A 133,052-nucleotide genomic window follows, 5' to 3' on the forward strand; every position below is an offset into this window, starting at 1 on the left:
CCGCCGCCGCCCCACCTCCGCCTCGCCCGCCCCGCCGCCGCCATCTTGCGCCGGGGCCGCGGGCCGCGGGCTCGGGGCGCATGCGTGGAGCCGAGCCCGCGCTCGGGGGAGCCGCGCGGCGCATGCGCGCTGGGGGAGAGAGGTCGCCCCGCCCGCCCGGCGCCATCTTTGTGGCGGCACCGCCCCGCGGGGGGCGCGGCCCCGCCCGGGCTGTCCCGGGCCCCCCCGGGCCCCTCCCGCGCGCCGCGGGTGGTTCCCGGCACTGACAGGGCGCGGCTGCGGCGGTCGCCACCAAAGGGCCTTTGAAGCGCAGCGGCGCCGGGGTGGGGCCGCGGCCGGGCCGGGGGGGCCGCATTGATGTGCGGGTGCGGGGCTTCCGCTACCCGCCGGGCACAGCGGCCGCTCCTCGGCCCGGGCCGGCTCCGCCACCGCTGCTGGGCCCTGAAGGTCCTGGCGGTCCCTCATGGTCCCGGCGGTCCCTCGGGCGCAGCGCTGACGCGTCCTTTCATACTCCGCTGTTCCCCGTCCCACAGATCCCGGTGCCCGGCGGCGGGTCCGTGCAGTGAGGGACGCGGTGCAGCGCTGGCGGGGTTCGCTCCTTTGCCCAGCGGCCGGTGGCTGGTGCTGCTGCGCAGCTTATGCTGGAGGGTGACACGGGACGGGGAAGGGGGACACGGCTGTCGGGATGTCCCTGAGGGGCTGCAGGAGCCGAGCCCCCGGCGCACCCACCCTGCAGAGTGCCCGTCCTGACGCGGGCTCAGCCCCGATGGCTGGTGCTGGCCCACGGCCCCCGTGGAGACGGGCAAGGGCAGCCGCAGGGCCATCACCCCCAGCCACAGTCCCTCTTCTGCACTTTCCCTCTGGGATATCCCCGCTGGCCAGCTTTCCAAGGGGTTTCCCATCTTCCCATCCCGCTCGCTCTCCACGGAGTCCTGCCCTCTGCTCCGGGAGCACCGGGGTCAGTTTAATGAGTTAATGCTGGCGCAGCAGTTCTGGAGGGGATAAGTGCTGTGTAAGCACTGAGGCTCCCGCGCTGGGCTCCCAGCGGCCCGGTTCCGCTGCCCAGAGCACCGATAACCGCCCGGGGCACAAAGGGCCGGCTCAGACCGACCCCCCCGGGGGCAGAGGGGACTCTGCGGAGGGACAGTGTCCTCGGAGAGAGGCGGCTCAAGTGGCCGAGGGGGTGGTGAGGGCAGGGGCAGCCCCTCGGCATCGCTCGCCCAGGCAGGAGTTTTGGGAAGAAGCCCCAGGCTGAGGACCGGCCCGTCCTCCCCGTGACGGGTGGGGTGGAGCAGGATGGTGACAAGGGCGCTGCAGGGCACTCTCTACCAGTGCCCCTCACAGTGCTGTGACCCCCAGGCTGCCGGGGAACGCCAGGCAGAGGCACGTCGTGAAGAGCCAGAGCTGCCCGGGTGGTCGCAGGGGTCGGGGCAGCGGCTGTGGGGGCAGCACTGAGGGTCCACAGCCTCGGCGGCTTCTCTGCTCAGGCTCATGTCACACGTGTCCACGAACCAGATCGTGGCAGCAACCCCGGCCCAGGGCCACAGAGCCTGTGCTGGAGCTGGGGGAGCTCAGCACTGTCAGGGGTTTCATAACCACAGACCCTCCCGGCCCCCGTTTGCACGCGTGCCCCTCGCAGGGGGGTGCTGGGCAGGCCCAGGGCTGTGACTGGGTGTGTGGGACATGCAAGGAGCGGTTGTTTTTTTGGGGGGGAAAGGAGGCTGCATGGCCAGCCTGGAGCCGGGCGACCGAGCGAGCCGCTGTCCTGCCGATGCTGGCAGCGAGCCGGGCTCGGCGGGACACGGACCTGCATCCTCCCCGTCCGTCTGTCCGTCTGTCCCGCTGTCTCCTCCCAGCTGTGGGCCAGCAAGGAGTGGCAACTGGGGGATATATAAAGGCAGGAGAACCTCAGCCAGCTCAAAAGAAACTCCTGGAGCTGGTGGTGTTCTCCCCCTCTCCTGCCTTCACGTGATTCAGCTTCCCCACGCCGGGAGCCAAAGAAATCCTCGCTGTAAGTACCCGAACTGAGCCGGCATTGTGCGGGGGAACCCCCCAGCATCGGGGCAGAACGGTGGCTCCGGGGACGGGGGGTCAACATCCTCTCCCTTTATAGAACTGGGGAAAACGCTGTGGGGGAGCCCCGTCCGACCCCACAGCCCCGGGAAGAGGGGTCCCCCATCCTCTCCTTTCACAGACTTGGGGGAAAATGCTGCAGGGGAGCCCCGTCCCGTCCCACAGCCTTGCAGGGAGCTCTGCCTGCTGCTGCGGGATGGATGGGCTCCAGCTCCCAGCCCAGCCCAGCCTGGGGGCAGGCGGCACATCTCGGGGGTGCAGTGAGGACCGCGAGGCGGCCCCGCGGACGAAGGGTCCCTCCTCTGCGGGGTCCTGGGGCTCCCCGCTGCAGCAGCACGCACGGGGCTGGCGCCCGGCCGTGCGGTTTGGGGAGCGGGGTGTGTTCAGGGCGGGGGGACTGCTGGAGTGGGTGTGCCCAGGGGATGTGGGACCCTCGGGCCCCGCAGGGCCAGTGCTGGGGCTTGTGCACAGCACTCTGGGGCGGGGGCTCTGACAAAGGGGACCTGGGCAGCACTGGGTGGTTTCGGGGGTAACAGTGAAGCCGTGGGGTGTTCCTTGCGGTCATCCCATGCTCCGGCCAGGTTGGGCAGCAGCCACCTCCCTCCCAGGGTGGCCGAGAGCGCCCTGTGTGCCCCGCGGGCCAGCCCGTGCTGACCCTGCTTTCTGCCTCCAGGTGTGAGATGGCTGCCGGCAGCTGCCTCCTCCTCCTCCTCCTGCCCTGGCTGGTCACAGCCTCGCACAGCCCCCCCGGCTGCAAGATCCGGATTACTTCCAAGGGGCTGGATTTGGGTAAGGGGCCGGACTTGGGTTAAGGGGCCGGCCGGGATCCCGGGGCCTCGGAAAGAGGGAGGTTGGACACCTGGCTCCTGGGGTCTGCACTTGTGTAGGGCTTTGCCTGCACTGCCCACCCGTGGAGTGGCCAAGGAGGAGCAGGGAGCTGGCGGGGCGATGCTGCTTGGAGGGCAGTGCAGCCCGGCTGTCCTAGCCCAGGCTCGCTCTGCCTTGCAGTGAAGCAGGAGGGGCTGCGCTTCGTGGAGCAGGAGCTGCAGAACATCACGATTTCAGACCTGCACAGGAAGGAGGGGCAGTTCCACTACAACATCAGCCAGTGAGTGCTGCCCGTGCCCACGGCCCCCTGGGTCCATCTGTCCGTCTGACCATCCCTGTCCCCTCACCACAGGGTCAGGGTGACAGACCTGCAGCTGGCATCTTCAGACCTGAACTTCCAGCCCCAGCAGCACCTCGCCTTCGATATCAACAACGCTTCCATCAGCCTGCGCTTCCGCAGGCAGCTGCTCTACTGGTTCTTGTGAGCTGCTTCCCCTCCTGCTGCCTGGGCACCAGCCCACGCCACAGCTGTGCCCACTGGGTGCCTTGCTGCCCTGCAGGTTGCAGGAGCTGTGTGCTCCTCTCATCTGCTTCCCTGGCTTTCAGCTATGACATCGGGTCCATCAATGCCTCTGCGGATGGTGTCCAAATCCACACGGTGCTGCGGCTGGCCAAGGATGAGGCTGGGCGTCTCAAGATCTCCAACATGACCTGCAACGCCTCCATTGCCAGAATGCACGCCGGCTTCTCCGGCACACTCAGGTACACCAGACCCCTCTGCCTGTGCCTGGCTCCCTGACCTCCTTCCTGGGGTGCTTCCTCAGCCCAGCTGTGTGCTGGAATGAAGACAGAGCCACAGGGAGGGCAGGCAGTGCAGAGCTGCTCTCGTGTCCTGCAGGAAGGTCTACGAGTTCCTGAGCACCTTCATCATCACGGGGATGCGCTACCTCCTCAGCCAGCAGGTAGGGCTGAGCACAGACAGGTGATGGAGCCCAGGGGGGCCAGGCCTTGCCCTGCCTGGGCAGCTTTTCATCCAGTCCTGGGAGCGATTCCCCTCAGCCCAGCTCCTTGCCTTGCAGATCTGCCCGTCCCTGGAGCACGCCAGCCTGGTGCTGCTGAACTCCTTGCTGGACACGGTGCCCGGTGAGTGTTGGCCTGGGGAAGGGACTGGATCCTGCTCACCTTGGGGCAGGCAGGGTTGGGCATCGGGCTGCTGGGCAGCTCTAGACTTGGTCACACCAGCACATCTTCCCTGGCAGTGAGGAACTATGTGGATGAGCATATCGGGATTGACTACTCCCTCCTGCGGGATCCATCTGTCTCCAGTGACACCCTTGACCTCGACTTCAAGGTGAACACTGGATCCTGCCCTGCTGATCTTTCCCATCCCTGTGGGAATGGCTGTGCCAGCAGGCACGCTGGGCTCCACAGAGCAAGCAGGGTGGGCTGCCCCATGGTTGTGGTAACCTCTCCTGCTCTTGGCCCAGGGCATGTTCTTCCCACGAGTGAGAGAGGACCAGGAGCTGGAGAACCACGCAGTGGAGCCGGTGATCAAGGAGACTGAACGCATGGTCTACGTTGCCTTCTCCGAGTACTTCTTTGACTCAGCTATGCTCGCGTACTTCCAGGCGGGAGTGCTGAACATTGAGCTCCAGGGGGAGAAGGTAAGGAGTGCCGGACACTTGGCTGTGCGCAGGCAGGAGGGAGGGCTGGGCTGTGCCACAGAGCAGAGGAGGTGCAGTTTAGGGAGCAGCTCTGCTGGGACCCACAGCAGCGCCTCACTTCCCCTCTGGTGGTCTGTTCTCCCCGCAGGTGCCCAAGGACCTGGAGGTTTTGCTGAGAGCCACCTTCTTCGGGACCATCTTCATGCTGGTGAGGAGCCCCCGGATGGGGTGGGAGGCACGGGAGAGCCTGGGGGCAGAGCACAGCCCTGCCCTGCTCCCTGCCTCCAGCTCACCTGCCCTCCCCAGAGCCCCTCTGTGGATGCTCCGCTACGGCTGGTGCTGCAGGTCTCAGCTCCCCCTCGCTGCACCATCAAACCCTTGGGCACCTCCGTCTCCGTCTCTGCCTTCCTGAACATCTCGCTGGTGCCCCCGGACCGCCCGCCAGTCCAGCTCTCCAGCATGACCGTGGTGAGGGGGAGTCCAGGGCTCTTTGTGAGGCCACCCTAGTGCACACAGGAGGAGCATGCACCATCCTGTGTGGGAAGGCTCCAGTGTCCCAGAGCAGAGGGACACTGGGCTGGCCTGGCTGTCCCTCTGCCTGCTGTGAGTCAGCCCTCCTTCTCCCCAGGAAACCAAGCTGAGTGCCAAGGTGTTTCTGCAAGGGAAGGCGCTGCGCGTGCAGCTGGACCTGCGACGGTATGTCTGGGGTCCCGTGGGGGCATGGGGACGGTCCTGTCCGCACCCCACTCACGGCTGCTTCCTCCTCTCCAGGTTTCGCATCTACTCAAAGCAGTCAGCGCTGGAGTCGCTGGCGGTGAGCGCGTGGTGATGGCCTGGGGACCCTTCCACCCAGCCACAGTGTAGGGTGGGCTGGGGAGGTGCTGCCCACCCAGAACTCCCACTTGCAGTCCTCCCCACCCTGGCTGGCAGCTCTGCCTCTGCACTGACCCCAGCTCCTCTCCCGCAGCTGTTCTCCCTGCAAGCCCCGCTGAAGACCCTCCTGCAGTTGACCATCATGCCAATCCTTAATGGTAGGCATCGCTGCTCCTCTGCAGCTGGGTTGGGCAGGGCCTCAGAGGGGCTCAGTCTCACCCCATCTCTCCCTCCCCGCAGAGAGGACAAAGAAGGGAGTGCAGATTCCCCTGCCCGAAGGCATGGACTTCACCAGGGAGGTGGTCACCAACCACGCGGTACGTGGCGAGATGAGACAGACCAGACCCCCCCACCCTGCTGGGCAAGGCACTGTCACCCCCAGCTTCACACTGACCCTCTTCTCCCCACAGGGATTCCTCACGGTGGGAGCTGATCTCCACTTCTCCAAGGGGCTGCGGGAGGTGATTGAGAAATACCGCCCTGTGCCCACTGCCGCTGCCTATCCCAGCTCCCAGCCTGCAGAGCCCAGCCTGGACCCTGGCTCGCTCTAGCTCTTCTCCCTGGACTGAGGGCAGATCCTGGGCTGGACCCATAGACTGTAGGTAGGAAGCAGCTTCCCCGGTACCGCTGACACATCCTCAGGGTGCCCATGCCCTGGTGGGGCGCAGCAAGGTGGAGAGGGATGCTCTGGGAAACCCTGCTGCCCCCATTCTCATTACACTAATAAACCACCTGCCTCCAAATGCACAGGCCTGTTGTTTGGAGGATGTGCCCATGCAGGACGCACGGCATGGAGATGGGAAGGAGGCAGCCAGCACTGCTGCCCAGCTCAGGTCCTTGGGAGCAAACGGAGCTCAGAGTAGTGCCAGAGAGCTCAGAGTAACTGTACTGCTGCTGCTCAGGCAGTTCACTTGTTTCAAGCTGCAGGGACCCCTGCAGAGGGGGTCAAGCCCAGAGCTCCCTGGCACAGGGTGTTGGCACTCACTGGTACTCCTCAGCAGAGGAAAGCTAAGCAGGGGCTGGCACAGGGGTGCAAGGAGGAGCAGAACCACCTTGGTCAGAGAGTTTATTGCAAGTTCCTGAAGCACTGTGTGCCCTGGGAGTGGGATTGTTGTGGTGGTGGTGGTTGAGCCTCCTTCAGTGGGAGCAGAGGTGGGAGCAGGGTGGAAGGAGCAGGGCCCAGCCATCCGCCACTGCTGCTCCTCAGAGCCTGCCCAGGCCCTGTGTGTGCAGGGCCAAGGGGAAGTGCCAGGACTGCTCTCTGCCTGGGAGGGTAGCAGCTGCTGCTGCAGACAAGGTGGAGGCAAGACAGGAAGCCACAAGCGAGGAGGCAGCTGCAGCAGGTACATGACTCCTCTCCCATCAAGGACGGAGCCCTCAGGACTCAATCCCATGCCCCCCACCCACAGCAGGCAGCCCTGTCCAGCTGGGAGGAAGGCTGCAGGTGTGACAGGTCTGTGGTGTAGCCGAGCAGCAGCGAGGACTGGGCTGTGCGAGGTGCCGGCAGTGAGGGCAGTGGGGTGGTGAGGGCAGCCGGTGCACCGGGCGCTGCCCCCGCAGCTCCTAGTAAGGCTGGTTCTTAATGAAGCGGCAGAACATGGTGAAGGCAGCGAGCGGCCGGTCCGTGGGCACCATGTGCCCAGCTCCCTGCAGGAAAGGGGCAGCAGTGGTCAGCATGGCTGTGGTGCTGCCACAGCCTAGCCAGCACCACCCCACCCTGACTGGAGCCTTGGTGTCCGGCACACCCACCCGCAGCCCCGTCCCTGGCCCCCAGAGCCCTCAGCCCTACCTTGACAGTGAGGAAGGCGATGTTGGCGAATTCCTTCACAAAGCCCCCGATCTGGTTCTCACCGTTTTCAGTGTAGAGCCAGGGCCGTCGAGCCACCTGCACCTGGGAGTGATGGCAGCACCCTCAGTGCCTGGGGCCAGCCCTGCCCACGCTCCCACCGCAGCCAGTCCAAGCACATGGCCTAGAGCCAGGGACTGGCCTGGCCTGGGCCGTGCCCTGCCAATTTACCTTCTGGCACAGGGAGTCCACAAACCACTCATCCCCGAGGAAGTTGCAGGCCATGTCGACGTCCCCGTTGTACACCAGGATCCGGTATTTCTGCGGAGCAGACAGAGGGGGTGAGCCCTTGGCCAGGACACTAACCCCAGCCAGGCAGGAGGCTGGGCTGGCAGAGCCACTCCCTGGGTCCGTGGGCTCCCCCGCACCCACCGTGGTCCCGAGCAGCTTCAGGTACTGCTCGTTCATCTGCATGTACAGGCGCTTGTAGTTGCGGTTCACCTCGAAGCTGCGGAGGAAGTGTTGGCATTATGCAGCTGCTCCAGCTCGTGGTGGTCCCTGCCCGCCCACAGCTCTCTCACCTGCACACCTGCCACTCTGGGGCCTCGGGGGAGATATGCAGAGCCTTCCGCACCTCCGGGGAGTTCAGATACATGCTGAGGGCTGTGGAGTTGGTGCAGGGCGGGTCCATACGGACCTTCCTCCGGGCTACTGGCATCCGGAACAGGTTCTGGGAGAGTCAGAAGAATCATTGTCACAGCAGCACCACAGGCTGCTCTCAGCCCAGCAGCACGGGCACCTCGGCTCACCTGCCGCCAGGAGAATCTCAGAGGCATCCGGATGAAGGAGTTGCCCAGGTCGTGTGTGATGAGATAATCACCCTCGTACCTGCAGCCAGGATGAGCAGGAGGACAGGCTGAAAGCCCTGGGAAACAAGGGCTCAGGGCCCTCCCTGGGTGAGTCCTTGGCAGCAGCCAGACACCATCCACCTGTCCCAGAAGGACCCCCTGCCCAGGCCACCATGTCCTTCTGCCAGTGGGATCAAAGTGAGCCGGTACCTGGAGACCCTTTTTCCCTGAGGCCACTCTTACCTCAGACTCCCAGGGACACCTCCGTCACACGGGGCATAGAGGTTGTAGATGTTGAGGCCGGACTCCTCTACAATCTGAATCATCTCGCCCATCTGCAAGGAGCCACAAGAAGGGTTTGGGACTCAGCAAGATCCTCCTGGGACCGTGGACCCACCCAGAGCCAGGTGGGTGCTGCTCACAGACACTGACGCTGGGCACGTGTACAGGGGCTCCGCCTCCCCTCACCTTGAGTGTGCAGTTCAAGTTGGAGTTGTCATGGAAATTGCACTTCCCCTCGGAGCAGCAGAAGGCCTGAAGGTCCTTCCACAGCCTGTGGGCAGAGACCAGGGCTTGGACTGCACTGCCCAGGCAGCAACACCGAAGTGATGGCTGTGCGGCAGCTCCCTGTCCAGCACCCATGTGGCACCTGGCTTGGCCTGGTGCCCTCTGCACCCCACAAGTACACACCTGGGAGCTGCCTGGGCCACAGGGCAACCTCCACAGCCTGACTGCTGGCCCAGGGCAGGGTGGGAGCCACCCTTGTCCCAACAACACCAACCCACCAGCCCGAGCCCTGGCCGTGCCCCACTCCTGCTCACACAGGGACGGCACATTGAGCACTCCCCCTGCTCTTACTCGGTCCCCAGCAGCCCGTGGTAATAGGCAAAGTAAACCAGGGAGTTGTCATTGATCTCATAAGATGAGAGGCCGTTTCCCACAGCGATTCCCTGCAAGGCAAGAAGAAAACAACCCTGTTGTGTTCCAGCTCCCCGCGGGGCGGCTGCAGCACAGCGGCCCCAGGCAGGAAGCAGATGTGGCACTGTTTACTCTGCAGAGGGAACAGGGAGGGTCGGGGGTGCCTGAGGACGCTTCCCCAGCAGCAGGGATGGACACGTCCACCAGCAGCCTCTGCCAGCACTCCAGGAGGAGATGAAAGGCCGCAGGGCCAGGCCCGCCCTCTGTCCTGGAGGGGACCCTCCACACTGAATGCACAGCCAGTCCCCACCCTGGTGCTGCTCAAGGGCCCCAGTGAGGCTGTGCTGAGCCCTCTGCTCCCCAGCAGAGCCCAGCCACCCACCTTCAAATTGAGACTGGGGTCCTGCATCACCCACTCTGCCAGCGTGGGGATGTAGACCCCCCCATAGCTCTCCCCTGTGAGGAAGAGATCATTCTTGGAGTACTCAGGGAACAGGCGGAAGAAATCCTTCAGCGCCAGGTAGTTGTTGTGAGCAACCTGCAGGGAGGAGGAGGCAGGGTCAGGCGGTGAGGCTGGACCCTGTGCAGGGTGCAGATGGGGGGCAGGGCCTTCCCAGCACGCCAGTCACTCGCCTCTGTGTCATTTGTGCCGTACTTCTTGTCATCAGAGTATGAGAAGCCGACGCCAGCGGGAGATTCCAGGTAGAGGATGTTGGCAATCTGCGAGGACAGCAGAGGAGCCGGCGATCAGGGGACACCCTCCTCTGGCTCACTGAAGCCGAGGGCCGCTGGCCTCACCCATGGCAGCACCCACGGGTGCCTGGCCCGCCCCAGGGTTGTGCTGGGGTGGCCACATTCCTGTGCTGCTCAGCAGACTGGAGAAGAGGGTGTGTTGGGCGGGGGGGGCAGCAGGAGGTTTGGCTCCATGGAGAGGGCAGGAGGAACTGGCTCAGGGCCACCCCATCCGGCAGCCACAGAGGGCGGCAGCACCTGCGCCCGTACCTTGTTCCAGGCGTACTCGTTGTACTTCAGCGTGACCCCATCGGGCTGGATCTGGGGAAGCAGAAGGCGGTGACTGATGGGCTAAGCTAGGTTGGGGACAGCAGGATGGCTCATGCCATGCATCCGGTCATTCCCTGTGCTCCCGAGCCACAGGACAGCAGTGACTACTAACCATGAAGGGGCCATGCTCCTTGAGGAAGCCTTCCATGGAGCTGCAGCCGGGACCCCCGTTCAGCCACAACACCAGGGGGCTGCCCTGGGGGTTGCTCTGGGCCTCCACGAACCTGCGGACGCGCAGCCGTCAGTGCCCAGTGCCGGCCGACCCCCTCCCAGCGCCAGGCACAGCCCCACGTACCAGTAGTGCAGGTGCTTGCCCGGCCCGGCGCAGAGGTAGCCCGAGAAGTGGCGGAAGGAGGGCTGCTTGGGCAGCCCGGCCAGGTACGTCACCTCGTGTTCCGGAGGGGCGGCCCAGCCCAGCCCCAGCAGCAACAGCAGCGACGACCACAGCAGCAGCGGCCCCATCTGCGGCGGGCGGGAGGCGCGGTCAGGGCGCTGCCGGCCACGAACGGCCGCGGCGGCGGCGCCCCGCGAGCGCCCCGGCACGGCTGCCCCGAGCCTGACCCCCATGCGGGGCTGACCCCCCCTGCCCGGCCCGCTCCCCTGGCGCCGGTGGCGGCCCCCCCCGTGCCGTGTGCCCCGCTCCCCCCCGTGCCCGCTGACCGCGGCCGCTCCCGGCGCGGCGCTCGCAGACTCCGCTCCCGCCGGGCACATGACACGCGCCCATATGACCTCCGGCGCCCACGTGATCGGGGCGGGACCCGGCGGCGGCCAATCAGCGCCCCGGGGGCGGCCGGACCCGCCCCGCCCCCGCCCGCGCACGTGGGAGCGGCCCCGGACCGGCCCCGGGACCGGGACCGGGGGATTGCGAGGTGGGGGGGGGAGCGGTGGAGCCCCCGCACTACAACGGGAACAGCCGGCGGCGGGGTGGACACAGCCAGGCACCACTGGTTACAGCCGGGTGTCACCCAGCACCGCTGGGTACCGGGCACTGCTGGGTATGGCCAGTACCGCTGGGTACCACTGGACACAGCTGGGCGCCACCCAGCACTGCCGGGTACAGCCGGGCATCACCAGGCACTGCCAGTCAAAGCTGTGTACAGCCAGCACCACCGAGCACTGCTGGGTATAGCTGGTACCGTTGGGCACCACCAGGCATCACTGGGTACAGCCAGCACCACCAGGCACTGCCAGGCATCACTGGGTACAGCCATGTACAACCAGCACCACCAGTCCCTGCCGGCCATCACAGGCACAGCCAGGCTCCCCGGCCCAGGTGGCAGCACCGGGCAGGCACTGTGTGAAGTCTCTGTGTGTCTGGATTGGGCCTGGTTGTGGCCCAGCAACCGCAGGGTCCCCTCACTCCTTCCCCTGCAGCACTAGGATCTCCCTGAGCCCTCTGGTTGTCCCTCCAGGACAGGCTGTCACCACCTCACAGCAGCTGTGACAAGGACAGCTAAAAATAGCATCGGTGGCAATGGCTGCCCGGTGCCGGCTCGCTGCACGCTTCCACCACGTCCACGGCACCAATGTCCGCCTGGACGCCTCGCGCACACTGGCCACGCGGGTGGAGAGCTTCGCCAACGGGCTCTGCTTCAGCCAGGAGCCACTGGCGCCCGGGCAGATCTTCCTGGTGGAGATTGAGGAGAAGGAGCTGGGCTGGTGCGGGCACCTGCGCGTGGGGCTGACGGCCCACGACCCACAGAGCCTGGAGGTGGTGCCTGAGTACTCGCTGCCGGACCTGGTCAACCTGGGGGACACCTGGGTGTTCGCCATCACCCGGAGCCACAACCGTGTGGTGGTGGATGGGGAGGAGGCGCGGGAGCGGGGCCCGCCCTGGGAGCCCTTCCTGCTGATCGAGCGGGTGCGGATCCCCCGCGACACCCTGGTGGGGCGCAGCCGGCCCGGCCGCTACAGCCACATCCTGGACGACCTGTACAAGATGAACGTGCTGCCCGCGACCGCCCGGCGCAGCCGCATTGGGGTGCTGTACGCACCGCAGCCCGACGGCACCGCCGACATGCACATCATCATCAACGGCGAGGACATGGGGCCGAGCGCCAGGGGCCTGCCCACCGCCCGCCCGCTCTACGCTGTCGTTGATGTCTTCGCCTCCACCAAGAGCGTCCGGGTTATCCCAGTGGATTATGGCTGTAGGTACCTGCCCCCATCCCTGTGGCACGTGCTGTGTTGGCCAGGAGCGGGGGGGCTTTGGTGGGGTGACCCCACAGTCCCCAACAGTGGGAATGTCAGAGCATGACTCTGGTCAGAGGGACATGGGGTGCAGGGCACAGGAGAGCCCGTGGCTCCTGTGGAGCACAGGTGAGACCCACAGTGCCGCTGATGGGCAGTGTCTGCTGAAATCTCTGCCACGGGGGCTGCGCTGGAGCCAAGGGGAGACATTCCCTGCAGCAGCCCTGCTGGCCACCCTTCCTGAGTCAGGCAATGGGGGTGGGTGTTTGGGGCTGCCCCAGGGCTGTGAAGCTTCACCGTGCCCAGCCTCACCCACACCACACGGCAGCCGGAGTCAACCAACGTCCTGCCCTGGCACCAAAACACCCACCTACGCCTGCCGCCCACCCCAGTATGACACACTGCACCCCCGCATCTGCCGCGTGCCCAGGACACGGCATTCCCTGGGCAGAAACCCCGTGATGCCAGGCAGAGCCTGAGTATTATCCTGCGTCCCTTGGCTGGATGGGAGGGGCCAGGCTAACGAGGGCTAATTAGCGCTGGAAAAATCAGCAGATGCTGAGGATCAGGTGAGACTGAGCAAGAAGGAGAGCAAGCACCAGGGTACCAGCTGCTCCCACCACAGGGAGCCACTGCTTCCCTCTTTGGTGCCAAGGGCAGCTGCTTCTGTCCTGAGGCTGGGATTCTCCATGGGTTAACACCTGAGTGTTGACCACAGTGGATGGCACCTGTGCTGCGGAGCCACCTGAGGCTCTGGGAGGAGGAATCCCACAGGGTGTTGTGTCACAGGAGCAGGAGCCAGGCAGAGCCTGGGCAAGCAGCCATGGGAATGGCTGACGGTGGTCTGTCCCAAAGGCATGGTGGGCACTGTCTCTGCAGGCAGCACAGCCCTGGCCAGTGGGTACCCACCTGCCAGCCTGGTGCTGGTGCCAGTGGAAGCAGACCAAGGGAGTGGGATTTAAGGGAAGTGCAGTGTGGGCACGTGAAACCCTGGGGAGCTGCTTAAGAGCCGCCAGAGAAAGAAATGCAAACAAGCCACGGTCATGCACAGCTTGGGAGCATAACTGTTTCCCAGCCTTCCTCCTATTAATGGGAAGAGCTTTGCTGCCTGGGGCCCTTAAGCTCCCAGCCCTGGGGGAGCAGCCTGGCACCAGGTTCCTGCACAGCTGGCTCGAGCCCGGGGCAGGATGATGCTGCAGAACAAAGTCACCCCACCACTGCCCTTAACTCCAGTACCTCTAAGGAGCCCCAGGCCAGCTCCTACACCCCTCTGTGCTCAGCCTCACCACTGACTCACCCAGCTCAGCTGCTCTCTCTGTTCTCTTCCAGTTCCCTCCCTGCAGACGCTGTGCCGGCTGGTCATCCAGAAGCACATCGTGCACCGCCTGGCTATCGAGGGCCTGGACCTGCCCCAACTGCTCAAGAACTTCTGCCAACATGAGTGAGGTGTTGAGGGCACTGCTGGGCTGCCCCCACTGCCAACAGGCCCCCAGTGATGGCTGCCTGGTAGGATGCATGCCCTTTGTTGCCCCCTCGCCCCGGTACATGCTGCCAAAGGGCCAACATGAGAACAGGCAGCGTTGTGTTGGGATTTTCCACACAGGGACGGTGCTGAAGGGCCAGAGTGTGGGCAGGGAGCTGATGTGGTTCAGAGAAAGCAATAAAGCACTTCCAGACAAGAGTCTGTCAAAGGAGGCTTGGGGGGCTGAGACCTCCCGTGCTTCAGCAGCCACTTGTGGGAGCAGTTCCCCCTGCAGCAAGGAAAGGAGCACAGGCCACACACAGCCCTATGGGGCTCAGGACCTGCCCGTAGCTCTGGAATGATGCTGGGATTGCCTTGGTGGATCAGAGTGAGTGCTGGGGTGGGTGGAGCGTGGGAGGGCACTCACGTGGAGGTAAATTACAGCCAGACGCTCATCCTGGCTGGGCAGTTTCACTCTTGGGAAATATGTTTACCCTGAGAGCGATGAGTTATTTCCTGTGTGCTCAGCTAGGAGGGGGACGGGGGCGGACGCCGGAGCACCCAGAGAGCAGCGCTGGCAGCAGCCATTGCTTGGGCACGTGCCTGTGGCCACAGAGCCAGTGGCCACAGAGCCAGTCACGGTGACCCTGTACAGGGCCCAGCCATCCTGCCTTCCTGCATGGGAGTGGAGCCCAGCATTCCTTGGCTCTGTGCCCTCAGCTAGACCCCCCTCATCCACTGGCTGGTGGGGATGGCAGCCAGGATCCAGCAGTGCCTGGGCTGGAGAGGGGAGGCAGGGTAGGAGTTGTGCAGAGCAACAGGCAGGGTGGGGAAGAGCCCTCTAAAAACCAGAGGGGTACCCAGAGGTGCCAGAGAGATGGTGAGGGGGCTTCCAGGCCTCTTCCACAGCACGGCCAAGGGGAGAAACAAGCAGCTCCAAGCTTACAGAAAGGTGTTTTAGGAAACACGATGCTATATTTAGTCAGAGACTCGATAGTATCAGATCATGTTACAAAACTCTGTCTCAAAGGAAATCCCCAGCCCGCAGTGACGGCCGACTCCATCAACACCAAAGCGTTAATGACGGGAGCGCTGATCAGGGAAAACATGGATCGTGACCAAACCATGCAACGGGAGCGAGGTCTCTGACATTCCCTGCCATGTCCCACCAACAGGCTGGGAGCTGCTGGAGCTGCCCTGGCTGCAAGAGGGCCGGGGAGCTCACCCACCCAGAGCAGCAGCCGTGGGCCAGGCGTTTGCTCTCCGGGCTGTTTTCCCTCCCCCAGCCGTGCGTGAGTGTAGCCTTTGCTCCCCAGCTCCCCCGGCGTTATCTGCCCGGCAGTGACCCCTGCACACGGGGGTGAGTTCCTCTTTCTTGAGGAATTGAGAGCAGCTGCTGAAACCAGATAAACCACTCCCCTTCTCCAAAGTGGGGCTGCAGCGCAGTGGGATTTGCCACCCTCAGGAACTGCCACTTCCCACCACCCGGGGCACTGCGGTGGCACACGACCACCAAGCAGCACTGCCCGATGCCTGGCACCCCAACCACTGGCCAGGGAGGGGCATCTGCAGCTGGCGCAGGGACAGACACAGCTCCCAAACAGCACAAGGCTGATTAATTGGCTCTGTTGCACAACACGCCACAGCTGGATGGTGCAAGGACCTGTGGGCGCTGGCCACAGATGAAATAATTTTGTCACGTGTTATTATGGGGCCTGATGGGATTCATCTGAGAATCCTCAAAGAACTAGCTGATGTCATTGCAAAGCCTCTCTCGATGATTTTTGAGCAGTCCTGGAAATCTGGAGAGGTCTCAGCAGACTGGAAGCTGGTGAACATTGTCCCGATTTTTAAGAAGGGAAAGAAGGAGGACCCCAGAAACTACAGGCCTGTCAGCCTCACTTCAGTACCTGGTAAAATCATAGAAAAGATTTTTCTGGGAGGTATCAAAAAATACCTGGAGCACAAGGTGTTTTTGACACTGGTCACAGCCAGCATGGATTCAGGAGGGGGAAGTCCTGCTTGTTGAACCTGATTCCCTTCAACAACAGGGTAACTCACCTAGTTCACCTAGGAAAGCCAGCAGACGTAGTCTTTTTGGACATCAGCAAAGCTTTTGATACTGTCTCTCACAGGATTCTTCTGGACAAGATGTCCAGCCCACAGCTGGATAACCATATTATGCAATGGGTGAGCAACTTGTTCACAGGTCAGGCGTAAACACTTGTAGTGATTGACATCAGGTTGGTATCTGGTCACTAGTGGGGTTCTGCAGGGCTCCATCCTTGGCCCAGTTCTCTTCAACATCTTCATTAATGCCTTGGACTGGAAGGAATACTAAGTACATTTGCCAGTGACACTGAACTGGGGGGAGCTGTTGACTCCCTCCAGGGCAGGGAAGCCCTGCAGGGAGACCTTGACAAATGAGAGATGGGCAGTCACCAACCATGTGAAGTTTAACAAGGGCAAGTGCTGGATTCTGCACCTGGGATGGGGCAACCCTGGTTGTGTGCACAGACTGGGAAACAAGAGGCTGGAGAGCAGCGCTCTGGGAAAGGACCTGGGGGTCCTGGTTGATGGCAACTTGAATATGAGTCAACAGTGCCCTGGCAGACAGGAGGGCCAACCGTGTCCTGGGGTGCATAAGGCAAAGCATTGCCAGCCACTCAAAGGAGGTGACTGTCCTGCTCTACTTGTCCTGCTCCAATCTTCACTGGTGCGGCCTCATCTCGAGTCCTGTGTGCAGTTTTGGGCACCACAATATAAAAAAAGACACTAAGCTATTAGAGAGCATCCAAAGGAGGGCCACAAGGATGGTGAAGGGTCTGGAGGGGAAGCCTTATGAGAAGCCGCTGAGGGAACTTGGTTTGTTCAGCCTGGAGAAGTGGGGATTGAGGGGAGACCTCATTGTGGTCTTCAACATTCTCATGAGGGGAAGCGGAGGGGCAAGCACAGATCTCTTCACTCTCATGACCAGTGACAAGGCTCAAGGAAACAACATGGAGCTGAGTCAGGGGAGGTTTAGGTTGTATATCAGCAAAAGGCTTTTCACCCAGAGGGTTGTTGAGCACTGGAACAGGCTCCCCAGGGAAGTGGTCACAGTAGCAAGCCTGTCTGAGTTCAAGAAGCATTTGGACAATGGTGTCAGGCACATGGTGTGACTCTTGGGGTGTCCTGTGCAGGGCCAGGAGTTGGACTCAATGATCCTGATGGGTCCCTTCCAACTCAGCATATTCTGTGATTCTATTATACCAGTACCTCCCGCGCCACACCACCCACAGCTGGCTCCCAGCCACAGCTGTTAGCCAGGTCAGCAGCTGTAACCCTTCCCACAGGATCAGGAGCTCCCAATCCAGTTCCTCTGCTGCCCTGTGAAAGAGGTGATGCCCACTCAGCAGATCAAGGACCCAAACTGCCCCTTCCATGCCAAGGAAGTGGCAGCCTGAGGGGAATGAAGGTGAAAGCCAGGACACGGCAAGAGCACCCAGCTCAGCTCCTGCTCAGTGCTAGAGCTTCACCTCTGATCTCTGCCATAAGGAAGGACATCACCTGGGATTTATACAAAGATTTGTTCCAGAAGCTCTTCAGGACCTCCAAGAGGCCATCAGCACTGTCTTGCCCGGCCTGATGGGCATCCCCTCTCCCACAGTCTGCTGAGCATCTCTGGCTGCAAGGGCCTCCTGTTTGAATCCAGCACAGCCAAGATGTGCCAGCAGGGCAGCTGGAAGGCCTGGCTGAAGTGGCAAGTGCAGCTGTTCAGGCCTTTCAGGTCCACCCTGTGGGCATCCTCCAGGATCTGTACACTGAGTGCGTCCTTCCTGGTGCCAATGAGCTGGGTGGACTTCTGAACCACAGCCAGCTCACTCAGGCACAGACTGGCAGCAGGCTCTGTGCAATTGTCACTCAAAGACTGTTGGTTAATCTCCTCCCCGCTGTCATCCTCTGGGGTTTCTGTGGCCCCCAGTTTTACTGTAGGAGACGAAGGATATAACAAGGACTGAGGGGTTGTGGGTTCACCCTGGAGGAGAAACTGGGACGTTTCAGGCTGACACTGAAGAGCCTCAAGGAGCTAGGGAACTGCTGGTAGACTCTGGAGAACAGTCACAGGACTCCTGACAGCTGCAAGAGAGGCTGACAAGAGCTGCTGCTGAGCTGCTGCCACAGCAGGGGAAGCCTGGCTGGAGCTCTGGGATGTGTCACCCTGGCACACCAGAGGGGCAAGAGGCAAGCTTTGGGGAGCTGCCTGAGCAGCACAGTGATCAGGATGGGGAGCAGGGCCCATCACAGCATCAGGATGGCTCTTAGAAACACACTCTTCATAGTGCTGGGCCAAGGTGGTGATGCATCTCTCCAGAGAGAACCCACTACTGAAAACCTGGCTTAACCCCAGGATGACAACCTCCAGCTGCATGAAGTAGCCGCTGCTCTCCCCTCAGCTGCCCTCCCTGTGCGCAGCCCAGATCCCGTCATCGAGCAGCCAGTGAAGGTGGAGCTGAGGCAGCAAGTTCGGCGTGACGAGGTCCCTCGGGAAGGCGAACAGCTCCCACCGCTGGATCTCGATGCCCGCACCTACGGCTTTCCTGGTGGCCGCCAAGGCCAGGCACTCGGTGTGGTGCTCCAAGCCCAGCTGCTGCAGCCGCTTGCAGAGGTGGAACAGGGCGGGGGCTGCGCCATCACCAGCGCGGCTTGGGCCGGCAGTGCGGGCCCCGCCGGGGCCGCCGCTACCGGTAGGGACATCGCGGCGCGCCCCGGCCCGTGTCCCACTCCGCCAGTCACCGCGCGGAGCGTCATCACCGCGGTAGGACTCGACCCCGCCCGCCGCGGCGGGACCGGAGCGCTCGGGCGCCGCCCAGAGCGGCCGCCGCGCATCGCACCGGGAGCGCACCGCTCCTCCGTGTGTCCGGCCCTCCGGCACCGGTTCCTGCCCGGCTGCCTCCCCCGGTGACCGAGCCCAGGTGGCCGCCAGCGCGGAGCTGCGCTCCTTCAGCTGCTCCCCGTTGCTCTGCAGCAGCAGGCTGGTCAGCTCGAGGCTGAGCGACTGGACTCTCTCCTCCCTGCTCTCGGGCCCGCTGCCCGCCGAACCCCCAGCACGGCCCGGGGAGCTGCCCCCAGGGGGATGAGGGGTGCCGGTACCGCCGCTGCCAGCGCCTGCACAGCACAGCTCCCTCCACACGCCCCCCATGCTCCGGCAGCACGGCCAGGACGCGCCGGCAGGGCAGTTGGTAGCGGCGGTGGCAGCAGCAGGTGCAGCTCCAGCAGTTCTGGCTCACCCAGTGCACATTCTCCAGCTTGTAGGCGCGGAAGCGCTCCCTGAAGTCCCGGAAGCTGCGGAAGCGGACACCCAGTTCCGCGGAGAAACCCCCTCGTTCCCTCCGGACCATCCGCCGCCGCTAAACCCTGGGGCACCGCCCACGCCCTGATCGTGGCCAGTCAGCGCCGTTCTCTCCGGATTGACAGGAGGCGAGCCAACCAGCACAGAGCATGATGCCCCCGCCCTGCTGACTGACAGCTCTGCCATCCAATCATCTGGCGGTGCGCACCGCACGGGCGGGCGGAAGTTGCCGCCGTCGGGGCCGCCGCTGTCGGAGGCGATGGAGGCTCCTGGCGGCACCGGCGGGGCCGGCGCGGGGCCGGGGCGGCCGCCGCCGCCTCCCGGGGACCTGCGCAGCGTGCTGATCACCAGCGTGCTGAACTTGGAGCGGCTGGAGCTCGACCTTTTCAGGTGCGCTGCGCGGGGGCGCCGGGCCGGCGGGACCGCGGCGGCCTCCCCACACGCTGCCGCCGCCGCTCACCGTCACCACCGCCTTCTCCCCGCAGGGGCCGGCACCACTGGGTGCCCGCCACGCAGCGCCTCTTCGGCGGGCAGATCGTGGGGCAGGCCCTGGTGGCGGCCGCCCGCGCCGTGAGCCGCGACGAGCAGGTGCACTCGCTGCACTGCTACTTCGTGCGGACAGGTGCGGATCCGCGGCTCGGGGGGCGCCGGGGCCGGGCGGTGGCTCCGAGGCTGGGGGAGCCCGCAGGGTGAGCAGGCGCCCCATCCCGGCCCCATCCCGGCAGGGAGGGTGTGGGTGGCATCGCCGGGCTCGGCCCCTGCAGGGCAGGTCCCCTCCGTGGCCTGGCGGCAGAATGTCGCTGTGCTGTCCCAGGGGATCCCAAGGTGCCGGTGCTGTACGAGGTGGAGAGGACTCGTACAGGGAAGAGCTTCTCCGTTCGCTCCGTGAAGGCCATCCAGCATGGAAAGCCAATCTTCACCTGCCAGGCCTCCTTCCAGCTGTCCCAGGGGAGCCCAGTGAAGCACCAGTTCACCATGCCCACCGTGCCGCCCCCTGAGGAGCTGCTGACACAGGAGGAGCTCATCCAGAAGTTCCTGCAGTGAGTGGGGCAGAAGGGGCACGTTTGGGATGCCCCTCTTTGCGGCTGGGACAGAGGGAGGTGCGGAGGAGGATTGTGGTGGCTGCCTGAGGAGTTTCCAAACATGCCTGGGAGGGGAGCAGAGGGGCAGGACAGGACAGGAGCCGTGCCCCTCCTCTCTCTGCGTGCCCCTGGGTCTGTGGGCTGGAGCTGCTGTTAGCAGGACATGCCTCTGCCTGCCTGGCATTAACTTCATTTCTCCATGCTGGGCTGCAGGAATCCTAACCTGGCTGAGAGATACAGGAAACATCTCAACAAGATCCAAGCCGAAGATGTGCCAATTGATATTAAACCTGTGAACCCACCAGATATATTCAGCTCAGAGCCACAGGAGCCAAAGCAGCTCTTCTGGGTGCGAGCACGAGGCTACATAGGTGGGTCCTGCTGTGAAGGTGGTCCAGGTGCCTCCTGAGTCGAGGGCTCGGGCTCCACCTCACACTGTGGAGCGCTGTCACGACAGAATGGGCTGGGAGGGCAGTGATTTGGGGGCTGCCTGCACCCCAGCCTGTGGGGAAGCCTGGGCATTTCGAGGCTGAAATGCACATGTGGGTGAGGAGCATGAGGTGATGCCCTGAGCTGTGCTGGGGGGCAAGGGGAGCTGGTCTGGAAGAATCTCAGCTGTGCTTGGCCAGCAGCTGTCCCTGGGGCAGTGGAGCTCTGTGCCCCAGACGTGTCCCATGGGCACCCACGGGACGGGCAGTGCTGGTTGCTCTGCAGGGGAGACGGACATGAAGGTGCACTGCTGTGTGGCTGCCTACATCTCTGACTACGCCTTCCTGGGCACGGCCCTGCTCCCGCACCGGCAGTACCACATCAAGTTCATGGTGTCCCTCGACCATTCCATGTGGTTCCACGCGCCCTTTCGAGCTGACCACTGGATGCTCTATGAGTGCGAGAGCCCCTGGGCTGGTGAGTCCTTGCTGTGTCCCCTGGGGACCCACAAGGCCAAGGCCAGCCTGTCCCTGCAGCAGGCTGGGACACGGGAGGGGAAGGTGCTACTCTGGCACACGTTGCTTCCCCTTCTCACTTCTGCCCTACCCATCCTGGGGGTGGTGGCTGCACTCTGACAGCTCCTCTCTGCAGGCGGGTGCCGGGCCCTGGTGCAGGGACGGCTGTGGCGCAGGGACGGGGTCCTGGCTGTCACCTGTGCGCAAGAAGGAGTCATCAGGGTGGAAGAGAGACCAAACCAGAGCAAGCTCTAGCTGAGGAGCCCCCACAAGCTGGGGCTCAAGCATGCCAAGCGAAGGACCCTGGGATCAAGACAGGACCTGGACAGCAGCAGGAAGGAGACTGGGCTGGATCCAGCCCAGTGGGGAGTCCAAGTGCCAGAGGTGTCTGTGACGGACGGTGACCCACAGACCATCAGTGTGACCAACTGGCTGCTGCACAGCGTGTAACCACATGCTGCCATCAGCCACCCTTCACCCACCTTAAAATAAAGTCATTGGGTGAAGAGCTGGACTCTGTCCCTGGAGTTTGTCCCCTTGGATCTGTGACTGTGCTTGCCCAAGGGCAGGCAGCACTGCGGTAAGGGGGGACCAGCTCTGCCCCCGCCGCAGGCTGAGTCACAGGAGGGGAACCTGTGCCACGTGTGCTGCTGTGGCACACGTTGCTTCCCTTTCTCGCTTCTCCTGCCCTGCTCGTGTCCCAGTGCCTCAGTTGCTGCTTCTGCTTGCCCTTAGGCTCCTCCCCAGGGCTGGGCTCAGGCTTGGGCCCAGCTGGGAGCCAGGGAAATGGGATGGGGCAGCTCCCACCTCCATGTGGAGGCTTGAGGCCTCCCACTGATGGTGCCCTGGGGACATGGAGTGGAAGAGACACAGCAGGCACTTTGCTCTTCTTCCTGCCAAGACTTTATTTAATAAAGTCCTTTTTATTATATAAGTTTTATGGGAAGTTCCCGGCAAGAGCCCCAAACCCTGCCAGAAGCCTTCCCGTTCCCTTGTGCGGTGCCAGTATGTCCCAGCTAAAGTCCCAGCCACTCCAGGATCCCCCACAGAGGGGGAGTGGCTCCAGCAACGTCACTGTGGGCAGTGGACCTCCGTGAACCCCTGTGAGCCCCCGGTCCCACCAGACAGACTAACCACAGAGAAAGTGCATTTAGGAGGCAGCTCCAGGCATGGGCCACGCTGCCATGGGAGTGTGGCGCTGCCCCCTACCACATCCCCACTCACAGCAGCGCTCTGCTCCCGGCTGCCACGGGTGTGAGTCCCCTGCAGCCCCTGCCCTCCTGCCCATTCAGGCACAGGCTGCTTCACTCCAGAGGCTCCTTGATCAGGCACTCCTTCAGGGAGGGCTGCTGCTGCAGGGGCAGCCCAGCCTCCCGCAGGTCCTGCAGCCGGGCCTCCGAGCGCCGCTTGTCCTTGCCCACCTTCCAGGCCAGGTGGATGTGGGCCTGCAGGAAGGGCCCCAGCAGCGGGTGGCTGCCCTGGGCCTCCAGCAGCTGCAGCGCCTGCTCACAGCAGCTGTGGGCCTCGCCGAGCTGGTCCAGCTCCTGGTGGCACACGGCCAGCCCGGCCAACGTCAGGAGGAAGCGGCCGGAGCTGCAGACCCCCAGCCGGTCCTGCAGCCGGTAGGCGTTGGCCCAGGTGGCCAGGGCCTCGCGGTACATGCCGGTGCAGGTGAGGCGCTGCGCGGCCCGCAGGTCTGGCAGGAAGAAGAACTCGAGGAACTCAGGGGAGCGGCGGATCTCGTCGATGGAGTGCAAATGGGACAGGAACTGCTCGAAGGCTCGGCTCCGCTTGGCAATGGTCTCGGCGGTGAAGTTCCGGCGCAGCCTCTTCCTGGGGAAGGCGACGCCGGCCATGTCGCAGCCGAAGCGGCAGCGCAGGCGGCGGTTCAGCTGCTCGAAGTCCGAGTAGCGCCGGGCAATGGTGGCGGGGGCCTTGTCAAACTGGCCGGTGCGGATCAGGTAGATGGTGTAGAGCTGTGGGGGAGCCAGGTGTCAGGCAGTGCCATGGGCACGCTGCTCCTGGGGCTGGCAGAGCCGGGTGTGCGGCCACAGAAGGGCTGGGGGGGTTTGCCCAGGCAGGAGGGAGTGGGCTGGGCTGCCACAGCCACAGCACCCACCAGAGATAGTTACCTGAGGCTCATCTGAGCCGCCAACACCATCCAAGCAGCAAGGGGAAAGAGAGAGAAATAAGCGCCAGCCCCGTGGGACCCCTGCCCAGGGGGAGAGCCAAACCCACACCCACCCTGTGCCTGCCCAGCCATGCTGGGCTCACTCACCACGTACTTGGAGGAGCGCTCGCTGACCACGCTGGCGCTGGTGACCTCGAAGAGCAGCCGCTGCGGTGCCAGGCTGCCCCGCGACCTCCGCCACAGCTCCTGCAGCTGCCGGGTCAGCAGACTGCCGCCGGGGCGCTCCGCCGCGGGGCCCCACTCTGTGTCGGGAGAGGGGTGTCATTGCCCAGCGTGGGGACAGGGCTCTGCCAGCCCCCCGACATCTCCAGGCTGCCGGACCCCACCGGGCTGCTGCTGCCCCGGGGAGCGGGGTCACCCCAGTCCCCCCAGCTCACCGCCCCAGCACTTGCCTCCGTCCTCCGCGCCTGCTGCCGCCCCCTGCGCCTGCGGCGGCTCCTCCAGCTCCTCGCTAGCTCCGTCCTCCTCCTCCTCGTCCTCCTCCTCCTCCTCCTCGTCCTCGTGGCTGGTGAAGCTCAGGGTGCCGCTGAGGCGCGTCGACAGCCCCTCGGTGTCGTCCTCCAGCTCCGAGCTCTCCGGGCAGTCCTCGGCCTCGCCGCCGCCTCCCGCCGGCTCCTCCCGGCCGCCCTCGCCGGCCAGCGCGTGCCGCAGCCGGTGCAGGATGCGAGCGGCCATCGCTGCCCGGGGGTCCGGGCCGGCTCCCCGACACGGCGGGGCCGGGGGGCTGCCCACCGCGGCACGGCCCCGAGCGGGGACAGCCCGGCCCCGGGGCACCCCCCGCTGCTGCCCCCGCCCCGCTCCGCTCGCCCTGCCCCGGGCCGGACCGGGCCGAGCCAGGCGGTGCCGAGCGATGGCCGCTCCGCCACGGCTCGTCCCGGGATCCTCCCTGCGCGGCTCCGCCTCCGTCGGGAACCCGGATCGGGGCGGCGGAGCCGGCACCGCCCGGCACGGCCGGGATCGGGATCGGCCCCTGCGGCACCGCCCGGCAGGATCGGGATCGGCTCCTCCCGGCACCGTCCGGCACGATCGGGATCGGGATAGGTCACTCCGGCATCTCTCGGCACGATCGGGTCAGAGTCAGGACTCAGCCCGGCGCTGCCCGCAGCCCCTCACTGCTGCCGCACCGGCTGCTACCGCTGTCCCCTGTCCGAGATGTCCTGGTCGGACCGAGCCCCTGGTACCCGCCCTGGGGCCACAGGAGCCCGCACTGAGGTGCCCAGCACTGTAGGGCCCCAGGGTCTTGATGCTCCATACCCTGGTACCCCAATAGCCTGGCACCCCAGTATCCTGACATCCTGGTACCCCAACACCCGTGTATCCTGGTACTCCAGATGCAGGCTCCTGATTCCACTGGGCTGCAGCCCAGCAGAGCGTCTCCCGGGCCACCCTGGCACCCACTGCCCTGGCCCCAGGCAGCCCCGCCACGCGCCCTGCGGCCAGGCTTCACCCTCGGCACTCGCCTGGCCTTTTTTAGTGTCCGCCCGCTCACTCCTCACCACTTCCTTGGGAATGTCTATTAATATCGAGGAAGCAGCCCAGCTGCTGCCATCGCTCTGCCCTGCTTGCCCACTGCGCGCTGCTCCAGCACCCTGCACCCCACCGGTCAGATGAGACCCCTGCCCTCCCCTGGGCAGGGTGCAGTGCATGCGGGGCTGGGCTTCTGCAGTCCCCAGGTCTCACCTGGGGAATGAGGGTCCCGGCAAAACCACGAGCCAGAGAACCCCTGTGTGTCCCTGTCACTGGGAGCTTACGGGACAGGGATCCATCAGCCTGACCCCACCGCACCCCTGAGGCCCAGAGCACCTCAGGGCACGGGCCACTTGGCCAGTGCGTCCTCAGAGCCACCAGCCCCTGGCAGCAGTGGCTGGCACGGACTGCAGGTGTGAGGGCTGAGCCTTCCAAGAGGCACCGGGCGTAATTCCCACTGCCCTGAAGCACGGAAAGACAGAACCTTTTCCGGACCCAGGTGCCAATGGCACTGGGGACACTAAACTGCAGGGCTTATTTTCCAAAACCCTCCAGGGACTTTGTGCCCCAGGTCCCACTGGGGACCCTTTTCTCGCTGGGGGCAGGGGGCTGCAGCATAGCTCTACCTTGGGCCCCCAGAGCAGAAAATAGGGATGCAGGGAAGGGACGCTGCTCCAGAGAAGCCCAGGTTCATGCTGAGAGCCTGTCCCAAGCAGGGCTGCAGATCTGGGGGACAGTGGGCAATGTTCTGTGCCCCCCGGGTGCAGGGGGGACCCTGACCCCCTTGCCTGGGTGATGCTGACAGCTCCAGGGCTATTTTAAACCCCCTCATTGCTGAGTTTCCCTGGTCGGGAGGTGCTATGGGGGTGGGCAGAGCCACCCTCCTGCCACAGCTCCAGTGTCCCTCCTGGAGGGCTTGAATTTCCATCCCAGTCTGAGCCCTATGTTAATCCCAGCCCTTGGCCAATAAAGCTTTGGCTAAATTAGGTAAAGGCGCCAGTTGCCAGTGAGCGGGGCCAGGTGCTGCGAGGGTGCTGATAGGCTGTGGGGGCTGAGGGGCAGCAGCTGGGGGCACAGCCCACAGAGCAGACACTACAAATTGGGGTGCCAGGGGTACCACGGTGCTTCTGGGAGTTCCTGCTGCAGGAACTGGTGATTCTCTGGGGCTGGGAAGCACAGTAAATTCCCACAATGGTAAGAGCCCCTGTGTGTTGTGTGCCTTGTGCTGCGTGCCAGGATGAGACCTGATCGGGCAGGAGGCTCCAGGGGATCTGGGCTGCGGAGGTGCCTCTGTAGAGGGCGGCGGGGAGAGAGTCCCCAGGGCTGGGCTGACTGTGGCGGTGAGGGCAGGAAGGCTTTGGGGAGGTGCAAGGTCCCCCCAGGACATGCCTGGGGGGCACCGTGTTCCCGGGGACTCAGCCCTGTCCGGAGCTCAGCGCTGTGCAGAGGTGGCAGTGGCAGGGGGTGGCTGAAAACCGAGCGCTGGGTCATACGACACGGTGTCACCGCCGGCTCCATGGCCAGCCTGCGCCTCCAGCAGAAACTCGATCGGGGCCGACAGGTGCCACGGCTCCAGCTCCAATGATCCCTACAAGGGGAGCTGAGGAGATTCCAAAAATAGCGTTGCATGCCTAGGATGCCAAGGCTGCACACAGGGACTGTGGCCCCTGCACCATGGAGCCCCCCACATGGTGGGGGGCCGGGGCAGGTGGCTCCCTGCAGCCCCCCACACTCATGGATGCCTGGGGGGCACTGTAACTCTAGGGATTGCTGAGGGCTGTGGCTCGCCCCAGCACAGCATCGTTCTGCGGCAGGGCAAGGCTCTCCTCACAGCCCTGTGCTGTTGGGCCACACTGTGCAAGGGGTCTCTGGCCTGATGTGGGTGGCCATGATGACCCCTTCTCCTTTGTCTTGCAGACGGACCAGCAGGCAGAAGCCCGTGCCTTCCTCAGCGAGGAGATGATTGCGGGTGAGCGCGGGGGCAGTGGGGAGAGGGGCCGGACATGGCCATGGCGTGGGGCCCAGCTCTGCCCCACTGCCTGGTCCTGACCTCCCTCTCCACAGAGTTCAAAGCCGCCTTCGACATGTTTGATGCTGATGGCGGTGGAGACATCAGCACCAAGGAGTTGGGGACAGTGATGAGGATGCTGGGCCAGAACCCCACCAAAGAAGAGTTGGACGCCATCATCGAGGAGGTGGACGAGGATGGTGAGCAGCCCTTGGTGGTGGGTAACAGGGGTGAGCACTGGGCACTGGGTGGGCAGCCTGACCTGTGCTCGGCTTCCTCCCCGCAGGCAGCGGTACCATCGACTTTGAGGAGTTCTTGGTGATGATGGTGCGCCAGATGAAAGAGGACGCCAAGGGCAAGTCTGAGGAGGAGTTGGCCAACTGCTTCCGCATCTTCGACCGGTGAGTGGTGAGGGTGAAGTGGCCCGTCCTGCCTGCAGGGGTGAGCAAGGTCACATCCCACCCTCACCCTCCTTCAGGAATGCCGATGGGTTCATCGACATTGAGGAGCTGGGTGAGATCCTGAGGGCCACCGGGGAGCCCGTCACCGACGAGGACATAGAGGACATGATGAAGGACTCAGACAAGAACAACGACGGCCGCATCGACTTTGATGGTGAGCAGCAGCCCTGGCCGGGTGCCTGTGCTGTGCACCAGGGCAGGGCCGTGGGCTGAGGATGCCCCTCTCTTGCAGAGTTCCTGAAGATGATGGAGGGTGTGCAGTAAGGGACCAGACATTCCTTGGGCCGGCTGCTGCACCCAGCCCTGCTCCCCCACTGCCCAGGGAGCAGCAGCTCTGCAGCACCTGGCCCCCAGCACTGGCTGAGATCCTGCTCCGTGCCAGGGCCTTGGTCTCATCCCACTGCCGGCGGCTGAGCTTTTCCTTTCATCTGTCACCTGTGGCTTTGGTTCGAGCCTCAATAAAAGAGGAAAGGCTTGAATTGCTTGTGCAGGACTTCACTGAGGGTGCGTGGGGAGGGGGCTGCGGCACCGTGACCCTGCCCTGCTCCCCAGGGAGGGGAACATGCCTGGCAGGTGCCCTATGCCAGGCATGTTCACACTGCAGCCCTGTGCCAGAGGGGCAGCACAGGGCTGTGGTTCCCACGGGCTCTTGGGCAGGTGCCAGAGCTGAGCTCAGAGTTTCCATTCGGAGCAGCTGGTTCACACGCCAGCGAGTGAGGGAGCACAGCCCCAGCCCCAAGGGTCCTGCTCCAGGGCAGGGCTGTGGGACCACAGGGGTTCTAGGGAGCCACCACTACCTGCCCCACTGAGACCCACATCTCCCACCCAGAGGACTGGCCTATAAGGTGGAGGGGCAGCAGCAGCCCCCTCCCTGTGAGGTCAAGATGACAGTGGAGTCTCTGCGTCTGAACAGGCTGTGCCAGCCTGCTGGACAGCACAGCTCCCTGGGGACCAACCGGGGTGGAGCACAGCAGGGGTGGAATGAGGGGAACACAGTCCCCAGTTGGTGTGGGTGGGACCGTGGGACCAGCACAGTGCAGCTGGCAGGACACAGCTCAGAGCTGGTCACATCCCTTCTGCCCAGCACTGTGGCACAGGGAAACTGAGACCCCAGGGGGGCCAGGGACCACCCCGGGCATCCTGACTCTGCCCTGTTCTCAAGGGGAGCAATGGCACCAGGCAGAAGGGATGGATGCCGTGGGCAGGGGACAGTGAGGACATGTGCAGCAGCACAGGCTGCCCTCTGCAAGGCCACAGCTGGACACCGGCAGCTGGTGCTGCAGCTTGGGGGCAGCAGTGACGGCCCTCGGCTGCGCGAGGAGCGGCGCAGGAGGAGTGCGGAGGCCCGTGAGCTCAGCACCGGTAAGGAGGGGGCTGCTGCAATGGGCAGCAGGCACAGAGTCCCCCTGGACCCACACCAGGGCCATGGAGGGGCTCCAGGGCCACTGTGGCTTAGCATCCCCTGTCCCACAGGGCTGCGGCGGGTGTTGCTGGCAGGGGTGAGGCAGGCACCAGCGAGCCCCCCGGAGCAGCGGGAGCTGGAGCGGCTGTGGGTGCTCTTCCTCTCCGCTCTGGAGCTCTTCCTGCAGGATCTACACAGAGCCCACCACCTCTGCCAGCTCTTCTCCATGCAAGAGGGTGGCGTGGCCCCACTGCGCACCGGGCTGGGGGGCTGGGGGCTGCCTGGCCGGCGAGGGGGGGTTTCCATGCAGCCCCCAGCACCTCAGGGCTTAGAGGAAGAGATCGAGCAGGTGAGGGCCACACTGGCAGAGATGGAGAGTGGAGCCAACATTCCGCCATGGACGGTGGAAGCCATGGAGACCACACAGCCAGCAGGGATAGGTGGCACTGCAGCCAGGGGGGCTTGGGCAGGGCCCTGCACTGGGCACTGCTGTGGGGTGCTCTGAAGAGGAGGCCAAGAGGCAGCAAAGCTGGCACCTCCCTGTCACAGAGCAGGGTACGGGGGCCCCCATGCACCCCCCCAGTCCCCAGCCCCCTGCCCAAGCAGGAATTGCTGGGGGCTGCCCCCAGCCTGCAGAGGGAATGGGACCACTCCAGGCCTCCTAAATGTTGATAGAGCCCCTGTTACCTGATGGGGGTCAGTATCCCTCTCTGCCCACACTTGCAGAACCCCCTGCAGAAGTCATAAATGTGCATTTATTTATACATTAACCGTGGCTCGGACTGCGACATTAATTTAAAAACAGCCTATGATACAGAATGCGGGGGGCGGCGGGCAGGGGAGGGTATGGTGGGGGGCAGTGGTGATGGTCAGGTCTCCTGGCCCTTGGCCTGCTTGTTGTACGTCTCCCTCACGTACTTCTTGTAGGCTGAGGAGAGAGGGGGGACATGGTGATGAGGGTCCTGGGGGCAGCTGCCAGGGCTGGACAGGCAGTGGGACACAGCAGGGTTGGGGGCTGTGCTGCTGCCCACCCCATTGGGGAGCAGGCAGGGAGGTTCTGCCCCAAGCACTCACCGACTTGGTTCTTCCAGAGCTCGGCTGCGTGTGTGTTCAGGGGGCTCTCGATGTTCGGCTCTGGAAACAGGGGCTGGGTCAGCTGGTGGGGTGACTTGGACACCTTGGAGCCCTGCTCTGGGCAGGGGATCCCCAACCCCACCATCACCCCATCCCCCAGTACCCCACAGCAGGTGCAGTTGTTGGACCCACCTGCCAGCAGGCTCTGGACGGAGAGCAGGATGGTGCGGACGTCGTAGAGCGCTGACCACTTTTCCTTGAGGATGTCGAGGCAGATGTTGCCCTGGGTGTCGACGTTGGGGTGGTAGCAGGGGGTCAGGAACCGCACGGTGGGCGCCGTGTAGGGGTACCCGCTGGGGAACTCCAGCGACAGCTTGTACCGCAGCTCCTCGTAGGGCTGCGGGTGGGAGTCACGGGGGCAGAAGTCAGGGGGTGGGGGGGAAAACTCGGGCGAAAAAGGGGCACAGGGGGAGCAGAGGACTGGGACCACTCTCAGCTGAAGGGAGGAGGGTTGGAGCGGGGTCAGGGCCCCCTCCAGCCCTGGATCCCGCCTCTCACCGTGCCGGCGGCGCCGTCAATGGTCCCAATCCACTTGAACAAGTTGTCGGACTCGGGGAAGGCGGAAATGCCTTTGTCACCGGACATCTGCGGGGCAGTACGTCAGGGCGGCCGGGACAGCCCGAGACCCTCCTGCCCCGGGATCGCCAAACCCCGACTCGGCCCCAGGACCCTCCGCGACCCCACTCACCATCAGCGCCATCAGCTCCTGCTGCAGCCTGCGGAGGGGGAAGAGCACGTTACCGGCCGGCCCGGCGGGGCATCCCCCGGCCGCAGCCCCCGATTCCCGTCCCCGCTCACCTCTTCCCCACCGCACCGCGGGCCGGCGTGGCCCCCGTTTCGGCCGCTTTGCGAGCGGCTGCGCTGGACACGGCGGCGGGGTCGGCGTTCTGCGAGGCCATGGCGGCTCCGGGGGCACCGACCGGCGCACCCGCCTCCGCCGCCGGTGGATCACGGGCTGGACGCGGCTCCCCCTCCCGGGCGGCGCCGCACCAGGCTCTGCCCGGTTCCTCCTTCCTGCGCTCGGGGCAGAACTCGGGCCCCGCTGCGGCTCTCCCGGTGCCGCGCAGTGGTGCGGGCTCTCCTAGCGGAACTCCCCGGTGCGGTGCGGGGGTGCTTAGGGCTCCCTTAGGGTGGCGAGGACACTACCCGGTTGCGGTGGCGGCCTGATCCCGGACACCCCGGTGCAGCAGCGGCTCGGTCCCCGTCCCAGTCGCTCCCCGGCACGATGGTCCCGCGCGGCCCTGCCCGCTCCCGCGCCCCGTTTGAATGTGTCCCCGTGCGGCCCCCCCGCCAATCAGCGCGCAGCCCCGTTCGAGCCGCCCAATCACCGCCCGCCGGGGATGCGGCTCCCACGGTAACGGCCAGCGGCCGCTGATTGGTCGTCGGCCTCCGACGCACCGCGCTGTGATTGGCCGCTGCCCAGCGAGGGGCGGGGCCACGAGTCCCTCGGCCCTTAAAGGGCCAGCCGCCCCTCCCCGGTGCCCAGGAGGCGGCGAGGTGGGTGCGAAGCGGTTTTATTGGGGGGGGGGGGGGGGGGGGCCCGGGGGGCGAGGCCTCAGGGTTCGGGGGGATCCTCGGGGGGCGGCGCGTCCCCTCCGCGACGAAGCGTCTCCATGTGTTTCTGCATCTTCTCCGTCATCCAGGCCGGCGGGATGAAGGGCTTCAGCTCCTCCAGCCGCAGGTCCACCGAGTCCCTTGGGAGGGAAGGGGCTGAGACAGAGGGACCCCGGCACCCACTGCGGACCCCAAACCCACCATGGACCCCAACCAGTACCAAGCCCAGACCCACCAAAACCCGCTATGGACCACAACTAGCACCATGCCCAAACCTACCACGAACACCCAGCCAGCACCAAGCCCCCCAACCCTTGGCACCAAGCCCCCCCAGCTGGCATGGAACAGGATTCCTCCAGCACAGGGCTCCCATGCAGTGAAGGGGGAGCACGGTGGGGGCCCCCAGGGAAGGAGCCCCAGGCACGGCAGCATCTCTGCTTTGGTCCTCACCTGTAATCCTCACTGGCAGCCAAATCCCGAATGTCCTCTTCGATGAGGAGGTAGGCCTGTGGCACAAGGTGGGGAACAGCTCAGGGCGCCTGTGAGGGGCAGCTGAGGCAGGATCACTCCCCCCATCCCTGGCCAGCGCTGTCCCTGTGGGATCCAGCTCTGCCCCCCAAGCCTGCACCCGAACCCCACAGGGCAGGGGATGGACCCTGGGGGCAGCTGTGCCCCCATGCCCTGCCTAACCTCCTGCCACAGCAGCCTGTGCTGCGGCTCCTCCGCCCGTGCTGGCCCTGCGGCGGGCCCTGTGCCCGGCCGTACTCACCATCTTGCCCCCAGTGGCCCTCATGTGCTGCTGCTCTGCCAGCCAGTGCTTATCCTGCGGGTCGGCCGCGTACTGCAATAAAGCAGCGAGGACCGAGCTGAGCACGGGCGACAGACCCTCGGCTCAGGCCCCCCCTCCTGCGGGACGCTGTGCCCCCCATGCGCTGCCCGCGGGGGGAGCGCTCGACTCCGCTCTGCCTGCCCTGCTCCAGCCTCAGCCCTGGCTCCAGCAAAACCTGCCGCGTCGGCTCGCGTTCCATGTGCTAGCCAAGACCTTGGGAATGTGATCCAAGATAACAAACGAGGGCAAGGGCGAGGGAGCGAACAAACGAGCCAAAGCACGCGCCTCCAATTCCCATGGGAAACCATCTGGCTGTGGCGTCTGACCTTAAAGAGGTGGGGATGCTTGATGTAGAGTCGCCCTCTTGTTCCTCCCATCCCGAGAGCTCTGCAAGAGGAACACGAGGGGTGTCAGGGCTGCGGGGAGGGCGGTTGCAGTGGCACGGGGACACCCCTCTCCTCCCCGAGCCCTTCCTACTGCTTTGGAGGCAGAGAAGCGAAGTGACGGGAGGAGTGTCACGGGCTCCTGCCTGGGGACACCACCCTCCATCGACAGGGCCGTTCCTTACTTGTTTGCTCGAGATCCCAGCACAAAGGTTGTGGTTTCAGTCAGTCGGGATGGATCCCACTACAGAGCAATCGGAAAAGGGGCAGCATTAGAAATTAAGCTGGTGCCGGCCACGCTCCATGAGCCTCGGCTCTCTGACAGGGAACCTCAGAGCTGCCCCCGGCCTGGGAGGGAAGGAGCTGGCCACAGACCTCCAGCCTTCTGCAGGGGAGGGACGTTACATTCTGTCTGGGTTGATCTGAGCAGCTTCCCTTGTGGGAAACGCTTGTGGGATTCCTCTGGCTACTCCTACTCTCCCCAGGTCTCCCTCAGCAGCACCACACTGCACAGCTACAGGCTACAGTGCCTGGGGAGACCAGCAAAGGCCTCCGGGCACTTCGCTCCTCGTCCTGCCCCCCCTCCTGCCCCAGGGCCCCATCGGGGCAGAGCACAGCCTGCATTGTCCTGTGCTCCTGCAGCCACAGGCAGGAGCAAAGGGGAGGAGAGGGGGAGCCCAGCAGCGTTGGCCAGCCAGTACCTTTGGTCCATCCCTTCTCACAGGCTCAGAGACTTTGAGCTTCCACCTGAGGGGAAGGAAAATGCTGTAAGAATGAGGCCCTACAGAACCAGCACAGTCACCACCAGCAGCAGGGACTGAGCCCCAGCCCTTCCAGATCCACCCTTGTTCACATCCTGCATTCCCCCACAGCACCCAGCTCTGGACCCTCAGCTTTGACACACATTTTCCTCTCCCAGCTGCCCAGATCCCACCCCTCCCGTGCCTCACTGCTCACTCTGAATGGTCCATCTGGATCTTTTCACCCTTTTGGGCCTCTTTAAAACCTTTTCCTTGAAGGTCTTTGCCTTCTGGAGGGGCACACATCAACCTAAGACCCCTCCCTGCCCCCCGAACTCCCACTGCCTCTCTGCAGGAGGGAAGGAGATCGTGGGGTTTCTGTGCCTCCCCCATTTGGGCAGCCTCGTTCCCCCTGCCCTCCCCAAACGGGGGCTCTAGCTCGGGACCCGTACTCACGCTGCCATGCCCGAGACCCCGCGGTCGTTCGACAGGCTCTGTCCTGGAGGCCGCCCCTTTCTCTGCATGGAAGAAACCCTTCTGTGACTCAGCTGTGCTGGCTCAGGGAACCCTCTTGGGGACCCTCCCCATCCCAGGGAAGCTGCTCCTTTTGTCACGGGCAGAAATGCTCCCTGGCACCAGAACAAGCACCTCTCAGGCCTCACAAAAGCTGCCTGTGCACCTGCATGCACTCATATGGTGGGGATGGCCAGGAAGGAGGACCAGACTTGCCAAAACAAAATCCCTTGTGCAGAAAACCCTCTTACCTTTTTGGGAATGGGGCTCCCTCGACGGCTCAGCTCCTCATCCATCTGTCGGGCACGCTGGAAGAGGAAGGGCAGCGGGATGAGCAGGGCCCTTCTCCCCTCCTGGCTGTGTGGGGCCCCCTGCATCCCAAAGGCCAGGTATATGCTGACCCTCTCTCCTTTGCAGGTAAACACCGATCCCAGCCCATGCTGGTGAGCAGCACCACACCATAAGCAGCAGCACCTGCACCTGAGGTTCTCCTTGCCCTGTGTTCCCTCCCAGCCCATCAGCCCCTGCTCTGCCTCTGCACTATGGTGCTGGAGGACAAGAGGTAGAGAATAAAAGGGATTCCAACCCTTCTCCTCCTCCCAGCTCTCACAAGTCATTTAAGCCTCTGGGTACAATCACAAAGTTTACCTTTGTCCCTGCCTGCTCATGGGGCAACCTGGGAACCACTTTTTTGCCATCAGAGAACAGCAGTTTGGCCTGCAAGAAGAGAAAGAAGGTTCCAGGGATTCTGGGCTCAGAGAGGGCCCCACCAGCAACCCCCATCTCCATGTATCTGCCTGAAAGCCCTGCACCAGCTCTGCTTTTGGACTGCCACCAGGCCATGCTTCCACAGATAGCCAGATGCAAAAGCACAATCTGAGCATCATAACTCTGGTCAACTGGCAGAAAAGCAAGACGTGAAAGGAAAACATCCTGCCCCACACCACCAGGACCCTCTAACAGGTGCTAGGGGCTGGTCTCTGTGGGAGATCCAGCTGTGTGCCATATTCTGACAGCAGTAGTGAAAGTGGCAGCACGAGCTGCCCAGCCCTGACCACTCCCCTCTTCCCAGTGAGAATGAATCCCAGCACGGCAGCCACACAAGGGCTGAGGATGTCCCCTCACAGTGACAGCAAAGCTGTTAAGAGGGACACATCCTGGCCAGGCTGCTCTGCTCAATCAGGTGCCCAAGGAACCCCTCGCCAGCACCCACCTGCTCCAGGCAGCTCCGACAGGTCTCCTGGATGAGCTGCTCTGGGTCCACCTCCTCCCCAACATTATCACGCACGTTGATTGCTGCTGTCTGGAAAAACTGGAGAGGAGAAAGCAGGAGAGGCTGAGAACCTGTGCAGTGTTGGGACAGGCACAGGACCCAGCTCCCACAGCCTGGGTGTGTGCCCCACACACCTGCTGCCCACCTGCGCCCTGCACTCACCTTCATGTACTTGTTGAAGACGCCCCGGATCTCCTCGTTGATGCTGGGCTGCAGCACAGCGCGCAGCAGGTCCATGGACACGCTCGGGTCCGTGAAGCTGCGGGTGGAGGAGTCAGACGGGGGGGCGCGGGATCCCCCTGCCCCGGCCCGGTCTAACCCAGATCCTCCCTCCGGCCCGGCCCGGCCCAGTCCCTCTGTCCCAGCCTCCCCTGCCCGCCCATTCCGCTCCCGCCGTACCTGGTGGTCATCTGGGAGCGCCGCCCGCGCCGCTGCACCTGCCGGTGCTTGATCATGATGTTCCAGGGGCTCTGCGGGACACACGCGTCAGCCGCGGCCCCGCCGCCCCCCGCCGCCCCCCGGCCCGGCCCGGCCCGGCCCCCGCCTCACCGTGCTGACCAGCTGCTCCTCGGCATCGCCCGGGCCCTCCTCGCCCGGCGGCCCCGGCTGCTGCTCCGCATCGCGGGCGGCGCCCATGGCCCCGCTCCGGGCTGCGGTGCGGGCGACCGGATGCGCGGGGATCCCGCCCTACATCATCGGGCCCCGACGGATGTGACGCCGCTGCCACGGCAACGGGGCCGGTCCGAGCCCGGGGCGGGAGCGGGGACAGGGACACCCCCCTGGGGGGACACACGGCGTGTGCTCGGGGCAGCCCCGGGGACGCGCACGGTGCCCGCCCTGGAGGCGCCGCCGGAGCGCGGGTCGCGGCCCCCCGGGTGTCCCCGCCGGGTCCTCCCCGGGGGACCGTGTCCGTGCCAACCTCCCGTGCTCGGCACCTCCCTCCGTGCCGCCACCGCTGCTTGTTCCTCACGCCTTGTTTTAAGCCTCGGCGCCCGGTTTGTGCAGTCCCGCGGACGCGCCCGCAGGTGCCGAGCGCTCGGCAATAAAGAAACCCCTCGTTCCAAAGAGGTGCAGCTTCACGGATCAGTGCGGTGATGGACGGTCGGCTCCAAATCCTCAGTCCCAAAGCCTTAAATTCACCCTGTCGCGGGTGGATCTGCCCCTGCCCCTGCCCCTGAGAGCCGAGTACTTGCAGCTGCAGGAGTGTGAATGCTGGTCCTTCCATGATCCTTGTGTTCCTTGTGTAATTTTCCACCTCTCATCTTTCTGGCATCTCATCGTTTCTCTGAGCAAACACCCCAAACCAGCATTTCCTCATCTTGTTTAACGTGTGCAGAATAGTCAAAACAACTTGTCTGTCGTTTTCTAGATCATCTTACCTTGTGTCCCGGTCAGCGAGAAGCTTTTCTGTTGGGTCAGCTGGATATCAATTTGCATTAAAAACATTTGCTGTTTTGCTGGTAATGTTTTTCCTCGTTCCAAGATGATTTCGTGAGATAAACAAAGCAAAGGGGATTTCCCAGAGTGCAGGATGCCAAGGCTGCTAGAGGTCTTGCTGTGCAGAGCAGAGGTGTGTTCCAGCAGCCATCTCCGGGTGCTGGCCTGTCCTTTGTGCCAGTGGGGCAGCCCTGAGCCGTGCCACAGCGGGAAGTGGGATCTCCTTCCCACTGGCCTTCCCACACACTTTTCATTTTTGTTCAAGAAGCGACTGGACGTGGCACTTGTTGCCATGATCTAATTGACAAGGTGATTGGTCAAAGGTTGGACTTGATGACCTCAGAGGTCTCTTCCAACCCAAATGATTCTGTGGTTCTGTGATCCCAGCGCTGGCACTACATGCTGGTGCTTCCAGAGGTTGTTTTGCTGTTGTCTCTCAGCACCTGTCACTGCAGCCTGTGGCTCTGTCCCCTCAGTGTGACTCTCCTTCTGTAGCTGTCAGCCCAGCAGTGACCACACTGGGCTCCCGTGGGAGCCTGGAGTGGCTGTGGGAGTAAAGGCTGCTGACTCACAGGACTCACATGCTGCAAAAGGCTCCTGCCCTTATCCCCTTCCTGCCGCTTTGGCCGGGGCTGCACAAGCCCGGGGTGAGCTCAGGCTGTTACACAAATCCAGCGACGGATGTGGGGCCAACAGAGTCACCATCAGCATCGGCGTGACTTCATTATCAGCAGCACTGGGCTGCTTGTGTGCTTATTTTGGTTGCTCCGAATTGTTAGCAACAAAACTTGGACATTGCCCAGAAGAGAATAAAAATAACTGTGGCTGTAGGAACTCCCAGGGCAAGGTGAGGAGAATGGTTCTGTTAACCTGCGAGAGGGACTGTGCCCTGTACCCACTGCGAGTGGACAAGTTGTCATTGTATTGGTTTGAATCAAGTGAGACTTGGGCCAGATCTTTCCAATTAACAAGAAGACTTAAATCCTGGAACAAATTCTCAATGAAGGAGTTGCCACCTTTGCAGGGAGAGGGATGTCTTTTTAAGAGCATGTCAGAACAACATCTGTCAGGGATCACCTAAATGTGACATACACATGTCCAGGCCAAATTCTACCGACTTATGTGTCTTATGGAAAGGGTGATTGGGCATTGAAATGGGCTACCCAGGGAGGTGGTGGAGTCACCATCCCTGGAGGTGTTTAAGAAAAGACTGGATGTGGCACTTAGTGCCATAGTCTAGTTGAGAAGGTGATGTTAGATCTTATGTTGGACTTGATCTTAGAGGTCTTCTCCAACCTAGTTGATTCTGTGATTCTGTAACTGGTGAAGTGCCTTGTGGAGTCTCCTCCAGTCTCTGATTTTTAGTGGTAATTTTTCCATGGATCTGTGGGGTAGGTGCACATGACAAAACACGCCAGCCTGTGCATGCCTGCCAGACATGAACGGCTGGTTCACAGCTGAGGTTACCCAAGTTCCTATTTGATTTACAGGCTGACTTTGAAGAAGTCCCCTCTGTCCCTCTGTGTCCTCAGGCATTTATTTCAGCAGAGCCATTTGCTTGTCAGACACTCTCCTCCATTAGTTCCCTAAATGTTATCCAGGATCATGGTCTGCTAAAATGGAAACGCACCAAAAGGACGCTGTTGTTCCCAAGAGGAAGGAGGAGCTGCCGGGTGAGCATGGGGACAGCAGCAGATCTCTCCGCTGCGGCAGTCCCGGGGTTGGTAGGAGCCCTGTGATCCCTCAGGTTGTTCCAGATGGTTTTCCAGGTGCGTGGAAGGGAGTCGGCAGGGCGCCCTGCTCGGCGGTGATTAACAGCCACAGCAAGGCGCGATAAGCACCGGGCGTCGGGTTCCGCCGGGGAGCCTCGAGGTGTGGAGCACCCGACCTCTGGTGGACATGGGCAGTTCACAGAGGAACTGCATCCGCCTTGAGTCACAGCAGGAGGCAAAGGATGAGCATTTTTCTTGCCCATGAGCCCTCTTCCCACGCAGGTTTGGCAGCGCGGAGCTCTGCTCTTTCCCTCGTGCTGCCCCTGCATTGCCTTGACACAGCATTGATGAAAAGCTCTTTTAGCATGACTTTGCCTTCCTAGTGCTTGTGTCAAGTGTCAGCACTTGCTTGGAGTCATAGAAATAATGTCGAGCTCAAACCAATTAATGTCACTCACCCCACAGTTGCAGATTTAAACTCTATCTTTTGATCCAGCAAGTCTGACCCATTCGTGCTTGGTGCTGATGTGTCCTGGGCAGACCAGTCCTTAAGTTCTTCTATATTATTCATTGCACTTTGGTTTGTGTGTAACTCAGGAAGAGATAATTAAATAGGGAAGGAAAAAATTGCGAAATCAGATTCCAACTGGCACTCCTGGGTGACTGGAGAATAACAGTGTAAACAGGTTAGCACTCACAGAACTGAATCTTAATTAAGATTAATCTGCTCTCTCAACTATACTAAATAAGTCTTTACTCTGAGATCAGATGCGGAGAAAAGGGAAGGCAATGTGGCAGTGCCACACCTGCGGGGTGGCAGGGCCGGGTGGGCTCCTGCCTGCAGCAGAGCCCAGCACTGGGGCAGAGCCTGGCACTGGGGCCACTGCTGTTGACCGAGGTCGTGGTGGGGATTCCTCTTGGGAGTAGCAGTGAAGAATCTGCCTCTCTGCAGTCCTGGTTTCCCCTTCCCTCCTCCAGTCCCTGCGCTGTCCTACTTGGCGGGCAGCCAGCTCTGGATCCTGCTCCAGCCTTGGCTGTGGGTGGAGAGAGGCAGCTGGAGTTGCTCTCCAGTAAACAGAATTACAGCCAAATGTGGGAGGTTCCTGAAGTCACCTGTGAGCTGCCTCCTCCCACTCCTGGACCCGGGCTGCCTGCGAGGCACTTTAAATTGCCACCTGGCACAGCCCTGGACATAGACTTCGGCAGCAGGATGGCACGAGGCACCCTCCTGCTGGGGCTCCTCTCCCTGTGGGCACAACTGCAGGCAGCACCCATCACAGGCAAGTATGGGCGGGTGGGAACCCCAGGCCTCTCGGGGGCTTAAGAATATTTTTCCTTATTTTCATAGAATCACAGAACAGTTTGGGTTGGAAGGGTCCAAAGCACTGGAGGTGCTTTGCAGGTGCTGGCAGGTGCCAGGTTGCCACCTGTGAGGGCCAGGGAAGCTGTGTGGGAGCGGGATGGGATGAGCCCTGGCATGTGGGGCTCGCTGCAGTGCCAGGGTGGGCTGTGGCACGGTGCCATCTCTCCCTGACTCCCCGATGCAGCCAGAGGCACAGGTGGGTGCTGGCCCTGGGGCAGAGGTGCCCAGGAGGGCCCTTCAGGCACTGGTCCCACCACAACTCTGCCACATGCTGGGAGGCACCAGCATGGCCCTTGGGCCGAGTTGCCCCGGCTGTGAGGGCAGCAATGGTTGGGCAGAGCCCTGAAAACCCACCAGGAAAAGGTACAGAGGAGAAGGCAGCCACAGCTGGGGCAAACCAGGCTGCTGGGTGGGAGCAGTGGGTGGGAGGGCAGCACAGCAGGGCTGACGCTGCTGCTTTCTCCTTCCTCCAGAGTTCCATGGAGCAGCTCCAGCTGGGTGGCCACCACCAGGGGAGCCCAGAAACGCTCTGCTGGGTAAGAGCCATGTGCCTGGGGAAGAGGCCAGTGTGGTGCCTGATCCACAGCATGGCAAGGCCGTCTCATGCGGGAAGCAGGAGTTATGTGCGGAGGAGGTGGGTAAGGACCAGCTCCTGCATGGGTCTGTGCCGGCAACTGCTGCAAGTCCTGCATTGGGGAAGCTGGACACAGGGAAGAGACCCAGCTCAGGGGAAAAACCAGCATGTGGGGCAAAGACTGAGACTAGGGAAAAACCGGAGGTTGTAGCAAAGCCGGACACTGGAGGGAAGCCAGAGGCTGGTGGGCAGCCAGCATCTGGAGAGAAAGCTGTGCTGGGGGAGAAGCCAGAGAGTGAGGGAGAGGCTGGGGCAGGAGAGAAGCCTGGATCTAACCAGGATGACAGTGAGGAGGATGGCGCCAATGACGACAATGACGGTGATGACGATGGTGATGATGGCGATAAAAACGAGCGTCATGATGGCAATGACAGTGATGGTAGTGACAACGACAGTGATGATGATGGTGATGATGGCGATGACGGGGACGATTCCAATAGCAATGAAAATGGTGATGATGGCAACAATGACCGTTACAACAACAGTGATGATGATGGTGATGATGGTGATGATGGTGACAATTCCAGTACCAATGAAAATGGTGACTCCAACAGCAATGAAAATAGTGATGATGGCAACAACGACCGTTACAATGACAGTGATGATGATGGTGATGATGGGGACGATGAGGACAATTCCAGTAGCAATGAAAATGGTGACTCCAACAGCAGTGAAACTGATAACTCCAATAGCTATGAAAATGCTGATAACTGGGATGGGTATTTTAGGTTGTAAGGGTATCATTGCCCAGGGATTTCCAGGGGTTTCTGGGTCCCTCTTTTGCAGCACACAGCTGGGGCTACCAGATTTTGTGATTGATCTGTGCCAATAAATGTATCTGATGGAGATGAGAGGTTAGTGTCAAAAGTTTTCTTTAACGGTTTGGCAGCACAGATGGGACACTCAGTCATTTGCCCATTTCAGTCCTTCTAAACTTCAGATGTTCAAATTTCTGGCAGTGGGTGATTTCACCCAGGAGCTCTGGAGTAAGAAAGGACTGAGTAGTGTGTTAAATATCTAGAGCAGGTTCAAGTCCTGCCTTCTACGAGTTTGAGTTTTGTGGTTTTGTGAAAGATGAGAAATGTACCTGGCATAAAGAAGGGGATGCCCTCAGCCATGGTATTGCAGAACTGGGAGAAGATAGTTGACACTACTAAATGATCTCAGAAGTGCACAGTAATGTTATGTCAGGAGGAATGGCCATATATTACTCCATGTGGGTATGGTTCTTCAGCTCAAATGCCAACCCTAGCCCTGACAGAAATCGGGAGGCTGCAGTGTGAGTGCTCTGTGCAGCACCTGCACTCCCTGAGTCAATCATCACTAATGTACCACAACACCCAACTTCTGCGGCAGCACAAAATGGGATTTTCACAGCCACACACCCATGGGTGTGTTCTTTATGTCCCCCTTATAAGAGGAGGATGAAAAGAAATTTGCATTTCCTTGGGGAGGAACAATATTCCATTAACAAAGTACCACAGGGGTATAAACATTCACTAAATGTTTATAGTAATGCCCCTGGGAAGAAACCCAATTCAGGGGAAAAAATCAGCATGAGGGAAGATTAAAACTAGGGAAAAGCAAAGCTGGAGACTTGAGGGAGGCCAGTGGCTGGTGGGAAGCTGGCATGTGGGGAGAAACCAGGGAGGAAGCCAGAGAGTGAGGAGGAGCTTGAGGTGGGAAAGAAACCTGGGTCTGACCAGGATGACAGTGTGGTGGATGATGACAATGACAGTGATGACAGTGATAATGACAGCGATGATGACTATGATGATCATGACTGTTGAGTATTTTCTATTATTTGAAAGTAGCCAAGTGCTTGTTTGACATCCGTAGCTGGAATTGTTAGGTGCAAATTGAACTTCATCTGAATCATACTGGGTGTATTGTGTAAGTCAAAGATGGAGCGTAGTGAAACCCGGAGCTGACAATCTGAACATTAATAACAGTTAGAATAGACAAAGATGTAGCTTAAATATTGTTTAAAAATTAATAGTTGGAGTGGACAGCCCATAGATCATGGTATATGAACTGTAACAACCATATTACAACATGGACTGCAGAACTGACTGAAACCCCAACCAAAACTGACCTCAGAGGGTGTGAAGGTGACCACATGGTAACCACTTAGTAATGAAACAGTGAAGCAACGAAGAGTGAGGAGACTCTAAAGCCTAATAATGTTCTTGGTCTGGACTGTTACATAAGGGATGGAGAGTTTAGATTATAAGGGTATAATTGCCCAGGGATTTCTTTTTTCAGGGTCTCTCTTTTAAGGCTCCAGCTCAAGCTACCTGATTTCATGATCAATCTGTGCCAATAAATCTATTTGATGGAGATGAGAGCCCAGTGTCAAACGTTTCTTTAACAGCAGTGATGATGATTGCAGTGATGTTGATGGTGCTGGTGACAGCAATCACACTTGTTCACCGATGCTGCAGAGTAGGCAAGGAACATGTGAGGTGAGGGGAGCCCGCAGTGAGTGGCTGCCCCCGGATTCCTCCTCTGCCTCACTCTGCCAGGGCTGGTCCCAGGCACCAGCAGTGTTTTGAGCAGGACCTTCTCCTTCCTAATAAACCCGGCACTGGTCACTGGCTGGGTATGACGAGCTGTCCTTGGTCAGTGCCTTGCATGGCCAGGCCATTGTGGCTGCCCCAGTCCTGCCCTGGCACAGCGAGCTCTGGCATCTGCCCCTGCCCAGCATGGGCTTGGCATGGCCCTCTGCACAGAGACATGCCTCTGTCTCTCATGGGAGACCGCCCAGGGACAGCCCCAGCCGGGCACCTGCCTGGGACCTGCAGAGCATCTCTGGCAAGGGATCCGTGTGACCCCATCTCCCTGAGGCTCACTGGGGTGAGCTGCTCCATTCCCAAGGCTCCCAGCATCCTCCAAAAGCAGCTGCCGTGGCAGAGCTTGACCACGAGCCACAAGGACAGGGACCCCATCCCTCCCATGGGGACTGAAGATCCCACAGAGGCTGGCAGGGGCTTGCCAGGAGACAGAAACAGCAGGAGACAGCCAATGTTCATCACAGACTGGGTTTACTGGGAGGTGGGGGGCACGGAGGCCCCCACGGTCAGCACAGAGCTGAGGGAGAGGGGGTGGAGGTGGGATCAGGGTGCTGGGTGCTCATCCAGCAGCTGATGGAGCCGTCCATGGTTGGCTGTCTGGCTGTGCAGCTGTTGTCTGTCTGTCTGGTGTGGGTTGGCTGCACACTCTGGGTCCTCAGTCCAGGTCCAGGTGGGGGCTAGGTGAATTCTGGGGAAAGACAGGAATCTGTGTCCAAGCCCTCACTTTGTAGCATGCCAGGGCACAGTTGTCGGCCCCACAGTGGGGCTCTGGGGGTGAGGGCTCCAGAAACCCCAGACACCCCTCCCAGGGAGCTGTGAGGGGTTTGCCAGTCACTTCTGCAGCATGCAAGTATGTGGGGGGGACAGCAATGCTGTGCAGGATGCCACACCCCAGCCACAGTCACTCTGGTCCCTGTGCCCATGGCCACACACCCTCCTGCAGTGCTGTCCCACTGCTCCCACATCTGCCTGTGCCCACCCATGCCCAGCTGTGCTCACCTGTGCCCCCCTGTGCCCCCCTGTGCTCACCTGCAGAGAGCAGCCGGGCCCAGAGGCAGCAGAGCCCCAAGAGCAGCAGCAGCGACAGCAGCCGCATGGCACGGATGGGCAGCGTGGGGGCTGCCTCTCTGGGCACAGGCAGGGTTTTAAATCCTCCTGGGGCAGAAGGTTGGTCCCCATGACCTGGCCAGTGCCCCAGCACCTGACGTGCTCCATCTGAGCGTGAACACCCCCCTGTCCCCTCCCTCCTGCAGGCAGCTGATGCTGGACGAGCCTCAGGGGAGGCACAAAGGTGGTGACAGGAGCAGCCAATGAAACTTCCTGCTGCGGGGGACAGGTAGGGCACAGGTGGCAGCGAGGGGCCGGGGGACCCTGCCTGGGGCTGGCCTGGACGAGGCAGCAGAGGTGGCTCCCTGGCCGGGCGCTGTGGAGCAGCCCGTGGTGCCCTGGCAGCTCTCCGGGCATTGTTCTGCCTCTGGGAACAATCGCTGGATCCTGAGGGACGTCCTGTGACCCGACACGGTCCACGGCCCTGCACTGCCACCAGCCCCTCAGCCCTGCATCTCCCGGCCAGCCTGGAGACCAGGACAGGCCAGGGGGTCGTGGGGTCCTGGTGCTGGGAACAGCGAGGTGGGGGCTCTCCATGGGCACCAGGACTGCAGGGCTGGAGCACGGTGTCCTGTGTCCTTGCCGGAGGTAGAGTGGGTGCCCAGATTCCCGTCAGGTTGTGCTGGAGCTGCCTCTTGCCTCCTGCTCCCTTCCACGGGGCTGACGGGATCAGCCACCCCGGCGGCATCGGAGCTGCCGGGGCTTTCCCTGACGGTCCCTTCCGGGAGCGCCTGTCCCTGGGAGAGGCAGGAGGGCTCCACACCCCTGCCCGGGCAGCTGCCTGCACGTGTGTGTACCTGTGTGTGCACCTGTGTGTGCACACGTGGAAGCCAGCTGTGCACACGTGTGTGTGCGTGTGGAGCCCACGCCCCTTCTGTTCCCGCTCCGTCCCTCGGCTCCCCTGGTGCCTCTCCTGCCGTGCGTCCCGGCCTGGGCAGGAACATCATCCCGGTGGCACAGCGCCGCCCCTGTCCCCGTCCCACCTGAGCGTCCGCCCTGGGAGATGCCACATTCCTGGGTGCTCCCCGAGCGCCCTGGTCACTGTTTTTCCCCCTGGAGAAGATCTGGCTGTCGGCTCTGCTCCCCCAGCTGTGCCAGTCGCTCACCCTGCAGATCCCTGGTGTCAAGGCAGGGCAGGGGGCACCTCTGAAGGGGTTTCTATCACGTGCAACCCCAACATCTGCCTGGGAACAGCCCTCCCCTTGAACCCGCCGTGTCCCAAACCCCAGCAACCCCCGGGAGCGGCTCCGTATCCACGGCGGTGTCACCCCAGCCTGGCCACGGCGTTACTGCCGGAGCTGCTCTGGAAAATGCCGTCAGTCGTTCCAGGGATCACCCAGCTGTGATTCCCTGCGGAGATAGCGGGAAAAATGCAGCCCCGGTGGATTCTGGCGCTGTGGCCCTGCCCTCCTGTGGGTGCGGGGCTGAGAGTCTCTGTGCCACCGGGAATGTCCCGGATGGCTCAAGGCAGTGGGAGACGTACCGAGGTGGCCGCTGAGCCGCGGCCCCGGGACCACCACGGTCCCTGGGCGGGGGTCCCTTTCCCACTGCCCGCCCTGCCCCTGCGCTCCCGATCGCCTCCGGCATGTCCCTCGGGCTTTGCTCCCGCCCTGCTCAGGACTGGCCACGTCACCGTGTCTCATGCCGGAGTTTCTGCCAGGATCTCGTTTGGGGGCTTTAGAGGAGAGGCAGGAAAGGCTGCTGTGGGACGAGGGCGGGCGGCGGCACCAACCCCCCAAACCCCACCCCGAGTCCGACTTTCCTGGCCCCTCCCCACGGAGCTTTCCTGGCCCTCCGCTTCCCCCTTGGGACAGTAATTACGGCAGTAATTAGGAAGACAATTATTCCTGCTGAATGGAAACAGCTTAATCTGTTTCTCCCTCCTTTTGGCAGGTTTCACCCCACGCCCGCCCACGGGTGCCGGTGGGTGCCGCCCAGCCCAGGGCCCGGAGCCCTGAGCTGCTGTGGATCCGGATCCCCGGCTGGAAGCCTGGAGGGCTGTGAGCCGTGTCCCGTTCCCAGGGAATGCTCCCCGCACCAGCACGATGAAGCTGCCAGACCCCGACCTGCTGCCAGGAGCAGGGGGCTGCCGGGGGGGGGGGCACAGGGCACGGCTCAGGGCAGGCAGTCCCCGGGAGTGGGGTGGGTGAAGGGAACATCACTGTCCTGTGGGACCTTCAACAGCCACGATGGCAGGCAGCGAGGTGGTACCCACAGACTCAGCCCCGTGTGTAGATCCATCCCATCTGGGATGCTCTGTCACCCATGAGGGAGCACAGGAGAAAGGGGTGAAGGGGCACAGCGCTCTGCTCTGCCACAGCCTCTCTCTAGGCCCTGCACCCCAGGGAGTGCAGGGCAGTGGTGCTGCAGTGTGCCCCAGCCCTTCCCTGGCTGATGGCTGCGCCAGAGCCACCAGCTTTCCATGCCCTGGCACGGCACTGCCATCCTCACTGGTGGCAGAGAGGCCAGTGCCGACCTCCCCATGCCCGTCCCCACCACAGGCTTGTCCCCAGGAGACTGCGGCTGCTGCCAGTGGTGCCCCCAGCCCAGCCTGGGCACGCCACTGCCACCCATCTGGGCTCCCTGAGAGCCACTCCAGGACAGCTGTCCCGTCCTACCGGTCCCCCTGGCTCCAGGGATGTGGCCAGGATGCCACTGGGGAGGCTGGGCCCTGCCTAGGTGTGGCTCATTACCTGCATGGCAGGAATTACCTGGGCTCAGGCGACATCCCTGCGCCCTCTGCCCCGCCCGCGCACCTTAAATCCCAGCCCACCACACCCAGGGCCAGACCCGGCCATCCAGGGCACCATGGAGCTGCTGCCTGGCTGCCTTCTCCTCCTCCTCCTTGCTGCCCTGCTCCCCCTCACCACGCGGTCTGGCCCGGCCCCACACGGACATGGACGAGAAGAGCTGGGGATGGGTGAGTGTGGCCAGGGCATGGCCTGGGGACAGGGACACCCGAGTGCCGCTGTTGGCCAGTTCTCCCCTCTGCCCCTGTGCTGCCAGGTGCCTGCAGGGGTCTGGGGCTGTGGGTGCCCGGGGTCTGGCCCTGGGGCACTGGGGGGCTGCTGAGGCCCCCGCTCAGTGGCTCTCCCCAGCATTCTGGCCACTGTGTCCCACAGCAAAGCCTGGGTACTGCTACTACATCTCGGAGGTGGTGGAGGACCCGCTGGATGAGGCCTGTGGCGCCTGCCGCAGGGACGCCTCCTGTGCCCGCTGCACCAGCGATGCCGACTGCCACGGAGTCACCAAGTGCTGTCCCAGCAAGTGTGGCTACACGTGCCAGGAGCCGGTGCTAGGTGAGGGGTCGGTGCCGTGGTAGTGGGGCTCTGGAGCAGCAGGGGTGGGTGACTGGAGGGGTGTTAGTTCACACACTGGGAAGGGAGGTCCCTGGGTTGCTCCCGGGGTCGTGCCAGGTCCTTGCAGACCACGAGGGGCACCGCACTGTGAGGTGGGGGAGCGCCCAAGCTGCTGGTGCATGGGGCCGTGGGCTGCTGGCACAAAGGGTTTGGCAGTAAGAAGGGACTGGAATTGTGCAGACCTTTCCAGGGGCCTGGCAGCACCAAGAGTGGTGGCATCCCTGTCCTGCCCCTGGCTCAGCCTGTCCCCTTTGAACCATGCAGACTTCTGCTACCTGCCCTCAGTCTGTGGGAACTGCAAGGCGCTCTTCCGCCGCTTCTTCTTCAACGCCTCCAGCCAGCAGTGCGAGGAGTTCATCTACGGCGGCTGCGGCGGCAACAGGAACAACTTTGAGACCAAGGGCGAGTGCTCCCAGGCCTGTTCCCACATCGGTAACTAGCAACGTGCCGTGGGCCACAGATGGAGGCTGCTCCTGGCCCCGCTCCTGACACCAGATGTCTCAGTTTCAGGTGACTGATAGTGCTGGCCCAGGGGGTGTAGTGGCCTCTGCACAGCCCTAGCCCAAGGGAAGCTGCTGCTGGTGGTCACAGCCCCAACCCTGGAGGGAACCATTCCCTGTGGGGCTGGTGGCAATGAGTGCTATTGGCTGGGGTGGCCATGCTGGGGGTCTGCGGCTTGACTGGGGATGCTCACTGGCCTGAGGACAGGGACATGTGCCCCACGATGACAGCATGGCTGCCCCTTCCAGTGCCATGGTGCCTGACCAGAGGAGCCCATCCCTCCCCTCAGGCTGTGACACTTCAATACAAGGGTGGGTCCTTGGATGAGCACGTCTGGGTCTTGTCCTTCCTGCTGGAGCAGGCAGTGCCCATCCCTCTTGTCTCCCCTCCCTCACAGGGACTGGGTGATGGGTGCCTCCAGCAGCATGGCATGGTGGCCCCGGGGCTCACCCAGCCACCACCCTGCAGCTCCCTCTGCCTCAGATGGGCTCCCAGCCCAGCCTTGCCCTTGAGCTGCTGACGTGACCTGGCTGGGAGCTGAAGCCACTGAGTGGAGGAGGAATGGCCACCAACTCAATGGGTGCCCATCCCCAGCTTGCCCTGACCCAGGTCTTTGTCTGCACCTCTTCACTGGCCCCTTGGCACTGACCCCAGCAGGGGCTAAGCCCCCTGGCCCTGGGGATGCTCCTTCCCTGGGAGCCACAGTTGATTCCAGGCTGCTCCAGGAGCATGTGGGGCAGCTGGAGGTGGCCAAGTACACACTTTATTGCTGGAGGTGGTGTGGAGGGGACAGGCCAGCTGGAGCCTGTGACTGTCCTACATCCGCTAACGAAGGTGTCTTCCCGCTGCAGAGGAGCTGCTCTCCCATCATGCAGCATCTGAAAAGGAGGACGTGCTTTTAAGGGAGCCACAAGGCTGGAGAAGTGAGGGACCAGTGGCCATGTTTGCAGCCATGCTGGCCAGCTCTGTGAGAGCTTCATCCTGCTCCGTGTCACTTAAGATCCCCTTGCCCTGAAAGTGCATCTGCTGGGAGCAGAGCAATGGGGCAGCAGCGGGAACCGGCCTCACGATGATGCCGAGCTGGGAGCGTGCTGAGGGCTGTGCCCTTCACACGGGTCTGGTTGACACCCTGCATGCCCTGGTGCCAGCCCTGGTGCTGGCCCCATCCTTACCACCGGACACCCGTGTGCAGACGTGGCCGCAGCCGTTGCTGCAGCACTTGTGGCCCCAGGGACACTCCTCGTCGAGGCTGCACAGGTCCAGGCACGACCCGCGGCCCTCGGGCACGGGGCACGCTCCGCCTCTGCCTGCAAGGCAGAGCACCCTGCTGTGGGGCACCGAGCTGGGACACCCCACATCTCCCAGGGCAGCACCTGAGTTCTCTGTCTCACCTCCGGGGGTGTCCTTGCAGACACGGCCACAGCTGGTGCGGGTGCACCTCTGGCCCCAGGGACACTGTGAGTCGGCCTCGCACTGCTCCGTGCACTGCTCGGCACCGTGTCGTGGCACAGCCACGGTGTCACGCTCTGCGGGCAGGGCAGGACGGTCACCTGGTGACTCTGAGCTGAGGCTGTGTGTGCTCATCAGTTGCACAGAAGGAAGGGGAGGCATGGGAAGAAGGACAGGGGCAGATCATATCCCTGGAAGTTGTGGGACCCTGCGGGCACAGCCATCTCAGCAGACCCCCCATGAGTTCATGGCACGGGATCCTCACTGGGATGGGAGGACCAGGATACCCCAAGGAGTGGGTGCTGAGGGGGTGCTGGGCTCCATCCCCACTGGGCAGAGGGTACAAGAGGCTGACCTGGCAGAGAGGCTGGCGTGCAGACGTGGCCACAGCCGTTACTGCAGCACTTGTGGCCCCAGGGACACTCCTCGTCGAAGCTGCACAGGTCCAGGCATGTCCCCCCTTCCCTGGGGATGGGGCACACTCCCACTCTGCCTGCAAGGCAAGTACCCAGCTGGGGGGCACCTGGCTGGGGCACCTCACGGTGGGGCACCCCAGAGTGACCCTGCATGGCTCCCAAAGGGCCTGGCTGGCTCTCACCTCCAGGGATGTCCATGCAGACGTGGCCGCAGCCGATGCTGGTGCACCGCTGTCCCCGGAGACATTGTGAGTCGACCTTGCACTCCTCCATGCACTTGCCATCAGCGCTGTCCTGGCTCTCTGCAGGGGCACGGACATCCACTGTCACCTGGCCGCCCTCAGGGGGCTGGAGCCAGCTCCCCCCGAACAGGCTGTGCCTGCTACCTCTGGGCACGGCCACGCACTCCCAGCCGCAGCCCGTGTCGCAGCACTTCTCCCCTCGCCGGCAGACACTGTCATCCAGGCACTGGCTCCCGCGCCGGCGCCGGGGGTCCCAGCATGGCTCTGGCCGGGGACACTCCCCAGGGTGCTCTATCGGAGGAGGGGACGTGGGTGAGGGCGGGGGTCCCAGCCCTGCTCTCACTTCACTGTCCCGTGCTGGTGGCCGGGCTGCCGCGCTCACCTCGGGCAGGGCGGGTGCAGCACATGGCGCAGCCAGAGAAGCAGCACTTCTCCTGCCGGGGACAGTCCCTGTCGTGGGTGCAGGAGTCCTGCTCCGAGCACGGCTCAGAAATCTTCTGTGGCCTCACCTTTGGGCACTTGCCAGGTTTGTCTAAGATGGGAAGGAAGGGGCAGCAGGGGCAGGGACCACACTGTGCTGTGGGCACCCCCTTTTTCTGCAGCCTCGGGGCACCCTGAAGGCTGCACCCTGGGGGTCTGAGCAGCTGCCCTATGGCAGCACCATCCCACATCCTTCCCCCAGGAGCTTTGACATGCCTGGTGTGTGGCAACCCTGTCCTGGTAATCCTTTCCTCACCTGGTTCGGGGGCCAAGCACACAGGGCCACATCTGCTGCTGCTGCAGCACTTCTCAGCCCCCGGGCACTGCCAGTCCCGGGTGCAAGTGGTGCCACACGGGGATGTGGCCAGCGGAGCCTCCTCAGCCAGCGGGCAGATGCTTGGTTTTTCTAGGGGCAGGAGGCAGCAGGGCTGGGTGTGCGAACAGCAGCAGTGGGTCTTTCCAACCCAGTCCCCCAGTCCCTGGAGCTGGGGGACACCCCTGCCTGTGTCTGGCACCTTGGGCTGGGGGCAGGCAGATATAGTCGCAGCCACTCAGGCAGCACTTCTCCTTGCCGGGGCACTCGTCATCGTGCCAGCACCAGGCTCTGCAGTCATAACTGGGGAACAGCCCAGCATAGGCCGGGCAGAATCCGTCCTTCCCTGTGGACATGGCATGGGATGGCTGCAGTGCCACTCTTTAGAGGCACAGCCACGGGGACCAGGGCGCGTGGGGTTGTTGAACCTCTGGGGCAGCTCCTGGCCCCCTCACCTTGGCCACGTGCTGGGCACCGCTGGCTGCACATCTGGTGACAGCACACGTGGGATGGGGGACAGTCCTGGTCCTGGAGGCACCCCCACTGGTGGGGCAGTGGCCGTTGGGTGGCTGGGGCAGGGCTGGTGTCCTCTGCACCGTGGACCAGGCGAGAGTGGGATGGTGGCCTTGCCAGAGGGTGACCTCACCATCCTCTCTCCCCTCCAGCACCCACCTGGGAGCTGCACAGTGAGTCCCCACCCCAGACCTGGCAGAGCCCACCTGGTGAGCATGAGGCGAGGAGTCCCTGTTGTGCCACAGCTCTGTGGCCCCATGGCATCATCCCTGACCTCTGAGCCATGTCCCCGCCCGCACTGCCCGTCCTGTCCCATCCTGCCTCACCGGCTGACGCTCCCGGCAGGCACTGGTGGCCACAGCTGCTGTTGCAGCATTTCTGCACATCGGGGCAGTCGCCATCGCCTCGGCACCGCTCCTGGAATGGTGTTGGCTGCACCACGGGGCCCTCCGTGGGCTTGGGCTGGTCTGGCAGGGCAGAGCGGGTGCAAGGCTTCAGCCACCCTGCCCACCCCGGGGGTCCCCAGCCCTCGCTGTGGTCCACACACGCCTGGTGTCTGAGGCCACGTCCTGGCGTTTGGTTTTCCCGGGAGCTGCTGGTGAGGGGAAGCTGTGTATGCTGCCCCAGAGGTCAGGGCAGCAGGGAGGTGGTAGATGTCTGTGGCACAGAGAGTCCCCGTGCTGAGCCAGGGCTCCCAGCTCTCCCTGCCAAGTCTGTACCTGGTGCCGGCTCCAGGCAGGCAGAGCCACAGCCCAGCGGGCAGCACTTCTGCATTCCCAGGCAGTCCTTGTCCTCCAGGCAGGGGAAGGAGCAGGGGGCAATGAGCCCCGCGGGGGCTGCTGCCCTGCAGGCACCGGGCTTCTCTGCAGCGCCGAGGGGCCGAAAGGTGAGGCTGCACCGCAGTGTCCTAGGGCAGCACCAGGAAACCTGCCCCTGCCAGACCCTTGTGCCAGACCCTGCTTGTCCCTGGCTGGACCCCACCATGCACCCCATCCCAGACCCCTCCATGCCTTAGGAGCTGTGGTCACAGGGCTGCCAGCAGTGCACAGAGAGCTGTTCTGTAGCAATGGGAATGGCACAGGGATGGGGACAGGGATGGGGGAGAAGGATGCCAGCTGCCCTGGGACAGAGGTGGTGCTGTACCTTCTGCTGGGGGGATGCAGCGCAGCTGGCACTCCCAGGGGCAGCACTTGAGCCCAGCGGGGCAGCTGGAGTCGTTGGCACAGAGCGGGGGCTCCTGGCGCAGGCAGCGTGTGAAGTCCCGTGGGCACCTTCCTGGTTTTAGGGGATCCCCTGAAGAGGGATGGCAACGTCAGGGCAGTGCCAGCACCAGAGCCCCTCATCCACCATCTTTGGGGAGTGGGGCATGGGTCCCTATGCAGGGGCCAGAGAACTGGAGTGGGGATCACAGCCCGGGGGGCTGGAGACTCTGCTGCAGCATGGCCCAGGGCTGCTGGACCCCCACATCGAGACCTGCATGGCACAGCACGGGGCTGTGTGTGCCCTCGCAAGGCAGCAAGTGCCACGAGGATTGCCACTGGCCCTGCGAGGGCACACCAGCCGGGGGTCACGACCTATCCCTGAGCATCCTGCTGCCCCGGGCACCTTCAACTGCAAGGAGCACACCCCATGCCACTGCTGCCTCCTCCTCTTCCTCGTCCTCCTCTTGGCACCCTGTGCTCATCTCGGCCGTGCTGGGAAAATCAGGACAGCCCTGCCTCTGCCACAGGTGAGCTCCGGCTGGTGCCTGTGCCCAGCTCCTGCCACCAGCCGGGGATGCGGTGGGAGCAGCCGCTCTGTCAACATCCCGGCCGGGTGCGTCAGGGCCGCGTGTTTGGGCTGCAAACAGACGCTGACGGAGTTTCACTGCAAACAGCAGCTGTTTGGCTCAAACAAAGAGGCACCGGCCATTGTCTCCGGGTGGGCAGAGCCACGCTGCAGCTGGGCACCACCGCCCCTGGCATCATCCTGCTGCAGGGGGCCAGCATGGGGTGGGGGGGTCTGCACCCAGAATGTAGAAGACACCCTGCCACATGCAGCACCCCTGAGAGCTGATGGTTGCTGTTTGTGTAGGGTGCAGGGGGGGCACATGGGGGTGCAGGGGGTGCACACATGTCCCCGGGGTCCCCCAGGCAGCCGGGCAGCAGAGCAGGTGCTGCAGCCAGCTGGGACATGGTCCCTGCCAGCACGTACTGGGCAGGGACAGAGGAGACACGACAGTGACAAGGGGGACCAGGGTGCAAGGAGCTGCCCCCAGGCTGCCCGTGCCTGGCAGCTGCCAGGTTTGCTACCCGGTACTCACCGCCCTTCTCCTCTGGTGTCACGCTTGACTCTGCCCTGAGGATGAGGAGCCCCAGGAGGAGGAAAACTCCCAGGCTCATGGTGCTGGCCAGGGACGTTGTGAGTGTCTGGAGCTGAGCCGGGGCTTGGTTTACAGTCAGTGGCAGGAGTACCTGAGGTGCCAGGGCAGCCGAAGTTGGGCTGCTGGCTGTGGCATCTGGCTGTGCCGCGGGCAGGAGGAGCAGGAGGAGCAGGAGGAGGGGCAGTTCCCAGAACCCACCGGCGCCCTGCCAGCCATCCTGCTTATCTCTGGCCGAGCCCTGCTTTGGGGTCAGGGCGACCCATGGGGCTGGGGAGGGCAGCTGGGGTCAGGCACTGCTGTCCCCCATGGTGCACAGCCCCATCCCTGCCACACCTGGCTGCCACCCCCTCCCTGGGTTTCCCTCCAGCCCTGCTTGCCCTTCGCCTCCCTGGAGTGGGGGCTGTGGATAGATCCCACGGGTTGGCCCTGGCACGGCAGTAGGAGCAGCCTGAGGATTTGTGCCAGCTCTGCTGCCATGGTGCTGTCCCCCAGCCAGGTGTAGCCTCTGTGCATGGGACTGCTTGGGATCCAGCACCATGAGTAAGCAGGTCCTGCCGTGTCCCCTTGCAGGTCGGTGCTGCTCCCTGCCCCCTTCTCTGTCCGGGTGCTCCATCTGTCCTGACCCGTGACTGCTTTTCCCACCAGGTTTTCACACTTTGGGATGCAAATGAGCCCTTCCTTGGTGCAAGGAATCCGAGGGAACTGGTTCTCCAGTCCATGACTGCTGAGGGGACATCGAGCAGCCCCTGGGCCCTGCAGGATGATCACCATGGGGTGATGATGGCTGGAGGTCACCCATGTGGAACTGGGACCCTCTCCCTGCCCCAGGGCAGTGTCTGCCTGCAGGGACGGCTGCCTGGCGCCTGCCTGCACCTCTCTGCCTGCACATGGCTGCCGGCACCTCTGGGAACCAGAGCAGGGAACAGGGATGGTGACCCAGAGCAGAGGTGGATATGGGATGGTTTATTCTCTCTCAGTGCTGTGGAACAGCTGAGGCCAAAGGGGATTGCCTTGTTCTGGGCTGCCAGGAGCCTTGGCCATGGGGTGGTGTGAGTGTTGTGCAGCCCTTGATGGCACAGCTGGGAGCAGCTGGGGGTGCCAGTTACCCCAACCAGAGCCATCACTCAATGCTGGTGCCATCCTGCCGGGAGTGCAGAGGGTCCAGCACAGGGACAGGCGCGGGGGCAGCAGCACCTCTGCTCACACCAGTGGTGCAATGGCAGTGGGGTGTGGGGTGACCCCAAAAAGGCAGCTCCTGGTGCAGCTCTTCCTGGCCAGGGCTAGGCTGTGCCTGGAGGAGACAGGTGAGGGGGTCAGTGAGGATGGGTGCTCCCTCTCTGAGGGATGGGGGGTCCTGGGGTGCTCCCACCCTGGGCCCCCTTAGTCCCCTCCAGGCTGTACCTGAGGGGCAGCAGGCTGGGGGTGAACGTACCCCACAGCGGGGGGACACAGACCCGGCTGCAGCCCTGCTGGCAGCACTTCTGGCCAGTGGGACAATCCTTGTCCTGCAGGCACAGGAGGAGGCACTTGTCTGCCCGGTTACCATCCGCTGCAGGGGGACAGAGCCCTGGCCACACTGGCACATATGAGAGAGGGAAGGGTGAGGGGTTCGGGGCACCCCTCCAGCATGGAGGAGCTGCCCTACCTGCAGCGGTGAGCTCCTCACCCAGTTCCTCCCCCATCAGACACCAGCTCAGTCCCCACCCTCCCATTGCCCCCGAGGGAGGGCCACGGTAACAAGGTGTGGAGGCGGCACGGGGGTCTTGGCCGATGGCTTACCCTCGGTGGGTGGTTTGCAGACGTGCCCACAGCCGGTGGTGCAGCACTTGTCATCCCCAAGGCAGTCACCGTCGGTGTCACACAGCTCCAGGCAGGGCCCCAGGGAGCCCCGCAGCACCATGGGGCACACGCCAGGCTTCGCCGAGGCATGGTGGCTCCCTGGTGACAGCAGGGATCGTGGCTGTGCTGGAATTCTGTGTCCCCCAGCCCTGCTCCTGGCACGGACTTGGTCTCCATCCTGTTTTCCTCTCCATCCTCCTTTGCAGAGCCCTGTGCTGCTCTCAGTTGCCAGCCTCACACCCACACCAGTCTGACCCAGTGAGACCAGTCACAGCCCAACATGGGATGCCAGCTGATAAGTGGAGTGGTGAGGGACAACCCTGGCTGTGGTCCCACCAGCAGGCAGTCTGAGGAGGGTGCAGGAGGTGGGTGCAGGAGGGGGTTCAGCCCTGTGCATGTTTGGGACCATCACCCACTGATGATAGAGGAGCCGTGTGTGGGGATCCTGAGGGCCAGCTCTTGCCCAGGGGCTCAGGAGGGCCTGGGCCAGAGCCAGGGCGGGTGTGTGGCACCAGGAGCCACAGCCGGTGGCACACGCTCCCTGGGGCCTGGAGGGCTGCCACCAGCTGCACACTCGGCTGGGCACAGCTGCTGCGGCTTGTCCGGCAGCACGGCCTGGCACACGCCAGGCTCCGCAGGGGAGGGAGAGCTGTGCTACCCCAAGTGCAGTGGTGGGCTGGACATGGGGCTCAGGGAGGGCTGGCGGGGCTGTACCTGTGTCCGGAGGGGCACAGGCCAGCCCACAGCCGGAGAAGCAGCACTTGTGGTCCCCAGGGCAGTCCCGGTCATCAGTGCAGCGGTTGGGGCAGGCGGCAGCGCTCCTCTGGGCACGCTTCCGTGGGCAGAACCCGGGTTTGGCTGGAGGGAGGGTTGAGGCTCAGCATGCAGCCAGTCTGGCCCCACAGTGCCCACAGATCCCCTACAGTGTGATGGGGGCTGCGGACCCCTGGGTCTGTCCTGGGGCATCCTCAGCCTGCCACGGGGACCCCCAGGCCACCTCACCTGTCTCGGCGTGCACGCAGCGGGTGCAGCAGCCGCGGGTGCAGCACTTCTCCCCGGAGTGGCAAGCGGTGTCGTTGTGGCAGCTCGCCCCGCAGCTCGGCCCGATGGCACTGCCGGCGCGGGGGCAGTAGCCTGGGCTCTCTGCAGAGGGAGATGCTCCATGTGGCCGTGTGCCAGGGACTGGGGCTCGTGCCAGGGGCACCAACACAGGCACCAGCCCCCACCCACATCCCACCCGCCAGCCAGCCCCTGTGCTGGCATCCCTTGGAGGGAGCAGGGGTACCTGTGGTGGGCAGGAGGCAGGTCCAGACCTGCCCGCTCTGGCAGCACTTCTCGGCACCGGGACAGCTGTGGTCGGAGAGGCAGTACAGCCCGGGGGGCCAAGGGGCTCCACTCACCCCCACCGGGCACTCACCCGCTTTGGGGGGGGCAGGTGGGGCAGTGGGTGTCCAGCGTCCCTGTGGGGCTGCGGTGAAGGTGGGAGCAGTGCCCTGGTCCCCACGGCCGTGCTGCTGGGCCAGGGCGAGCAGCGCCAGGAGCACCAGGAGGAAGCTGCGCTGGCCCAGCATCGCACTGCGATCACGCTGGGCTTCTGGGTGATGGGCTGGGATTTAAACACTGCTGGGGCGGGGTCTGGCCAAGCCAAGCTGTTCTTTCTCATGGCAGCAGGGTTTCAGGACTGTGGGAGTGCCAGGCATGAACAATTCTCTTTGGGGGAGTCTCCTGGGGCAGCGCTGGGCCCGTGGCTCACGGCTGACACATCCTCCAGAGAGCCCTTTCCAGGTCACCGGTGACCCGCAAGCAGGTGGGCCAGGGGCTGAGCAGCGCTCCCAGAGCCCCACCACTGTGAGCAGGGTTGGCACACAGGGGCAGTGTCCTGTCCCCAGTCTTCAGTGCCCACCGGGTCCCTCCTGGCACACATGGAGCAGGGAGAGTTGCTATGGAGCTGTGGTGCTGTGCTGGGTTGCACCAGCCTGCACCTGCATCATAGAGAGAGGGAGAACCAGCACTGGGCACTGGGCAGTGCTGGGCAGAGTGTGGGGCTTGTTCAACCCTGGGGACAGCTCTGGTCTGTCCTCTGTCAAGGGTGGGTGCTCTGGGGGTGCTGGCCCCTCCCAGGTAGGAGGGACACTTGCTCTGCTCCCAGGGGCTGGGAGTGGGAACAGGGTAGGAGCAGAAGGGACAGGGCCTTTGGAGCCCTATGAGGAGCTGGAGGTGCCAGGAAGAGCAGGATAGGAGCAGGAGCTTAGCCCTGAGCAGGTGGGGAGGGGCAGGCATGTGGCAGAGGTGCGTGGGCTGCACTGCCCAGAGCTCTTTTAGGTTTCTGCAGTGGGCAACTGCATGGGGCAAGGAGGGGTTTGGGTGATGCTCATGTGAGGGCACACGCTGCAGCCTGTTTGTCTCCTGGCCATTGCAGAGCAGGGAGCAGAGAGCACCTCTGCTCTGAGGGGACACAGCTGCACCCTGATGGCCCCGCTCTGAGCATGGCTGTGCAGAGGTGGAGGAGCCGGTGTGCCACGTCAGCCAGGGCCAAGGGCCCCTGGGACAGCCCCAGGCAAGGCACAGGCTGAGGACCCTGGGAGACACAACAGAGCCAGTTGATGCTGGTGTTTGTGTGGAGCCCTTCCAGGCATCTCCAGTGCGGGACGAAGAGGCAACCAAAGATGGTGGCCATGGAGTGGCAGGGAAAGTTGGCCATGGCGCAGGATGGAGAGGCAGCCGCGGCATGGCAGGGAGAAGCTGCTTTATTGGACAGAGTGCAGGGGGCTGTGGCATGCCCCGAGCAGGGGACCTTGGGGAGGAAGCTGAGGCTGAAGGCTCCAAGCCAGGGGGATGATGCGGGGCCACGGCCAGGGTGAGTGGGATGGGTGTTGGGCAGCAGCTTCCCCGTGGCTGGGCTGGCAGGAGGTGGCTGCACCTGCAAAGGAGCAGAGACCATGAGCAGGATGGGTGCACAGATGCGGCAGGATCCCTGGGGCTGGCATGCACCCAGCTGACCTCAGTGGATGGGCGTCACGCAGGAGACCTTGCCGCAGCCATTCCTGCAACACTTCTGGTTCCCGGAGCAGTTGGCGTCACTCTTGCACTGGTCGGTGCAGACACCCAGCATGGGGATGCCCGGGCTGACGGGCGGGCAGGTGCCAGGCTTTTCTGAAAGGCAAATGGACATGGCTGAGACCTGCTGGTCCTGGCATGGCGGGCAGGGCCCACCCTGCAGCTCATGGAGCTGCGGGCATGGCCCTGGCCCCTGCCTGCCATGGAGGAGGGACCACCATGGCTGCCGGCATTTCTCCCATCCCATGGCTTTGCCAGCTGGTGCTCCAGTCAGCTGGACTTGATGGGGACGTGTCAGGGAGACTGTGTGGCACAGTGGTCCCCAACGGTTCCTGTGCTCAGTGGTCTCGCTCAGGGACGCATGGCTGGCACAGGATACGCAGGTGTGCCATGCAGACCTGATGGTGGCCTTGCCCCTGCTGTCCCCCACAGCTGCCAGGGATGGCCCTGGCCCTGGCCATTTGTTCATGGCATGAGGGTTCAGCCCAGGCCTTGGCTGGGATCATGTGCCCCCAGGCAACCTGTGCCTGGCAGTGCGGGGCCCCTTCTCCGCTGTCCCACTGCCTGCCATCGGCACTGGACTCCAGCTCTGCACCCTGCTGCCCTCCACTGCAGCCAGGCCAGTGCTATCCTGCAGGCAGCCGTGGAGGTACTGGAGCCTCCGGATCACATCCACACGTCTGCAGCTGTGGATCCCAACTCCTGAGCCCATTTCCAGAGGCTGCTCTCCAGCAGGACTGGCATGGTAACTGTGCTCAGCTGGACGGCTGCAGGGCTGTGGCCAGTGCAAGAATGGGGATGATGCTATTGGGAGATTTCCCGGCGCAGGGTTGGAGCCAGGACAGTGCCCACATCCTGGGCTGGCAGCCGCCCACAAGGCTGAGCAGTCAACGAGTGCTGCGACAGGGAGTGGCGCAGACCCCCACCCTCTGCCCCGGCCCCAGCGTCATTCAGGATCATCCTCTCAGCCCCTGCATCGCTGAGAGGAGGAAGGGGAGAGTGTGGCCCAGCGGGAGCACACCCCGAGCCTGCTGGGCTCCCACACAGACCCTGGTCCCCCTGCTGCAGCTGGACCCGCATCGGGCGCCCAGGCCCGTGGCCACCACCGCACCCTGGAGCACCGGTGCTGCCAGCTGGGATGGGCTGGGATGGGCTGGGATGGGCTGTTGTGCTCCGAGCAGCACAGCCAGGAGCAGGAGGGAGCGTTACCGTCGGGCTTCTGGCAGGCCTTGCCACAGGCCGCCGGGCAGCACTTGAGGGTGCTCTCGCAGTCGCCATCGGACTGGCACCCCACCGTGCAGTTCACCGCATCCGTCGCCGGGTCCGGGCACACGCCGGCTTTTGCTGCAAGGCAAAGGTGGGGGCGTGGGCGCGCGCTGGGGCAGCTGGCCCCGGGCAGGGCGAGGGCTGCGTGCCGTGGCAGGAGATGCTGCCACCGGCCCCAGGGTTGAGTCCAGGGATGCTGCTGAGCTCGACTGCACCAGGCATGGGCTGGTGCTCACCCCGGCCCCCACCGCAGCTGCCCTGGGGCTGGGAGAGAGGGATGCTGGCTGCTCGCCGGACGTGCTGTGACGAGCCGTGCCGGGCCGTGCGCTCATACTCACTGGTGACATTCTGGGCGGATGCTGCCGGCAGCTCTGCCCAGAGAGCCAGGAGCCCCGCCAAGATGAGGACGCTGCGGGCCGTGGGCATGTTGCAGGAACCGGCTGCGCTGCGGCCGCCCGGCCGGCCTTTAAGCTCCTCTCCAGGTGGGGCTGGCGGGCTCGGCCTTCCGGGTGGTTCCCAAGGGCCGGGCAGGGCCAGGCTCCCCCTTCGCGCTTGCACAACCCGAGTATCAGGTATCTGCCGCTCCTGGCTGCCGACCAGGGAGGGGGAGCCTCGAGGAGACCGGGCGGCCATGCTGAGAACTCGCCCAGCAGGAATGGCAGCCAACCACCACCGGCTGCAGCCCCTGCACGCTGGACCCTAGACAGCTCCAGACTGATCCCACTGAAGTGCTGGGCTGCCATGGCCCCACGCAGGGATCGGCCATGGGGATGCAGTGGTACCGCTCGCGGGCAGCGTAGCAGGTGCAGGTGCACCAGGGACAGGGCACGACCTGTCCCCACTTGGACTCACCCTGTGCTGCCCTGGCCACAGTCATGAGCTTGAGTGAAGCCCCTGGCCTGGGTTACCGATGCCCAGAGGCCGGGAGGAACTGGTGGTGCAGACAGGGCTGCAGCTCGGCTCTGCTGCTGCTCACCCAGTTCCTGCTCCTGTTCCAGACGCTGTTCTCCTCCAGCTCTGGGTCCTTAACTGAAGGGCCCTCCAGGCTGCCTGTGCCTTGGGCAGATGCCCAACCCAGGGCTCCCCTGCACTTCCCCAGAGCAGCCATGGTAGCTCTGCCTGGCTGCCATCTCATCCCATGGCTCCCATCATCCTTGCAGTCTCCCACAGCCCCAGGGATGAGGACGGACCATCTGGCAGCACTGGATGGGCAAGTGGCTGGTGGGGAATGAACCATTGGCAAATGCACCCAGTGCTCCGGGACTTGGGGGTGCCGGGGCTGTGCAACCCCAGAACCCCTTGGCATGTCCAGGATACCCTGCCCAGAGCATGTCTTGTGGGGCAGGACACTTCATGGTGCCTGCCAGTCTCGAGCCAGGGCTGGTTTGGTCGGGCCCAGCTCGCCCACCCAACGTGGCTGTCCTGCTCACCTCACCGTTTGCCAACTCTGCCAGTGCCCATCTCCTCCACAGCCTCCCGTAGGAGGGTGAGACCTGCCCTGTCCCTGGTGATGTGCCCTTGCTGCTGGCAGAGTCTGCAGAGGCAGCCCCAGCCCCGGGTTGGAGCATCCTGCAAACCTGCATGGGCCAGGGGTGCCTGGGGCTGGGACATGATCCCTGCCTGAGTCACGAGCTGGTGTCTGCTCTGGCGGGGTCCGTCTCCAGGTAATTTAACCCCACAGTCAACAATGTGGCACGGTGGCGTGGCAGTAAATCAGTAACTGTTTGCCTTTGCCTGTGGTCCCCTCCCTGCCTGGGTGTTTATGCAGGAACAGGAGCCGGCAGGGACGGCTCAGCCGCCTGCCCCACCACTGTGCCGCGTGTCACCACAGCGGGAGCAACACGAGGGGATAGGCAGAGGCCTGGAGCAGCAAGGAGATCAGCAGGGCAGTCTTTGTCCCTGTGCCCTCCAGGATGGGGACCTGCCAGGCAACTGCCAGGACCTGGCCATGCTCAGGCTGACTGGGATGCTCCCACTCTGGGTCCCAGTGGTAACACTGTTTAGCGAGCTGGGCTGGGCTGACTTTGGGATGCCACGAATGAAGGCAACTGTGTTGCAGCCCAGTGGTCCCAGCACCAGGGCTGGGACACGGTGCTGTGGTGGTGGGGCAGGATAGGGGTGGTAACGGCTGCGAGGTGGGAGTGCTGCCCACCGGAATGGAAGCTCTGTCCTTGCATGATGATATGCAGGAACAGAGCCCTACCTGGACCCAGCAGCAGCTTCCCTGGAGCAGCAGCACTGCTGCCATTCCCACACTGCACACCCAAGGTCACCGTTCCCACTGTCAGGGAGGGGCTGCCCTGGTGTCCCGCCGTGGCTGGGCTGCGGTTCCCATGCCAGTGTTGTCCTTGAGGGTCATTGCCCTGGTCTGACCCTGTGACGGCTTTGCCCCAGTGCAGGGTGACCTCAGTGTGGGGTGACCTTGGTGCTGGCAGTGAGCAGCTGGCACTGTGAGGGTGTGAGAGTGGATGCCAGCAGTGGGGCTGCACCAGACCAGCTCGACAGGAGCAGACGGGAGCCCAGAAATGGGCTCATGGCAGGAGATGAGGGGGAAACCGCAGAGGAAGATGAGAGCTGTGGGGAGCAGTGTGGGTGCCAGTGGATTTGCCCACGGTTGTGCCTCAGTCCCAGGGTGCCTGGCTGGCTGTTGAGGGGATGATCCAGCTGGAGCTGCCCCCAGCCAGCCTGAGCAGCTGGAGTGAGCATGCTGGTGACAGGGCCAGTGGCTCCAGCCCACGCAGTCAGCATCACCTTCCGGGAGACAGGAATGCTTTGGCTCCTGTCCCCAGTGCGCGGCATTCAGGATATTGCCGTCCCCACCTTGGCTCTGCCAGGTGCTTCCTCAGAACAGGCTGAGGACAGCTTTGGGAACGCAGGGGTCTGCCAGCATGGCTGCGGGTAACTGTCCCCGTGGCGAGAGGAGGATCCTGGCTGAGAACATGGTCTCAGCAGACCTGAGCGTGACCCCAGAGGCTCTTCCCTGCCACATCCCTGGGGAGCTGTGCCCACTAGCGCTAACCCTGGTCATGCTGGCTGCGCCCGAGCCTCGCGGGTGACTGTGACTCCTGCATGGCAGCAGGGAAGGTGCCGGAGTCACGTCTCCTGACTGCTGAGGGAATGCAGTCAATGATTAAAAGGGGCACCTGAGCAGGGACCCAGCTTCCTGCTGCTGGCACAGAGCAGGGGCAGCAAGTACAGGGATAGAGAGGGACACCCCATCCTCTGGAGATGCTGGGCCCCTCAGCTAGCAGTGCAGGGTCCCCACACCACGGGCATGGGCTGCCGCATGGGGGATCTGGCCCCTCGGGTCCAGTTGTGTATCTGCCAGCAGCCGAGGTCTCCCACCACACTGGCACATCCTGCCACCACTGAGCCCCCCGCTGCCCACACTGCCCACACGGCGCAGACCTCAGTGGCCCTGCTCCGAGGCACAGCCGCAGCCTCAGTGGTGCTTGGGTGCTCTGGAGCTGGGGAAGTGCCTGGCTCTGTGCTGGTGGGAGTGTTCCTACCTGCTTGTTTCACTGGCACCCTGGCCCCAGCCAGCTCTGCAGCACTCCCAGAGCCAGTGGGAGCGGCCACCCCGAGACGCCCAGCACTCACCTTTGACCCCAGAAGGAGCCGCCTGCAGATGGGCACACAGGGCCAGGATGCCCACGAGCAAAACGACCACGGTCTTCATGGCAGTGCCACAGGTACGGATGGGCAGCGCCACAGGTACGGATGGGCAGCGCAGGTTGGTGGGGGTTTATATCCGCGTGGGGCTGGGGAGGGGCCACCCACAACCTGCGTGTGCCGAAACTCTTTCTGCCGCTGCGTGTCACAGCTGTGCCCGAGGCGGTGACGGCCACGCGACGTTCCTGCCTGAGAAATGATTTACCTGGCCCTGTCCAGCCCTGGCAACCAGGCTGCAGCTGGGGGGAGGACGGCACCCTCAGCACCCCCATGGGGAAAGGGAGATGTGGCCGTGGGCTGGGGTCACTCCATAGCCAAAGGGAGCCCAGAACTGCCCAGGTGTGACGAGCGATTAGATGGGTTTGTGGGATGGGAACCCATGGTGGAGGACTGGTCAGAAGGATGTTCTCTGGGGGCTGCTGTCCTGGCAGTGTGCCAGGGGGGTGTCCTGGCACAGAGCACCTGGGGGTCTGTCCCTGGCTGTGCCCATCCTGGGGACCTGGTGCTTGCCTGCCCCAGTCCCGGCCTGGTGCCCGCATCCTGCCATGTCTGCCTGTGGAGCCGCAGGGGACAGCTATCTGGGTCCCCGAGGGCAAACATGGCCTCAGGGGGAGCAGAGCGTGGGAAGCCTCCACAATGTGCTGGGCACACCCATTGCCCTTCACCGAGCACCATTCCTCCGTGGGGACAGGCCGATGGCTGGGTGCCGGCACGTCCCTGGCTGCAGATGTGTCCCAGCAGAGGGGTGCTGTGGAGGGGTCAGCACTGGGGCTGTCTCTCACCTCACTTTGCCCCAGGACTGGTGGGAGGCGACCCTGGGATGCCCAAGGTCAGCGGTGCAGGGAGGTCACAGGGAGCCCAGCACAGCTGAGAGTGTGAAGGGTGACCATGTCGAGGGTGAGGTGCACTCCCTACTCCCAGGGACCCCATGGTGATGCCACTGCTGTGCCCTGAGACCCTGCCAAACATGACCTTTGCTTCCTGCACCCCATCCCATGCAGGCAGGGGCACGGCCCAGGGGTTGCTCCATGCTCCTCTCACTATTGAACCATGGCCACACTGGCGCAGCTCTCTGTGCCTTGCCAAACAGCAAAGGGCACCCGCAGGTGCTGCTGGCAGGTTGGGCAGAGGCAGCCTGGCTTAGGGGGCACGGCAGGGGACTGGTGGGGCTGCAGCAAGGCACAGTGGGCAGCCGGGGCTCATGTGGGTGGAGAGAGGAAGGACCAGAGTTTTTGAGGGCTGGTGAAAAGACTTGTCCTGTTCTGGAGCTGGAGTTGGAGAACAGCCTCGGTCAGGGTCCTGGTATGCTGAGGGGCACCAGGGACACTCCCTGCCTGGGGGGTTGGGACAAGGCCAGCCTGGCTGGACACAGGCATCTGTGCTGAGGCCAACGTGACCTCTGTGGCCTCATCTAGGGTTTTACAGCTCAACGACCCTATTTCCCCCCTTAGAAATTCCTGTGTGCGTCATCCCAGCCAAATGCATTTGTTGCTGCCAGAACTCTGGGTCTGAAGCAAAGGGAACCATGAGCAGGAACTAGGGGCTTTGAGAGCAGCCTGGTCACGTGCATGGGGTTTCTTTGGGTGACACCTTTTCCCCGATGTGACCTGTGCTGCAGTGCCGTGGTGACAATGTGAGGGGTCACCAGCTTCTCCCGAGCAGCCTTGGCCCTTCAGCTGGTGCTGGCGACTCTGTTATCTGTAGGGTTTCGGTCTCCTGCTCTTCCTCCTCCGGCTGCTGTGTGACTGATGTGTGTCACGGCGTGGAGTGGCACAAACGATGGCGTGTGCCAGTTCTGCGGCACGTGGCGGTGTGAGCCTGGCGTGCCCTTCTGCCACGGGGATGTGAGGAATGGACCCCCTGGCTTGAGCAGCCCCCTCCCCACTCGTAGCCCCCGACACGTCCCGTCCACCCCCGCCGTGTCTCCGCTCCGGGGGCCGGTCCCGTCCCGGCCCCAGCGCCGATCCCGGGCGGCGGCCGGCAGAGGAGGCTGTTGCTCCGCCGGAGCGGAGCGGGAGCAGGGCCGGGAGCGGGGCCGGGCTCCGGCAGCAGAGCCCCGTTCCCGTCCCCGGGTAGGGCACCGGCCGGGCCGGGACCCCGACAGGGACCCAGCGTAAGAAGGATGTGGAGCTTCTGGAGCGGGTCCAGAGGAGGCCACAGAGACGCTCCAAGGGCTCGAGCACCTCTGCTCTAGAAACAGGCTGGGAGAGCTGGAGGTGTTCAGCTTGGGAAAGACGAGGCTCCGGGGAGACCTTAGAGCCCCTTGCAGTGCCTAAAGGGGCTCCAAGAGAGCTGGAGAGGGACTGGGGACAAGGGCCTGGGGGGCCAGGACAAGAGGGGAATGGCTTCAAACTAAGATAGGGCTGGGTTAGATTAGAGATTAGGAAGGAATTCTGCCCTTCGAGGGCAGTGAGGAACTGGAACAGGCTGTCCAGGGAAGCTCTGGCTGCCCCATCCCTGGAAGCGTTCAAGGCCAGGTTGAATGGGGCTTGGAGCAACCTCATGGTTGTACTGGAAGGCGTCCCTGCCCTTGCATTCCACAACACACATCCGTGTGGGTTAGGCAGGGGGTGGCACCCCTTCCCCAGCACCCCATCCCCAGCGCTGGTGGGATTGTGACATCCACGATGAGGCCGAGACGAAGCGCGGGGGCCCGGGCTGGGATGGTGCTGGCTGCTCACAGCTCCGTGTCACGCCCGGTGCCCGGCTGGTGGCACGGCCACGCACAGCGCCTGGCTGGCGGCGCAGCACGGCGGCCTCCCAAAATGGGGTTTTTATTACAGCCATACATCACGGCGGCGGCCTGATGCGGGCAGACGGCGGTGATTTTTCTTCATGGTTTACAGACAAATGAGGGGAAGGAAAATTGATGTGAACTTTGCTATAGCGAGAGGTCGGGCGCGGGCAGGGAGCTGGTTATGGATGAGCCAGGGACTGCCAGGGCCCCCCTGCTCCAGGCTGGAGGGATGGGAGCACTGGCAGCAGCAGGGCTGGGAGCGTCGTGTCCAGCATGGAGACCATGCTCCAGGGAGTTGGAAGGGCAGGGGTTCCCATCCCTGTAGGAGGGATGCCTGGAGGGATGCTTTGCTGCTTGGGGAGGAGGGAGCCCACGTGGGCAGGGTTATGCATTCCAGCACAGTTTGGCCTTGCAGTGACGGGCGGGCTTCTGTCGCCGGCTGCTGGTGAGACCTTGGCTGCTCTCACCACAATTAAAGTTGCCTCCGAATGCCACGGTCCTGCCCAGTGTAAGATAACAGCTAATATCCTCCAATAGCAGCTATCAGCTTCTCCATACGGCCCATAAATATTAATACAATTCTAATTAGTTTCTTTAAATACATTGCCTAAATTAAGCGTTTCCAGGGCAATAAATCAGCGGTGGGTTGGCTGCTCACCCTGCTCACGCCCATTGCACGGATCACCAGCGACTGATAAACCCCATAACCCCTCCCCTTAGATCCAAGGAGGAGAGGGACCCAGGCGCAGTGCATGAGCAGGGAACGCCCTCTGACCCTCATCAGCAGTAATTCTTTAATGTATTTTCCCAGGTGTGCCTGGTTTGCATTCCCAGTGATTTGCTCAATACTAGGGCTGCCTGTGCCTCACCCTGGCAGCCAGTGCCTCTGGATTGATGTCCTTGTGCTGGCAAGCTCCTCTGGAAGCTCTGCTCCAGCTTCAGCAGTGCCACATGTTTCCTAGCACTGAGCAACCCCTGACCCACAAGGCAGGAGGGCCGGGGCCTGGGGGGCTGCAGGAGTGCTGGGGGCAGCCAGAGGCTGGCATGTGCATGAGCCCAGGTGAGCCCACTGCTGCCTCCCAGGAGCCTCTGGCCTTCATCCCCACCTCTGATTCTTCCTTTTCCTTCTCCAGGGAGGTGGCAGCACTGAGGATCCTGCTCAGATCTGGCTGAGGATCCTGAGCCAGAGGAGATAGGATCCCTTCAAAGGTGCTGTATGTGAGGGGTGAGTGTGTGCACAGGGTGACATTGCACGTGGGGGTGTGCAGGGGGATGGAGCATGGGCTGGAGTGGCACGTCTGCGGGGGTGACAGTGTCCATCCTTCTGGTGCTCTGGCTTTGGCGGTCCTGGAAAAGAACAAACAACAAACTCATTTGCTTGAGGGGGAATTAATACAGTGTGAAGCCTGTAGTGGGTGATTTAAGAAGTGAATTTAAAACCTCAACACAAATAGATTTTTTTTTATAAGGTCAGAGGAAAGATTAAATGCTACAGACAAGCACAGCACTTGCCATTTCCAGCATTGCTTTCACCATAAATATTTTGGGCTGGTGCCACATCCCTGCGCTGCCCACGTGGGTCTGAGCCTGCTCACTGTGGCAGTGCTGGGTGAGCACCCCGAGGAGGGCAGGATGCCTCACCATCCCCTTCCTCACCAGATTGCTGCTGGCACACGGGAGCAGCCAGTGATGCTCCACAGTGAGAGGGAGGAGAGGTGATGTGTGGGGTTATACTGCTGGTGGCACCAGAGAAACCACCTGTAACTGCCCCAGCTCTGGCAGGATATGTCCCCAGACCCCTCCGGTGCTCCTGCCAGCCTGTGATGGGGCTGGTGGTGCGGGGGGAGCCCAAGCTGTGGTGCCCACCTGGCACAGCATGCACCCACTGCCAGCTCCCAGCTCCTCCTCCTGGTGCCTGGCAGGTTCTAGGATTGATGGCAAGAGATTTGAAAGGCTCCAAATGCGGAGGTTACAGCGCTGAGCCACCCCCATCCATCACCGGCCGTTCATTACCAAGTAACACCCTGCACACTGGGCTGATTTCACACCTTATCTGAACCCAGCAGCTGTGCCCTAAATCCTGAGTGCCGAGACTGTCTGGAGGAATTCGGCTGCCTGTGCTTAAAATTAGTGTTAGCATCTATCATTTCCCTACACCAAATGGCTTTTGTGTCGGCACTTGGCAGCGCTCATCCGTCACCGGGGCTCTGGGCTGCCCAGCGCCGTGCCCTCTCCGTCACTGTCACAGGACCCCTCGTTGGCAAAATGTCACCCAAAGGACAAGTGCAGCAGCTTGGCCTCTTCCTTCAGCCAGTCTGGTTGGCACTGCCAGCAGTGTGGGCATCCTCTGTCCCCTCGGCACGGCTGGCACCAGCTCTGCTCTCTCTGTCCTTTCAGCCCCACTGCAGCCAGGTACTGGCACAACCTGACACCCCTCCCTGGGTGTCTCCTCCTCCTTGCTGCCTCTGGTGCCACGGTGCCAACACAGCCACGGGGCCAGACGCCTCTGGCTGTGATGCCCACAGCCATTCCTGGTGAGATGAGACTCTCCTGCCAGGCTGGTGCCGCCGGAGCTGTCGGTGTGATGAAAAGCCTCCCGCAGCAATGCAGATAACATACAAGCACAGGTCAGGCGAGGCCCCTGTAGCCCATCCATCAGGCACAGCAGCTACAGGCGCTCCTGGTGCCACCATCTGATGCACGTTATCCGGCACAAATGTGTTTCTTCCCCCAAGGTTAAACGGATGAGTGAGGTTCAGGCGCTGACAGCTCTGCCTGCCCCGCGCCGGCGATAAACGAGCTGCAAGAACCAGAGGGGAAAAAAAAAAAGGTTTGTTTTCTGTCAAATGCTCCTTTTGATGGTGCTGGCACAAGGAAGGTGGCAGTGCCAAGATGAGTGTGAGGATGGGGATCCGCTCCCGGCGTGACCGCAGGGCAGGTGGCAATGGGCACCATCCAGTTGTGTTGGGTGCCACCGCGTCACCAGTGGTGACAGGCGGGAGCAAGAGCTTAGTGAGTGCTGGAGCACCGAGAGGTGCTGGCAGCAGGCACTTGGTGTGGTTGTCAAGCCATGCTGGGACTGGCAGGGATTGGGTGGCATGGCAGCGAGCTTGATCCTTCCCAGGATGCCCACCTGCCCTGGGCGCTGCCTGCAATGCCCTCAGGGTGCTTCCAGGCACGGGTCCCCCTCCCTGTGTGGTGTCCCCGCTGGGCTGCTGCTGCCCCACTCAATGTCACACTCGGGGCCTGTCAAAGTGAAAAAAGGTTTGCAGGCGATAAGCGATGGGGCTGCGGCCGCGCCGCCCGCGCGTGATTTACTGCGGCGGCGCTAACGGAGCGCAGATTTTTCTTAATCTAAATTGAAAACTACTCAAGTAGAAAAATAATTTCATTGCTTCATCATGAAGGGGCGGGGGGAGAGGGAGGGGAAGAGCTGTGCCAGGGCAGGCAGGGCTAGGGCTGCCTGCAGCCCCCCGTGACACCAGTCCCCAAGGCCTCGGGCAGCTCTGACGCTGGAGACGTGCAACAACTGCTCTGGATCAGGCAGAAAAACCCGGCTGTGTGGGGAGGGGGCACCCGCCAGGGCTCGGCTCTGGGGCAGCAGGGCACAGCCTGCTTCTGCCTGTGACGCAGGACCCCAGTGCTGGCTGATGCCAGCACAGGTGGGGATGTGCAGCCTGGCAGAGAGATTGGTAATTTGGAGCGCAAGAGAATTCTGGAAGCATTTGCTGAGCTGGATAATAACGTGCCCAGTGAGCTGCATCCCATGCATGCCGCCAAATTAAAGAAATTTTTTTCCCCTTTAATTTAAAAGTCACCATTGGGAAATCTCCGCCGGCCGCAGCCGTGATTTCCCCCAGGCTGCCTTTCTGGAGAAATCTTTAATTTTGATTGTCACACGTTGTGGAGTTTAACTCGGTGAAGCAGAGCCATAAATAAGGTGCCCCTCCAGCACCCAGGCTTCAGCTGCACTTGGGGGACAGTGAGTGGCACTGGCATGGGTGGGGAGCAGGGAGAGCCTGACCACAGCCACCCTCTGCCCACCCTCTGCTCCGTGCCCAGCCTCTTACAGCTTGATTTCACAGGTCAGCAACCTTTAATTACCCGTGTCAGTCCCCACCCCCCCACCAAATTATCTGCATGTTCATGAAAATCTCATTAACCATAATGCCACAGCTGGTTTCTCCTGCCAGCACCAGCCCCCTCCAGCCCCTGCCATGCTGCGGGCTCAGCCAGTGCTCTGCCTTGTCACCCAGGAACACACATGCAGGGACCCTGGGCAGGAACTGTGGCAGGCTTTCAGGGTGGGAACTAGCATGTGACCCCAGCAAGGGGCCTGTCCTCTCCCTCCTGGGGCCTGACGAGGGTACCTCCCAGCAGCTCTGTGAGCAATTAGGAAGAGAGAAGGGATGCAGGCAGCTCCCTTTGGCACAGAGCTGGCACAGCAGTGCTGGGTAAGCTCAGGAAAGGTTACACCATTTGCATTTTACCCTTCAGTAATTCCACACTTATGGGTGCAATTAAGCAGCAGCCTGGCATTATGAAGCTATCAGGGTGGAGAGACCTGAATCCCAACGAACTCCGTGCGTGCGTGCCCATCCCAGACTGTTCCATCTGCCTGCAGTGACACCGTGGTGATGTTGGCAGGCTGCAGGGATGGGCCTGGACTCCATCAGATGCCTGTTTTTCCCCTGCCTGTGGCTCAGCCCTGTCCTGGCAGCCAGGTGCTGGGTTTGGTGCTTGTGGTGAGTGTGCAGAGATGCTGTGGAGGGGACCACGTTTTGGCAGGGCAGGATGGCAGCCACAGCAGGACCAGGACTGGGCTGGTGCTGTACTTGTCACCACAACAAAGCATCTGATCTGATGTTGCTCTCTGAAGAACAGCCTCTGGCCTGCTTTGTTTTACAAGTGAACCACTGATGCTGCAGTGCTGGTCAGACTGAGATGCCTGTCCTGGCACCAGGATCCCTCCAGGATCCCCTCCTGCGGGAGAACAGGGGCTCTGTGGCTATTCTCCCTTCCCTCATTGGTGGGACAGTGGGCTGGGAGAACCACTGCCTTCCCCTTTAAGCTCCAGCCCAGTTTAATTCAATGGTTTTGAGTCCCAGCTCATGATTTCTGCAGCAATTTGGGTTGAGATTTCTCTCTTTCCCTCCATTATCCACTCTGATTAACTCAGCTGGCCCTGTCAGCTCCCATTCCGGCGCGGGGAGCCCTGTGAGAGCCTGTTAAAATGCATGAGCCTGTGGCAGTCGCTCCGCTGCCCAGCGAGGCTGAACTGAGGGAAGGGGCTGCAGGCAGAGGGGCTGCAGGCAGGTGGGGGATTTGGGGGCTGTGGGGGTCTGAGGCCGGGGTGCAGGTGCCCTGGGGCTGGTGTCCCCCTCTCTGTGCTGGCAGCACAGGGGTGTCCCGTCCGGGAGCTGAGCCAGGTGGGGACCTCGTGGGGTGCAAGGCCCCGTTGTCCCCATGTGCCAAGCTGCTGCATCTTCCCCCCTGCAAAGACTCATTTCCCATTCCAGCTCTGCCTTGTTCCCTTTTTCTCATTTTAATAAAGACGAAAGCATCCGGAAACGCGGCTGCACCCGCCAAAGAGCGGGATCTGACATAATTAAAAAGTGGCTTCAATCAGGCTGTTTTCCTAATGGTTTGTCATATCAGCCCGCACGGCCCTGCACCCCCTGTGCTCCCAACCCCCTGAGGCATCATTTACATTTCTTAATAACCCCTCATTAATATTCATGACGTGGGGAGGGTAATAACGGCTGAGTGCACACCACTAATTCAATTTCAGCGAGCCTCAGTGTGTTTAGTTAATCACCGGGGGACCTGGGTTACTCAGTACAATTATTTATTCGGAATTAGATCTCGAGGCATCTGGGTTGAAACCTGAACTCGGAATAAAATTAAGCCAGGATTCTCCTCCTCGCCTCTTCCTCCCGCCGCCGCTCCCAGCCGCGGTTCTGAGCATCCCCTGCAGCCCTGGAGGAGGGAATGGTGTTTCCATACCGGGACTGTCGCAGTGGCTGGGGCTTCTCCCCATCGCCAGCGGCTCCTCTGTGCCCATCCCCAGGGAGGAGGGTCAGGAAAGGTCCAGGAACATGGGCAGCACCAGGGATGAACCCACAGGCCCTGTGGAAGGTGGGTGCCCTGGGGACATGGAGCCAGGATTTATGGGCTCCTTGCTCTCCTGACCAAGGCAAGTCCCAGGGTTTGCTCCAGCTCCTGGCCCAACTTTGCTGCTTGCTCCACCTGGGAAAGGCTGGTGCCATCCAGGATGGCCACTCATCCCCATCCTTCACTTACTCTCTTGAGAGCTTTTTTATTACTTTAATTTTGCTCCTGTTTTCACTTCTCAGTTCAATATATTGTCCCTGCGCTCCAGCTCCCCTTATTGGATAAAAACCCTGTTATTGAATCCTGCCCTGCAGGACTGGGTGAGAATTGGGTTTCCCGGGTAGCAACGCGGGCCCTCAGTTCCTAAAATTCCTGATTTTGTTTTTTTGAATGTCGCCCTCTGGCCTTGAGTCCTCCCAGAGAGGTGAACCAGACGTTTACTCCCCCTTTGTCTGACAAGAAGCTCGAGGGGTGAGGTGCTGGCCTTGCTGGCCACGCTCAGATTGGGGCTTTTCTCTTAGTTGAAGATTGTCGTGGTTATTGCTGGAGGGGGGAGGGTGTCAGACTTCCCAGTAGCTGAATCCTGTTCCCAGTATATGCCAGTACCCCTCGAGGGTCTGCGAATTTGGTGGTTTCACAGCTGGGGAATTATCTGAACACTCAACACCCCAAAGCCAGATGAGCCCCTAATTATCTTCTATTTATCTCATCTTTAACATGCAGATTTGTTAATTTTGCCATGACTGATCTCCTATATTTTCTTGAAACAACAGGGGATGCAAGGACTCTTTCAAAAACATTATATATATTTTTAATTTCCTGAGTGTTCTCAAACCAGTTCTCCCGCTGAGATAACTGCGTAATAGCTGCGATCGTTATGAAAAATTCTTTTAGCTCAAAACTGGTTTTTTTTAAAGTGCAGCTGAAATAAATTCAGTGGGATTTTTGGCACTCTCTCCTAATTATTCATATTTGTTAAATTGAGAAATGCCTCTCTCTGCCCGGGGTTCTGCATCTTGTCTGGAGTTACAGGACGGTTTGTCACGACCTCAGCAAACAGAGGGGCCGTCACGTCCCTCCTGCCGCACTCAGAGCTCAGTTATTGGCCTGTTTTCAAGGTGACAGCGGTTAATGACGCCGGGTATAAATAGAAGTGTGTTGTCAATAAATGCTGGCAAACAGCCTCCTGCATTCCCGAGCCTGGCTCAGCCCCGGGGAAGCGTTTTTTAGAAGGTTATGGAAAAATGTGTCACGAGAAAGCGCTGATTTCAGGTGTCCCCATGGGGCAGCTCCAGGGGGGCTTTGCTGGGTGTCGCAGGGACAGCTGCCCCAACCCCAACAGTGCCTGGCTTGGGATGTTGTCCACAAAAATCGGGTTCTTTGCCCGATGTGCAACAAGCGAATAATTAAACACTCGAGGGAGACATTGATCCCAGAGCTGCACAAGCCTGGCTGCCCCATGGAATTACACAAATCAAGCACACCCACTATCTAAACTTCTTTTACTATATACACATTTTAGCAAACAAAGGCATTGGTGTTCATTGTCTACAAGTTACACAGTTCTCGTGTTAATTAGTGTTCTGTTGGTTGGTTAATGATTCTCTCGCTTCTCCTGCTAATCAGTCCCCATGCCCAGCCCTGCTGTTCTTTTGGGGTCAGGGGGTTTCTTGGGTCATGGTCTGTGAGTGGGTGGTCACGATCTCCCCCTGCCAGGATTACCTTTTACCCAGCTGATTTCAGCACAGTTGCTGAGTTTGGGTTTATTAGTTTCTTCCTGGGGAACTCTGCCAAGATGTCCCATAAATTCCGCATTCTTTGTGACCACTGTCAGAGGTAGATCCTTCTTCCCCAAGCTTTGCTAACCTCCCCCTAGCTCTGAGACAGCTGGAGCACGTCCAGCCCTAAACCTTTACAAGGCAACTCTAACAATAAGTAATTTGTTTTTTTTCCCAACACCTGGACATCACTTGGAGCCTGTTGGCTGCTGTTTCAGGGATTAAACCTCCCTTCTTGTCGATTAGGCTGGAAAGCTAAAAAGCATCAAAGAGCAGCCTGTCTTAGGAAAATTCAAAGAACAGCCTTTCTTAAGAAAAATTTTTCCATATTCCACACTTTGCAGCAGGGGGGCATCGCCGGTATCGGGACGGGCCCCTCGGTCCCCGCTGTGCCCGCGGGACAGGAAGGGTCTCCCAGGGGTCGGGGTCACCACAGGGGGGATCCCACCCTCCTCCTTGGTGTCACCAAGCGGCACCAGGGGACATGCGGGATGTCCTGGGGCGCCCCAGGGGCAGTGCAGGGCAGGGCCGTGCCCTGGGTCCCCCGAGGATCCCCCAGGTGGTCCCGGACCGGGGGTCGCCCCCCGGCCTCTGCCCCCTTTTGCGACAGCACCGCGCTGCTCTACGGCAGTGTGGCACCCCTCCGCCTGGTGCTTTGCGGCAGGGCCGGACCACCTCGCTTTACGGCAGCGTGGCAGCCCCCCCCGCCCCTCCCCGGCTGCTCTCGCTGCTTTACGGCAGAGTGTCGCGCGCCCCTGGGGCTCGGCGGCAGGTTCCCGGTGCGGGCCCGGCGGGAGCGATGGATGTGGGGGAGCTGCTCAGCTACCAGGTGAGAGCGGGGGCGACGGACCGGCCCGGTGGGGGAGTGTCGGGGTCCCCGACACAGAGGTGCCCTCGCCCGTGGCCGCGCTGCGGCGACAGCTCCCGGCCCAGTGCCGCTCCAGCCCCGCTGCCGTGCGGGGCCTGCCCGGCCGCGCTCGGTGCGCTCGCACGGGCTCCCGTTACGGTGTCACCAAGTCTTTGGGGGGCTCTCCCCGCCCTTCGGACCCGGTTACCCGGGGCTCCCCGGGGCCGGGGCTCTGCCGGTGCCGCTTCTGACACGGACGGACCGGAGGGTTCCCGCTGGTCGCCGGAGTGAAGCCTGAGCTCGTTCCACGTCTTCTTCTCCCTGTGTCACGACAAACCCCACTTAACTGCATTTTTACCGAAGTCTTTTTTAAAAAGTTTTCCTTATAAAAGTTTCCCTTTATTCGGAGCGTTTTCCTTCTCTTGCCGCGTGGCCTTTGGTTGTTCTTTGTGCGCAGGTTGGTTCGCATCAGGTGCGGTGATTTATTGCCCCGGAGGGGATTTGGGGGGTTCCCCGTGGATCAATAAGGAGGGCGTGGGTTGCAATGCCATTTTGGTGGTTTCGCTGTGATAGTGTTGGTTGTGCTTGAGTTCTCAGCCCAACTGCAGCCGTGGGGTTTGCTGGGTGAGGGAGAACACCCCTGGACCTGCCTCCTGAGTGTGGGAGCTCCATGGGCAGCTCTACCTCTGAGCTGGGAGCACGGGATTCCTTATGGATGGAGTTCCTTGCTCCCAGCCATCCTGGTGTGCCTGTGGGACACAGAGGTGAAAGGAGCAGTCCCTGTTTTGGGGATGTGACGTTTTGAGATGCTCAAGAGACAGAGGAAAAGTTGCAGTTGGGTTTGAGAAGTTCCTCATCCTTTTTCCCAGTGGTCTCAAAGTGCTCTGGAGCTCCTCTGGATTCTTCATTGATAATCTCCAGGATGTTTCTGTGGGTTGCTCTGTCTGGAGCATCCTTCCACATCCTTCCCCTGCTGGTCTGAGATCTGCTCCACTCCTGTATTTCTCTTACCTTTTTTTTAATGTGATTTCTCGATATCGAATTAGAATTATCATTTTAATTCTTTGGCCTTCTCCATAGGGTAGCAATGTCTCAGATGCAGGTTCAGGCACAGGGAGGTAAACCTGAAGTTTGAAATTCTTTTAACCAGGTTCTGGTTTGGGGTTTTGTATGTTTGGTTTTTCTCTCGCTCTGAGAAGGTGAAAGTCTGCAAACGTGTGTGTGCAAATGCAAATCAGCCACCTCTGATTTTAAAGACTTCTCTGAGTTATTTCTCAATTTATTTATGATGGATTATTTTTTATATATGGAAGAGAATGTGACATAAATGTAGGAAATCATACTACTGGAGAAAATACTTGATGAAATCTTTATTGTTACAAGAAGATAGCATAGAACACGTGGTTTAGCTAAGGAAATGTGCACTTTTAATGTAGGTGATCTTCATCTGGAAAATACATGATAATATAATATATGACTGACACTCTGGAGGGGAGTGTCCCTCCACTTTTCTTTGGTCACTTGGATGTTGCACAGCTTCCCCTTGGATGAGCTTTCAACATGGCAAGGGAGTGATTGTGAGAGCAGGGGCTGTGTTCTGTGGAGGTAAAGAAATACTGCTTGGCTGCTGGGTATCTATGTTTTAATTTCATTCCTTGCTGCTGAAATCGTTCTTAGCTGTGGGGAAAAACATTCCACAGCTTTCAAGCAGCTGCTGAAATGGTTCCTGAAGGGTTTGCCCTGGCTCTGGGCTCTTCTGGGCTCTCACCTGGAGGCAGGTGGTTCTTGTGTCAGCAGGTGAGACAGTGCTTCAGAGCGAGTGTTTGATTTGGGTGTTGCTGAATTCAGACCTCCAGGACTGAGTAAAATGGTGAGCACAGGTGAAAGGAATGGGGGAGCAGGAGGCAGGTAAATTAGCTCTGGTTCTGAGAAAATGAGGTCCCCTCCTTTGAGGACATTTCTGGCTGAGAGATAGGGAAAAAATAGTTGGAAACAGCAGATTTTGCTGCTTCCCATCCTGTGGGTCGGATGTCTGCCTGTGGGGAGGGTGGCGTGAGGAAGATGGCCAGGGGATGGTGGCCAGAGGAGGGTGGCTTGGCAGCTCTCCCAGCAGCTCCTGGCCCACTCCAGCCCTGGATCTGGGAGCTTCCCTGCTCTGGGCTGAGGTGTGGGCTGGCTCAAGGTCTCCTTGTTTGTCCTCACTGCAGGGGTAGCACCGGCTGTCGGGGGGGTGGTGTGGGCTCCTCAGCTCTCTTGATTTTAATCTCTTGCTGCAAATGAATTGGGCTTCTCAGCCTCCCTCAGCACAACCCAAAATAATTGCTTTTCTCTTACGCTGTTTTGAATTTTCTCCTCTAAATGTGTAATCTGTGCCCTTGCTTCAGCAAGAAGATGTTCTCCCTCGGTGCCAAACTTGGCGTGGAAGACTGCAGGCACTGTGCCACCAATTCAGCACCAAGTGCCTGCCAGAATGGGAAAAGGAACCTCTTGCAACAAAAAATACAATTAAACAGCACCTGGCAGTTTATATAAAGCTCAGGAACGCATAAACTTTACGTGTTGCAGCAAAACAGTTGCAGATGGTCTAAAGTGATGATTAAATATTGCTGCTGTTTGCCCAGATCCTCTGTGTTAGGTCTCTGATTCTGGAGGGTAATTAAGGGGACGAAGCCAACTCTGGGGCTGTTCAGAGTCCTCTTTCAGTTGTCTTGGGAGGGAATAAGGGAGATTATTTGAGTTCTCATTAAAGGCAGATTTCATCACTGTGAGTGATCATTACAAATGGCTAATTTTTTTAAAATGGAATATTAGTCAAATCAAATAGCAGGAGAAGCAGTAACTAATGGGGTGAGGTCTGACTTTGCTGGGCTGGGTCATCTCCCTGCTGTCTGAGTGGGTTGAGTGCAGTTTGGATCTCTGTGTATCCATGGAGGCACATCATCATTTCTGCTGCTGGTACAGATAATTTACTGTCAGTTTGCAGTGTAATGGATGCATTTGATGGCAGGAGCAGCTCAGCTGAGCAGGTCACTGACTACTTACAGCATTATGACCCCAGTGACTCCTCTCCTGCTGGCAGGTTAAAACAAGGAGCTGACACCAGCTCAGCTCTGCTCCTGGGAGTACAGCCCCACGCTGCCAGACTTGTCTTGGTGCTCTCACAGGGTTACAAGTGAATCTTCAGTTTACTTCCTGATGTGTTGTCTTTGGCCACCAAAGTGGAGCGTTGTAAACATGTGTCAGGGAAGATCCCTGTCCTGTGCCTTCCTGATGGGCTCCTCGGGTGGTTTGGAGGCTCATGAGTGAGGTTGGAGGACACAGGGGTTCTCTGAAATTAATAGTCTATATCCATGTGGGTACAGAGTGCACCTGTCATTGCATTTGCCTCCATTTGTGTGATTTTGGAGGTCTTACGTCTCCCTGAGATTTCTGGATTTTCCTGGTACCAGTTCTTCCAGTTTTTAGCACTCAGATCCTGCACCGTTGAGAACTGTTGTGCTTCAGGAAGGGAAAACAAGGGAAATGGAGATTGATGGTAGCCCGGTTTATCACAAACATTGGAAACAAAATTAGGAAGTTATTGAAGATGCCTCTGGAGATTTGGACTCGTTTTTAGGATTCCAGACTGACAGCTGGTGCGTCACTTTCGGAGCGGGTTGGGACGTGGGCACAGAAGAAGCTGCATCATTTATGAAGATTTATTTCAGATTTCATTAACAAATAATTTCTGAGCTTCACAGTAACGAGGTTACTTACAAAACAGATACCTTAGTAATATGAAACTTCTGAATATCTCCTGAGTAATATGAAACTACCGAGACTTCTCTAAACCGTTCCTGATGTTTGGCGGAGGCTGAAGCAATCAGGGGCCTGAACGTGTGTTCAGGTTCTGTGGGGTACTTAACCTGATATTAATGTGCAGTCACTGCTTGGAGGGAGCCCAGGGGCCCTGGCACATCGTTGTGCTTTGATTTAGGATGTTGTTTTCCTGTCCCTCGCGGCACATGAGGCTCTGCCTTACCTGGCCGTGCACAGACCAGGACTCGTGTCAGGTGTGTTTCTGGAGAAAGTCTGTGCCCAAAGGCTCGGCCCCAGGCAGTGACAGCTCAGGGTATGTCAAATAACAGACAGAGCCACTACAGTGGGGGCTGGAAGAGAAAGGGAAAGATAATTCTCCCTTTCCTGATCACCAGCTTTTGTTTACTTTATCATATTTTATAAACGGCAGCTTTTTTTAAACCCTTTTGTATTCATTGGTTTTTGTGTGGTGATATCAGTGTTAGATTTAAATGAAAATGGCTTCTGAATAAATCACTGTGAATGCCCTGCATTCAACAGGAACAGAATTAAGCTTAGCTAACAAAACAATTTAAAAATGCTTTTCTTGTGCATTTTTTAATGAATTCCATCTTCTTGCCAGGTTCACCTTAGCACAACTGAGTACAAACCCCCGCATTTTGTTTATCAAATGATTAACTTTCTCTTTTCTACCAGAAAGGCAAAAAAAACTTGTGTAGATATGTGTGAAGCTGTGGAATTGGTTAAACAAATGTGTTTGGACACAAATATATGTGTTTGCTGAGCGAAATGCACCAGGCTCAGTGCAGCAACGCAGGGACTTAATTCTTGCTGGCTGGAAAACACAAATGCAAACCCAAGATGACAATCGATGAACAGGAACTAATGCCTGCCTTAAATCAGTTGTTCATGACTGTGCATCTCTGGTGGAATGAGCAGGACCCAGGTGTTCCGCTCGGGCCCGGTTTTGCGGCTTTAATGGCGCTGGTTGGGAAGGGGAATATTCTTAGTGAGGTTTTGCATAACATCAATAAGGAAAGGCAAAGCCTTAATGCTCCTTAATAGCGTTTGCCCGGAATTCAATTACTGCCTATTGCCAGGCTGCTGGCAGCGCTAATGATCGCACACGGTGATTGATCATAATGACTCTGTTGTGCGTTGGAGACGCCTCCCCCAGCAATGCATAAATACAGAAAAAGGGGTGCAACAATTGAGGTGGAAGCAGGGTGTAAATTCTGATACTAAAGGTTACGTACTCGGAGGAAGGGTTTCGTGAATGAGTTTTAATTTGGGTTTTGTCCCTCCCCGTGGCACAACTTTGTGTCTCACAGACCCCCAGCTCCCTCGGCCTCTCGTGACACCTCAGGCTCACCGGGGTTTTGGTCCTTTTTGATGTTTAGAAATCAGAGTGAGGAATGAGATTCTGACTCCCCAGATTGGGAACATCCAAGGCAAATCGTGTTGGGATTTTGCTGTAAATTTCAGGACTTAATGTCACTAATTGCTGAATCTGTGTTTGTGACATTAATCTGTCGAACATGGTTTACAATGAGTTGGGTGTTATTGAGGAGTGAGTGGAAGGACATAAGAAGGGCAGGGATCAGTGGGACATCAAGGGCACTGAGGAAGGAATATGGATTTCTGAAGTTTGTTCCTTAGATTATATAGTTTAGAAGAGCACCTTTTTTGTTGTTCGTTTCTTTATTGGGTTGCTGGTTGCTCAGGAGCATTTGAATTATTGGTTGTCAGTGGCACATTTGTTTCCAAATGGATCCATGTGAAATTATATTTTAATGTACCTAGAAGATAAGTAATAGGAATATGCTTTAAAAAAAACCCCAATCCACAAAACCCTCCAAGCAAATAAATTTTTCATTTCAAAGAATCTCCGGGTATGCTTTCACATCATGGCTATTGAATTATGAGCTGAGTAACTGCTTTAAAAGTGCATGGAGGCACTTTAGAAGAGTTTTAAGTCAGGAATGTACCATCTGTAATGGAAATGGCAGAGAAGATATAGGGAGAAAGGAGACAGATAACAGGGCTTGAACAGGTCTGCCTGGGAGCAAGCAGCTACAGCTTTGATTTGTGCTAATCTGTTGTCTGGGAAACTTGATTCTGCATCTTCCTTAAGGTGATGACAACGTGGTAACCCTGAAAACAAGGTGATCTTGGCTAGGCTGCTGTCCATTTGCTTCTTAATTATAGTTAACTCCTCAAGGGCTTTTAGGGGGTATTTGTATTTTTTTTTTAACGTCTGAAGCAGTGTTTTCTTGGGAGCAGAGCTTCCTTTGCCAGCTTGTCCTTTGTACTGCAGTAAATCCCTGGATGAATGCTCCCTGGGCTGTGCTGCTGGAACTGCAGCAGGATTCCCTTATGAACCTGGAAGGTTTGTTGCCCTCAGCAGCCCAAAAGTTCCCAACCTGCCAGGGAGCTGGAAATTCCCATCTTGATGCCCACCCTTGTGCTGGACCCGGCGGGACAATGGCACTGTCCCCTATTCCCTGTGCATCTTTCCTTGGATCAAACCCGAGTAGGATCCCAGTTAAAAGCAGGGCCTGTGTTGGTGGAAGCCTGGTGTGACTTTTGCCATTTTAGACAAAGGGTCCGACAGAGGAGCAGAGCAGGGGCTGCCTGACAGGTGGTGGTTTATGAATTAGGCTGGACACACGTTAGACCTGATGGAATTGCAAAATCACTTACCAGGCGACTTGAGCAGTGATGGGAAGTAAAAATATTTTTCTTACTGTTTTCATTGTTCTTAATACACACCCTCCTTTTAAATAGTCAAGAATTAAGCTTTGTTTTGCTGTAGTCATGGAGCATTGAATACCCCTGTTCCAGCTTGGTTATCCTTCAAAAAAAAAAGAGACCAAACTTAATGTACTTGTAGTTTTCGAAGGGAGAGTTTTACCTTCTACTGCAAATGCTTTCATTCCTTTCTGCCTAAATTAGAACATGGGATTAGAGTTAATGGACTTTTTCTCGTCCCTGGCAGATTACGTTTTATTTTGTCAATCACATAAAAATAGTGGAATAAAATAATAGGCTGTTCCAAGCAAACCGAGGCGGTCTGGGCACTGTTTAATCCGGTGCCAAGCCCCTGCAGAACTGCAGCCAGTGGCAATGCTCCTGTCCTGCCTCTGCTGAATTGGGCTGATTCTGCTTTCACTGGCAGCAAACTTCAGGCAGAAGGATGGGGGTGAAATGGGATGCACACAGGAATTCAATATAACCTCATGTACGTCATGGGTGAAAAATTATCTTCCCCTGCTGTCTGCTGAGCATGTTGGTCTGCAGGCTGTGAAATGTGGGGTTGTCTCAGCTGAGTCAGCAGGTTTGGGGATCTTGATGACCCCACTGAGCGGGGCCGTTCGGCCACTCCTTGTCTGTGCACTCCTTGTCCTTGCTGCCTATGAAGATGTTTTCCCCTGAATCATGTTCATATATCAAACAAGGTAGGATGTTGACACAGCCCTTGGCAGAGACATTCATCTACTCGTGTGATGTTCCACTTCACTAAATTAATTTCCTTTCCAGTTTTAGAGTTGTTAAGTGTCGTGTAAGCAAATGTTTTAAACAACTTGTAAGAATTTCCTCAGTATGGCTTGTGATATTGGTGTTCTGGTTTGCAAGGGGTCACGAAAGACTCGTGTTCATTCATTTCTCTGACTTCAGCCCAACAGAGGGACCAAAAGACCCCGCGATGAAGAGGAAGAGGAAATCAAAGCACGTCGGAAACAAGCCAGTGCTCGAGAGCACAGTCGTCACAGGGAAGAGGAGTCTGCTGCACTGGAAGAAACTGATGATGAGAAGAAGAAACTCCTTCAGATAATTGAGAGGGATGGAGAAGAGGAAGACGAGGAAGTAAGTCCTGTGGGAAAGGAGAGGCAGTGAGAATAACCAAACTCTAAACCATGAGAGAAAAACTAAACACTAAACCACTTCTCTGTGATTTCCATTGCTTACCATGTAGATTATGAGACTAATTTGATTTTCCTGTGCCTCACACAGCTTAAGATTGTGGTTTTGCTTTCCTGCCCTGCAGTGTATTAATTAATTTCAAATTTCTCAAATATATCAGCTGAAGTTTTAAAATGGGGGTAAAAGGGAGGGGGCTTTCAAGCCTCATCTCTGTTTTGGTCTGGGAACAATACCCAAATCACCTTCTAAAATATATTTTTAGGAAATAGTTTCTGTGTTCTAACCAGTTTCCTGACTATTGTTCTCATCAGTACCCCCAGCCATGCAGCTTCTCCCCCTCTTTGTAGCTGTGCAGCAGCAGCAAATAAACAAACATTCTTCTGTACAAGAAAGGTCTTGGGTCAGAGGAGGGGGGTAGCAGCTGTCAAGGGTAAATGATTTCAAGCCTCAGAGACAGAAATCCAATGCTGCATTGGCCTTTCTGCCAAGGGCCAAGGAAAAGATCACTTTATAAATGTGACACATGGATTGGTATAAATCTAGGAGATATTTGCTTCCTGCTGGCCGTGTCCTGTTTGATAAAAAAACAAGTGATATTCACCACTGCAGAATCATGTAGCTTTGTAAAATATCATTGTCCTCTGTATACAGCATTGCCAGCATCCATCTCTGAGAATCCCCCTCGTTTTTTTGATGTTGAGCTATTGCCACGACAGTTGTTGCTGATAGCAGGGAAAGATAATGCAGCATTTCTGTAGTGTTTGAGCTCCAGGGAGGATGGATGGACAGAACCAAGAGTCCTCCTGGCTGGCTGGAGTCTTGTGGATTCCTGGAGCGTGCCAGTCCCTCATCTTTGTCAAGTGGAGTCCTCCCAGCCAGACATTTTAAAGACTGGAAGTCCGAGGTTTCTTTAGAACTCAAATCTCTCGTTTATTACCTTGGACTGCAGTTAATATAAGTGCCATTAAAATGTGCTTTGTCCCAGTAAATTTGATGGGAAGAAGCTAATCTGTAGGACACTGCAAGACTGAATGCAAATGAAATACAAGATACAAAGCTGATCCTAATGGAGATATTGTAGTGATACATGGTAGAGGAAGCAAAAAATCAAAGGGAATAGAGGGAAGCAGTGTCAGCATGTGTGGGTTGAAATCCCATTGCAGGAAGAATGTGCTTTGGGCACTGTAGTATTGATTACCTGAAGGAGGTGGTGACATGAGTGGGATGGCAATGAGACAGGTTGGGCAGAGGAATGAAGGAAATCCAATAATAGCAGAAGGCTTGGACTGGAGTTTTTATTGTAATGGGGTTTGGGGAAGAAATGGAGGTTTTCTCTCTCCTAGCAGGTTGCTGCTTAGAGTCACTGACCAAAGAATCTTCAAAGCCAGAAGCAATTCTTGATTTAATCCTGAGCAGGAGGTGGACACAAAACCTGGCTTAAGATGTCAGGGGCTCTGATTTGGCTTTTGTTTTGAGAACTTCTCTTAAATAGTGGTTGTAACACAGTCAAACAGAAGAGAGGGAAGAGGTTACACAAGAAAATCTATATCATCAATTTTTTAATAAAAGAAGTGCATTAAAACCATAAAACAAGGAAAATAGAGGTATGGTGTTTGTAGATGTCAGGGAGACAGCTGAGATTACATTACTGCTGTACAGTAAATATCCAATGGCAACTGAGAAACACCTTAGGAACATTTACAAAATAAAGAGAAAGTACTAGAGTAAAATATTGATTGATTTCTTTTTTCTTTAGAAAAAGGCTTTAAAATAGCAGTGAAAGCTTATCCAAGTGAGGAAAATGTGAAAGAACATAAACTCAGGGCAGTTAAATGTAGACTTAGAAAAAGCAATAGGACAAGGGGCTCCTGCAGGGAAACTCTCTATGGGCACAGGCTGCGAGCTCAAGTTTGTTCTGTTTTTTGTTCAGAAACAAAAAACCTCGATGTGTTCTGGTGGTGCCAGGTAATAACAGGTGTAAAAGAGCAGCTTGAGGTCAGAGCTGGAGTAAGTCAGTGGGTAGTGATGGTGTTTGACATGTTTGGCAGCTCCCTGCAATGAGACTCCCAGGAGTGGCTGCTTGTTCCGAGGGCTCTGGGCCCGGCTGCAATCCCACCATGTCCCTGTAAATTGCTCCAGCTATCCAAAGTTCACTTTTCTGCTTTTTCCAATTTGGTCAGGAGGAACCTCTGGATGAAAGTTCAGTGAAGAAGATGATTCTCACCTTTGAGAAGAGATCTTACAAAAACCAGGAGCTGCGGATCAAGTTTCCTGACAATCCAGAGAAGTAAGATTATGCTCAGCTTTTTTCCTTTGACTCTAGGTCTCAGCCCTAAATCAATTTCTGGAATATACAGACATTTGCAGTTACCTAAGGCTTATGTAACAGCAGGTATTGCCATGGAGTGCTCCTAAATTGACATTGTTAATTAAAAATGGCGTTATTGAGACTCTGGTGTGTGTATATGGCCACCAGCACAAAGAGGATGATTGGCAATAATTAAAGGTTTCATCCCATCGTTTGGTGTGAAGGTGTTGTGCTTGCATATGAGCCACAGGTCTATGTGGGGAGGAAATCATTTCATGTTACACAGAGTGCTGTGAGGAGCAGAATGGTCGGATGGGCATGGAGAGCCAGATGTGTGTGTGTGTCCTAGTGAGCCTCTTCTTCCCTTCAGGGTGTTCTGTTATTCAGGTTAAAGGGATTTCTTCCTACACTTGAGTGCCATTTTATTTTGTCCAGTTTGCTGTTCTTTCCCCTTAACCAAATTATTTTTATGGACTTCAGACTCATCCAACCCACATACTAAAGTGTGGTAGCTAGGGAAGGTGCAGTGCTCTGCAGAATTTATTTTATATGCAAGGTTTTTCCATGTGTAGCTACAGCATCTCGATTTTAATTTTTTTATTAAAATTCTACAACTGATTTACAGAATTGGAACAAATCTGCTTATTTACTCTATGTAAATTATGTAGTAGAAAGGCTTATCCTGCTGTGGGATTAAACTTCAAGGGGCTGGTGTAGGACAGGGAGGATCAGAAATGCCAGGGCCACGTGCACCTGGGGTGGCAAGTCCTGCCTGGTGTCTCCTGGAGGGTAGTGGTCTCTTCTTGCCTTTTTACTGACCACTTTTGTCTTGCCTCAGGTTCATGGAGTCAGAACTGGATTTAAATGACATCATTCAGGAAATGCACGTGATCGCGACGATGCCCGGCCTGTATCACCTGCTGGTGGAGCTGAACGCTGTGCAGTCTCTGCTGGGGCTGCTGGGACACGACAACACAGATATCCTTCAGCTCTTAAGGCAGCTCTCATGGGAGAGGCTTTCCACAGACTTTTCTGTAATCTCTTATATCCACTTTCCCAGGCTCCTGTAGGTGTTTTTTTTCTTCTTCCCACCACACTGAATTTAGGTGGTGGGTTTTTTTTTCCTGGTGAAAGTCTTCTTTGTTCAAGTAGTATTGATTTGGAATTTTTTCAGTGCTGTTATTCTCCTTTCTTGTTTTATGACCCATGAGCAGCAGAGGAGAGGTGAAGGCCTGGGCTTAGCAGTGATAACCTCAGACTGTGCAAACCTTGTCTGGAGTAGCCCCAGTGAAAATGAAACCCATTTAGCCCTTTCTGATGAGAGCAGAGCTGTCAGGCTGGCAACTGTTTGTCATGGACTAGCTCACCATATGCTACACCTCAGTTTGTAAATGTGATAGACTCTTCACAGGCCCATACCTTTAGTTTGGTGTGCACAGAGCTCGAGGCTGCAGGTGGCCCCTCTGGTTAAGTACATATCCAGAGACATTTCCCTGATCAGTGAGTTCTGGTGTCACTGAACCTGATCCCTATATTCACCTGGTTCTTGTACCTCTGAAGATCTGAGGACAGCTCAGAGACAGTTTCCTGTCTGTACTGTTGAAGATAGTGGTAGTTTTAATCAAAAACAATGTCATTTTTTGAGTATCCTGGTGCCTTGATCCTTAGCTGTCAGCTGATAACTAGAACTATGCCTGGCTCACCACTGTGCAGTCTGTAAAAGCAGAGCTCAACCTGCATTGCTGGTAAAATATTCTACAGCAGATTAAGCTGAAAAATTGTGGCATGACTTGGGAGATCACGTGTCCATGTCCTGACAAACATTAGTGAGTGGAGGGAGCAGTGAAGGACTGTGGAAAGGGCACTGGATGTCGACTTGGGTCTCCATCAGGCTTTTCTTTTTCCCTTTTTATTGATCCCTGGCCTTAGGAAAGTAATTTATTCTTTTACTTCTTTATGTGTAAAGCAGAAGATAACACCAGCTTTCCTGAGGTGTTTTGGAATATACCATGTGAAAAGGCCTGTTAGTGCTGAATGTTGTGGTCTGATGCACAGAGCTTGTTTTTCTTTATTAGCATTTTTCCTTACAGCACTATCTGTTGAGAATTCATAATTCACTCTTTCTAAGTGGGTGCAGTGATCAGAAGCTAAAACCAAAACATAAATATTTTATCGCTTGCCAGTTTATATTAGAGAGGACTGCTTATGTGTTTGGGTGTTTTGACATGCATTTGTTGGAACCTTGATGTGGTGAGTGTTGGTCCCTGTAAAGCAGCAAACCCCACAGCTTCCCTTATCCAAGATCTGTAGGAAAATGGCTCTCCAGTAATTGTTAACAATTGATGTTTTACTGGGGGAAGCTCCTCCCATGCAAAACCAGTTTAGTGGCTACTGTAGTTTCATTACTTGTTTTTTACCAGGCACCACAGACTTTTTGTGTACTATGCACTACTATACTGAAATACTGAATTTCTCAGTCACGTGGAAAAAATGAACTGTGGGAATATTGACTGGGATAGCAGAGCTGTTTTCCCGCTGAAGTGCACAGGAGTACAGCTTACTTTGTCCTGTCAGCCATGAAAAGCTGTGTCCTGGGGTCACTGCTGCTGTCAAAGACTTGTCAGGGCTTCCACTGTGAACTTGTTTTTATTTGGTTTGCAACTTTCCTGTCAGTGAGTTTATGGGCAGGAATTTGGCCTGAGAATTGCAATTTTGGGAAAAGTGTATTTCTTGTTATAAAATTGCTGAAGTGTTTGGAGATCCATTGGAAGCAGGTCAGAGGCTGTAACTGTGCTTCTGCTGCTTATGTACAGAGTAGAAGCACTATTAAAGTGAAGCATCTAGACATAAAACCGAATGGATACAGCTCAAGTTTTCTAATGATGTTTTGTTAAAACAAGTGGGAAAATATTTTTGAAAGGAGTTCTTCAAGGAGAGAGCTAAACAAATGGCTCTTCAGATGCCATTTAAATGTGGTGTCTTGAGGGACTAATGCAAGGAGACAAAAGCAATGTCCAGGGGGAGCAAATAATCTGCTGAGTGATTCATGCAGTTTTGCACAAAACATGTGAATGAAAGATGATCACCAACAAGATTTTATTAATGGAAGACAGGAAAGCTTCAAGCGAGGCTTTGCTTTTCTGTCTCCTAAATTTTATAGGGCAGCTGATACTCTCACTGCAAGCCTCAAGAGAAGCTCCCCAGGCAGGAATAACCTGCAAGATAAACCCTGCTGCTGAAATTCTTTGCCGTGCATTGGCAGAAGAACCTGGCTCTGCTGTCTTTGTAGCCCCCAGGAGGCAGCAGAAATCTTCAGCTGCTTCCTCCCTGAGCCTTCTCTTCCATGAGTCGATCAAACCCCGTTCCCTCAATCTGTCCTCATCCATCGTGTACTGGGCCCCTCTGACCGCCTTGGTGGTCCTCCTCTCTCCCAAGTCCAGTGTATCAAGGTCTCTCTTTTATTGGGAAAGCCCAAAACCGAACAAAATATTCTGCAAGTTGCCCCTTGAGTGCCAAGGAGCAGGCAAGAATTCCTTCTGTTGACCTGCTGGTTTGGCTCTTGCTGCTGCAGTGCAGTCTGTGATTAGCCTTCGTCACTGCAGTGTCACATGGCTGAGGTGACACGCTGGTGACTCGCCTGCAGCTTGTCCAGCAGAAGGTCCAGGCTCTCTCCTGCAGAGCTCAACTCTCCACCAGCCCCACTGAACCTCACTGAGAAGAGACAGATGAAAAGACTTTTCCTGTTGCTGCTTGTGTGTCTGAGCAAATGCACAAATAGGAGACTTGGGAGCTGGTTTGTCAGCCTGGGCACTTGAGAGAGATCCATCACAGAGTGGTTATTTAGGACATGCAGAAAACCACATCTCCTGTTCTGCCCCTGGGACGTGGGCAGGATTGATCAGCACGTCTGAGAGAATAAGGAAGTGGGTCTAATGAGCTGGAATACGTCTCGTCGTACGCGGGAGCTGTGTGCAGGCAGGGGAGCTGTGTGTTGTGCAGCCTGGAGTTAATGAGTGAAAATTGGGCTGGCAGAAGCTCTGCTGTTCCTGCGAGGGCTGCGGTTCGAGAAGCGCGCTGCCCTAATTGGGCCGGGCAGAGGGGGGTGATGGCTCCTGCTGCCGGCGGTGCCCTCGTTAGGGGTGTGTGTGCATCAGGTTAGCGGGGCTATCACTGAGAGCAGAATACCCAAATCACATTATTATAACTCATTTCTCTTTGCTTGTGTTCAATCTTGACAATGCAAGATGGTGCCTCGTTATATCAAACTCCAGCATGTTTGATTTGAGAGAGAAAAAAATAACTACCGCGAAGAAACAGTGAAATTGCCTGATACAGTCAGCACAGAATCACATTTATTTTTGTAACTCCTAATTGTTAGGATTCCATAATTTTGGTGCTTATGGGGAGGGTCTGCTGCAGTAGTCTCTGTGCTCTTATGTCTTGATATCCTGTGCCCTACTGCTGTAGGATTGTAATTCATTGTATTGCCTCACTGCTAATGTATTGGCAGTTGTTTTGGGTCGTGTCATGAACACACTGGCCTAAGAGCCATCTGCTTTTGATATTAAATGTGTCTGCCTCCCTGTTGGTTGTCCTTAACACCCAGCACATGTTTCCATAGCTGTGGTGGACTTGCTGCAAGAGCTGACTGATATAGATACTCTCCATGAGAGTGAAGAAGGAGCTGAAGTCCTCATAGACGCTCTCGTAAGTAGGAAACTTCAGGTTGTTTCAATGCCTCAAAGTCTGCCTCTCACAGCCCAGCAGTGAGCACTGACCCACCCTGCATTCTGCAGCTGTGGGTGTCCGTGCTACCAACATCACGATGGAGGTACCCAGGAGGAGCCTGTTTTCTTCTGTACCTGAGACCTGTGCTGAGGACCACGATGGGTGTTTTTGGTGGAATGCCAGAGTCTGGGGAGTAGGTGGTTGTTGCATGTTGCTACACCACTTTTTTTTTTTTTTTTTGAAGGAATGCTCTCGTTACAAAATTTGTGTAGGCTGGGATATTTTTTCATGCGGGGAGGGAGAAGGAAGTGATAATATTTGTGACTTGGGCAGTGTCCTGTTGAAAATAGGAGCTTTGTTTGCATTTTCCTTCCCTCTTGCGGAAAAGAGTGACCTGTGTTCACCCATGGAAAACTCAAGTTTGTGGCAGGGACTGTTACCTGAAGGACAGTGATGCCACTGAGATCTTTCAGTCTAACCCCTTGCACAGGAGACTGGCTGTTTTCTACCCAGTAACTCTTGATTCAAACCCAGAACTCCGTGCTTGAAGTGGAACATCTGTTGTTACAGTGCGGATGGGATTTTTCTTAGCAAGAAGTAAAAGCTTAAAATTTTTCATGTAGCAGAGCTAATGCACTTCAAGGGTGGAAGAGGTTTTAGACATAAGCATACTTTTTGGTGTGGAGATTGAACCACCCCAGAAAATTACCTATGTGCAGTAGGAGATGCATTGGTTGATACTGAGCCCACCTTGCACTGTTAACTCTCCGAGTGCCTCTTGGCCTCTGTAAGGGTGGATTTCTCCTCTTTCTGGTGTTTGTGCTGGATGTCTCCTGCTCCCCAGCTGTGGGAGGTGGACTCAGAACCAGGCAGAAGCCCTCCAGACAAGTGATGCCCAGCCAAACCTGAGATTTACAGGTCTGTCTTATCTTGGGGCAGCTTCTGCTGACGAATCGCTGCATTTGTGGGTCGCTGTGGCTGTATCTGGTTCTGTAACTATTGTGTTGAAATTGGAAGACAGGGAATTACAGGTTTTCTTTTGTTTGCTTTGTTTGGCTACTCTGTTTTCTCCTACAATCCTTCTTGTCCAGTCACTATAATGTTACCTTCCAAGGTTAATGACAGTGCCCGGAGCCTGGTTCCTCCAGCTGGCCTCTGGGCTGTTGTTAATTACTCTGCCTTGGTGGGGAGATTGCTGGGTGAATGAAATGGGAGAGAGGAGCTGCTAGAGAAGACATTTTCAATAAAATGTGCAGAGAGGTAGTAAATCAAGTGAAGTTCTTTCTCTGTTTTCCTTGTCACCAGCCCACTGATAATAGCCAAGTTTTAGAGTTTTCATTGTCCTCTTTGAAAGAAACAGGTCAGGACTATCTTGGGAGAAATGTTTAGATACCTGCTTTTTAGATTAATTTTTTTTTTCAAAGCAAGTGGGTGTAAGGTTGCAGGGTATCAGTGAAGATTGTTGCACTGTATTCCACAGCAGCCCATACTTGTTTTTTGCCTCATGTTCACAGGGCCCAAAGCTGGTTAACAGTGTTTGAATTGGAAATGTTATTTTGTTTTAACTTCCAAGCCCATATCCACAACAGAAAGTTCATGATTCAAGCTGGACTCTGTCCAATTGAAGCTTTAAAGGTGTATTTGTGGCTCTGTGATCTGGGGACTCCCCCTTGCCCTGGGGCTGTCTGGCTTTCCTTAGCTCATGTAAGTCCACTTGGTGAATTCATCTTGAGGGGATTTAAATGCAGGACTTCAGCTGGTGATTGTTCAGCTTTTGGGTTTGGATCTGAGGGTGTGAGCATTGTTCTGTCAGCTTTTTGTACCTGTTAGGGTGGAAGGTACAAGAGCAATGTAGGCAGACAGCAGTGACCAGCTGAGAGTGGAGCTGCTCACTGAGCTGACAGTTCTCCCGTCAGCGGTGGTTTGTGCACCTCGTGCTTGAGAATTCTGAGGGATTATAAATCAATCAGGCTGGTTCAGGAGATAAGACTGTGACAAGGTGCAAGTTTATGTCCTGATGTTTTTCTGTTAAATCTGAAACACAGAAGTTGTTTAATTAATTAGGACAAACATAGTGACAGATTTACTTGATGATTCCCTCGCTTCCTCTGAGATTTTCCAGCAGGGTTGTTCAAGTCTTCTGATCATGTCTGGCAGGGTGTTTCAGTAGGGCTTTCTGATTTTTATTATTTATTAACCCCTCCCACCGTTCTGGCTCCTTCATTTTCCTTTTTTCATCCTCGTTTCTTATCTTTTTGTGTTTCCTGTGACCCCGGGGATTTAGGTGGAGGGCCAGGTCGTGGCCTTGTTGGTCCAGAATTTAGAGCGCCTGGATGAAAGTGTGAAAGAGGAAGCTGATGGTGTCCACAACACCCTGGGTAAGTGGCTGCTGCACAGCCCCTCACTTCTATCTGTGGTTTGTAATAAAAGGGGTAGGTTATCCCTCCTGTTCCTTTCTCCCCTCCTCCTTTCCCCTTGGACTGCCAGTGTTGCAGTACAGGACCTGGTGCAGCTTTTGTTCAATCCCAGCTCAGACTCACTGGTCCCTGGAGCCAGAGTTTGTCCCTTGGCTGCATGAAAGGTGCCTCTTCCCAAACCAGTTTTGTTGGGAAGTGCAGATACACAGATGAAACAGCACTGCACCAGGAATCACAGAACTGTTTAGGTTGGGAAAGCCCTCTAGGATCACAGAGTCCAGCTGTTAACCCAACACTGCCAAGGCCACCGCTAAGCCATGTCCCCAAGTGCCACATCATACAGCTTTTAAATCCCTCCAGGAAGGTGCTCCACTGCCCCTGTGTTTACTGTTTACATATCTGGGAGCTATACTTTGTTTCTGTCTTAGCAATATATTTAACTTTCAGGTAGTAAAACGTTTGCATTTCATGGAAGGACATCATTGCTTCTCTGCTCCCTGATCTTTGCACAGCACAGAACCTTTGTTTGCAGGGTGTCGTTGGCAGTCAGGCCATCATCCACTCCTTGCACTCATTCAGGATTCTAATCTCCCCAGACTGGAAGAATGAGAGGGACTAGAAACAGGAGATTTGGAATTTTTGGTGGGGAAAAATGTCTTTTTTTTCTGTGTTATTCTTCTCAGGAATTGTGGAGAACATGGCGGAGTTCCGGCCGGAGATGTGCACAGAGGCTGCACAGCAGGGCCTCATGCAGTGGCTGCTCAAGAGGCTGAAGGTGAGCTGGTTTCCCACCTTCCTTCTGCAGACCAGTTAGCACAAACTGAAATCATCACTTAAGCCAGTTTTGCTTGCATGTCTGTTGTAAAAAACAACTTAAGGACAAAAAGTTATATTTTAGGGTTTATGTCCTCAGCAGTTTAAACAGACACACTTCTGTCTTGTCTTTATAAATGTCTTGCAGTGGAAGTTTGTTTCTCTTCTGTTTTCATATGATTCCTGTATGGTGGATTTCCAGTCCATGGCTGAGACCTGTAGGAAATATAAAAGCTGACCAGTGAGCAGGGACACTAATATTAACCATTTAATGGCCTTTGCTTCCCATGTTTCTCACCCTTATCTGAGTTTTAAGTGCTGCCTGTGTTTAACTGCTGCTGGGGGCAGCTTCTGCTTTGAACTCATCTAATTGCCTTTTGAATTAAAACCTACTTTTCATACTCTGCATCCTGTGGCAATGAGTTACACAGTTTAACTCTGTCTTGTGTGAAAAGATGCCCAAACATTCTCTGGAAAATGCTGTAGGAAAGGAATGGATGGTTCAGCTCTCTCACAGAACTAGTAAGGGAAATTTAACAAACAGATTGTGGCTGTTCCCTAACTCTGTCAGTAAGGCATTAGCACTTCCATGCTTGAATGTCTGCATGACTAGAAAGCCTCTGAATCCCAGAAATGCTCCATCAGCTGTGTAAGTGCAGGTACCCTTCTGTGCACCTCACATCCTTATTAGCAGAAGTAACCTGTAATTTTGCACTACAGGTAGTAATGTAATTATGTTCTTTTCCTTTAAAAAGAAAAGTGTAGTTAATTTTAGTCCAGGCAGATAGGTACTGCTGCCTGCCTTGGAATTACTCTGGCAGCTGAAAGACTGAGAAACTTGGGCAAGCAGAATAATCCCAACTAGGATTCCCCTGCTTGGTGCCACAGAACATGAGTGCTCAAGAGCATTCCAAGCTTGTGCAGGGTGTGTCTGTCCTTTGCCCTGGCTGTGTTATCCCTGGGTTTGGGATGTGGGATCAGGCAGGGCTTTCTCTTGCCTGCGTGCTATTGTGGGGAGCTAATGAACTCCTCTCCAGGCACTTTGCTCTTGGCAGTGCTTAGTCTCGGATCTCTTGCCCTGACAGATGTGATTGGGATTAACCCAGGATCTTGGCAGCTGGGTAGAGCATTGTGGAATGTCTGTGGGATGATTTTTAAGATCGGGGTTCTGTCTGGATGGCAGTGAGGACATCTGGCACACAGCACAGAGCATGAATTGCTGTTTTCTGACAACATTTCAGGTCACATAATTGTATTGTGACAGTCAGAGGTGCCTCAGAAAGCTCAGATGGAGAGCTCAGAGCTCGCTTCTCCAAACACAAGTGGGGTTTGGTGATGTTGGATGCGGACTTGGGAGATCAGAATGTTGTTTCCCAGCACTTGTAGGGCAGTAGTTGGTCACCCCATGACAGAAGTTGGCAGAGCTCTACAGCACTGAGCACTTTCCCCTCTCCTCCACGGGCTGCTTGGAGGTGCCACCTGGTTGCTGTAAATAATGTCCTCTGCAGAGTGGTTTGGGGTAATTTAGAATGAAATGCTTTATTAAAAGTCAGTACCTTGTGGCATTTGGGGTCTTCCTGCGTTCCATGTTTCTGTGTCTTGTGCACTGTGCCCTGTTCTGTGGCAGCAGGGTGGGATGATTGTCCCTGCAGTCCTGCACAGGCAGGACTGTCCATCGTGCTGTGGAGAGTTGTGTGTTTGGGGAAAAAAATGGGTGACAAATTATATGTTTTAAGCCTAGTACGTCTGCTTTTTCCCCTCCTGAACAGTGGAATACAAATAGCTGTTAAATGATGATTTTTTTAACTCGTTTTATTTTATGAATCCCCTCAGTAAACAAGTTTGCATTATTATCCAGTCGGTTAATGTTCAGTCTGTTCCTGTAGATGAAGCAGTTTTGGCAGCATGCAAAAACATGGGATCCAGTTCAGAACCCACTTCAGGGATTTTTTTTTTTTTGTTCAAATTCAGCATTTTGATTTCATTATGATTTTTTTTTTAACATATTTGAGTATGGAGGGAATGTCTGAAATGGAAGTTATGTGACTGTGCAGGCGAAACCCATCTCATGTTCTGACTGCGACACCGATCCTCGAACGAAACCCTGGCAGTTTCTGTTTAGTGTTACTGTGATGTATGTTCTGAAATTCCGGTTTTGCTGACAGGTGCAGACTTTCAGAACAGGGATGAGCCTCATGCATCCATGTAACATTGTGGAAAATATATCACAGGAAAGATATTATGTGTTGCAAACAACTGCAGATTGTTCTCAGTGGTTTTGAACCAGGTTGGCCAAACCTTCCTGCTGTAGGGAAGCAGGAAGGGTCACAGTGGACTTTCTACACGTGTACACGAGCTCACACCTGCCCCCCATCACCCTTGAATCAGAGAGAATTATTACTCTTTTGTCACTGAGGCAAAATGCAGAGTTACTGCTGTTGTGTTTTGCTTTAAGTGTTGCTCATGTGTTCGGTGATTTGATTAATGTGTTCTTCAAATCAGTGAGACATAGAGAGCTGTGCCCTGATGGGTCTCTTGTTCCTTCCCCCACAGGCTAAGATGCCTTTTGACGCCAACAAGCTGTACTGCAGCGAGGTGCTGGCAATTCTGCTCCAGAATAATGATGGTGAGCCATGCCTGCGGTGGTGCTGTCTGTGAGGGCAGGATCCAGGCTTCTCCCAGATCACAGCAACCCTTTTCTGCCTCCAGCTCTCCTTTGCTGGCTCTTTCTCCCCTATGTGCTCCCTCGCCTCCACCCTCTCTTTTTCTGCAGCTTTTGTGCTCTGTCAAGCCGTATTGATTTTGTTTGCTGATGTATCAGTGTTAGATGGCTGTAAAATCTGACAGTTAGCTTCATTTTTCTCTCTCTTTTCCCCCTTCCCCCCACCTCCGTCTAGACAACAGAGAATTGCTTGGGGAGCTGGATGGGATCGATGTGCTGCTTCAGCAGTTATCTGTGAGTAATTCCCACACACCCTCTCTGCCATGGGGAGACTGGTGGGCTGGGTGGGAGGGATGGAAGGGATCCAGGGTGCAGTGCTGTCCTGGCAGTGCTTCATATGTAGTGTGGCACAGTCCCTGAACACCTTCCGTGCGGTGTATCCTCCACGGTCAGTGCGGTTAATCCCTGTTTTAAAGATGTTAACATTGAGGTACACAGAAGTTAAATTTTTGTGTTATGGTTTCGTGGCAAGTTGGAGATGGCCAAATTTCAACCCTGCCTATCTCCAGCATTCTTCACTCCAAGCATGGGGCTGCACTGTGCCCATGTTTGAGCGAGCTGAAGATATGTGTTCATAGCTCACCTGTATTTCTTCAGGTAGTGCTGCCTGCAGCACCCTCAGCTGTGAGTTGTGCCCAGGAGTTCTCTGGTAATGAACTTATCCACATACCTGTGTGTGAATTTGCCCTTCCCCTTGGAGGCCCCGTGTAGAGTCCTTTAAATCCTCCACCAGGCTACTGCACGTTTGTGGGGCACAGTCAGGGCAGCAAAAGGCAGCAGAGTTAGAGGGGATGCAGCCGTGACCTGTGTGATTGCTGGCTGACACCTGCCAGGCTTGTGGTGCAAACTGTTTGTGTGTGTTCTGCAACAGCACAACCCAACATTTGGGGGTAACTTTGCTTTCTTTGTCATGCAGGTGTTTAAACGACACAACCCAAGTACAGCAGAGGAACAGGAAATGATGGAGAACCTGTTTGACTCCCTGTGCTCCTGCCTAATGCTCAGCTCCAACCGTGATCGCTTTCTGAAGGGTGAAGGTCTGCAGCTGATGAACCTGATGCTCAGGTACCCCAATGATGTTGTGATTTTCTTCCTGCTTTTGATGTACCAACACACGTTCTGGTTAGATATTTGTGGTTTTCTGTTTGTAAAATTTCTATGTTAGAATGTTTGTCTGTCTTCTCTTTTTTTTTTTTTTTTCCCCAGCAAGTAAACTAGACCTTCTCAGACATGGAATCTCCACTTTTTGTCTTTAGCTTTGTTTCCTAAGAACTAGGGGTGCCATAGTGGCTGCTGGAAAGTGCAGATCTTTCATCTGGATGTCTACCACAGAGGATGCTGTAGGTCAGGCCACTAATCCTCTAAGGATTTAAAAGACCCCTAAGAGGGCAGGAGAGAGCCTTTGGATGTCTCTAGGGAAAACATTTTTCCTTTTGTTCCCCAGTTCAGGCTCCACTGTGTTGTGTAGGCTCTGAGCTGCTGAATTTTTGCAGATGCTGATACAGGAATTGCCACAGTGAATGGGGAATAAGTTTGCATTTCTTGTGCCATGGTTTGTCACACCCTGAACCTCTGGGGCTTCTCTGCTCCCTCTTCACTTTTACTTGCTGGCCTGGCACCGAGTTGTGTCTGCTGGGCTGTCTGACTCCCCAGACCTGCAGGAGGGCACAGTGGGCTCTGTCTGGCTGTCCCTGGAGTGCCAGGCTGCGTGCTGGCGGGTTGGCAAACACCAGCCAGGAATGCTGAGTTCCTGCAGCGCAGGGCTGGGGAATATGCGGCAGCAGGGAACTGAATAAATAACCCAACATGGATTATTCAAATAGGAACACTGGGTTTTCTTGAGGCTAATTAAGGAAAAGCTCCAAAACTAAGAATGGGAGGGAGGCCTCCCTCTGCCTGGAGTCCTAAGCTGCTAAGCCAACCTTGCAGAACTAATTACTTGGAGTTCTTATGCCATGTGGGTGGGACTCAGTGTTTGGATTTTTAATAGCTTTTTCCCCATTTTTGGACTCTACTGTTTACCTCTCTCTGTACTGAGATCCCAGCTGGGAAATTATGACAACAGGAGAATTTCTCCCTGGCTGCATTTTGCCCCCTGCAGTAGTTGCAAATGGCTTGAGAGGGACAGAGCGTGACTGATCTGCAGCAGCAGCTCTGTCTGATGGACAGAGTTTCCAGGACCTCAAGCTGTGGATGCTTAGGACCCAAACCCACTCTACAATTTGCATGGGGTTGGTAAAGTGACAGTGGGGACAAAAATAACATTTCATAGAATGTGTTCTAGAAGCTTCTGTCATTCCTGTCTGCAGGCATGGGCTATACTGACAGCTGACTATTTTACTTTTTTTAAACTCTTCTAATATAATTCTAATGCTTATAAACTCTCACAAGTGCTCAGTTTTTCTTGGACAGGGTGGCTTAGGTGACCACAGTCTGATGTTGTAAACAGGGAGTGAGCCTGGGTAGTTGTGATCTGGAGCTGCACCGGGTGTATCGAACATCTGTATCTTCTTGATACCTTCATGATAAACAGCAGAGAACAGGTGTCCCGTTCAGTTGTGATTGACCACCTCGCCCACAAACAAGGCAGAGTATTTTTCTCTCCTGTCAGTGTCCTCTGAAGGCCAGGGGCAGAGATCTGTTATGTTTTGGTTTTACTTCGGAGATGGTTAATCATTGTACCACAGTCTGGGCAGATGAAAGGACAAATAGGCAAAGTTGAAAGTGTATTGACATGATGTGAGATAGATAAGCTGTGTGAGAATAAAGATATCAGGCTTGCATCTCCATTACTGTCGTAGGGAACACAGCCTTCTGTGTCTGGTGCTGCCCAGTCCGTCCAGCCAAGTCATTCCATTATTGATGGTCATGCACACAGACCTGCAGAGAGGTGCAGCAGCTTTTGGATAGTGTTTAGTGTGCTCCTGATATTCCTAGAGATAGTCATGAGAACAGGATGGTTTCTGCTATGTTAAGCCTTAAAATGCATGGCCAACAGCGATGATGTTGTGTCATGTGAACTTCTCCTACTTTATGGGGAGAAAGTGGTGGTACCTGAAAATGAGCCTAGTGGGGCTGATGTGCCTTATGTGTATGTCCATGGCCAGCTGGGTCCTGGAGTCGTGCTGTGGTCTGGGAATTGCAGTTGGCCCTGAGGAATGGGGCTTCTCTGAGCAGGTACATGGGAGGTGAGCAGAAGGTTTGGGAGAAGAGCAGGTTGAGAGGGACGGAGCTGGCGGCAGCAGAACTGCAGTAGGAAGTTTGGAAGCAGTATGAGAGCGCAGGTAGATATAATTATTTGATTTACATGTCCGCACCAAGGGAGGCTCATCTATTTTATGTAGCAGCTTTATCAAAAATAAGATGGTTTCCCAAGGTGGTAGCCACCAGTGGAAAGTTTAGAAATGTCCCATAGAGTTAAAATAAATTTTCTTTTTAGGTCAGGAAGCACTTTTTAGTGCTCAGTCCCTCGACCTTGCCTTGGTAACCCAACTGCAGTGTACCTTCCAAAGCCAGAAGAGGGGAAAACATGCTTGTCCTGTCAGCTCCTGGTGCATGCTGACAGGCAGCTTATTGCTTTGGCTGTAGAACTGTGCCGGGTTTGAGGAGACGCAGCCGCGCCGCTCCCGGGGGACGTGTCAGGGAGATTCTCCGTGAAAATGATGTGTGGCTTTCCCAGCTATTAACTGAGGAGCATGTGTTTGCACAGGGACAAAGGCAACCCAGGGAGCTCACGGGGACTTGAGCCACTTGGGCAGCATGATGTGTCCTGCAGCTATTCCAAGGCTTTTCTTGACCCTCAATAAAACTTTCGCTCCTGTTCAGAAAAACAAGGTGAGAACAGTCAAGTCCATACAGCTCCCTGAAGCTTGACTGTAGCTATTTCAGGGTATATTTTTTATGATTATTAAAATCATTTTATGTTTTCTTGTCCTGCTGTTCCTAATGACCCCGTGGAAACTTGGTCTGTCTCTTTACTAAATCTTCTGGTTAATTTAACGGAACCATTTTATGCAGCACTTTCCCAGGAAATCAAGTATTCTGGTTTAGCTGCTATTTTGGAAAGTGAGAGGCTGTGTTCTGCTAATGTGGAAAGTCCAAATAATGTCAGCACCTCTTCTTTTTGAAATAATAGATGTACCAAAGAAGTTCTCTTGGATGTAAAGGTGTTAAAAGGAGGAAAACAACGGTTAGTGAATAAAGCTGTAATTCAGAGTTCCCATGAAGACTGAGGTCCCTCCCCATTTGGTGATCCTCACATATGCTGGTCTGTAAATTAGTGTTCAGCTAAAAGTTCCCTCGATAAGCACAGATGAGACTAAGATAAACTGCTTGCCCTCCAGCAGAATAAATATTTCAAATAAAATCAACTCCAGACAGTCCAGTCAAGCAGCTATTGATCTCTAAAAGCCTGAACTTAAACCCAATGAATATTCCAGAGCTCAGCCCTGCACAGCCTTCCTAAATGCTGATCAATATGCAATTATTTCCCCTGAAAACATTTCTGGTGTCATCTGGCCTAAGGAGTACTTTATTTTTAGCTCTCAGTGGCAGGCAGGGGGGGGTGTTGAACCACCCTCCTGCACAGCCCTTCGTTTCTGGGGGGGACTCAGACCCCAGCTCCTCGTGGTGCCCCTCCAGCACTGCATTGTGCCCCTGTGGCTGCACTGGGCAAGGCCACTTTCTTTTAGGCTGGGGTGTTCATATATGGGTTTTTTTAGTTTGCATGTTGTTAGGGGTTCATTAAGTTCAGTCTCTGCAGGGGAGTTGTTTTCCACAGCGCTCTGGGGGCTTTGAGGAGCCCCTGCTGGTGGGCACGGGGTCTGTGTGGCTCAGTCTGCAGACGGGCAGAATTGGAGGAGATTGGCTTGTGCTTGGAGTGGAAAGTGGTGGGGCTTGGTACTGTCCTGTCCTGGAGGGAATGTCCTCTGGGGTGGCCTTTGGGGACACTGGCAGCTCTTGTTCTCCAGCTCATGTTAGCTCCTGCTGACGTTCCCTGGCCTGGTGGTTTTATGGGCTGTATTAGCGACTGGTTTTTCAATTCCCATTTTACAAGATATTTTAAATTTTCCCCTGGATGAATTATAAATCCCTGTATTTTGGTTTGAGAGGTACAGGGCAGCTGGAGATAATTTTCAGACTATCTCTGTGTTATTGGTGTGAATTACCACCATCAGCATTCTGAACAGGCATTAAAACAGAACAGCCCAGAGTCTGTCTGTGTCCTTCCACACGTGATTTCTGGTTTTTCATTATAGTCGACCCAGCTGTGCTTACCAAACTTACTCCTTTATTAAATCAAACTATTCCTAGATCTAAATCCTGATTTTTTTTTTTTTTGGTGTGACAGTATTTGCCTTGTGTACCCAACCCAGCCTTCCCTGCTGTTTTGTGCCAGTGTTTCTAAGAGATTGAAGAAATACCTTCTTTGGTAGCCAAGAAATAAGAAAATTAAATTGTAATAGTAAAATACATAAAATGGAATAAAAATAAAATAGAAAATAAATAAAATACATTGAAAAAGGAAATAACCAAGACAATATTCTCAACCACAGTTTTGAAAAGAGTGTTTGTCAATATAATGTTTTGGCTTCTAGAAGAAAAATCTTCCTTAGAGCTGGTGCTCAGACTCTTCGTCCTTTCCTTGTTGTCTTTCTTTCCCTTGTCTCTTTAAAGTAGCATGTCCCTGTACAGTTTAACTTGCCCCTTTCTTTTCACAGGGAGAAGAAGATTTCCCGTAGCAGTGCCCTGAAGGTGCTGGACCACGCCATGATCGGACCAGAGGGCACAGACAACTGTCACAAGTTTGTGGACATCCTTGGGCTGAGGACCATCTTCCCTCTCTTCATGAAATCACCCAAAAAGATAAAGAAAGTTGGAACAACTGAAAAAGAACATGAAGGTAGGTGTGTTTCCAGATCCTTCTTATTGCCATGGAGGGGGTGAATGAATGGCCAGTGTCTGAAAAGTACCTGCAGTGAGGAGGGAGAGGTGCAGCACCTCCTGCAGCCTTTGGGTCTGGGTGTTCATCCTGCTGCTCCCTGTCACAGCTGGCTGTTGAGGGCACACTTGTCCTGCTTGCTTTGGTATCAGCAGCTCCTGGCAATTCCATTTCGTGTGCTGTTAATAAGTTATTTTACTCCTGTAGGGTCTGTTGTTTGAAGCTCTCACTCTGATGCAAAACTCTTTTGAAAAGAGTAATGAGGCAACTACAAATGTCACCTCAAAAGCAGTGTTTTCATGGCTCTGAGCACTCAAGTGTGACTGGATGAACATCAGGCATTGCAGAAATAAACTGCATTGCTTTTGAAGTTGGTTTTTTTTTTATTTATTTTTTTTTCCTCTCTTCCCTGGAAAATTCTGTTTTAACAGAGATCTGCTGTGGAGTATTACTGCAGTTACTATGGGACCTCATGCTGAGCTGAGTATGGGGTCAGTCCCTCCTGCTCCTGCTAACATTACCTTTCCCATTTTGTTGGTCACTGACTATGTCTTGGAAGAAACTTTAAATACTGCCAGTGATGCTTGAGGTTTTATGCCAGTTCATTGCTCAGCTCAGGTCCATAGAGGGTGAATATTGTCAAAGGCTGAAGAGGTGTGAGTGGATCTCAATCTTGCCTAGTATCCATCCTGAACTCCTGCAGCAAACCAAGGGAAAATGGAAGGAAATAGCAACAAAATTGAAGCTCTAAACCCAAATCCCTTGCTTTGGTGCTGTCCTCATGGCCAGGTGGGCCTCAGGTGTTCTCCCAGGCTCAGGAGGGAGATCCTGTCCCCACAGAGCTCTCTGTGCACTGTCTGAGGCACCAGCCAGGACTGAGCAGCTCCTTTCCCTGTCAGAGCTGCTGAGCTGGAGGCAGCTCCCTGGGCATCTGCTTGTCCTCCCTCCTGAGGGCAAGGGATGGGCCATGGGCTGTGCACATGCATGGCAGTGGCTGCTTTCTCAGCACAGGTGTAGAGCAGGGGCTCACCTGTCTCCCAGCACCAGCCCCAGAGCAACTCACACCCCTGCTGCCGGTTCTGGACAGTTTATCTGCCCTGTATTGCTTGTCTTGGGTAGATAATGGTGAAGAGGAAATGGTGTCGTGTGGTCTGGGGTTTATGTAATGGAATTGCAGAGATAGGTTTGGTTTCCCTAGGTTATGTAATAAAATTGCAGGTTTATGTAATAAAATACGCAGTTGCACTTAGATGGATTTAGGGGATGTTTTGAAATTTTCATTTGCAGTATGGAAGTGAGGTTGTTTAATTCTTCTTACTGAGAGAACGCTCCAGCTAGAATAGGAGGTGCTGAGCAGAGATCTGGGTGTGTGGCTCGTGGCATTGACTTAATTTTTCAATTTGGGAAAGTGAGCTAATCTCTGTCTCATCTGCTTCTTCTGGAGACTGCAGATGATACCTGTGTGCAGTCCTGGCTACTGTGAGGATTAGTCTGGGTCCATTCCTCCCTATTTCTGTGGTAGGGTGAAAAGCCAATCTGCCCTCAGGAAAATGGAGTGATCCATGCAAACAGGCTTTGTATCACACCTCCGTCTCATTAACATGCAGAAGAAATGGAGAACATTAAGATGAGTCCAGAAATCACTTCTATTAAAATAAACTCTCCCTAAAAGACTGTGGTAGTAAGTCCAATTTTCTTTGTTTTGCATCACTGGGCAGGTGAGTTACTGAATTTCTAACAACAGGAGTTAATAGAGATGTTTAACAGCATTCCCTGGAGCCCGTCATGCCGTTGTCCTGACATGGGTGTCAGCAGCACAGTGTGTGCTTTGACTTTGCTGAGTGTTTGCCCCAACCCTGCAGTAATTGCTCCTGGGCAGGAGCACAGCACAGTCTTCTGGGTGCCTCTGGCTTCAAGGGAAATAGTGCAGGTCTGGCGTGGTGGAGCAGGTGCCCTCTGTGCTGTGCTGGTCCTAGGAACACGCTGCTTTTTGCTTCTCTCTTTGTTTATTGATCAGAAAGAACGCTGGTGTTCAGTCTGCTCTTGTCGTCTTTTCTCATAAAAGCTTTATCCTGTGTACAATCTGTTTTTTAAAAAATTAATTAGAACAATCTTCTGTTAGGAGACCACTCACGTGTATGTCAAATGGAGGAAGAGATTCCTTTGAAGGATTCACTGGAATGGCTTTGCAGCAGGGGCATCAGTATTTGTTAAAAGCAGCTCTGAGGAGCTGTGCTGTCCTTGCCCTTGCTGTGTTGCAGCTGGGACGGTGTCAGGATGGACACCCTGGGCTGTGCTGCCAAACACAGAATCCTCAGTGGACTCTGTACTCTGGGGCCTAATTACAGCTGCTTAAAGGGGAGTCCTGCTAAAATGCTCCAGCACTGGTGAGGTACCAAACAGCTCTGCCAAAGGGTTTGTCCACCAAGCCCCTGCCTGTCCCACCACCCCTTTGTCCACAGGGGCCAAAGTGCTGCCAGGCTGGGGGTACTGGTACCCACTGTGTCTCCAAGTGCTTCACCTCCCACAGGGCATCCAGTGCTCCATCTCTAGAGCACCAAATCCTCTGTGTGTATCTGATGGTTGTAGGAAAATATCCCCTTGTTTTTATTTTATAGCAGTGTTGCTATTTACATAAGAGATAGTCTATAAAACCATGTTTGTTTTATTGTCTCTAAGGCAGTGTTCTGAATGTGACAAAATAATAAATACCCTGGTGAAAATAAAAAATCTCAATGTGACTTGCTGAGCTTTTATTTATTACAGAAATTTATAATCCAAATTAAATTTGATAAAAGTAACTTCTCTATAATGTATTTCTCCCTTTTTAAACACTAGCATAAAGGTGTCAGTGCTGGTTAGCTACATTTTAAACACTGTCAGTGTTTAAAAATTATTTTACTCTAGGGAGCCTGTGAACAATTTAAATCCAAGCTGCACGTATTTATGCTTTATGTACACTATGTAATTAGGAAAAAAGAAAGGGAAAATTTCTTAACCATCTTTATGGATGATCTGAGCCTGAAGATTGGGCCTGTGGTGTCTAACTGAGTACACATTATCTACACTTGAATTTTGCCTGCATTTGTACAGATCATTATATTAGGATATTAGGTTTGGGAGAAAAATCTCATTTGAAGCAATTTCCCTTTTTCTGAGGCAGTGAAGCAACTAAAAACAGAAATATTTTGCAGTTGAGGACGGAAATGGCTTAGAGTTCTTCTGTGTCTGTGGGGTCACAGTACTTGTGTGAGTGCCCATTTGGGTTGTCCAGCCACAAAGAGAACCAGCCAGGTGGTGTGGGAGGTGCTGTGTCCTGGATTTGTTTTGTGAGGTGGTTGAACAGCATTAGCTGTTCCCCAAACCCTCCTGTTGCAGAGCTGAGGGTCAGTGTGTCGTCCCTGTCCATGAGGGTGCAGCAGCTCTTGGCACACAGTCGAGTCACAGCATTGGATGCTGACTTGAAATTCTTGCACAGTCTCAGTGAGCTAAAAATGGAGAAAACACAAATTCCTCCTGAATTAGAGAGTCTGTAGTGAAGCAATCATAGCTGGCTCAACAGGCTGTATATCCTCCTGCTCTTTCTCAGGATGGTTATTTGCAGCCGAGTTTTGCTCACTTGGAGAGTCTAATGAACTATAAAAGGATGTTTGTCCAATTCATCTTCATTTAAATGCTTTCTCTTGTCTTAGATGTCAGTTTTACTTAGGAATGCTTAATTTGATAACCTGAGAATTAGTTCAGCCAATTTCCAAAGGAGAATTCCTATTGCTGGGGTGTTTTGCTTGTTCACCCTCTATCAATAACAAAGCCTCTTTTGGAGATCCTCAGCCATATACCCTTCCTTTAAAAACAACAACAATACCCACTTCTTAGTAAATATGCTCTTGCTCCTTTGTGACATACATGAAAGTCAGTAGAGCCCTTGGAATGAATCTCTGCTGCAAAACCAGGTTCCCTGGGCATGGGGAAGTGAAAAGGCAGCAGCAGAAACACGGCCTGGTGAAAGAGTTATCGGTATTAACTGAGCACCCTCTGCCAGGCAGCAGAAAGTGTTTTTCATTTGGTGGTCTTCAGGAGTGAGCACCCGGGGAAGGCATCAGTCTGTTTAAACAGAACTTTATTATGCCAATTTGTTATTTCACCATCACCCTCCGACAGGAACCTGTGATTTGAGTGAGCCATGATGCCGAGAACAGAGTTAAATTTATCTCAATTAAAGTGAGCGTGCTCTGTTGCAAGAACATCACAAAAATAAACTTTCTCAGTCAATAGAAAGAATTTTGTTTTAAGTTCAGCATCATGGCTGGATCCAGCTCACCAGGGCTGTTCTGTGTGGAACTTTTCCAACCCTTCCAAGCCCCACTTCACCCATCAGTAAAATTGGTGTTTCTTGCTATTGTCAGTGTTTTAAGGTAGGATTTTTCTTGCCAAAATATGGTGATACTTGAGTGGGTTACTCTTTTAAAATGCAGATTATTAGTTCATGTGAAAACGGGTAAGGTTATCAGATGCTACACCATTGGAATGGCACATCCCTGATTCCACCTGTAATCCTGCCATGAACCGATCCAGGGGCTTCATCCAGGTTTCTCAGCAAACAGCCATGAAGCCAGAGTTGTGTGCATGGGAGGGATAGAGGTATCTCGAAGAGCTGGCTTGCTTATTTCCTAGTATTTTTTCTAGTATTTTCCTGCTCCTAATGAGAAACTACAATTTATCTTAAGAGTTCTTTACAAGACAGAAGGCTCTTAAATGTGCTGGGTTCACCAGATCATCCTGCTCGGCCTCCAAAGGGCTGCTGTCCCTGGCACTCAGAGCTGCCTGCCATCCCCTTCCTGCAGAATGACTCTTGCCTCCTCTTCATCACTGTTGAGCTTCCTCCCCTGCTAGGCAGATGTCCATTATAATGAGATGTAAAAAAAAAAAGGGGGGGGATAATAAAGGCAGAGAAGTGTAATGTTACAGCTTGATTTGACAGGACCTCCTGCTGCTGCAGCTGCCAGTGCCAGCCATGGAATAGATTAATCTGTATTCCAACACGCCAAGCTGAAGTCAAGATCGATCTAATTAGGGTGTTTTAAACACTGCTTGCATGCTGAAGTCTCTGTGCCTGTCTGCAGAGGGAAGGGCTCCCAAGAACTTGAGGTAATCCTGGGCTAAGCGGGACCCTCGTGCATCTGGGGAGCACGTGTGATGTGACCTCCCAGAGCCAGGGATGTGGCTGGTGGATGGTGCCCTGAGGTGTTGGGATCGTGGGGAGTGGCAGGGCCTGCAGGTGAGCCGGCCATGGGGCAGCAGCAGTGCAGTCTGTCTTCCCATATCCATGAATTTATGGGATTGGGGGATTTTTGTATGAAAAAAGTTGTTCCTGATGCATAGCAGGTGCCAGCTGGTACCTGTTATTTCCCTGAAGGCACCTTTGGGGTGCTGAGCACGGCTTAGTTTGGTGTTTGGTGTTTGCTTCTCAAAGGAATCACGTTTAGTCATCCTTTGAAATGGGGCTCGGCAGGAATTTCTGCCTCTGGCCTTGTCTGTGCCCTCCCTGAAAGTGATGCATTTTGTGCAGGTGATGTGGACTTTGGCTGAGCGTTACATGCTATGGAGAAGTTCCCAGAACATTCCGTAGCAGGCAGGCTGCCCGAGGCTTTGCCCCAGGGTGATGCACAGCTCATGGCCTCTCTCTGCACCGAGATCAAAGCAGGGCAGCTGCAGGTTCTTCATTCAGGGGACTCAACAGCACCAGCTACTCATGTTCCCCAAAGGAGATCTGACCCTGAGCAGATACTGTGATTGCAGCTTTTAAAATGTTGCATGTGTGAGATGGGGCAGTCCATGGGAAGACAGAGAGACCCCTTCCATGGAAACCTGTGCCCCCAGGTTAGTGCCTCTTGCTCCCAATGGCTTGTGCAAACACTTTAACAAAGACTTTAATCCATCAAATTATGGGTTCAGCCACTCATCCCATCAACATTCTCCCTGATTTTGGCTGGTGTCCTTACATGTGGGTATTGGGGTGTTTAATGGGCCAGGACTTGTGTTATGGCATAACCCTGATTTTGGGGAGGGCAGCATGAAACACACTAGTGTTTTGGGGTTTTTTTTCAGGAAGCTGATCAAAAAAAAAGGTTTAGATAGTTCAGAAATATTTCTGTAAAATATTTCTTTGAATGCTTTGACCAGGCAACTAAATATTTCCTGGATTTTCTGCAGTGATATGTTGAAAGAATAACCTTGTTCTCAAAAGCCCTGTGTCAGCTCCTTTAGACTTGTCAGTAGTTTTAAAGATTTTATTGATAAAATGGATAAATATCTGCATATGACTGCCAAAGCAAAAACGATGGCTAAAATACATTTCCTAGTAAGGGAATATTGGAAAAAAGCAATGAAGATAGATCATTGGTGAGAATATTGCTACTAAAATGCTGTGTCAACACTTCCAAAAAAAGAAGGTTGGGGGAAAAAAAAGTGTGAAATACAGAAGGCTGGCTTCTTCCTAAACCAGCACAGCATATGTTGGGATATACAGGGGGGGGGGGGAAATCTTCATTTCGTTGTATTTCTTTCACCTTAAGAAAATAGGATCTTGCAAGGCCTCGGAGGCTTTTACAATACTTTTTAATGTCAGCACTTAATTTGGTGTTGCTTTTTTGCGGGATAACAGTTTCTGTGCAGCGAGAGCGTGCACTGACACCCCCGGAGCCATCCTTCACCCCCCTGAGCCTGTCGGAATGACGGAGCAGCCACACAGTGCGGCCACCCGATAAACCTGTTATCTGCCTGCTCCTCCTGCCGGCAGCGCTCCCAATCTCCTTGGAACATGAAAAATTGACACCACCTCGGGCAGAAATCTGTTTCGAAAAGGAAGCTCCATTTATAAGTAGCTAATGAAATGGGGTGGGGGTGCACGCGCCTGTGCAGCCTCTCCTCTTGCTGCCCTTGTGCAGGATGCAGATAATCCGTGCAGCAGGGAGCACAGACACCCTGGACAGGCAGCCTGTGTGCCTTCGCCTTCCAGGGCCCAGGCGGTGGGAGAAGGAGCTCCTGGCAAACACGGTGGTGTCACTTATTCTTTGTGTGCTGGAGGGATCAATTGAGACTACTCGTGGCTCTGGGCTGGGCAGCACCGGGGAAGTGCATGTTAAAATGGTGACAGCAGTGAGATGGTGATCTCTCTCCTCTGCACACTGCTTTTTCCTCTCTGAAAATAACAAATCTTGAGGCTCCTTCACTCCCCACCACCGTGAGCAAGGAAGTGTTTATGGCCATTAATTTTCATCAGTCTTAATCAGCAAGATAATGGTGAGGACATCTTGGAGAAGCTGGGGTATCTAAACCACCGTGTCTGTGTTTAGTGCAGACCTGCAGGCAGGAAGGAGTGCCAAATGATTCGGAAAGGGAGGGAAACTGGGCCCCAGCTCCTTTGCTTTGCACCATTGTGCTTGGGCTGGAAGCGCGTGGCTCAGGCACCTCTGAGTGTGATGCTGTGCTTGGGCGTTGGTACAGGCGTTGCAGCGCTGCCTTTTCATTTGGCTCCAGGGTTTGTGCTGTAAAATACGACCCCCAAGTGCAATTGAGACGACTGTAAACATGTTCATTTGGTCATTTCTGGTTTGTTGTGGCCCATTTATATTTGTTGATGGGATTTTCTGTAAATGAAAGTGGTTGGTTTGAGGATTTTTCCTTTAGCTCCTAGCGGTTCAGTCTCTGCAGGAGCTGCACGCTGCCACAGGTATTCCTTTCTCCAGCTCTCCTGTTTCAGTAACTGTTCCTGCTTTGGTGACCTGAGAGGCATTTGGGTGACAGTGCTTTGGCCAGGTCTCCTTTAAGCCTAAAGGAGGAGGCAGCACGTGGTGCCTATAGGCTGTGATGGAGGGTCCCAAAGCGTGTTTGCTGCTGGGCAGGTGTGTGGCCTGGGGAGGAAACCAGAGTGGAACTTGTGCTCTATGTAATGTGCTTTTTCAGGTCCCCGAGGCAGAGGAGGAAAAAACCTCGCTGACCAGATGGGGATGAGGCAGGTGAGGAGCTCTCTGTGCTCCTTGCAAACGCTGCCTGTGGCTCTCACCACTGCTCTGTCTCCTCTCACCATGGAACCAGGGTTCCGCTTATCAACAGCTACGTGCTGGAGTGCTAGTAGTAAATTTAATGGCATAATACGGAGTAAAATAAGCTCCTGTTCCTGATCTTGGCATGCAATTCTCATTTTGTATCTCTAGAACACGTCTGTTCCATCCTGGCTTCCCTTCTGCGAAACCTGAGAGGGCAGCAGAGGACACGGTTACTGAATAAATTCACAGAGAATGACAGTGAGAAGGTGAGTGCTGAATATGTGTCTCTGTCTCTGGGCTGCCAGGCTTGCTCAGGACACTCAGTCAGGGCAGGGTGCCTGTGTGCACTCACTAAGTCATGAAAAGCCATCATCACACCTGCCTGCAGAGAGTTGTGCTGTCACAGACCTTCATTCTCTCACTCACATTTTATCTACAAACTGGAGAACTGGACATGCCTTTAGTGCTTGTCCTCCACATCACCTGTACTCTTGTCTTCTGGTACTCTTGCATATGGTAGTAGTGATTCTCAGTCCTGAGTTGTGTCTCTACTGAAACCTGACCATAGAGGACAATATGTGGTATTACATTGTGCTGACTCTGAGACCAGGACACCATGGAAAGGTGCCATTTTGTCTGGTGAAACTCTTTTGCAGAGAGTTTAGGCATCACTGTGGTACACATTTAACATTCCCCACTCCTCTCCTAGAACGTCTCACTTTAGTGGTGTTTGCTCTTGGAAATTCTTCCCAAAATATTTACATGGTGGGGGATAGATCAAAGCATTGCAGAAGAGAAATAGCAGCTTTTGCAGACTGGGAATCTCAAGGGATTTGTAAATTCTGCCACTGGGAAAATACTGGTTCCTTAGTGTTCCTCATTAGTGTGTTTTAAAAGTGTTTTTCATAACCTGTTCCACCAATCGCTAAAAATTACTAGATAGTAATTCAGTTGCCCTGACACAGTTCAGAGGAGAGTGGGAGATCTGGAACATCCAGCACAGAGAGAGAGGTCTACTGGGGAAACAAGGAGCCTGGAGAGCCTCAGCACAGAGAGAGTGAGCTGGGGACACATCTGTTTGCTGCCATTTATCTGGTGCTGATGGGACTGCATTCCCATATGGGGTTGCATCCGAACGCCTGCAGCCTCAACGTGCTCATCCAACCAGCACTTGTATCCTCCTCCTGTAACATGTTCCTCCCTGGGAGGGACAGAGTTCTCTGTTGCTTTGTGAAGCCTGGAGCTGGGAGGAAAACAAAATTGCATGAAGGATTAAAGATGATTGCATTGTTCTTTTTTCTTGCTTATGTCTCTCTCTTCTGCCCTTGCAGGTTGATAGGCTGATGGAGCTGTATTTTAAGTACCTGGATGCAATGCAGGCAGCTGATAAGAAGATTGATGGGGAGAAACACGTATGTATTGCTTAAGTTTGGCCAGGTCATGTCTGTAACACCTCTGCACAGGACTCCTGGCTCAGCCAGGTCACTGTTCTCAGCTGTGCCCTCATACCTGTGCTGTTACCTCCTAATTCCTGCTGCCCCACTCTCCAGCTTCCAGGTAACCTCAGATAAAACGGGCCGAGAACTCCTCTACAGCAAGTGCCTTCTGACTGTCTCTTAGAGTGAGTTTTACTAGAAGGGCCCAATTCCCTGCTTCAGTTTGCCTCCATTTTTACCTGGCTGCAGTCCTGCTTGGTTAGGCAGATGGAGAGTAGGTGAAATGCAGAGAGACAATTACATGATAATGTCCTACCCTGGTCTGTAGAGTTCTGATGAGCAGCAAGAAAGCGTCTGTGTTGATGAGTTAGCTGAGGTGCAGCCAAGGGCTGTGTGCTCTCTGCACACCAGCAGTGAGTGTTTGAGTGACACGAGCCCTGGTACAGCACTTCCTTGGAACTGAAGCTGGAACAGACCTTTTGAAAGAGAACGAGCGGCTGGAGTCAGGGAGCAGCTTGCAGAGCTGTTAGCGAGCTTGGCCAGCTTCCCACAAGATTATCTGTATCAGCACCGGGGAGGGTGTGAGATTGATTAGCGCTGACGGAGAGCAATGGCTGCAGCTGCCGTCCCGCACGCCGCGCGCTCCGCGTGCCACAGGCAGCAGCCCCCCACCAGGCCCCGACAAACAGCTGCCTGCCCGCTGCCAAGGCTGCTCCTCCAGGCACTGCCAAACATTCTGAGGTCAGCGCAGCGCTGCTGCTGCTCAAAGAGGCACAGGAGTGAGTGATGAATGGAGCTGCTTTTGCTGCCAGCACTCAGGCTCCATACGGACGCGGCAACGTCGCCAGTGAGCGGCGACCTGGAGAAAAACGGCGTTGACCCTTTCCTGCTCTCCCTCCACGCTCTGTCTGTTCTCCTCAGAACTGGGCAAGAAATTGTTTATTCTTTACTTTTTGTTGTTGTTGGGGGTTTAAAACTCAAAAACCAAAATGGATTTTTCTGGGTGAGGCCTCGTGGTGTGATGGAGCTGCTGTACAGAGCACTAAAATGCTGTGTGCAGAGCAAGGGTATGTGTCCTTTATCCAGGAATATCCTGGAGCAGCCTGCAAATGTTAACATCTGTAGCAAACAGCCAGCACAAAGCAGGGGTGGAGGGAATTTGAGTGTGGAGAGGCTTGTGTAGAAGGTCTTTAGTGAATAATGTTAACCCATTCGTGTCTACTGATGCACAAGAGAAGAGTAAGGAGCCTCAGGTTTTCCTCCTGTATCTGGAATAAATGGATCTCAATCCTTCACCTCCTATTAGAACTAATAACAGGATTTGGCAGAAACATGGGTGCAATATATTGGGCACAACAAGTATGAAATACACTGTTGAAGTTCATTCCTAGCTTGGAACACTCTTGGAATTATTGTTTGCTTTATTTTTTAGCGTTTTCAGATGGTCAGTGGGACACAGTCTCCTGAGACCTGAAGTGGCTCAAGCATTTTCCCCACACAGGAGTAGGCAAAAGCCATCATTCTGTCTGTCACATCCTGGCAGTGTCTGGCTGTGACAGGATTTATGGAGCACTTTAATGTTCCTAGTTGTGGCACATGAATCATTGAGGTGGATGCAATGAACGCTTTAGAAGCTGCGCTCTGTCACTTGGGGGCTTTTGACCTTCCCCTTGCAGTAGAGGACATGGTACCCCAAAACCCTGGTATACAGATCCTCACCTTTCTCTCTGTCCTACAGGAAAATGATACCTGGTGAGGTTTTACAGATTCAGTCTGTACCGTTGAGAGTGAGATCCGAGTCTGATGGACAGAGTATCCTGGTGTAAGTCTTGCATTACAAGGAGTGAAAAGCTGATTACACAAGGAATGACTGAGTGCTTTATCTTTAGTAGTGCAGCTGGCATAAGAAGCTCCTGCTCTTGCAGTTCTCCTCCTTTTTATTTCTTTTAGCTTGGCTTATTTTAGTGATCTGGTTTATAGCCCTGTTTTTCAGCCCATGGCAGTGATGGTGGGGGAATAGTTGAGGGTAGAAGGGAGGGGAGGGATTTCTGAAGCCAGCTGTTTTGGGGAGGAAAACTTGTAGTCAAACTTCACCCTTAATCTGGACTGTAAAACAGAACGAGGTCACTGAACCCTTTCTCAGTGTTACCCCGTTATTCACTTTGATAAAATCTGTTCAGAAAGGATCAGAGGTGATAGATAACTAGGTGATTATCCTAATTGCCGTGTGAAACCCAGGAGCAAAGTCCATGAGAGCATTATTTCCAACACCTGATGCCTGTCTTAGCACTTTTCTTAGAGTTTTAAGGTAATGAAAATATCTTGTTCTCCTTGCAAATTCTTTAATTATTTCTGTAGGAAATGGTGCAAAATCCTGTGGCTTTTACTTCCTTCTAAAATGAGGTGTAATTATGGGTGGCAGCAATAGCCTTGGCGATCTCTAAAGACAGCAGGAAACGACAAGAGATGGTTTAATATTTTTATATTTCTACAGAAAATTATGCTCAGCAGGTTTATTCGATAAAATATTCTCACCAGACACTTTGCGCTATAATGACTTACAAATTACATGCTAATTGTGCTACAGTTCAGCCACTCCATCCTTGAAAGGGAGAGGTGGAACTCCTGGCATGAGCGTGGTGTCCACAGGTGGGGATAACAGGTAGGGATTTGTGTCAGCCTGTCCTTTCAGTTTGGTGTAGAAAGACTGGATTGCCTGGAGCTGTGATGAGGGCAGGACAGGGCATCCTGGCAGGGCCTCAGTGTGCAAGGGGCAGGAACACCCTGGTGTTCCAGAGCAGGGCTGGGTTTGCACTATCAAGCTTTCCCAGCATGTGGCCAGCAAGCCCAAGTAAGTCTTGAATGTTCTTGCAGAAGCTGGTGGGTGTTTTCAGATGACTGCCCTGACACAGGTTCCATTTCTTGCTGCTGACGTTGAGCTTGGAACAGGAGCCACTGCTCTGTTCTCTGCTCTGCTCTGTAGCAGCCACAATGAGCTTTTTGGCTCTTGCAGGCTGGAGGCTCAATTTGCAGAAATTCAAGTGTGTTTCTGCTTGTAAGACAGAAATGAACAAAGTCTTTCCCATGGCAGAAGGCTCTGATGTTTTCTTCTGTGGTTCTGAGAGTTTGTTGGTCACCTCGGTGTGACCTGGATGCTGTTGGCTCTCCTGGCTGCAGTGGAGCCCCTGCCTGACCAGATTAATTCCAGACATTCTGTGTTTCAAGGAACACGGTGGTCAGCCTGTGGAAGGGACTGTGTTGTCTGCAGCCTCTGTGAGTGAAAGAGGCTTCTGGAGACATCGCTGTCATAGTGGTGAGCTGAGAGCAGGTGGTCCTGGACAGTCCGTGTTACCTGTTACCCTTACCCAAGGCTTCTGCTTGCTCCTCTCCTGTACAAATGTCAATGCTTGTCTCCCGCTTATCCTTCTTGACCCAGGCCTTAGCAATGGCTGTGAGTTTGACTTTTAACCTGTGATCTGAGCAGGGCTTGCCTGTCTTGTGCACAGCCATTAGGAGCCTTCCTGTCTCTGACAGCCTGGACTGGCCTTGCTGTCCCATCCAGTGAGGATGTAAAACCAGGATCTCAGAGGTGTTTGTTCTTGATCAATGCCATTTCTTTTGTTCTGCCCAGCTATGCTGTGCATGCTGGAAGGTGGGTAATAGGTGAGGAAGGATGCAGAGAATCTACTCCAGTACCTGAGTGGAGCAGAGACGGGTGTGATCTTTGGTACCAGCGCTGCCAGATCCATCGCATCTTTAGGTTCGGCGTGTCTACTTGACACCTCGAGGCCTGTCAGTCCTGCCTCATTAGTGTGAGAGAAGCTCATTTTAGCTTCACAGAAGCCCATCTTATTGCTGTCTTCTCCCATCAGCAAGGGGCATCTCAGTACATATTGCTGGCAGATTAGAAATGGCACCTGAGCGCTCATTTGGAGGTTAGTGACTGACAGCTTTGAAAGAGAGACCAAGTGGGAAGGGGGCTGTTTGGTACTGTACTGGAGGCAGATTAGCACTGAAAGGGTGGCTGTGGTTTAAAAAAAAATTTAAAAAGGACTGTGAAAAGGCACCTTAAAACTGTTACTTGTCTTCTAATTCATATCTGCTTAATTTACTGGCACAAAATAATCTTCTCTGCTGAGAGGGGCTGTTAGAGCTGCCGCTGCTGTGTAATCAAGACTGCAGCTGCCTGGATCCAGCTCCTGTGATCCCTGTGCTCGGATCAGAATACAGAGCAGACCCAGCCTTTGTTTCCTGCTCTGGAGATTCAGAGTCCTGGCCTGTGGATGTTTTTCTGCTCAGGAATTTAGCACTATTGAACAGAGCAGCCAATGAGCCTATGTGCAGTGCGAAGGGTGAATGGTGGTTCAGGAATGAGTGCCTTGTCTTTCTTGAATGGAGTTTTTTGATAATTCAGTTGGTATTCCACTCTCTCACCAGCCAGACTCATCATTGTTTAGCTTTAGAAACCAGATTTTATCAGATTCCTGCCATTTGGCATGGAAGTAGGGTGAGGGAAGTCATTTGCTGCACAAAATTGGATTTTTCTATTTACTGGCAAGAGCTTGCATGCAGGCTTTGCCCAATCATGCCTGTGCCCATGATTTTGAGAACCTGGAGTAAATGACAGTTGTGCATGTGCTGGAGTGTACAGGATCTGATGCTAAAGCATCACATGTAGCCAAAGCAGTTGACTTCATGGCACAAGTAACGGGGAATTTGCTTTTAAACTTAACTTGTTCTTTCACTGGCAAACTAGATTTCTAGGAGGAAAGGAGAAATATTTCATTACCTGAGCTTTCCTCTCCTTTTCAGGAGGCAGTGGGAATCAGCTGTCCTTCTAAGTCACTGTGTCAGGTTTCAGTCCATGGAGCATCCATTGTACCCCTCCAGGGAGAGGTGCACAGGGCTCATTTCCTTCTTGTGCCTAAATCTCTTGACTTGCCATAAGATGCGAGGGCTTGGCTTGACAAAACAGCAAAATTTGGCAGGCTCAGCCAGCTTTGGTGCTGGTCACCTTGTGTGTGTGTGTGTGTGTGTGTGTGTGTGTGTGTGCCTGGAGCACGTGCGCCCGAGGAAGCGCGTCCTGCGGAGCGTTGCGGGGTACAGAGCGCCCGCAGGTGATGGCTCTAATGAGGAAATATTGCTCTGCCGGCGTGTGCCCACCTGCCAGACGGCTGCGGAATAAATCACAGAGCTGCAGCGAGCTCGCGGAGCCCGGCGAGCTGCTTCCCTTTGTTTGAGAAGGAAACTAGAAAACAAACCCCAAAAATGCAGGAGGTCACACGTGACACGGTTGTTCGGGCCTGTTGGTCCCCGTGAGGACGGAGGGTGGGCTCATGCCGTGGCCATGGCCAGCCCAACTCGGGGGAGGCTGCTCTGAGGTCACTGCTGGGCAGCTCTTGCTGGTGTTTTGAAGAAGATGCTCTGTCTGGACATGAGGGATGGAATGAAATGGAGGAATCAAATCGCCTCTCATATTCTTCCTCTGCCCTCCCTCTGGGCAGTTCTCACTGGTGAAACCCTTATGGGCAGAGGAAGGATGGACAGTGAGTTGGCATTCCCATGAGGAGTCATCACTCTTTGGCTAACAAACCCTGGCCAGGGTCTGCCCTGGCAGCATCCCTCACAAACACAGCCGGAAGAGCCTGGCTGGGCATGGAAAAGCTGTCCGTGTGTGGGATTTTTATAGTGTTTTCTCATCCATCAGTTGATAATGAAGCTGGAAGCCTGATAAGTCTGTGAGTCTGCTGGAGTCATGTTCTGCACTGCTGAACAGCACCCTCAGATGGCCAGTAAAAGAGCAGGTTTTGTTCCATTCTGACAAAGAACTTGTAAATCACGGATACGTGGGTTTGTTCCATAGTCACACTTTCTTACCGCTCGATGTAGAAATGTAATTTGTATGTTTAAATTAAAATTTTAACTTGCAGATGGACACACTTCACAACCAGCAAAGGCAAAGCCTTCTTCAAAGCTGAATGAAATGTTTCCTGAATTTAAATGAATTATTAAAAGTACTTATTTGGCGAGAAATATCTGGCTGGTAATGTTTCAGGGAACAAAGCGGTTCTTGAGAAACCACAAATTTCACCAACGTTTTACCACTCCTAGTGGGAAGTGCTTGGAGACAATGCTCACACCTCTCCTTTTGTGGCTTTGCAGGACATGGTGCGTCGGGGAGAGATCATAGACGATGACATGGAAGACGAATTCTATCTCCGTCGCCTGGACGCCGGGCTCTTTGTGCTGCAGCTCATCTGCTACATCATGGCAGAGATCTGTAATGCCAACGTTCCCCAGGTAAAGCTGTGTACCAGGTTGGCAGATCATCTGTGTTTCCATCCATGATGCAAACAAGGCTCTAAATCCTTGCAAATGCTGCCGGGTTGAATAATCGTCTCTCGAATTCCCTTTATTGGGAGGAAATCTCCTGCTTGTTGCATTTGTGTCCATACACCTCCATTAAGTTGCAGCAGCTAGGAGGGCATTAGAGGGGACAGAAGCTGATTGTTGTCACTCAGTTCATACAGTCTGTGTGAGCAAAGTCAGGGTTTGAAATGCAAAGGCCCTGTCAATGCCACTGCTGAGGGAGCAGTGGAAGGGGACCTGCTCTCAGGAGGTCTCAAAAGGAACAGATACAGCAGGTGACTTTTCTTGATGTGTGCAAAATGCTGCATCTTTCCTGGTGTGAGTACACAGGGATTTGTGAATATGGTCTGTGGCTATTTGTACCTGTGCCATGTGCCTTCCTGGGTGTTCCCGAGTAGGTGCTCTGGGACTGAGGACTAGCAAGGCTGAGTTGAGTTTTGTGGCGCTCAGATCTCTGCTCATCCCTCAAAGTGGGACAAAGTGGGGCTGTGCATGGATTTGTGTTGTACTGAAGATCACTTTCTTCTCTCTCCTACCTTCCCATCAGATTCGTCAGAGAGTCCACCAGATCCTGAACATGAGAGGCAGCTCCATTAAAATCGTTCGACACATCCTGAAGGGTGAGTTGAGATATCCCTGTGCAAGTGTCTCATCGCTTCCAGGGGCAGCTTGGTCATGGCTTTGTAGGATGAGCCTTCACATGTAATTCTCCTTGGCTTCATGCACATCTCCAGGCAGCAGCTGAGCAGTGTTCCAAGGTCCTGGCAGGGCTGGAATCACCCTGATTAGTGGCATGCTTTGCTACTTGCTGTAGCTGCTGTCAGGGAAAGGCACATCACTTCATGCTTCCATCAGCTCCAGCCTGGCTGGGACTTGCTGCTGACATTAACGTGAAAGTAAATATTTAAGGGAAGTGTACACGCATCCTAGAGGGAAGAATAGTGGAGTCTCATCTTTCATTAACATGGCCCTGCACTTTACCATCTGCACCATATTAGTACCCGCAGTGTATTTGTCTTGTTCTTAGTGTCAGATTAATATGGATTATAGCATTAAAGTATCCTCTGTAGCTTTAAAATGTAGCTGTTGTGATTTGCAATCCCAGTTTTAAAGTGCTGCTTGTTATTTTTAATGCCTATGTTGAATTAGAGCAATGCCTATTTGATCTGTGGCCTTCCTCTGCAGCCTCCTGTCCTTCAGCAGCAGCAGCAGCAGCCAGTGCTACTGGGGGACAGGAGGGCAGGACTTGGGCTCTCCCCACAGCCCCTCAGAGCTGTGAGGCTTAGCAGGAGCAGCTGGGAACCTCCTGCCCAGGAAAGGTGCCTCCTTGTGGGACTTCTCCTGAGGGGCTGTGTTGTTTTCGGTGAGGGACGAGGAGTCTGTTTCTCTTCTGGAGGGAAAGGAAGGCTGGCAGCATCTCTGGGGTACTGAGCTGTGGGATGTGTTGTTTCGGTGTCTCTGCTTTCTTAGGGAGCAACAATTATGTTCTCCTGGCCTTTTCTTCCCCCACTTCAACACTGGCAGGTACAGGCAGCTTTTTTTCTTACAGAACCTCTCAGTTTTCTCTCTTCTCATATGCAGGAAAAAAGGGATCAGAAGGGTGGCTGGTATGACGAAATTAAGAGTGATTTTCTGACAGTGTGAGATTACCTGCAGCAATAGGCAATCTCTTTGGCTCTTGTCCTTGGCCACCAAGTGCAAGTTAATGCCTGCTGATGAGCAGGAGCGCTGGATAGGATGTCTTTTCTGATTTTAATTATGATTCTTGACAATTCCTGCCTCCAAACTATCCGTTCCCAATGCAGAGTGTGGCACATGTCCGCATTCAGATCCCCACTCTTGCCCTGGGCCGTGGGTCCCAGAGGGGGTTGTCTGCACACCTCGCTGGATTTGCACACCTCACAGTCACGGCTCTGGCTTGTTGATTTACATACCAAGCTGAATTGGAGGGCAGCTGCATTAAAATTTCATCCGGTTCTTTCTTTCCCAGACAGTGACTTGCATTGTGAAACTTCCTCTGCAGTTGTATCGTGTGTTGTGAGCTGAGGGTGGGTGCTCTCAGCAGCACCGTTTTCCCTGCCTGAAGGGGCACACCTGGCTCATTAATAATACAGGGGATGGATCCAGAGTTTGGGGCTCTGACTGCAACTCTCCTCAACTCTTACACTTGCCAGTTTTAGAGACTTTTGCCACTGCAGTAGTCAAGACCTCAGCAATAAATTTCCTAGTGGGCTCTTTGAAATCCCACAGTGGGGCCCAGCAGATCCCTACAGGCAGGAGCAGCACTGGGCTCAGCTGCTGTCTGGGCTCTGAAATTCAAATTTTTCAGTAGTCACTCACCTGTGTCCACATCCATGGGCAGTGTACACTCACCAGCTTTTAAAAGCAGTGGCACTACGGACAAGCACCTGCCACTCCAGGGGAGTCAGTTCTGTTGGTCAAAACTTGCACTGGAGCAGAGGTTTGGATGTGGACCCTGCAGTGGGCTGCCATGGGGCTGACATCAGCAAGGCACTTCTGAAACTTCACTGGAGTCAGAACTGCAAGTGACTGAGAGATCAGGAGCTTAAGCCTTGGCTGGAATGTTTCCAGGGCACTTTCCAACTTGCTCTCAGGACAGATGAGGGCTGGTTTATTTTTACTTTTCGTTCAGTGTTTTGCTCTTGTTCAGTTTTTATTTTCTATTTTTGCATACTAATTAGGTGCTTGGTTTTTTAGTTTGATTTTTATGGCCTACATATTCTCCATGTTTCTCTGGCAACCTGACAGCTGATGGATCCCTTGGGGTGGCTGAGAATTACTTACGATGCAAGCAAGGAAGCAAGACTGTTTTCTTATGGTAGGGCTTTCAAGGGGGAGGAGTGGGCAGGAAATAACAGGAGGCTCATTAATGCATTTCTGCAGGCTGACCAGTCCTCCCACACTTCCTTTTTCTTGAATATCAAGCATTTCTTGTAACGGGACAGTTAGTTTGTGCTTGGGAAGAAAAGGACTGAAGGGTGTGTGCCCTGGCTGGGGGGATGTTTTGGGGGTGGAGGGTGGATTCAGGACAGTGAATGATGTCTGTGTCTTGGGGCAATGTCTGGTCTCTGTCTCTCACTGGGAATGGAGTGAGGCAGAGGCCTCTCTGAGTAGTGATGCTTGGCTCTGGAATGGCAAAGCTCCCTGTTCCTCCCTGATCCAGAGGGACTGGGCATTGGTCCTGGCTCCCTCGGGCAGCCCCTGCTGAGGCCCCTCCCCACAACACCTGGTCACATATGTGGTGTCAGGTGAGCAGGCACCCTGGGAGCTGGGCAGGTGGAATCCAGCCCAAACCTGTTAGCACAGGTAAGCACAAAGGAAGGGTCAGTGTGCTGCGAGGACAGAGCTCAAGCTGGCTCGTGGTTCCTCCGTCTGTGCAGGCTTTGGAGCTTCCAATATCCATTACAAGCCTCAGTATTTCCCAATTGATTTTTACTGTTCTGTAACCATTGTATTTTGTCTAATGAAGCAGAAACCAATCTCGAGCCCTTTCCCTTTGTGTAGCTACAGCAGTGTGTAAGCTCTGGTTAACTGTTGGCAGGCGCAGCTTACATTTGATTTTGGTTTTTTTCAGTCTCAGGGAAGTGTTGGAATTTTAAATAAAAAAGCAAATGCGTAAATTCTCGGTCAGAGATTTATTTTTTTAAGCCTGGTTCTGGGGGTTATATCTGGTCTCTTCAAATGGGCATTAGCAGCTGTCAGAACCCAGTAAACAGTCACTGGGGCTTTAGTCTTACAAAGCCTAAATGTTTAGAAGGAGAAATGCTGAGCTTTTGGACAAGATTAGAGGAATTTGTGTCTTGCTTTTGTCTGGATGATCTGGCGGGACAAAGGAAGGGCGATGTCATTAGTGGCACTCAGCAGTTCTCTGCTTGAGCCTCAGTCTGAGCACTCTGTCCTTAAGCTGGGAGTGGAGCAGCCCCCAGCCCACTGGGTGGATTCTCCAAGGGCAGAGCTGTTGGAGACCACAGCCTTCTCTCAGCTGGGCATGGAGAGGCCGTGGCAGGTGGGAAGTGCTGCCCTTGGGCTGCAATAAGCAGCATTTGCAGCGGCTGTGGCTGTTCCAGAGGCACTTTCCCTGATGGAGCATGGTAAGGGCTGCCGGGGACAGAGCTGACTCCTCCCCGGGCACGCTGCTGACAGAAGGCTCTGGTACTGCCTGAGGGGACAGGGGAGACTGAGCTAAGTGCCAGCCTTGGCTGGGAAGGGGACCCCATCCCTGTGCACTGGGATCATCTCCTGCCTGAGGTTTGGATCCCCAGTGCAGCGGCAAAGCCCTGAGCCAAAGTGTGCCCAGCGGGGCTGGGGCTGTGCTGCCCTGCACCAATCAGCCCATACACAGGGAGCTGCAAGGAATCCATCCTTGTAGGAGCTTCCTGCTGCCCTTAAGAGTGATGGAGAGTGGCTCCTCCACTGAGCTGGTCCCTTCGCCAGGACAGGGGGCACTTGAGGTTCACCTGCAGCAAACCTCAGCATTACCACCTGCTCTTGTTACAGGTACTGGAACAGTTTATAAATATTAAAAAGATTTCTCCCAGAGGCCTGGCAAAGAGCTCTTGTGCTTGTATGTGGAGAGTGAGAGAAAGTGCACGCAGGAGGGAAGACTCCCACATCATCTAACTTCTCCCTGTCCTCGCTGCTTTCAGTGCTCTTATAACAAAGGCTTTGATGGAGCTCAGAGGATGTAGCAGTGCTAAACGTATAAATATTAAAGCAAAGTTTCTACAGCAACTTACCATTCAGAGCTGAATACAAGCTGTTCTGTTTGTTTGGAAGAAGGGAAAGAATGCGAGCAGGCGGAGGCAGGGAAGCGCTGTCTAACCAGCAGCCTGCTCCTGATTTCCTCAGATTTGTTCAGCTCCTTGCTTCCGCAGCTCAAAACCTGCTTTTTATTTTTTCTTTTTAAACCGTCTTTGAATATGCAGGTTCTGGTGGCAGGAAGGAGGGAGCTGGTGTGGGATGAGAGCTGCTAAGATCCAAATGAATGTCAGGAAGGAGAGCTGCAGAGGGAATGTTTGGTTCCCTGGGTGTTTGGCTGTGTGCATGGGTGGGCGAGATCTTGGTCTGGGATCCTCTGCCTGACAACAAGGAGTTTGGTTTGTAGTTAAATCTGAACTGGTGGGTTTTCTTCTATGTGGTTAAAAGCACTTGTAGATTGGGGAATTGGGGTCTCCTTGACAAAGATCCCTTCAGGATGCTTGGACAACAGACAGGTTAAACCCAGGACTGGGAATGTTTAACAGTTGTGTCGCTGACCTTTCTTGATGACACTCGGTGTTCAAAGGGACCCAGAAAGCTGGTGATGTCTGGCACTGTTTGTATTTCTTGGGAATAATGCCGTGATTGGTGCTCCTGGGTGCTGGTGCCTGCCTGGGGCAGGGCATTCTCTTCACTCTGTCTGCCACAAAAGCTTTAATGAGGGTCAGCGGGTGTTTGTTATGCAAAGCTTTAACCCTGGGGACGGGCAGGAAAACCATCAATGCTCCTTGTATTAATTCCCATTCGGCTGTTTGCACTGGATGTGGATGTGGGCTCCTGCTGTGGTGTCTGCAGGAGCTGCTGCCCGTCATTCATTCCTGTGCACTCAAAGCCTGTGTCCCTCTGCTCTCTCCCTGCAGAGTATGCGGAGAACATCGGGGATGGGAAGAACCAGGAGTTTCGGGAGAGTGAGCAGAAGCGGATCCTGGATCTGTTGGAGAATTTCTGAGGACCAGGAGCCGAACTCTGTGTCAGCCGCGAGGACGCGATGCCGGTTCTCCCTCTGTGTCTGCCCACGAGGACACGGCGCCAGTTCTCCCTCCTCCTGCCCCTCCTCCAGCCTTGATTGCACGATGAAAGTGATGTTTCTGTGAAACTGCTTCTAAATGGGATTTGGGAGATATTAAAGATAGTTTCCTTTTTTTTTAGCTCCTGGTTTGTTATTTAAGCAGTGTGCTGTGAGCAGAGCTGGAGCCGTGTGTCTCCCACCAGATCATCACAAGCTTTCCCTTTTTTGTCCCTTTTTCCCCCTAAGTCAATCTGTGGGGATCACTGTGAAACAATATGAGTGTTATGCTTTGGAAGGAGGGCAGAGAGGAAGCCCGGATGGCTCAAGAGACTGTTTGCAAGTTATTCCAGCCTGATCTGCTAATGAAAATGTACAACCCCTGCTCTGACAAGATCCAGGGAGGCTGGGGCAATGGTGTGTGTCCAGTTCAGCTCTTCTTCAGTGGCACAGGGAATCCAGGGATTGGCCAAATCAGCCATTCCTATTAAATCTTCCCACAGGCAGGTCAGAATCAAAAGCAGGTTCTGACAGAGGTCGGTCACTGTGTCCCCTCCTGAAGGGCACATGGGAGTGAGTCTGTCAGGGTTTTACCCAGAATTAGGAGGGAGGGGAGGTAAGCAGTGACATGCCCAAGTTCCATCACCTTCCTTTCACAGTCAGTTTTGGGTCTTGGCTGTGCTTGTTCAGTAGAAAAACGGTGTTCTGGTTCCTGCACAGGGAGCAGGGCTCCGACAGCAGCAGCAAATCCCCGAGAGCAGAGGGACAGCCCTGCTCACCCAGCACTGTGGGGCTGCAGGGAGGCTGAGGGCATCAGCAGCTGCCTGCCTGCCCCAGGGGAAGGGGCCACAGCTCTTTCCTGTCACCCTCTGCACCACACTGTGATTTTGGGTGTCACCGTCCCAGACGCTTCCCTGAGCCGGGACTCCCAACTGGGATAGGAAGTAGCTGAGAATATTTTCCTGCATCCTCTTTGCTGCTGCTAAAGTTAATGACTGTCATCACAAACCATCGCGGCTCCCGCAAGCTGGGCTCTGCCTAATTTAGAGAGATTTGCATGCTGGCAGCATTCATTTTTTATCTCCAAGAAAAATGCATTGTCAGGGAAGCTTAAAGTCTTCCTTCAATCCTGACTGCGCAGGCACTGCTGGCCTGGCGCTATCGAACGCTGGTGTTGAGGGGATCAGCACGGGAAGTCGTGGCTTCAGCAGCCACAAAAAGCTGCAAAAGTATGGTTTTGGTGCAGAACTTATTTGAATTCTGCATTTCTTTCTTCTGTTAAAGGTGTTTTTTCCTTTAGCTTTCAGATGTGTTGAGGTTTTTACTTGAACCTGGGAATCCTTCCCTTTCCGCGCCATGGCCAGTGGAGTTGTGGTCACAGCTGGTCTCTGGTTCCCCCTGAAAGGTGACTGGCTGTTCCCTTACACTGTGCTTGTGTTGGAAGAGCTGAGGAGAAAGGGAGGGATGTGAGATAGAGGGTTTGAGGCAGAGCAGGAGGGGGACTTAGTGAGCATGAAACAGCTGTGGCTGAGAAGTGGGGCCACATATCTGTGGGAGAAAAGGGCAGGGAAGGTCTTGAGAATAGTGCAATAAACTGCCTGAGGGCAAGGTAAGTTTATAAATCTAAATCTTTAACCTGATTCTCTGTGTTTGCCACACGTGTGTGTGTGTACATGTGATTGTTTCCCTGCATGTCTGGTGACCTGCATGTCTGGTGGGTGTGTAGTGCACGATCACTGCTCCAAGTTGGCTCCTCTCGGGTGGGGAAATCCTCCAGCAGCATCTGCTGGGAGTGAAATCTCAGTCACTGCCACAGTGGGTTGTGCCAGAGAACTCACATTGGAAGCACTCACTGCAAGGGACAGGGGCTGGAGGAACCAAAAACGTGGTGCTGTGGTGTGTGGGTTTCCTGTTCTCCCAGGGGAGCAAGGAAGGGTCCCAGCGCTGCTCCAAGTGCCAGCAGTCAGTGCTGTCCTGGCTCAGGGGAAGGGTCACAATTTCCCACCTGGAATGGGGACAGTGGGTGATGGAGTGAAGTTGATGGGGCTCAGCATCATCCTGTGAGCTGATGTTCCCTCTGTGGGGCTGGGGATGTGGTGCCACCCCTGCACTGTCCCTTGTGGTTCCCATGGCTGTGGTACTGCACCTGGGGAGCAGGAACACCTCGTGCAGAGTGTTTTCAGTTATTTTAGTCTTCCCAAGGCAAAGGAGGTATTATGGAATTAGGGAATGGCAGCGTGCCCATCCCGCCCAGCCACTGTTGACGATGCTCCAGATGTTGCCAAGGAATTCGTGCAGGGCCGGTTCCTGCAAGTCAGGCTTTTACAAGACTGATGATGAATTATTCTCTTCTCCTAATTTCCAAACTTGTTCAGAGGGAGGAACCCCACTGCTCCAAAGGGAGGATCCTCTGCTGGGGGGTCCCGATGTGCTGGAGGGACTGGAAGCAGCTTCCTGCCCTCTTGGGACACGTGAAGTCCCTTATCTTGTACCAAACCCTGGTAAAGCATGAAAAAAACACTTGATGTCCCCAAGGCCTGTTGGGTGCTGCAATTGGGGTCTGGCTCTCCAGCACCTGGCAGAGATGGGAAGTTGGAGCCCCCTTGCTCCTGGGATCATCCCTATCCCAGTGCTGGCCTCTGGGCTTGCACTGCCACTCCTGGTGCTCGTGCCTGAGGAAATCCCCACTCCATAAATGATTTTGGCAGATAAGAAATGGAATTTGGTGAGGAGAGGGAGGTGCCCTGAAGGATGGTGATGCCCAGAGAATCATGATCTTGGTGATCACTCCGGGCTCTGCCACCCACACCCTGGCCCCATTGCTGGGAAATGCTGGATCCTCTGCCTTGGTCCTTGGGATGGGCTGGGGGCCCACCTGGGCCTACTGTTATTAATTAAGATAATTATTCAGCTCAGTGTGCTGCTCCTGGACAGCTCATTTGTGCTGTCACGTTGAGCAGCACAGAAAAGCCTTGGAGGTGTGAGGACAGGCGCCCTGAGTCTTGGCAGCCATGGAGAATGTTGTTACTGTGGTTGGGGGAGGATTAAAAGGTTGAGCTAATAACAGATTTTCTTAAGGAGGTATCCTTAGGCTGTGGACAGGGGGATTTGTGCCCTGGTTTAACCCTGGTGGTTTCTGTGGCCCTGGGGCAGCAGCATCAGTGTTGGCTTTTGGGCTAAACGTGGGGTTTGGGAGGGGTAGTGGGAGCAGTGCAACCCCCAGGCAGCTCCCACAGGGCTCCAGGCTGCTGGGAGGGATAGCAGGGACATCTCACTGGGTGACAGGAGCCTGGTGCCTTTGGCTCCTCTGTGAGCCCTCGGCAGGTCGAGTCATGCACTCACCTGCCCGCTCTGCACTCGGGGCACGGGGCAGCAGAGTGTGCAGGGACAGACACCCCTCCCCGTCACCCCCCTCACTGGGCCGTGTTTTCCTGTCTCTGATTGTAAACAGATTTGACTAAAGAGGTAAATGAGAAGGTAATTAGAGGGAACATGATGGATGAGGCACTCTGGTGATGGTAGGCAGGAAACTTGCCCTCCAGGAGAAAGGAGCGGGGAGGGTGTCCTTCGGCAGGAGCATCGCCCCTCACCCCGCGGTGCTCCTGCTTCCCCCTGCAGCAGAATTCTGGGATGCAGAGCTGGGGGCTCTGACCCCCCGGGGATGCCCAAGACTGTGGGCACCGGCTGCTGCAGGCACGGATGAGCCTGTCATTCAGACATTTGGGTTTGCCAGGGCACTGATCCCAGGTTTGGAAAAGGATGGACGAGGCTGCTGAGCACGAGAACAGGATTTAAAAGAGGAAAGCAGCAAGGGATGGTGGAGATGATGTCCACAGTCTGTGGGGCCATTCCTCTCCTCCATGCAGATGGAGTTTGGGGTTTGGTCGGACTGAGGCCGGGTTGGGATCGGCTGGGGCAAGTCCTGGGGGATCCACTGTGGGAAGGGGGAGCAAGAGGGATGGTGACACCAGTCCCGTGGTGGGCGATGGGGTGGGAGCCCTGGTGCTGGCATCGGGAGGGTGTTGATCCCAGCGGCAGGAGCGCTGTTTTCCTCCTGCTGGGAACAGCAGGAGCTGATGGCACTTCCCCCTGGCCATGGGAGACAGGCACCACCCTCGCTGTGTGTCCAAATCCATCTTCAGCTCCGCTCCCGACTGAGCCTCCCTAAACGGGAAAAAATGAGTGTAAATCATGGCTGAGGAACATCTCCTGATATCCCAGTGGAGAGACCGAGGCTGCGCTAAATACAGCGAGAGGCTGTCAGTGCTGGCAACAACCCGTCAGCAGCGAAATAAGTCACTTACACTATTGATTTTTTTCTTTTTTTTTTTTAAATATTTTTTTCCTTTAAGGCCTGGCTCTCGGGGAAAGCTTTTCTCCTGGGGCAGGAAATTGTCTGGAGGGGGAAGGGCTGGTTGGTTTGGGCATTTGATAGTTTTTTACATTTCATTTTTTTGGTGCTTAATGGTTTGGAAAGAGGGAACTGTTCCACAATGACAGACACCTGTGATGGTGCTCCTCTCCATCGGGAACCTGGCAGTGGGTTCTGCAGAGGAAGGAGTTAATGGTCTGGAAACGGGCCTGAGTTGTTCTCTGAAGAAATAATTCTTTTCAAGTCATTTTCCTCTGAATTTTATGCTTTAGAGACTTCCCTGTGTGGGGGCTGCTCTGGGCACAGGAGCCTTTGACTCCCAAAGCCTCCACATGCTGTGGGGGTTCCTGCTGCCTTCCCCACATTGCGCTGGGACCTCCGGGGCTCCCTGGGGTGGGTGCTGGAGTGCAGGGCTGTGACCCCTCCAAACCAGGCAGGGGGGTGCAGATGCTGTGTGTCCCTGCCCCAGGGATGCTCCCACTCCTCTCCCAGCCAGGTCGTGGCTCTGGGAAGGGCTGTGCTGGCAGTGGCACAAGGAGCCCGTGGTGGTGCTGGTGTGTCTGGAGCACTGATCCCTCTCCCCAAGACACTCTCCTGCTCGGTCTCTTTATTTTTTGATGCTGTTGTGGCTCCCGTGGAGGGGTTTGGTGGGTTGTGTTTTCTCACCTGAGTTCCTGCCCGCTGCCTCCCCGGCTGCTTCCTGCACTGGAGGATGCAGACAGGCTCTGTCTGCGTGGCTGGCTGCGCCCGGGATGATTTGTGGAGGAGCAGGCTCTAATGTTGCCTGGCGGGAGCATTGTTTTCCTGCAGCGCACGCAGACCTTTGCAAATAATCTAATAACGCAGGAATGTCAAACTTCAGCTGTGGAAGGAAATCCTTTTATACAGGAATTGTCAAGTCTCTAAACAAGTATCAGAAATGAGCTTGGTATCAATGTGGAGGGTGTTTATTCTGCCCGTCAGAGAGATGAACAACCCAATTCACTCTCCCAGGCAGAAGCAGATTTGAGTGTTGGTTCCTGGACCTCAGGAGAGCTCAGTGCTGAGCCTCGGGGTGCCCCCACACGAACCCTTAAAGAGGTGAATTTCAAAATAATGTACGAGGCAGCCCCCAGTGCTTCGGCAGCTCTGGGGTTTGGGTTTGGGTTTTTTTCCTTCCAGTTGCTGGGCAGCTCTTGCTGCTGAGGTGTGGCATCAGAAAGAGCATGAGCAGCCATTGGGAGCCAGGGTTAAGGGACCAACCCTCTTGCTTTCATTCTGGGTGTCCTTGGGCAGTGCCAGGCTGGGGCCATGTCCAGGGGGGACAGTCCCTGAGCCCCAGTGAGCAGGTCCTCCCAACTGCCCCACAGGGTCTGGGTCCTCCTGGAGCTGGTGCCCTGTGAGGTGCTGCTGATCTGGCTGAGCCCCTACCCCTTCCCAACCTCATCCTGTTCTTCTGACCTCCACTGCACCCTCCAGCTCCTCAGGTTGCCTTTGCCCCATGGACAGTTGTCCCAAGAAGCACACACATGAACCTCGTGAGCACATGAGCTGTGATCATGGGGGATGCAGTGCCCCTGGGATCTTTGTGGTGCCACTGCACGGAATCAGCCACTGGATTCCCCCATCTGCCAAGTGCCCCCCTGAGCAGAGCTGAGTGCTGGGTAGGAACCTGGCACTGGCAGAGATAAGGAGCGTTTCATCCTCGAGAGTGAGTCCCTGGGCCTGTTCTGCTGGAACAGGAGCCCTGTGAGGGAGGTGCCGGCTGTTCAGAGCAATAACAAGTGTGCAGATAAGGGACCTCGTTACACAGTGGGTGCCACGTCTCTGCTCCTGCTGCTGTGTGTGAGCAGCCTCCCCCCATATCCCTGTCAGACTCACCAGGGTTCACTGGGGCTGCGTGGCTGCACCCACAGGCAGCATCTGCCTGGGGCCTCTTCACTGGTAGATTAAAACTGAGGAGGAAAATGAAACAAACCTTCCACAGCACGCTTGAGACGTGCAGGCACCAACTCTTCCCCATCCACCGGGCTCTGCACAGCCCCAGTGCCCGTTTGTCATCTGCTGCGGTGGCAGAAAATCAGCTGGAAATGGGGCTTAATTCAGGCTCTGCCTCTAGAGGTGTTCCCGGCTCCAGGAGGAATTTATGCTCTTTGCTTCCTCCTGGCATGATTTAAATGTCTCTGATGGTGCCCGTGCAGGTTTCAGCCCTGGAGGTGCAGCTGCGCAGCCTCGGCTCCCGAGTGGGGGCTGTGCCACCCTTGTGTTGGGGGTGCAGGAGCTGGGCTGGGGCAGGGCACCCCTGCCCATGCCCGGGATGCCCCATCCCTACTGGGTGATGCCTCCAGCTTCTGCTCTGGCTGTGCCTGTGGGATGCTTTGCAAAGTGGGGTGCCAGGTCTAGGGGGCACAGTTTGTGGCTGCTGTTTCAGTGTGGGATTGTTTGTGTCCCCTCGCTGGCCTGTGGCAGAGGATGGTCCCTGGACCAGGCATCAGCCACGAGACTGGATCGGTCACCCAAAATGTGGGGCACACGAGCACTTGGCCTTTGCTGCTTCTCCTGTTGCACTTGACTCTGTGCATGAGCCCCATCTTTCAGTGCATGAGCCCCATCTTTTGGAACATGATCCCTCTATTTTGGTGCATGGGTTCTGCCTCCATGCAAGCCTCTGGGGGATCTGATGCTTTTGCTTTGTCAGGATCGAGCCCAGAGTCGCTTCCTGAGGCAGCCCCAGGCAGTTTTCCCTCAGGAAGTTTGGAACCCTTTGCCACTGCTGCTGTCACCTGCCCAGAGTGGGACCCTCTGAATCCAGCTGGTCACGGATCCTCTGAATCCAACTGGCTACAGAACCCTCCAAACCCAGTCATGGCCATGGCGCCCATTTGTCTGTCACTGCCACTCCCTCCTTCCCTCAGCTTTTAACTCCAGAGGGAGTAATGAACTTGGGCAGAGATCAATGCTCTGCTCTGAGCTGGGCTTTATTCTGACATGCGGCAAACGCTGCAGCGGGTACAACTTTTTTTTAAATTATTGATTAGTAACACTGGTACGAGGCAGCTCAGCTCCTGCCCAGGGACCTGCCTTGCTGGGGGGAATGGGAAGAACACCCCCACTCCTTCTGCTGGAGCCCTGTCGAGGGAAGGGCAAGGAAATACAGTCAGTATTTTCAAATCCAATTTAAAGAATCTCTTTGTAGCAAACATCTGTCATCTCGTGGCAGAAAACACCTGAAAGAATCTGATTTTTACTGTTTATCTAGATAGCAAATATCCTTCATATTGCTCTGGCGTGAACAGATACTCTCGTGTGAGTGATGTCTGCCCTGTGCCTCCCCCAGTGCTGGGGCCGGTGCGTAGGAGAGGGAAGTGGCACCACCAGGTCCCTCAGGGCATTTTCAGGCTGTTCAGAAGAGGTGTGTGAGCTGCACAGGTGCCGGTGCTGTGGCTGTGACCCACTGCGAGGTGCAGAGAGTGGTGCTGTCGGGGGGTTTGGCCTCGAGATTTGTGGAGTCAAAGGAAGACTGGAATCTTGCCCATTCCATGAAATGCTGCTCATGGCAGGAGCAGGGTGGTTGTTCCAGCCCTCTCTGGAGTGGGGGATCCCTGCCTGGCTGCTGCCACCGGCCACGCTGTCCTGTGTGTGAGCCTGCACCCACCCCGGCCCCAGGTTTTCATTTCGAGACAAATCTTGCACGGTCTGGGGATACACGTGGGGATCTTGCTCTTGCTCTTTCCTTAACGTTTAAAGACCCCTCAAACCGCCCCCAGACGGGCCCCGGCCACAGTCAGCGCAGCCGGAGCCCCGGGCACCGAACCCGCCGGGCACCGCACCCCCGGCACTGCGTCTGCAGGCGCTGGGGCCGTGCCGGGATGTGCTGGACCGTACTGGGCTGAGCCGTACCGGGCCGTACCACACCGGGCTGTGCCGTACCGGGTTGGTCGGGCGGAGCCCCGTGCAACGCCGGGCGCTGTCCCGGGTGCTGAAGCCGCTCCCGCCGAGACCGGCGGTGCCCGGGGGTCTTGCCCTGCGGGGAGCGGACCCACGACCGCCGGGGGTCGCGGGGAAACACCCCCTTCCCCGGGTGGGACTCGCGGGTGCCGTGGTGCCGGGGAGTGCCGGCGCTGCCGGGGCGGTGCGGAGGGTCCAGGAGGTGCGGGCTGAGTTGGTCGCAGCGGTGCCGGGGGTCCCGGGGGGGGCAGTGCGGGGGTCCGGGGGGTCCCGCGTGGGCGCGGCGGGCGCGGCCCCGCCCCGCGCAGTTTAAGAATGAACCGTGGGAAAAAAACTTGGGGGGTGCGCGCGGGCCGGGATCCCTCCGCCGGGCGGGGGAGGCTCCGGGCGAGCCGCGGCACCGCCTCGGCGCGCGGCGCCCTCCGCGCGAGGGAAGAGCTCCGCAGCGCGGCGGCGCCGGGACCGCGGCGCAGCCCCGGGGACAGGGCTCGGCCCGGCGGCGCCGCCGCCCCCGGGACGGACGCGCCCGCGGCAAGATGGGCGCCCTGGCCCTGGCCCTGGGGATTTTCCACTACCTGGGGCTCTACCTGCAGCTCGGCGCCGCCTCCCGGCACCCCCCGTGGGACGCCCCGGCGACGGGCAGCGGTGAGGCGGCGGCGGCGGCCGGGGCTCGGGCGGGGGGCGGCTGCGTGGGGGGCGCTCCCGGGGCTCGGTGCCCCGCGGGGTTAGCGGCGGGTCGGGGCGGTCCTTGCCCGGGCAGCGGGACGGGTGCGGGGGGTTGGGGGGTCCCGGTCGGGCTCCGCCGCCGCGGGCAGCCCCGCGTCGCGGTCCGTCGCGCCGGCGGCGCCGAGGAGCGGGGGGCGGCCGGGGCGAGCCGGGGCTGGGCTTCGCCGCTCCCGTCCCCGGGGCCCGGGGGGCGGCCTCTGCCTCCACCGCTTCGCTGACGAGTCGGGGGCTCTGCGCGGTGCGTCCCGGTGCCCGCCGCCACCCGCCTCCCGTGTCCGTGAGCCTCCCGATGCCGCCACCGCCCGCACCCCTTGTCCGTGAGCCTCCCGGTGCCCGCTGCCGTCTGCACCCGGTGTCCGTGTGCCTCCCGGTGCCTCCCGGCGCGCCGCCCGCCGCCGCCGCCCGCCCCGCGGTGCGGTGCCCCACGCCCCGGCACCGGGGCTGCTCCGCCGCCTCCCGCTCCTCCGCCCGCTCCGGTGCGCGGTGGCTCCGCGAGTCGGTGCTGCCGGGTCCGCTCGGACCCACCGGGGCTGGGGAAGGAGAACCTGCTCTGCATCCTGCGCTCTCCGGTGACGAACCTGTCCTGGCGTGGGGGCAGTTTCCCTGTGGGTGCCGAGAAGGGGATAGGGGACAGAGCCCCCTCAGAGAAGGCTGCCGAGACCCTCCTCGCTCTCTGTTGGGGTGACACGAGCAGGGTGAAATATGAGCCCGAGGAGTGACCACGGGAGCGTGCTGGGTGCTCGGGGTCCCAGCTCTTCCCCTCGCCCAGCTCCGGAGCCTCCGGCATGCAGAGGGATCCACTCTCTGCCCCAAGGAGCCTCCAGGCTCGCAGCGCCTCGGGCCGTGCCAGGGGGAAGGTGTGAGGTGTCCCGTCGTTTGTGATATCTCCCGGCGGTGCAGTGTGTGGGCCAGCAGGTACCTGCCTGCCCAGGGAAGGGGTGATCAGCCTC

At 56.5% G+C, this 133,052-nt stretch overlaps 14 protein-coding genes and 1 long non-coding RNA gene across 17 annotated transcripts in view; 7 read left to right on the forward strand and 8 right to left on the reverse strand.

Moving 5' to 3' along the window:
• The first annotated feature begins 405 nt into the window (after positions 1–405).
• Positions 406–6,185, forward strand: PLTP (phospholipid transfer protein). The gene is given in 18 exon segments (XM_027697180.1): positions 406–1,822; positions 1,825–1,990; positions 1,993–2,011; positions 2,747–2,862; positions 3,082–3,181; positions 3,254–3,382; positions 3,508–3,663; positions 3,800–3,863; positions 3,981–4,044; positions 4,161–4,252; positions 4,389–4,565; positions 4,714–4,773; positions 4,872–5,033; positions 5,194–5,261; positions 5,337–5,379; positions 5,533–5,596; positions 5,679–5,755; positions 5,849–6,185. Coding segments are annotated over 18 exon segments (1,749 nt in total). The 5' UTR covers positions 406–1,771; the 3' UTR covers positions 5,990–6,185.
• A 288-nt stretch (positions 6,186–6,473) lies between these two features.
• On the reverse strand, positions 6,474–10,778 carry CTSA (cathepsin A). The gene is made up of 15 exons (XM_027697181.1): positions 10,713–10,778; positions 10,348–10,514; positions 10,165–10,276; positions 9,993–10,043; positions 9,624–9,710; positions 9,373–9,528; positions 8,931–9,022; positions 8,541–8,625; positions 8,316–8,407; positions 8,034–8,112; positions 7,806–7,954; positions 7,657–7,732; positions 7,456–7,545; positions 7,228–7,329; positions 6,474–7,085 (listed from the first exon to the last, which is right to left on the reverse strand). Exons 1-15 carry the CDS (start codon positions 10,761–10,763, stop codon positions 7,002–7,004), a joined length of 1,473 nt encoding a protein of 490 aa, XP_027552982.1. The 5' UTR covers positions 10,764–10,778; the 3' UTR covers positions 6,474–7,001.
• A 98-nt stretch (positions 10,779–10,876) lies between these two features.
• Positions 10,877–13,923, forward strand: NEURL2 (neuralized E3 ubiquitin protein ligase 2). The gene is made up of 2 exons (XM_027697183.1): positions 10,877–12,202; positions 13,572–13,923. The coding sequence occupies exons 1-2, from the start codon at positions 11,527–11,529 to the stop codon at positions 13,685–13,687; spliced, it is 792 nt and encodes a 263-aa protein (XP_027552984.1). The 5' UTR covers positions 10,877–11,526; the 3' UTR covers positions 13,688–13,923.
• A 1,375-nt stretch (positions 13,924–15,298) lies between these two features.
• Positions 15,299–16,229, reverse strand: LOC113974244. Its single transcript, XR_003536487.1, has 2 exons — positions 15,766–16,229; positions 15,299–15,614 (listed from the first exon to the last, which is right to left on the reverse strand). It is a non-coding gene; the product is annotated as an uncharacterized LOC113974244 (long non-coding RNA).
• A 652-nt stretch (positions 16,230–16,881) lies between these two features.
• On the reverse strand, positions 16,882–18,618 carry LOC113974243 (zinc finger SWIM domain-containing protein 1-like). Its single transcript, XM_027697185.1, is given in 3 exon segments — positions 16,882–17,332; positions 17,334–18,300; positions 18,354–18,618. Coding segments are annotated over 3 exon segments (1,248 nt in total). The 5' UTR covers positions 18,496–18,618; the 3' UTR covers positions 16,882–17,193.
• Positions 18,619–18,884: 266 nt separating this feature from the next.
• On the forward strand, positions 18,885–21,576 carry ACOT8 (acyl-CoA thioesterase 8). The gene is made up of 7 exons (XM_027697566.1): positions 18,885–18,948; positions 19,162–19,426; positions 19,522–19,658; positions 19,851–20,076; positions 20,332–20,489; positions 20,833–21,024; positions 21,199–21,576. The coding sequence occupies exons 1-7, from the start codon at positions 18,885–18,887 to the stop codon at positions 21,315–21,317; spliced, it is 1,161 nt and encodes a 386-aa protein (XP_027553367.1). The 3' UTR covers positions 21,318–21,576.
• Positions 21,577–21,947: 371 nt separating this feature from the next.
• SNX21 (sorting nexin family member 21) lies at positions 21,948–24,016 on the reverse strand. The gene is given in 2 exon segments (XM_027697182.1): positions 21,948–23,038; positions 23,341–24,016. Coding segments are annotated over 2 exon segments (1,260 nt in total). The 5' UTR covers positions 23,929–24,016; the 3' UTR covers positions 21,948–22,366.
• Positions 24,017–25,814: 1,798 nt separating this feature from the next.
• On the forward strand, positions 25,815–27,533 carry TNNC2 (troponin C2, fast skeletal type). The gene is made up of 6 exons (XM_027697184.1): positions 25,815–25,914; positions 26,638–26,689; positions 26,785–26,928; positions 27,015–27,129; positions 27,207–27,343; positions 27,422–27,533. Exons 1-6 carry the CDS (start codon positions 25,912–25,914, stop codon positions 27,451–27,453), a joined length of 483 nt encoding a protein of 160 aa, XP_027552985.1. The 5' UTR covers positions 25,815–25,911; the 3' UTR covers positions 27,454–27,533.
• Positions 27,534–28,172: 639 nt separating this feature from the next.
• On the forward strand, positions 28,173–29,345 carry LOC113974390 (regulator of G-protein signaling 9-binding protein-like). The gene is made up of 2 exons (XM_027697481.1): positions 28,173–28,551; positions 28,663–29,345. Exons 1-2 carry the CDS (start codon positions 28,359–28,361, stop codon positions 29,094–29,096), a joined length of 627 nt encoding a protein of 208 aa, XP_027553282.1. The 5' UTR covers positions 28,173–28,358; the 3' UTR covers positions 29,097–29,345.
• On the reverse strand, positions 29,329–31,094 carry UBE2C (ubiquitin conjugating enzyme E2 C). Its single transcript, XM_027697482.1, has 6 exons — positions 30,524–31,094; positions 30,414–30,441; positions 30,224–30,310; positions 29,858–30,062; positions 29,666–29,725; positions 29,329–29,519 (listed from the first exon to the last, which is right to left on the reverse strand). The coding sequence occupies exons 1-6, from the start codon at positions 30,622–30,624 to the stop codon at positions 29,461–29,463; spliced, it is 540 nt and encodes a 179-aa protein (XP_027553283.1). The 5' UTR covers positions 30,625–31,094; the 3' UTR covers positions 29,329–29,460.
• Positions 31,095–31,209: 115 nt separating this feature from the next.
• On the reverse strand, positions 31,210–35,808 carry DNTTIP1 (deoxynucleotidyltransferase terminal interacting protein 1). 2 transcript variants are annotated; one of them, XM_027697478.1, is made up of 13 exons: positions 35,567–35,802; positions 35,417–35,487; positions 35,180–35,276; positions 34,958–35,056; positions 34,393–34,461; positions 33,996–34,052; positions 33,688–33,749; positions 33,193–33,238; positions 32,677–32,735; positions 32,435–32,495; positions 32,049–32,120; positions 31,730–31,785; positions 31,214–31,419 (listed from the first exon to the last, which is right to left on the reverse strand). In XM_027697478.1, the coding sequence occupies exons 1-13, from the start codon at positions 35,651–35,653 to the stop codon at positions 31,281–31,283; spliced, it is 975 nt and encodes a 324-aa protein (XP_027553279.1). In that variant the 5' UTR covers positions 35,654–35,802; the 3' UTR covers positions 31,214–31,280. The 2 variants fall into 2 exon arrangements, with proteins under 2 accessions (XP_027553281.1, XP_027553279.1); XM_027697480.1 differs by lacking the exon at positions 32,049–32,120 and having other exon boundaries at positions 31,210–31,419; positions 35,567–35,808.
• A 12,762-nt stretch (positions 35,809–48,570) lies between these two features.
• LOC113974440 (keratin-associated protein 10-6-like) lies at positions 48,571–53,619 on the reverse strand. The gene is made up of 13 exons (XM_027697568.1): positions 53,419–53,619; positions 52,260–52,409; positions 51,836–51,979; positions 51,443–51,583; positions 51,059–51,193; positions 50,806–50,949; positions 50,547–50,696; positions 50,193–50,342; positions 49,955–50,101; positions 49,751–49,870; positions 49,095–49,229; positions 48,876–49,010; positions 48,571–48,581 (listed from the first exon to the last, which is right to left on the reverse strand). Exons 1-13 carry the CDS (start codon positions 53,495–53,497, stop codon positions 48,571–48,573), a joined length of 1,641 nt encoding a protein of 546 aa, XP_027553369.1. The 5' UTR covers positions 53,498–53,619.
• Positions 53,620–54,736: 1,117 nt separating this feature from the next.
• LOC113974441 lies at positions 54,737–63,229 on the reverse strand. The gene is made up of 9 exons (XM_027697569.1): positions 59,979–63,229; positions 59,344–59,718; positions 58,351–58,470; positions 56,735–56,911; positions 56,320–56,460; positions 56,032–56,175; positions 55,258–55,416; positions 54,911–55,054; positions 54,737–54,769 (listed from the first exon to the last, which is right to left on the reverse strand). The coding sequence occupies exons 1-9, from the start codon at positions 60,271–60,273 to the stop codon at positions 54,759–54,761; spliced, it is 1,566 nt and encodes a 521-aa protein (XP_027553370.1). The 5' UTR covers positions 60,274–63,229; the 3' UTR covers positions 54,737–54,758.
• An 11,431-nt stretch (positions 63,230–74,660) lies between these two features.
• Positions 74,661–123,218, forward strand: CTNNBL1 (catenin beta like 1). Of its 2 annotated transcripts, XM_027697414.1 has the most exons (17): positions 74,741–74,770; positions 82,265–82,453; positions 84,691–84,797; positions 85,657–85,796; positions 89,428–89,525; positions 91,831–91,924; positions 92,647–92,738; positions 95,330–95,402; positions 95,674–95,732; positions 96,415–96,563; positions 101,219–101,400; positions 109,656–109,753; positions 110,819–110,899; positions 117,086–117,223; positions 117,840–117,912; positions 122,932–123,035; positions 123,073–123,218. In XM_027697414.1, exons 1-16 carry the CDS (start codon positions 74,741–74,743, stop codon positions 123,018–123,020), a joined length of 1,692 nt encoding a protein of 563 aa, XP_027553215.1. In that variant the 3' UTR covers positions 123,021–123,035; positions 123,073–123,218. The 2 variants fall into 2 exon arrangements, with proteins under 2 accessions (XP_027553214.1, XP_027553215.1); XM_027697413.1 differs by having other exon boundaries at positions 74,661–74,770; positions 122,932–123,218.
• Positions 123,219–131,818: 8,600 nt separating this feature from the next.
• Positions 131,819–133,052, forward strand: part of VSTM2L (V-set and transmembrane domain containing 2 like) — a 12,855-nt gene continuing 11,621 nt past the window's right edge. The window contains exon 1 of the mRNA XM_027697476.1: positions 131,819–132,021. Coding sequence (XP_027553277.1) covers positions 131,913–132,021 — 109 coding nt within the window. The 5' untranslated portion in view covers positions 131,819–131,912. The remainder of the gene's footprint in view (positions 132,022–133,052) is intronic.

Source organism: Neopelma chrysocephalum, unplaced genomic scaffold (genome assembly GCF_003984885.1).
Source record: "Neopelma chrysocephalum unplaced genomic scaffold, ASM398488v2 Primary Assembly neopelma1_119, whole genome shotgun sequence".
In the NCBI taxonomy this organism is placed as follows: domain Eukaryota; kingdom Metazoa; phylum Chordata; class Aves; order Passeriformes; family Pipridae; genus Neopelma; species Neopelma chrysocephalum.

Bases quoted from the DNA above. Each gene is read 5' to 3' on its own strand.
- LOC113974440 (XM_027697568.1), bottom strand. From the start codon at position 53,497: ATGAGCCTGGGAGTTTTCCTCCTCCTGGGGCTCCTCATCCTCAGGGCA. The intron at 50,950-51,058 runs GTGAGGGGGCCA...CCATGTCCACAG, and splicing joins GTGCCCAGCACGTGGCCAAG to GGAAGGACGGATTCTGCCCG. The intron at 50,697-50,805 runs GTGCCAGACACA...TCCTGCCCCTAG, and splicing joins CTGCCTGCCCCCAGCCCAAG to AAAAACCAAGCATCTGCCCG.
- CTSA (XM_027697181.1), bottom strand. From the start codon at position 10,763: ATGTGCCCGGCGGGAGCGGAGTCTGCGAGCGCCGCGCCGGGAGCGGCC. The intron at 7,546-7,656 runs GTGGGTGCGGGG...TCTGCTCCGCAG, and splicing joins TGAAGCTGCTCGGGACCACG to AAATACCGGATCCTGGTGTA. The intron at 7,086-7,227 runs GTAGGGCTGAGG...CCTTTCCTGCAG, and splicing joins TCGCCTTCCTCACTGTCAAG to GGAGCTGGGCACATGGTGCC.
- UBE2C (XM_027697482.1), bottom strand. From the start codon at position 30,624: ATGGCCTCGCAGAACGCCGACCCCGCCGCCGTGTCCAGCGCAGCCGCT. The intron at 30,442-30,523 runs GTGAGCGGGGAC...CCCCCTCCGCAG, and splicing joins CGCGGTGCGGTGGGGAAGAG to GCTGCAGCAGGAGCTGATGG. The intron at 29,520-29,665 runs GTGAGTGCTTGG...CTCTCTCCTCAG, and splicing joins GCTCTGGAAGAACCAAGTCG to CCTACAAGAAGTACGTGAGG.
- LOC113974390 (XM_027697481.1), top strand. From the start codon at position 28,359: ATGGCACCAGGCAGAAGGGATGGATGCCGTGGGCAGGGGACAGTGAGG. The intron at 28,552-28,662 runs GTAAGGAGGGGG...CCTGTCCCACAG, and splicing joins GGCCCGTGAGCTCAGCACCG to GGCTGCGGCGGGTGTTGCTG.
- NEURL2 (XM_027697183.1), top strand. From the start codon at position 11,527: ATGGCTGCCCGGTGCCGGCTCGCTGCACGCTTCCACCACGTCCACGGC. The intron at 12,203-13,571 runs GTAGGTACCTGC...GTTCTCTTCCAG, and splicing joins TATCCCAGTGGATTATGGCT to TTCCCTCCCTGCAGACGCTG.
- DNTTIP1 (XM_027697478.1), bottom strand. From the start codon at position 35,653: ATGGGCGCCGCCCGCGATGCGGAGCAGCAGCCGGGGCCGCCGGGCGAG. The intron at 31,786-32,048 runs GTGAGTACGGCC...CTTGTGCCACAG, and splicing joins GGGCCACTGGGGGCAAGATG to GCCTACCTCCTCATCGAAGA. The intron at 31,420-31,729 runs GTGAGGACCAAA...TTCCCTCCCAAG, and splicing joins GCTGCCAGTGAGGATTACAG to GGACTCGGTGGACCTGCGGC.
- LOC113974441 (XM_027697569.1), bottom strand. From the start codon at position 60,273: ATGGCCGCCCGGTCTCCTCGAGGCTCCCCCTCCCTGGTCGGCAGCCAG. The intron at 56,461-56,734 runs GTGAGTGCCCGG...CTCCCTCTGCAG, and splicing joins ACCTGCCCCCCCCAAAGCGG to AGAGCCCAGGCTACTGCCCC. The intron at 55,055-55,257 runs GTAAGCCATCGG...CATATGTGCCAG, and splicing joins CTGCAAACCACCCACCGAGG to TGTGGCCAGGGCTCTGTCCC.
- CTNNBL1 (XM_027697413.1), top strand. From the start codon at position 74,741: ATGGATGTGGGGGAGCTGCTCAGCTACCAG. The intron at 84,798-85,656 runs GTAAGATTATGC...GTCTTGCCTCAG, and splicing joins TTTCCTGACAATCCAGAGAA to GTTCATGGAGTCAGAACTGG. The intron at 85,797-89,427 runs ATATCCTTCAGC...AACACCCAGCAC, and splicing joins GCTGGGACACGACAACACAG to ATGTTTCCATAGCTGTGGTG.
- ACOT8 (XM_027697566.1), top strand. From the start codon at position 18,885: ATGCTCCGGCAGCACGGCCAGGACGCGCCGGCAGGGCAGTTGGTAGCG. The intron at 19,427-19,521 runs GTGCGCTGCGCG...TTCTCCCCGCAG, and splicing joins CTGGAGCTCGACCTTTTCAG to GGGCCGGCACCACTGGGTGC. The intron at 19,659-19,850 runs GTGCGGATCCGC...GTGCTGTCCCAG, and splicing joins CTGCTACTTCGTGCGGACAG to GGGATCCCAAGGTGCCGGTG.
- TNNC2 (XM_027697184.1), top strand. The intron at 26,929-27,014 runs GTGAGCAGCCCT...TCCTCCCCGCAG, and splicing joins CGAGGAGGTGGACGAGGATG to GCAGCGGTACCATCGACTTT. The intron at 27,344-27,421 runs GTGAGCAGCAGC...CCTCTCTTGCAG, and splicing joins CGGCCGCATCGACTTTGATG to AGTTCCTGAAGATGATGGAG.